Genomic DNA, 133,798 nt, shown 5'->3' with positions numbered 1-133,798 from the left:
CTAAAAATTTTGAAGTTTTTGACTTCAAATCATGTTAAATAGCATCAATCTAGGTTATACATGCATAAAATACTAACAATTTAACACTAATTACACTAGAAATTAACAAAATTGCATTAGGTAAAAAATTGGTAATTATCACAAAAACTAGGAATTTATAGAGTTTAGGAGTGTAATTTTTACCAATTTGCTGAAGAATGAGAATCTAGGCATGATTAGAGCAAGAAAAATGACGAATTACGGTGGAAAAATGGCGAAAATTGGTGAATTTTTGGGTGAGTTTCGGGTGTATGTGTGTGTGTTGTGGTGAAGAACAGACTCCCTGAGAGTTTTTGATCTGGCCAGTTTTCCAGCCTCATGCGATCGCATGAGGTTGGTGTGTAAACCCCATGCGATCGCATGGGGTGCCGGCTACAGTGTTTTCAGCTTTTTTTTTTTTTATATAAAACCTTATGCTTTATAAAACTTATAATTAATTAAATTTTTAAAAATTTTGTTTTCCTTTAGGAGCGAGGGCGTTTCGGATCGTTGTCCTAGTCTGTCCCTCGACAAAATTTTAAAATTTGTCAAATCAAAGCGCGGTTTTTAAAAGTAAAGATTTTTGGGTTTTTTTTAATGTTTTTGGCATACTTTAATTTAATAAGATTAAAAATAATGATAATAAAAGTTCTCGTCCCTCCCTCGGGTAAAGCAATTTCGGTTCAAAGACCTAGTCTTCAACTTACGACGAATTTTAAAAATCATATTTTTAACTTAATGAGACAAAGTAAATTTTTGTTTTTAAATTCACACAACTTAAATATAAAATTAAAAATTCACACCAAACTTAAAATTTGAAATGCATAAAATTAAAAATTCATATTTTAAAAATTAAAAATTCACACCAAACTTAATTTTAAAAATTCACATTATAAATTCACACCAAACTTATATTAATTTTTCAAATATTTACATTTTTTTTAAAAATATTGTTTTTACAAAGTTTACAATATTAATTTAAGATTTAAATATTAATTTTAAAAACATGGTAAAAATAAAATTAAAAATCTTTTTGGCTTTTTATCCCACTTTAATCAATCGAATATTATCAAAAATATGCGCCCCTCTTTTCGGTAAAGTAATTTCGGTTCCAAGACCTAATTTAACTCATGACGAATTTTTGAAATATTTTGGGTTGATTGATTAAAGATATTTATACCTTAAGAATAAACGTTAAATTTCGCAGTGATGTAATAAATTTTTTAATGATATCAATAATTTCGGTCACCAAACCTAATTTTATTCAATACCAATTTAATACTTTTTAGCGAACAAATTAGCGTTTATTATCAAAAGGTTAAAAATAAAAATAAAAATAAAAACTGTACAGACATACCTGTGAAATAGATTTCTTAGTTATATGATCTATCCCATTCATAAGATAGTCGGTTTAATTGGTTTTCCATGGCTACATAGGCATAACCTCGAGCATTCAGTGTCTTTTCTTCTAAACATATGAACGGGCCGTCTCTGCATAAAGTAACAAATTCGGTATTTGAATAGGTTTGATTATTTGAACATTTACCTCCATGTGACCATTTTCCGCATTTGTGACATCTTTCTAGGTGTCGTGCTCTTCTTTTCGCTGCGGATTTTGATTTTCCTTTACCAAATTGTAATTTATTATCTTCGCATCTGGATTCTTCTCTAACTCCGTCCATTCTTTCTCTGATTACTGATACTAATTCACTCGGTAGTATGTCATTATTACGTTTAGTGATCAAAGCGTGTAGCATTAGACCATGGTTTAGTTCACAGGCAGTCTTCATTTTGTAAAAACCTAAAAAAAATAAAAATTCAGAATGGGGGGAGAAGACTAGTTCTTTAGGGTCTGCTAGGGAAAGACCATTCGGGTTCCATTTTCGAGATTTACACGAAAACAGACAATCTAACTCTAACAGAAATACATATTATCCTTTAAAGACTTGATTCTCCCCACACTTAGTTAGCTGTGGTGTCGAAATTATGATTAACTTCGTTGTCGACTTCCATCGGACCATGTATGTAATGTTTAACTCTGTGACCATTAACTTTAAATTCCATCCCATTTGAATTTATTAATTCTATCATTCCGTATGGGAAAACTCTTTTGACTATGAATGGTCCAGACCATCTTGATTTCAATTTTCCAGGAAATAGCTTGAATCGTGAATTGAAAAGAAGAACTCTGTCTCCTTCTTTAATTTCTTTTGAACTTCTGATTCTTTTATCATGCCATTTCTTCGTTCTTTCTTTATAGATTAACGAATTTTCGTATGCTTCATGTCTTAATTCTTCTAATTCGTTTAGTTGACTTAATCGTAGACGTACAGCTTCATGTAAATCAAGATTACATGTTTTCAAAGCCCAAAATGCTTTGTGTTCAATTTCTACTGGAAGATGACATGCTTTTCCATAAACAAGTCTAAAAGGTGTGGTTCCAATTGGAGTTTTGTAGGCTGTTCTAAAAGCCCAGAGTGCATCCTCCAATTTAATGGACCATTCCTTCGGATTTGATCCTACGGTTTTCTCTAGAATACGTTTTAAAGCTCGGTTGGTATTTTCAACTTGTCCACTTGTTTGTGGATGATATGCGGTGGAGATTTTATGAGTTACTCCATATCTTTTAAGAACTTTCTCAAGTTGATTATTACAGAAATGAGTACCCCGATCACTTATTAAAGCTTTCGGTGTTCCAAACCTTGCAAAAAGACGTTTTAAAAAATTGACTACAACTCGTGCATCGTTAGTTGGGAGAGCTTGTGCTTCCGCCCATTTAGAAACATAATCAATGGCTACGAGTATATATAGATTATTATGAGATTTTGGAAATGGACCCATAAAGTCAATACCCCAAATGTCAAATACTTCACATACTTGGATGACATTTTGTGGCATTTCATCACGTTGACTTATTTTTCCGGCCCTTTGACATGCATCACAGGATTTGCAAAGAAGGTGTGCGTCTTTGTAAATTGTAGGCCAATAGAATCCAGCATCATAAACTTTTCTTGCTGTTAGTTGAGGCCCATAATGCCCTCCAGTTGGTCCTGTGTGACAATGGTTTAATATTTTACTAGCTTCATCTCCAAATACACATCGGCGTATTATTCCATCGGGACAACTTTTAAACAGATGTGGATCTTCCCAAAAATAGTGTTTTATATCACTGAAGAATTTCTTTCGTCTTTGGTACGATAATCCTTTTTCAAGGAATCCACAAACTAAGTAGTTTGCATAGTCTGCAAACCATGGGATTTCTTTATAATCTATCTTCAATAGATATTCATCAGGAAAGTTGTCTTGTATGGTCGATTCATTTAAAACTTCTAATTCGGGATTTTCAAGACAAGAAAGATGATCAGCGGCGAGATTTTCTGCTCCTCTTTTATCTCGGATTTCAATATCAAACTCTTGTAAGAGTAAGATCCAACGGATTAATCTTGGTTTAGCATCTTGTTTTGAAAATAGGTATCTAAGAGCAGAATGGTCGGTATAGACCACTGTTTTTGCTAGAACGAGATATGATCGAAATTTGTCAAAAGCAAAGACAATAGCAAGGAGTTCTTTTTCAGTAGTTGTATAGTTCGTTTGTGCTCCTTGTAACGTCTTACTAGCATAATATATAGGTTGAAATCGTTTTTCAATCCTTTGTCCTAAAACGGCTCCCATTACAAAATCACTTGCATCGCACATTAGTTCAAATGGTAGATTCCAATTCGGTGTTATCATGATCGGCGCATTAGTAAGTTTCTCTTTAAGAATATTAAAAGATTTGATACACTCACCTGAAAAGATGAATGGAGCATCCTTTTCTAGGAGTTTATTCATAGGAGTGGCAATTTTAGAAAAATCTTTTATGAAACGTCGGTAAAAACCGGCATGCCCTAGAAAACTCCTAACTCCTCTAACATTGGTGGGATGTGGAAGTTTAGCAATTACATCTACTTTAGCTCTATCCACTTCAATTCCTTCTTTTGAAATTTTATGTCCAAGAACGATGCCTTCTTTAACCATGAAATGGCATTTCTCCCAATTAAGTACTAGATTTGATTGTTCGCATCTAAGAAGCATTCGTTCCAGATTAACTAGACATGATTCAAATGTATCACCGAAGACTGAAAAGTCATCCATGAAAACTTCCATGCATTCTTCTATCATGTCGTGAAAAATCGCCATCATACACCTTTGAAAGGTTGCAGGGGCGTTACAAAGTCCAAATGGCATGCGTTTGTAAGCAAAAGTACCATAAGGGCACGTGAATGTGGTTTTCTCTTGGTCCTCGGGTGCTATTGGAATTTGAAAATATCCGGAAAATCCATCTAGAAAACAATAGTAACTATTTCCGGCTAATCTTTCCAACATTTGATCTATGAAAGGTAAGGGAAAGTGATCTTTTCTGGTGGCGTCATTTAATTTTCTATAATCAATACATACACGCCATCCTGTTACAGTCCTAGTAGGAATAAGCTCATTTTTCTCATTTGTAATGACAGTCATGCCACCCTTCTTAGGCACGCATTGAACTGGGCTTACCCATGGACTATCAGAGATTGGATAAATTAGACCTGCATCTAGCAGTTTAATAATCTCTTTCTTAACTACATCTTGCATATTAGGATTTAGTCTTCGTTGACGTTGCACATACGTTTTATGACCTTCTTCCATAAGGATTTTATGTGTGCAATACGAAGGACTTATTCCTTTAATATCATGAATCTTCCATGCAATGGCTGGTTTATGAGCTTTCAACACAGAAATGAGTTGTGATTTCTCATTTTCAGTAAGAGAAGACGATATTATTACAGGTAATTCAGATTCACCATGTAAATAAGCGTATTCCAAATGGTTTGGAAGTGGCTTTAATTCTAATTTCGGTGGTTCTTCTGTCGATGATTTATATCGATATCTGTCTTCTTCTTTTAGCATTTGAATTTCTTCTGTTGTTGGTTCATATCCATTAGCTATAAGTGTAGCTAACATTTCAGCTTCATCAATTGGTTCATTACCTTCTCCTAAAGAACATTCTCCTGTTCCTTGTAATTCTGGAAATTCTTCTAATAAGTCTGCATGTGCATCTATAGTTTGAATATAATAACATGTATCATCTGCAGATTGTGGTTATTGCATTGCTCTATCAACTGAAAAGGTAACACTCTCATCCTCTATACTTAGGGTCAATTTCTTACCGAACACGTCTATCATTGCTTTAGCCGTGTTTAAGAATGGTCTTCCTAATATGAGAGGAACTTGAGAATCTTCTTCCATGTCCAGAACAACAAAATCTACTGGAAATACTAAAGTACCAACTTTAACTAGCATGTTCTCCATTATCCCTCTAGGATATTTTATTAATCTATCGGCTAATTGTATGCTTATTCTGGTTGGTTTCAGTTCTCCAAGGTCTAGTTTAGCGTATAGTGAATACGGCATTAAATTTATACTAGCACCTAAGTCTGCCAATGCTTCTATTGAACTAAGACTACCCAGAAAACATGGAATTGTGAAACTTCCTGGATCAGATAATTTTTCTGGTATCTTATTCAACAGCACTGCTGAACAATTAGCATTCATAGTAACAGCCGAGAGTTCTTCCATTTTCTTTCTATTTGAGATTAGATCTTTCAAGAATTTAGCATATCTAGGCATTCCTGAAATCACATCAATGAAAGGAAGATTTACATTTATCTGTTTAAACATATCCAAAAATTTGGATTGCTCGGCTTCAAGTTTCTCTTTCTTCATTTTACTCGGGTAAGGAAGTGGTGGTTGGTATGGTTTAACATAAGGTTTATCCTTAACTGTGTTATCTTCGTTAACCTTTTCAACTACCGGTTCTTTTTCCTTATCTTGATCAGGTTGTGGTTCTTGTGGAGTAGGAATGGCTTCATCAGAAGTTACAGGTATTTCAGGTGGTTTAAGTGTTGTACCACTTCTTGTGGTAATGGCTTTAGCTGTTTCATTCCGGGGGTTAGCATTTGTATCACTAGGTAGACTTCCCGGTTTTCTTTCACCTATTAACCTTGCTAGGTTACTTACTTCTTGTTCCAGATTTTGAATAGAAGCTTGTTGATTTCTAAATGCTTGAGCATTTTGTTCATTGGTTTGTTTTTGAGATGTGAAAAACTGCGTTTGAGTTTCAACTAGCTTCGTCATCATATCTTCTAAATTCGGCTTTTTATCATCGGTTTGTTGTGGTGGTTTGTTTTGAAAATTTGGTCTTTGCTGATTGTAAGTATTATTGGATACTTGTTGATTGCTAGGACCTTGTTGGTTGTTGTATGGAATATTTCTGTTATAATTCTGGTTTTGATTGTAAATCGGTCTTGGCGGTTGATAATTATTCTGATAATTATTTCCAGGCCTTTGGTTTATGTATGAAATATTCTCTCTTTGTTCCATTGTTAATTCAATACTGAGACAATCTTTTGTCAAATGTGGTCCTCCACACTGCTCACAACTAATTCGTATTGAGTGAATATCCTTAGTCATCTTTTCCATTCGTCTCTCCACAGCATCTATCTTTGCGGAAATGGAATCTAAGTCATGGCTAGAATCGGCTCTAGCTGCTTTAGATGATCTAATGATATCTTTTTCTTGGTGCCACTCATGTGAGTGGGAAGCAGTGTTATCAATAATTTTGTAAGCATCAGTTTCAGTTTTCTTCATAATAGAACCACCAGCTGCTATATCTATGTCTTTCCTTGTAGTGATGTCGCATCCTTGGTAGAATATTTGTACTATTTGACAGGTGTCTAAACCATGTTGCGGACATCCTCTTAACAACTTTCCATATCTTGTCCATGCCTCATATAGAGTTTCATTTGGCTTCTGTGTAAACGTAACAATTTCTGCTTGAAGTCTTACGGCTTTAGATGCCGGAAAGAATTGTTTAAGAAATTTGTCAACTAAAACATCCCATGTATCAATCGCCCCTTCAGGTAACGATTCCAACCAATCTTTGGCTTCTCCCTTTAAAGTCCAGGGAAATAACATGAGATATATCTGTTCATCCTCCACTTCTCGGATTTTAAATAGTGTGCAGATCCTATTAAAGGTACGTAGATGTTCATTTGGATCTTCCTTCGGCGCACCACTAAATTGGCATTGATTAGTCACCATGTGTAGAATTTGTCCTTTGATTTCATAATCTGGCGCATTAATGTCTGGATGAGTAATTGCGTGACCTTGGCCAGTGCGTTTAGCTCTCATTCGGTCTTCCATACTTAAAGGTTCCAGATTCTCCATAATTGAATTTGTTGAATCGGAATCACTAGAGGATTCTGATTTAATGGTTCGTTCCTCAACAATCTCTGTTTGAATGATTGGTGGTTCCGGAGGAAAATTTAGTGGTTCAGGATCTACGAACCGTTCCTGAATATTCTCCGGATTCTCAATTGTGAGGGCGGGTTCAAAAAATGGATTATCGGAAATTTGAACTGAAGTACTTGGTTGACTGGATGACGATTCTAAAGAAAAATCAACGGCGGTTATATTTGCTAAATGTCTTGATCTAGTTACAGGTGGTGAACGTACAAAAGGTGGTGAACGTCTTGCTCGGTGCATTCACTGAATATCCTATTAGTTTTAAAAAGGAAAGAAAAATTATAATAAGTTATCCAATCAATAGACTTTTCTGATTTTGCCCACGTTTCGAATAGCCAAAAGATGCAGCAGAGGGGCAGGATTCGTTTGGTCTCAATATAATTGAGGACTGTTTGGCTCCAATAACCCGGTCCACGTACAAATCCAACTATTACTACGAACCAGAAAAATTTGATGTCTATCAATTTAACCACTCAAAATAAATTTTCGTAATTTTAAGAAATTTAGATAAGTAGTAGAATAAAAATCTATGTCCTAAAACTAGAATAGCGAGAAATAAGAAAGAAAACGAGTTCGTCGAAAAAGGTAGAAAAAGAAAAATGGTTGAAAAAATAAAAGGTGACGGAAAAATAAAAAAAAACTTATAAAACTTAAAAATACTTGACTAACCTAACCTTATTACTACAACTAACTTAAAATTAAAATCGCAAATTGCAATTACTAATTGGAATGATAATTGATACATAGGTAAAAGTCGTCTAAAAATATTAAAGCTTACAAGAAAAACTAAATCCCAAATGGAATTAACTTAAAAAGAAACTAAAACTTAAAAAGGCGTCGCAAAATTCTAAAGTACCTAAATCTTAGTCTAAAGAAAAAGCACTTAAGGAATTCTACGGCAAAGCCTAAAAATTTAGAAGTAAAAATAACTATGGCAAAGACTATGAATTAAAACTAAATAGGAGCGAAAAATACAAAAGTTACGCTAAAACGATTAAAAGGGGACAAAATATAAAAATATACAAAAAGTTGTAAAAAGTACAATTTTTATAAAAATATTATTTTTATATTATTTATTTTTATAAATGTATTAATTTTATAATTTATAAAACTAATTAAACTTAAAAATACAAATTAAATAAATAAAACTAAACTAATTAATATTAATTAACTAATAAACCCTAATTAGGGTTTTAATAATAATAATTAAAATATACTCCGTAATTAATGCAGTTGCAGAGTCAAACCTGGCGTGTCAGATGGGCTCATGCGATCGCATGAGTCCTCAGTTGCCCAGCCATGCGATCGCATGGGCTAGGGTTTCGGGCTATAGAGTGGGCTGCTACAGTACAGGCCGAATTAATTATTTTTTTTTTTTCTGTTTTTGCTGTATAAAATATATTTATTAATTAAATAAAACTTATATTTTTACAAACTAAAAAAATAGAAATAAAGAAACTTTATAAAACTTAAATATTTATCAAACTCCTAAAAAATATTTATATTTTTGTTTTTTCTTTTTTTTTATTTTTGAATATTTAAAACGTATTTTTACAAAAACGAATTTTAATAAAAGTAAACTAAATTTTTTTTTTATTTTTATATATTAGCGTTGCGCTTCCGGCTTTTAAGACCTCCCCGGCAGCGGTGCCAAAAATACTTGATGTCTGCAGCGTGGTATACGAAATAGCTTATATTTTAGCAGAAAATACTATTAAATACGATACAATTTTACACAAGATATTTATTTATTTATAGAATGGATATACTTAAACCTTGCTACAACACTTATAGGCAGTGTACCTAATCGTACAGTAGTGTAGTTTTTAGTAAGTCCTGTTCGTTCCACAGGGAATCTTTTTAAACAAAGCTTAACGCTATATTAGTTTACTTTTATAAAAATACAAATATATATATAAGTAATATTATTATTATAAAGGGGAGTTTTTACCGTTTAATGACCGGTTTGTCGATTTTAAAACTTTAGTCGCAGTTAAAACCAAATGTAAAATATTAAAAATGAATACAAGACTTAAATTAAAGCATAAAGTAAATAACGATAATGAAATTGCGAATAATAAAAGTGCGATAAAATAAACTTGCGATAATTAAAAAGTACGATAATTAAAAGTGCAATTAAATACAATAATAATAAAAATGCGATAATTAGAAGTGCAATTAAATATAAAATAAAGGAAATTAAATATGAAATAAAAGAATTATGCTTATTTAAACTTCCGTAATCATGATGTTTGACGTGTTGATTTTAGTTTTATGCCCATGGGTTAATTGTCCTTTGTCCTGGATTATTTAATATGTCCGTCTGGTTTTTGTCCATAACAGTCCATCAGTCATAAATATAAAGTGCGAGTGTCCTCGTCAAATTATCCTTATACCCGAAGTTAAATATTCCAACTAATTGGGGACTTAAACTGTAACAAGATTTTAATACTTTGTTTAATAATTACACCAGGATGTCGACTGAGTGTAACCCAAGGTTTTAATATTTTGTTATCAATTATACCAAGTGTCCTTGTACATAATTTCACCCCTGTTTTAATTATTCTAGTGGCTTATTAATCCATTCCCGTGTCCGGTTAAATGAACGATTATTCGTACATATAAATACCCCGCCCATCGTGTCCGATTGAGTGTATATGGTAATTTATAGGGACGCCCAATTGTAAATCTTTATATTAACATTAACAAACTATCATTTAGTTAAACAAATATAAAGCCCATTAATAGCCCATAGTCTAATTTCCACAAGTGTCGTTCTTTTGTCCACACCCCAATTATGGTACAAAGCCCAATTACCCAATTTTAGTAATTAGCCCAACATCATGATTACTTTAGATTAAATAAGCATAATAATAACTTAGCTACGAGGCATTAATGTAAAAAGGTTGAACATAACTTACAATGATTAAAAATAGCGTAGCGTTACACGGACAGAATTTCGACTTACACCCTTACAACATTCGCTAACATACCCTTATTATTAGAATTATAATTAAAATTAAAATATAAATTATAAATATATATATATATGTTTTACGTATGAGAAAAGAGAAAGATGGATATGTTTTTGGTGCACCAAAGCTCGATTTTTATAGGCATGTAGGCTGGAACTGGGGCTCATGCGATCACATGGATTTTTGCCTTCCAGACCATGCGATCGCATGACCAGCTGGGGAGGCTCATTTTTGGTTGTTTTCTTCTGCCGACGGTTTTATAAATAATATAATATATTAAATAATTATAAGAATTATTTAAATATTATATTATATTTATGTGCATAGTTGACTTGTAATTTTTAGTCCGTTGCGTCGAGCGTTGAGAGTTGACTCCGGTCCCGGTTCCGGATTTTCGAACGTCATTGCGTACAATTTAATATCTTGTACTTTGCGTTTTGAATCTTGTACTCTTGTAATTTCGAGACGTTTCTTATCAATAATTGGAACCTCTTTGATTGTATTTTGTACTTTTGAGCTTTTTGGTCATTTGCGTCTTCAATTCGTCGAATCTGTCTTTTGTCTTCACCTTTTATTATTTAAACGAATATCACTTGTAAATAGAACAATTGAAACTAAAAGCTTGTCTTTCTTGAGGAATAATGCTATGAAATATATGTTCGTTTTTAGCATTATCAGAAACATTCTATAAATTGGCCAGTTTGCTCGACGTACACACACACACATATTCTATATCTTACTCCCTCTGTTATATTTATTATTTATATTATTATTATTATTATTATTATTATTATTATTATTATTATTATTATTATTATTATTATTAAGATTAATATTATTATTAATCTTAATATTATTAGTAGTATTATTATTAATTAGTATTATACATAAAATACTACGACGAGGTCATGAGCGTGTCACTTTCAAAACGAGTTCTTAAATTGGTTATAGCCATGGAGGTTATGGGTAATGTTCGTGGGTATAGTTCGCAAGTCAAACCTAGTGTTTATCATCTCTGTTGCATCTACGTACTTTCCTGTAATATTGAATCACAATATTGATACGTGAGCATTCATATCTTATCTTTTATATATTAATATTGTATCCATGTCTAGTGCTCGAGTATATATGTTTATGCATGCTTGTATGCTTTAATTTTTTCATTTGATAGTTTATGATGAAACACGAATTTGATACATATGCTACTGATAAAAAGTATATGATATGCATGTTTTTGGAAAGCTGGCGAAAAATCAATAACTTTTCATTTAGAAATCGTGTAATTTCGATGAACGAATTTAAAGATATGGTCAACTGAATTATGATTGACGTTAATTGAAATTGCTTTTGAATCTGCAATTGATATTTAAACAACTTGTTTATGTGATTGATAAATTGGATTTTAAATATTACCAGCCGAGTAAATGAATTATTATATAAGGCACGTCTTGTTTTGCTGAACAATTGTCAAAACTGATTGTTTTATCATATTTTAAAGCCTTATAAAAACTATATTTTAATTTTACAAGAATTGGAAAACTATGTGAAATGTTAAAATGTTTCGATTGCCATGATCATTCAACTATTGTATTGAGTCAGATTGACTTTTTGAAATGACTTTTGATAACTTTTGTATGTCGATCTCGAGCATTAGGATTGTGATACACTATGACCTAACCTAGCTTGATAGACATTTATTGACCAACATATGTTCTCTAGGTTGAGATCTACGGTTATTTGGTATTCCGAGTTTCGGTCACATTTCGGTGAACGACTTTATGTGATGCTAAGGTGAGTTTCATTTGCTCCCTTTTTAATTGCTTTTGCAATCTATATTTTTGGGCTGAGAATACATGCACTTTATTTTAAACGCAATGGATACAAGTACATACTAAATTCTACACCGAGTTTGAATCAAAAATCCCTTAGCTTTGGTAACTAGTAACTGCCGGTTATAAGAACTGGTGGGCGCGAGTAGTTATATATGGATCCATAGGGCTTGACATCCCCGTCTGTTCCAGGTATAGAAACCCTAGCCTGAACTATAAAACAGACGTATGCTATTTGAGTTTAGTACACGTTGGTTTGCGTGTATTGTACATGTAGGTTGCATGTATGTTAAAACATGGGTACTTATAATAACGTTAAAGTTTAGTTACTAGGTTGCTCAATCTTGTAGAATATTTTGATAAACGTTTCTGGATGAAACAACTGAAATCTTGTGATCCACCTTTATGTATAGATTATGCGCAACATTAAAACTATGAACTCACCAACCTCTGTGTTGACACTTGTGAGCATGTTTATTCTCAGGTTCCCTAGAAGTCTTCCGCTGTTTGCTTATATCTTATACAAGGTATGTGCATGGAGTCATACATGCTTTATTCGAGAAAACGTTGCATTCACAAATCATCACCATCTATCTTATTTTGACTACATTATCAACGGAAGTATTACTGTAAACTATTATATTACGGTGATTGTCTATATGTACAAATCATCAGATGTCAAAAACCTTTGATTTAAATATTCATTTATGGTGTCCCTTTTCAAAAGAATGCAATGTTTACAAAACGTATCATATAGAGGTCAAATACCTCGCAATGAAAGCGATGAATGACGTGTTCGTCCATTTGGATTTAGAGCGATTGTCACAGTTGGTATCAGAGCGTTGGTCCTAGCGAATCATGTCTTGCATGAGTGTGTCTAACTGATAGTTGTTAGGATGCATTAGTAAGTCTGGACTTCGACTATGTCTGCATGTCAAAAGTTTTGCTTATCATTTCTTGTCAAAAATTACATGTTTATCATTCTTAAGTCTAGACACGTTTTCCTGCATTTATTGCATAAATAGTGTATAGACAAAAATTCATATCTTAGCGTATCTGTTACTGTAAACTTTTCCTGACATCTTCCGAAAATTTCTCCGTGATTTATGGAATTTGGTATTATATATACATATGTAAATTATGTATTGAAGAATACCAAACTAAATTCTATAATCTAATTCATATCAAAAACCATCTCCCTAATTATACAAGATGGATCCCGTATCTAGTTCAAATTCCTTAAACTCCGGCAGATATTCCGATATGGATATTCACCTGAACTCGGAAGACAGTGTAACTGGAATGGATTAATCAATCAGCCATCACCTATTCTGTATGAATTAGGGATAGATTCGTAGCTTACTTAATCATTGGAGATAAGAAGAAGGTGATCCCTTCCATCCACCACATTGCCCTCTTGGCGAAGAACCTGAAGCACTTACCGGCGAACCTGTTCGAGACACCATTTTCTCTCTCATCTCCAGAGTATCTCGTCATGAATATATACTCTCTCAAATTCTGGATCTTATTCATCCGCTCGTCCGAACCGCCAATCATCCCGGTGTAGTAGAAGAAGTCAACGATCTTCACACTCGGGTAGTGGCTTTGGAGAATATGGTGCAAAGGTTACAAGCACCAGCAGCATCACCGGCATCAACAGTACCACCGACAACAACACCAACAGTACCATTACCACCACCAACAACATCCGCACTGCAAGCCTCAACATCACAATATGTACGTCGAATATCAATGTCATACGCACCATAGATACCAAGGAGTACCAACAACAATAACCGATGACGTATTGATTCATAACTTCATTGGAGAAATATTCTGCGGTGATTATGTAATCTCTAAAGTCTTAGAGATAATCTATTCCAGCCGTAACTGTAAATCAGATGAGTGAACCGAAATGATAGAAGGAAGAGTAGAAACCCTGACCGGAATGGTGCACGATTTACAAGCTAGATTTGTTTTACCATCAGCATCAACAGTATCATCAGTATCACCAACACCGGCAAAACCTGTAGCACTACAAGTTCCGCCAATTTCATAATCACCAACATCATCACAAATCAACAACGCGTATATTGTATCAACGAGTTATGAAGTATTAACTCATTTTCCCTGAAGAAATTATATGTATATTTTATATATATATATATATATATATATATATATATATATATATATATATATATATATGTGTGTGTGTGTGTGTGTGTGTGTGTGAAATTTGAAATCAAAATAAATCTTTTCGTACTAAGCTATTACATGTGAATCATAATTGATAGGTACTACTCGGTTAGTTCATGAAACTTTCCAGAAAACATCATTCGTACCTTGCGAAGTTAGCAAGAGTTCCATAAGCACCAACATGATTCACTGAGAAAATATCAATAAAACTGAATAACGAAGTATTGATTACATTAGTGAAATACTCCGCGAAGATTATGAAATCTTTAATGTTTTAGAGATTATTCATTTCTAATCCAGCCGAAAATTAAATGAGCTTAATATGATATTAACTCATTAAATCTGTATTACATCTGAAGAAAATATTCATACATATATTTTTATAAAGACTGTAGTAAAATTCTTCTGTACAAAATATTATTATGAAATTTTTAACGGGTAGGTAATACCCGGGAAATATATGAATTCACAATTAATATGTTTCACTGTACATTCTTCAATTTTGATTCAAAAATTATTGACTATACCCACTACTTTCACAACGCTATACATTCGTTCATAGAAATCTGAACAACCATTCTTATTCAAATTCAATTACATATTCTAACAGAACAGAATCCAAGTCAAGATTTAACATGTGACATCATTCTTTGATCTCTACATCTTTCAAAGCTATACTTTGACTTCAAAACTGTGAAAGATCCTTTAGCATTTTTATTACCAAAAATAATCTTGCAATCCTTTTTCAAAGTATCCAGTTTTATCACACTTCCAACCAGTCAACTTCGACTTTTCAGATTAACCTTATTGTAACTTTGACATATACGTTCTTGTTACCGGGGAACCTTTCATGTTCCACCACATTAGCAGTAAACTTACCAGCAACTTCATTACTCATTGGTTTAAGTCTCTCCGAAAAACCATTATAATTGTTCATTAAAACCCTCTCATGTACTCATCCACATCTTGTAACAATAATTGCCATACCAACTACCGGGAATTAGCAATCAGTATTTCGAATTTCACAGCAATTCTACGACAACAGTTATATATATACATATAATGTCTATCTTCTAGACTTTCTTACTTCGAATGTGAAGTTTCTGAAAAACACCCCAAACTGCGAAACTAGTTCTCCGAAATTGGAAAAATGTTGATGAAGCAGCAAAAACTGTAAACGACCTTAACAGTCAAAAGTTTGATGATAAAGAATAGTATGGTGGTAAAGCTGAGAAAAAGAGAAGGTTTGGAACTGGAAAACGGATTGAGTAGACCATGAAGGAGGCTGTGGACAAATCACAAAGACTAAACCTGCCTTCAAAGAATACAAATGATTCAGTATCTGCTGAAGTCATTAACGAATACCTTGCTCCTGACTCTAAACCTTTATGAACAGATCTTCTTTATCATCCTTCGATATTAGAAATTCTAAGATATTATCATATCTTTCATTATAAATATCTTCGATATTTCTAAAGATATCTTCATAACTATTATTATTCGAAATTATTTATCTCTTCGCGCTATCTGTGTTACATCATAAAAGAAACTATTTTAGTTTCTAAAATCTAAAAAATTCGAAAAATGGATGTTTTGAAGTAGTGTTGGGAACTGAAGCATGAGTTAGTATAATATAATGACACTTGATCAACGTAATTATATTACAGTAAGTCATGCTGAGTTTCTAATGGAACGTGATAAAGGTTCACAGATCATACCCTCATCATGAACCATGTTACATAACTCTTTCATTCTATTTAACCTCTAAACATATCAAGAAAATATTTTTCTAGATGATTCGGTCTTTTCCGGATATTCTGGTAATTTGACAAATCAAGATCGTGCCATTATAATTTCTTTCTTAGAACATTAACTATGTTTATTCCGAAATGTATAGCTACGAATTCTGGACCATTATTCGCTTGACTTAAGGTCGGGAAGAGAAAATGAAAGCATGAAGCTCCGAAATATAATGGAAAATATAAAGCCCGATAACAACCCCGAAATTTACAAACCGTGTATATCGATGCGTATAGCAATGTAAAGACACGGGAGAATGAAAAACACTATAACCCCAAGGTAATAGTAGAAGAAAATAACTTCCTCTGGTGGTAGATGAAAAAGAAGAATGAAGGATACGATAGCCAAGAAAATATCAAGAATCAGAACTGGATTAAGCATTTTCACAATCTTTTAAAAGTATGAAATAAGGAAGAAGATTATAGGAGTGGTGAAAATAAATGAAACGAAAGAAGTCAATTTATAGCGAAATATCAGACATAGCAATCGAGGCAGATTACGCATTCAATCAAAGGAAATCTTAATTTCCTTAAATTTCGAAGAATCAAATGTTATTTAGATTATGAAGATTTTCTATTCCTTAAATTTCGAAAATCATTCGTTACTACGTCAAAAGTTAAAACGAAGCTCTATTCTTCATTTCACTCTATTACGATAACTTCTATCATACGCTTCGAGTAATCGGATTGTTTTATCCATATTATTCAATGGTGATAAAATTCTATTTATCAACTCATATTCGTCATGAAAACATTTTTATTGTTAGCCATGACGACCTCACTCAAATTTCGGGACGAAATTTCTTTAACGGGTAGGTACTCTGATGACCCGGAAATTTCTGACCAAATTTAAACTTAATCTTTGTATGATTAACGTTTTCGACACGATAAGCAAAGTCTGTAAAACTGAATCTCAATAATTTTGAACTACTTTCATATGTTCAATTACCCATCAACTTTTCTCGACGATTCGCGAACAATTATATGTAAATAGATACATTTATATACTATAACTTGATAACGTAACAATGTATTAAGTATATGATACTGTGCATTAACCTTATTAGTTTAAATATCTATTTGAAAATTTATGATAAGTTGGAATATTAATTGTTAAGAATTAATATGAATAACTTGCGACGTGTATTTAAAATGTGGTTATGAATATTGAAAATATATATTAACTTGGTTACAAAACGTTTTGATTTAATACAATATTATTAGATATACTTTATTAGATAACGAGCCATTGATTTATAGAAGTAAATGACCTAAATACTCAAATGTATAAGTTATATCTCGAGTGGTATAGTTTATGAATAATTTAAGACTATATTTTGACAAAGGTACGATTCGCGAAACGAAAAGTATTAGTTTTCTAAGCGTACGAAAATGTGTTCGAGAAACCGAAAATGGGACATAAGTCGAACGTAAACGTACAAGACATCGGAACAAAAATTACAAGTCAACTAGACAAGAGAATATAATATATTATATAATTAATTAATTTATATTATATATATTATATATATATTATATTTAATTATGTCGACAAGCAAAACAACAAAAGTTTGTGAGCTGTCAGGGCATCCCATGCGATCGCATGGGAATTGCACTGAGAAGCCATGCGATCGCATGGCAGTCAGTTTTCAGAAACATTCTATAAATTGGCTAGTTTGCTCGACGTACACACACACACATATTCTATATCTTACTCCCCCTGTTATATTTATTATTTATATTATTATTATTATTATTATTAATATTATTATTATTATTATTAAGATTAATATTATTATTAATCTTAATATTATTAGTAGTATTATATTATTATTAATTAGTATTATACATAAAATACTACGACGAGGTCATGAGCGTGTCACTTTCAAAACGAGTTCTAAAATTGGTTATAGCCATGGAGGTTATGGGTAATGTTCGTGGGTATTGTTCGCAAGTCAAACCTAGTGTTTATCATCTCTGTTGCGTCTACGTACTTTCCTGCAATATTGAATCACAATATTGATACGTGAGCATTCATATCTTATCTTTTATATATTAATATTGTATCCATGTCTAGTGCTCGAGTATATATGTTTATGCATGCTTGTATGCTTTAATATTTTCATTTGATAGTTTATGATGAAACACGAATTTGATACATATGCTACTGATAAAAAGTATATGATATGCATGTTTTTGGAAAGCTAGCGAAAAATCAATAACTTTTCATTTAGAAATCGCGTAATTTCGATGAACGAATTTAAAGATATGGTCAACTGAATTATGATTGACGTTAATTGAAATTGCTTTTGAATCTGCAATTGATATTTAAACAACTTGTTTATGTGATTGATAAATTGGATTTTAAATATTACCAGCCTAGTAAATGAATTCTTATATAAGGCACGTCTTGTTTTGTTGAACAATTGTCAAAACTGATTGTTTTATCATATTTTAAAGCCTTATAAAAACTATTGTTTAATTTTACAAGAATTGGGAAACTATGTGAAATGTTAAAATGTTTCGATTGCCATGATCATTCAACTATTGTATTGAGTCAGATTGACTTTTTGAAATGACTTTTGATAACTTTTGTATGTCGATCTCGAGCATTAGGATTGTGATACACTATGACCTGACCTAGCTTGATAGACATTTATTGACCAACATATGTTCTATAGGTTGAGATATACGGTTATTTGGTATTACGAGTTTCGGTCACATTTCGGTGAACGACTTTATGTGCTGCTAAGGTGAGTTTCATTTGCTCCCTTTTTAATTGCTTTTGCAATCTATATTTTTGGGATGAGAATACATGCACTTTATTTTAAACGCAATGGATACAAGTACATACTAAATTCTACACCGAGTTTGAACCGAAAATTCTTTAGCTTTGGTAACTAGTAACTGCCGGTTATAAGAACTGGTGGGCGCGAGTAGTTATATATGGATCCATAGGGCTTGACATCCCCGTCTGTTCCAGGTATAGAAACCCTAGCCTGAACTATAAAACAGACGTATGCTATTTGAGTTTAGTACACATTGGTTTGCGTGTATTATACATGTTGGTTGCATGTATGTTAAAACAGGGGTACTTATAATAACGTTAAAGTTTAGTTACTAGGGTGCTCAATCTTGTAGAATATTTTGATAAACGTTTCTGGATGAAACAACTGAAATCTTGTGATCCAACTTTATATACAGATTATGCGCAACATTAAAACTATGAACTCACCAACCTTTGTGTTGACACTTATGAGCATGTTTATTCTCAGGTTCCCTAGAAGTCTTCCACTGTTTACTTATATGTTATACAAGATATGTGCATGGATTCATACATGCTTTATTCGAGAAAACGTTGCATTCACAAATCATCACCATCTATCTTATTTTGACTACATTGTCAACGGAAGTATTACTGTAAATTATTATATTACGGTGATTGTCTATATGTACAAATCATCATATGTCGAAAACCTTTGATTTAAATATTCATTTATGGTGTGCCTTTTCAAAAGAATGCAATGTTTACAAAACGTATCATATAGAGGTCAAATATCTCCCAATGAAATCGATGAATGACGTGTTCGTCCATATGGATTTGGAGCGATCATCACAGTTGGTATCAGAGCGTTGGTCCTAGCGAACCAGGTCTTGCATGAGTGTGTCTAACTGATAGTTGTTAGGATGCATTAGTAAGTCTGGACTTCGACTATGTCTGCATGTCAAAAGCTTTGCTTATCATTTCTTGTAAGAAATTACATGTTTATCATTCTTAAGTCTAGACACGTTTTCCTGCATTTATTGCATAAATAGTGTATAGACAAAAATTCATATCTTAGCGTATCTGTTACTGTAAACTTTTCCTGATATCTTTCGAAAATTTTTCCGTGTTTTATGGAATTTGGTATTATATATACATATGTAAATTATGTATTGAAGAATACCAAACTAAATTCTATAATCTAATTCATATCAAAAATCATCTCCCTAATTATACAAGATGGATCCCGTATCTAGTTCAAATTCCTTAAACTTCGGCAGCTATTCCGATACGGATATTCACCTGAACTCTGAAGACAGTGTAACCGGAATGGATCAGTCAATCAGCCATCACCTATTCTGTATGAATTGGGGATGGATTCATAGCTTACTTAATCATTGGAGACAAGAAGAAGGCGATCCCTTCCATCAACCACATTGCCCTCTTGGCGAAGAACCTGAAGCACTTACCAGCGAACCTGTTCGAGACACCATTTTCTCTCTCATCTCCAGAATATCTCGTCATGATTATATACTCTCTCAAATTCTGGATCTTATTCATCCGCTCGTCCGAATCGCCAATCATCCCGGTGTAGTAAAAGAAGTCACAAACCGACGGACAAAGCGAACGCACAATTCAAACCTTGGAAGACATGTTACGAGCTTGCGTTGTCGATTTTGGAAAAGCTTGGGATAAGCACATGCCTCTCGCCCAATTCTCTTACAACAATAGTTACCACGCGAGTATTAACGCCTCACCATTCGAAGCGTTATATGGTCACAAATGCCGTTCACCTCTTTGTTGGGCTGAAGTAGGTGACACACAAATCACCGGACCCGAACTCATTCATGAAACCACCGAGAAGATTGTTTAAATCCGAGATAGGCTTAGGACGGCCCGAAGTCGTCAAAAGAGCTATACCGACAAAAGACGTAACGACCTCGAATTTTAAGTCGGTGACCGCGTAATGTTAAAAGTCGCACCTTGGAAAGGTGTAATCCGTTTCGGGAAACGCGGGAATCTAAATCCGTGGCATATTGGTCCTTTCGAAATCTTGGAGTGTGTTGGAACCGTTGCTTATGGTTTAGACCTTCCGCCTCAATTGAGCTCCGTTCATCCTACTTTCCATGTATCGAACTTGAAGAAGTGTTTTGCCAAACCCGAACTCGTCATCCCTCTTGAGGAACTTACTATTGATGACAAACTTCATTTTGTGGAGGAACCAGTTGAAATTGTGGACACCTCCGTCAAGACGCTAAAACAAAGTAGAATTCCGATCGTTAAGGTCCGTTGGAATGCCAAAAGGGGACCCGAGTTTACTTGGGAAAGGCAAGATGAAATGCAAAAGAAATACCCTCATTTATTCGTGGATTCAAAAACGCAAGATCCCGAGGAAAAAACAACGACTACTACGCCTACTTAAATTTCGAGACGAAATTTCTTTAAAGTAGTAGGTAATGTAATATCCCGCCTTTTTCCATTTACTTTCCGTTTAATTATTTAGAGTCCGTTATATGATTATAACATCTTCCGTTAAAACGCGTTTTAAATTATCTCGTTTAGGTAATTCACGCACCCGCTTTAAAACTTGAGAGACTAAACTTGCCAAAGGACAAAAGGTTTGACTAGGTCAACTAGTCAAACCCTTCTCCTCCACTCATCCATTCACCTCCTTTTTCTAATTTTTGATACTTCTGATGTGTTAAGACGTAACCTTTAAAATGTAGATAATATGCTTAATAATTAACACATAATACAGGCAACTAAAACCCGATCATGTAGTAACTAGCAAGTAAATTGACCAGTTCGATCCACAGGGAGAAGTTTGTTTTAAGGACTTTAAACGATTAATTATTCTAAAGAGGGAGTTTTTGTTTGAAGTTGTATTTTCGTTTAACTAAACAATAAATAAATATAATGAATAACAAGAATGAGAATGCGGTGTTTACTTCTATGCTTGATAAATGACAGGGATTGTTCTTTTGTAATTAAAACGGTTATTTCATAGTTACAAGTAATTAGTTTATATCAATTTCACAATATCTATAAACTTAAAAGCTATGTTTAATCAACAAGATTCTTTCGTGGTTGAATTCACATAAAACCTAGTTTACTAAGATCACTCTAAGTAAACTACATGATTGTATATCCTAAATATCATTCAATTAACATCCTATACTCACATATAGGTGGCTAGATCACTAGGCATTGAAGTATAAGCTATGGTCTTTGATAAACTCACATAAACCAAGTCATAACTTACATAATTGAACTAGGATACAAGGATGATTACAACAATGGATCTTTTAAAAGAACGTGGTGATTTAGATTGATTAACTAACTAGATCCAACCCGGTTAAACTCACGTGAAACCTAAATTACAACAATCACTTGAGGCAATTTCATAACTATGTTTCTTTGGAACTTATTCAATTACCGAATTAAACACATAACAAAATCACTTAAGTTTATGAATCTAATCATCTAGATTACTAGGTGTATTGAAGTATAGATTGTTTTCCTAGTTAACTCACATTAATACATTTGCAATCTATATAATTGAAGTAATGAACTAAGCAAGCATAACAATGGTTCTTACGGTTGAACTAGATAATTTAGTCAATCAAACATATATATAACTAGCATAACATCAAAGTATAGAACAATCCCAAGCCATAAATCTTACATTGAAGCAAACACACAAGGCTTTTAGCCAAACATAATCATAGTAGAACTAATGAAACAGTTAATACAAGTTGAATTCATGTTTAAAAGATATAGAACAATAATACCAATTGCGATAAATGATCCTAGCTTAATCTTGAGCCTTGAAAATTGTACTAGAACTGAGGGAGAACGTAATAGTGAAGGTGTATGAAGTATGTAACCAAAGGCTCCATTAAATAGGCTTAAAAGTTAGGTATTTTGGCCAGAAAGTGACCAGATGCGCCGCATCTCTTTACGTTCAGTAGATTCCAGCTCGATTCTGCACTCAGAACTGTTGGCAAGGGACCAGATGCGCCGTATCTAGCGTGGATGCACCGCATCCCTATCAGATGCGCCCCATCTGATGCTGTTTTGGTCCAGAAATCCTAATGGCCCGCATCTGAAACTGTCAGGAGTTATTTGGTGCAGAGATGCACTGCATCTGAGGTAGATGCGCCGCATTTGGACCTGTATCAGCATTTTCAGGCTGTTTTGCGCGATCAATCTTCGTTTTAACTTTGTTTTCACTGTTGGTCTTCACTTATTCATTCACAATGGACTTTTACAAATATTCATGAATTACAATACATAAATACAATAATTACATACAAATGGAACAACTTTGGATCGAAATAACGGCAATAAACATGTATGATTTTGGCGTTATCAACTTCCATTTTCTTAAACCTTGCTTGTCCTCAAGCAAGACTTACAAGAAATCGAAAATTACTACAAGTAAACACACTTATTTATCTGAGAACACAAAAATGGGAATCACACTCACTCGATATTGTACACAAGACACACAAGTTATTTTGGAACACAATAACTCACGCTATATGGAACACACACTCGGGTCACAATATATACATACTCACACTTTTTATTTCACACACGAATCAAACTCACGCGTTTTGAGTATACACACACTTTAAGCACATACACGAAATGAAATCACACCAAAGTCGAAAGGTGGGTTTTAAAGTCCACATTTCTTAAAAATTTGGATCCTTAGAGAAATTAGGACCTTTGCGAAAAACCTTTTATATTTTGAAAATTAGGCATGTTAGTTTTTACACTAACAAGTTTTCCGATTTTAACCTCAAAGTCCGGTTGAGGGTAACTGAAAACCGAAGCCTCAGTCGGCACTTAGCAAGCTACTCGCCCCCATGATTGAAGTATCATGGAACTTGAAACCGGATGTCCTAAAAAAATGGTTTTACACAATATAGTTCATAAAATAGCATAAGTTTTTAGAAGAAACTATATCATGTCCAAATATCATCGGTGAACCATGAGTTTGCACACCTCAATTTGTTATGGCATATGTATGTTGACCGCGGTCAACATAGATGCGTTTGATCTTTACGGAGATCATCCATCTGGAGATTAGATTCATTAGTCTTAAAAGCTAATTTGCAATGTGCCCCCCCATTGTACGAGACAGATCCATCTCATGGTTAGGATAAGTCTGACCACCAAAAACCCTGTTTGATGCTGAGGTGAGGTGGATTTCTAGCCGATGATAGGGATGACTTTTCAAGATTTTTCGTCAACCTACAGTTGTTCTGGTCTACATTTTCTAACATAAGTTAGCAAGTGTGTCATATTGGAAGACTTGACTTCCTTCACAATCATTACATAGATGAGCATTGGATTAGATTGTTAGAACAATAAATTACTTGATGATTCTTTTCATTCAGAATGTGGTATAGCATGATGATTATATCTTTTATATGACTACTAGTTTTATGACTTTTAACAAAATAAACTCAATCATTTGGTTGTTTCTTAATTTGTTTTGTGATAATAATTTCGGTGTATACACCTAGTTTTAAAATCTACAAATTTTAAACAAAATTTGAATTTATGAAGATAAAAGTTAAAAAAATTTCACCATTTTAAGCCTTTTTAACCAGAATCAAAAACCCGAAAGAATTTATAACTTCCTCCCCGCACTTGAGTTCATGTATCGCCCTCGTTACATGAAATCAGAAAAATGAAATTCAAGAGGGTTAAATAGTGTATAAGAGAGTTATTACTTTCAAGGTTTAAAACCGAAGCTTACGGGATGATGGCGCTGAACTGAATGCCAGCATAAGAACATCATCCTCTTCTTGCTACCACAATTCATTCATTAATCAAGTATGTGCTGAACTTACTGCCAGTCTTTGAAAATCGCAGCAATTAGCACGATGCTCACCTGTTCAAACCAAACATACGATTCACACAAATAAATGGGGGTGTACTCCATGTACTAAAAACCCCACTTTTAATTATCTAAATTATTCAAATTACAATCATCCAAAATACTATCAAGTTATTACACACCAAACATAAAAATAAATTGTTTTTGAAACAAACCAACATCAATCAAACCTTTCACAAACTTCTAGAATTATCACGTCAACTTCAGAAGAATCCCCAAAAAGAGTTACTTGGTCCAACTCCACCTTCGTTTTGGTTTCCCGCGTCGTCATCCTGAAATATTGAAGGGTTGTACCCCTGATAAGTTGCTTGAGCAGGGACGACAGCAGTGTCTTCATTAGGCGGGTTAGTGGGAATGCAGGAGGAGGATAAGGCGCAGGATATGGATCACCCATTCGAACCCATGGTTCGTATGCAGGCCAAGGAGAGGGGGTATAGTTAGCGGGATCTGCAGCGTATGACACAGTCTGTTCATGTATCCAGTTAAGTTGATTTTGCTGCCCCGCTTGAGTGTACCATGTTCGATCATTCCCTACATCAATGTAATGTTGCATCTCCCCGTTACCTGTATCGTAGTGATCAATTACCTTTTGAGTGTTTCGATCATTATGGAGTCGCAAATCTGAAAATTGTCGCGCCATGTAAGCCTCCCAATCATTTCCCGGACCCGAACTACTTCCAACATTCGGCTGTGGATCTGGCTGCGGTTGTGGTTGTGGTTGTTGCGGTTGCCTGTTCTCGGGATCCACATACCTAGTTAGAAGGCCGTTCGACCCCCTCATCAAAATGTTGCCCTTGTATAACTTACTCTATCAAAGGCAATCATATGTTTCTCCTCTAAACCACTTGTATTGATACGAAAATGTTGGGCAATCCTGGTTACAAAATGGCCGCCCATAATTGGTGTAATCTTTTTCCTTTCTTCGAGAAGGAAAGTGAGAATCATTCGTGGAATATGAACATGGGTGTGATCCATTATTGCACGAATGTACCAGATATCCAAGTTGGTAACTTTTTTGCTACTGTCTTTTCGACAGTTTATGGTACTTGAAATGAATCTTTGGACGCATCGATGCTGGTAAGTACGTAGCTTGCTACAAGTCTGCTTGCTTGCACTATATGCGCTATTGCTCATGTCCACCCATGCTTCTGAATGATTAAAAGAAGAAACATAGTATATACATTGATTAAAGTAATTTTGCATCAATTGGTGTGGCATCCCTTCATAGATATCCAACGCCTTTACAAATTGCAGCAGTGTTAATGTCCGGTCTTGTCCTCCAAGACGAAATCTCATAAAGGTACCTGATGTTAGTGACGTGTAATCAACTCTAAGTGAACCAACGAATTATTTGACTAAAAGTGGGTACACTCTTTCTTGCATTCTGAACAGGTTTTCCCATGCATGTATTCGATCGCCTTGATACGTTACTCGGAAAAGGTTGCGAAAATTTTGATATTCACCGGCTTCTTCTAATGGCGTCCAATTGATATATTTCCCCGGATATACGTCTTTGTGTGGAAGTGCCTTCATCCGTTCATGATATTCCGGATGCCTCAAAACTGCATTGATCCGTGGATCCGGAGTGGTTAATCCACGGACATTTAATTGCCGGTTGTCAATATCCATTTCTTCTTCTTCAACAGCATTTTCTTCCTCACTTGTTTCCGGATCTATAATTGCTGGGCCTTTTTGCTTCTTTGATTTTGGGCTTGATGATGATGCTCTATTCTACAAAAACACAACAAAACCAAACAAACAAAACAACAAACCAAGTTGATTAGCGTTAAAGAAATTCAAAACATCTTTCATATTGCACAAGCCAAAACCATGTAGAACATGTTATATCGTACGCATTACACAAACTCTCATGTCAAACATGTCAAACATGTCAAACATCCCAAAATTAGTATATGAAACCATTAGCATTCATCAATAAGCAGGTCAAACAATATGCAATCAATGGTTATCATACATTTAGACACTAAAGTTGACTCAAGTATATAATTTCATCAAAAAGCCTAAGCATACAATCCTTAACTTCCGTAAATAAAACTTTTCAATTCAAACAAACACTAAGTTAAGGCATGTATGAGTTTAGCATAATCAATGAATTGCTTTAATTCCACTTAGAACACTCACTAGTCAACAAAAGTCAAAATCCCCAATTTAAGAACCCTAAAATTCAATAATTTGTGTAATCGTGTAATTCAACTAAGGTGCATGCGGATTTGCTAATGTATACTAGTAATTGAACTCTAAAACATCCCAATTTAAACAAGTAATGGTCATTCTTTCGAAATCCCCAAACTCATGAAGAACCTTAATTTCTAAAGTAAATTTTTGAGCAATTAATCATGAAATTCGAGCATGAATAAGGATTAGTAACAACAATACAAGCATATAATGACCAAACCATGAAGATTTAAATATCCCCACACTTAGAAAAAGCTAAATCCGAATTTGAGAATGAAGAACACAAGAACCATGAAGAAATGAAGATTAATCTTACCTTTCTCATGTTGATAGACGGATTAGATGCTCAAAGATGGGTTTTTATCGGTTGATTTAGTGTTTAGAGATGGAATCCTTGAGAGAAAATGAGATTAAGTTCGGAGTTGTAGGTGAAAAAATGAGTAAAATTGATAAACTCCCGTATTTGTGCAAAAAAAAATAGGCAGACTCCCATATTCAGACACAGATGCGGCGCATCTGGCTCATATGCGGCGCATCTGAAGCAGATGCGGCGCATCTGAAGCAGATGCGGCGCATCTAGTGGCCCAAATGCGGCGCATGACCAATTCTCGGCGCATTTAAAACTGTCGGGAATTTTCTTGTCTTCAGATGCGTCGCATCCCTTACAGATGCTGCGCATCTGGCCCTGTTGCACCAGTTTTTGATGTTTTTTTGCGTATTAAACATTGCGGAAGGTCCCTAAACAACTTGGTTCGTACTAAAACTCAAAAAATCACTCAAAACAATCATTCCTAAGGAATGAGACACACGAATTAAACTATTTACAATTTTTGAAGTTTATTAGCGAGTCGTTCACGCGACTCCTTCCAAGCTAATTAGCGTTGGGGGAGAAAGCGATGTTATCTTGAACCGTGGTATTAACTCCATCAAAATAGAGTTTTAATCGATGACCATTCACTTTAAAAGTGTTTCCATTTCCAAACAACTCAACATATCCCGATGGAAATGCTTGTTTCACCAAATAAGGTCCAGTCCATCGGTACTTCAACTTTCCGGGAGAAAATTTAAACCGTGACTTAAAAACCAAAACCTTATCACCGGTTTTAAACTCTTTCACTTCTTTCAATCGGGCATCATGCCACCTTTTCGTTTTCTCCTTATACGAGATCGAATTCTCGTACGCTTCTAACCTCAACTCTTCCAATTCATGCATTTGCATGAATCAGTTTTCACCAGCCTTTTCCATGTCTAAATTACAAAGCTTCAATGCCCAGTATGCTCTATGTTCCACTTCAACCGGAAGATGGCACGCTTTACCATATACCAGTCTAAATGGTGTGGTACCGATTGGTGTTTTAAAAGCAGTCCTAAAGGCCCACAACGCATCATCTAACTTGCGTTGCCAAATCTTAGGGTTGTTATCAACCGTCTTCTCAAGTATGCGTTTTAAGGCACGATTCGTGTTCTCCACTTGACCACTCGTTTGCGGGTGGTACGGAGTAGAGAAACGATAAGTTACGCCATACTTCTTCAACACCTTTTCAAGAAGGTTGTTGGAAAAATGTGTTCCTCGATTGGATATGAGCGCCTTTGGGATTCCAAAGCATGAGAAGAGATTTTTCAATAAGTTCACCACCACCCTAGCATCATTCGTAGGTAAAGCTTTCGCTTCAGCCCACTTAGATACATAGTCAACGGCTACTAGGATGTACTTGCACCTATGGGAACTTGGAAATGGTCCCAGGAAATCGATTCCCCAAATATCAAAGATTTCACAAACTTGGATGCCGGTTTGAGGCATCTCATCCTTTTTCGTGATGTTACCCGTTCGTTGGCATACATTACAAGTCTGAACGAAATTATGGGCATCTTTAAAGATCGTGGGCCAATAAAATCCCGAGTCAAGGATTTTTCTTGCGGTGTGGTTTGGTCCGAAATGACTGTCGGTGGGCCCTTGATGGCAATGCTCAAGAATTTATTGAGCCTCTTTTCCGTACACACAACGGCGAATCACTTGATCCACACCAACACGAAATAGGTCGAGGTTTTCCCAGAAATAGGACTTCAAATCCGTAAAGAATTTCTTCTTTTGTTGATAAGAAGGTCCTTTTTGAAGAATGCCTGAAGCAAGATAGTTTGCAAAATGGGTAAACCATGGGATTTCAGATTCCTTGTCAACCCACATTAGAGTTTCATCAGGAAATGTGTCCTTGATGATTGTATCATCGAGTTTATCTAATTAGGGGTTTTCAAGTCGGGATAAATGGTCGGCGGCTAGATTATCAGCTCCTTTCTTGTCACGTATCTCAATGTCAAACTCTTAAAGTAAAAGAACCCAACCTACGAGACGATGCTTTGCATCTAGTTTCGAGAATAAGTACCTAAGGGCTGAATGGTCTGTGTAAACAATGGTTTTGGACAACACCAAATATGATCGAAATTTATCAAACGCATAAACAACCACCAGGAGCTCCTTTTCCTTGGTGGTATAATTAATTTGAGCTCCCGTTAGAGTTTTGCTTGCATAATAAATTGGATGAAAATGATTATCGGGTTGTTGTCCTAAGACAGCACCTAAGGCATAGTCGCTCGCGTCACACATTAACTCAAAAGGCATACTCCAATCCGGAGATACGATAATGGGAGCTTGTGTGAGTTTTGACTTTAGAATGGAGAATGCATTCTCGCAATTAGAATCAAAGTCAAATGGAGCATCCTTTTCAAGAAGTTTGGTCATTGGGCGGGTGATTTTAGAGAAATCTTTGATAAATCGCCTATAGAATCCCGCGTGACCAAGAAAGCTTCTAATGGCCTTGACATTCATCGGTATAGGTAGCTTAGAGATAACTTCAATTTTAGCTTTATCTACCTCTATTCCCGCTCGAGATATCTTGTGACCAAGTACAATGCCCTCCTTCACCATGAAGTGGCATTTTTCCCAATTCATGACCAAATTTGCTTTCTCACATCGGATAAGCATACGTTCAAGGTTAAAAAGACACGATTCAAAGGAGTCTCCAAATACGGAAAAGTCATCCATGAAGACTTCCATACAATCCTCTACCATATCATCAAAAATTGCCATCATGCACCTTTGAAAGGTTTCGGGTGCATTGCATAAACCAAATGGCATGCGGCGATAGGCAAAGGTCCCGAAAGGACAAGTGAATGTGGTATTTTCTTAGTCGTTGGGATCAATTGGAATTTGGAAGTAACCAGAGAAACCATCTAGAAAGCAATAGTATTCTTTTCCCGCTAATCGTTCAATCATTTGATCAATAAAAGGCAACGGGAAATGATCCTTTCTAGTGGCATCATTGAGACGTCTGTAATCAATACAGACTCTCCAGCTGGTAACCGTTCTAGTTGGAACGAGTTCGTCCTTTTTATTTACAATAACGGTTGTACCCCCCTTTCTGGGTACTACTTGTACTGGACTAACCCAAGGACTATCGGAGATGGGGTAGATTAACCCGGCGTCAAGAAGCTTGACTACCTCTTTTTAACAACCTCTTTCATGTTGGGATTTAGCCTTCATTGTCTTTGTACTACTGGTTTGAAATCATTCTCAACGAGAATTTTATGTGTACAATAAGACGGGTTTATCCCTGGAATGTCGGTCGTTTTTCAGGCTATAGCCTTTTTATGGGTTTTCAAAACAGAGATTAACCAATCCTTCTCGTTACCAGAAAGATGTGAAGCAATAATTACCGGTAATTGAGATGTACCTTCGAGATAAGCATACTCCAAGTGTTTGGGTAGCTCCTTAAGCTCTAGTACGGGTGGTTCTTCCAAGGAATTCTTTATTCGGAATCTATCTTTATTTCCGATATCTTCAAATGATTCCTCTTCCTTGGGAATTTCTTCTTCTATGGTCTCATCGTCTATGACCACCTTCATCAACTCATCAAAATCTTCATCAATATTGAAATATTCACTTTCACTTACTGGGGTTAACCCCGAGGTATCAATTTCAAGTAGCTCCTGCAATTCATTCTCAACACAAAGGTCTATAACATCAATTTGAAAACAAGAGTCATCGGTGGAAGTGGGTCGTTTCATGGCTTTGTCAATGTGAGAAATTATTCTCTCGTTTCCCACACCTAGACTTAATTGCTCTTTTTGGACATTAATGATAGCATCTGCGGTGTTAAGGAAAGGGCGTCCTAAAATGATAGGAACTTTTGTGTCCTCTTGCATTTCTAGAATAACAAAGTCGACGGGAAAGATAAGTGAGCCAACTTTTACAAGAATATCCTTGGTTATACCTATGGGAGTATCAGATGATTGATTTGCTAATCGAATACCCATCTGGGTTGGTTTTAAGTCTCCCATGTCAAGTTTCAAATATAACGAGTAAGGAATTAGGTTAACACTTGCACCTAGGTCGGCTAGTGCATCGTACACTACCGAATCACCCATCATACATGGTATGATAAAACTACCCGGATCTCCTAATTTTGGAGGTACATTTTGCTTTTTCAAGATGGCCGAACACTCCTCATGGAGGAATGTGGCAGAAACTTCGTGGTATTTACCTTTCGAGGATATGAGATCTTTCAAAAACTTCCCGTAATGGGGCATACCTTTAAGAACCTCCGCGAGTGGCATGTTAATGCTGATTTGCTTGATCATATCCGCAAATTTCTGATATTTTTTGGGTATGGAATAGGTGCCTTGTACACCTTCACTGGTAGTTCTTCACTTTTCTTCGATATGACCTCCGGTGGATCATCTTTCTCTTGTTCTTTTTCAACATGCTCATCTACATCAACAGGCACCTGCAAAACAGAAGGAGATAAAGGAACTTTCGGGGACTTAAGGGTCTCCGAGTTAGTGGTTAAACCACTTCTAGTAGTTATAGCATTTACATGCTCATTCCTTGTTTGATTGTTACTGGGATTCACTTGAGTATTTGAGGGGAGAGCACCAGGTGGTCTCTATGCTAGTAACTGTGAGATCCTTCCAATATCCCTTTCTAAGTTCTAAATCGTAGCTTGTTGATTTCAAATTTGCTAAGTTTGAAGATCCGCATTTTGCTCGTGCTTAACCATAAAATCTCTCAAAAGATCTTCTAAACCGGATTTCTTCTCGGGTTGTGGTTGTATAAGTGCTTGTGGTTGTGGTTGTGGTTGATTGTGTTGGAAATTATTTAGGTAATTTCGTGGACGTTGATTACGATTGTTTATGTGATTGTAACCCGGTGGTGCATTTCTTTGATTTTGATTTGGGAAATTCCGGTTATTTTGGTAACCTGAATTTCCTCCGTGGTAATTGTTGTTTGAACTTGAAGGTCCTCCTATTTGATAACTGTTGACAGGAGGATATTTTCGGTTTATTGCTTCAACCGCCGAAAAGTCGTCAAAATTCATTTCACCTTTTCGCAAGTAACCTAAAAAATTTACTTGCCTTTCATCGTTGTTTGATCACAATCTCTAGTGAGATGCGGACCTTGACACAATTCACACCCTACCCTGATAGCGTGCATTTCTTTGGTTACCTTCTCAATTTGCCTTGCTTGATTTGCCAATTGAACTTTTAATGCAGCGATTTCATCGTTGCTTTCGACATTAGCAACCGTTGATGATCTAGAGAACTCCATCTCTTGATGCCAATTATGAGAATGGGCTGCTATATCGGTAATTATTGTGTGAGCTTCTTCGGGCATTTTTTTCATGATTGATCCTCCTGCTGCAACATCTATATCCTTTTGGGTAGCCACATTGACTCCTTTATAGAATATTTGGACCTTTTGGAATGTATTCAACCCGTGTTGAGGACATACCCTATGCATTTTATTGAATCGGGTCCAAGCTTCATAAAGAGTCTCGTTAGACTTTTGCTTGAAGTGATTTATATCACTTTGCAACTTTGTTGCTTTTGAAGCAGAGAAGAATTCTGACAAAAACTTGTCCATCATATCATTCCAATCTTCAATATAACCTTCCGGTAATGAGTCTAGCCAATCTCTTGCATCATCCTTTAGGGACCATGGAAAGATTTTTAAACATACAACTTCATCGGTGACATCTTTGATTTTGAAAAGCTTGCAAATGCTTACAAACTTACGAAGATGCTCGTTAGCATCCTCATTTGGGGCTCCACCGAATTGGCATGTATTAGTCACTTTGTGGAGAAATTGACCCTTTATTTGAAAACCATCAGTCATCGTGGGTTGAATAATTGCGTGGCCTTGACCTGTCCTTGTTGCCTTCATTAATGCATCCATCGTTTGATTTATAGCAGTCATCTCTTCCTCTTCTTTAATAACTGGTTCTATGATTGGTTGAACAATTGGTTCAGACTTATAATCTAATGAAAGTGATTCTAAACCCTGAGCAAGAGATTCTACTTCTTGAGCTCTTAAGCGTTCGTGAAGCTCTCTTTCAGGTTCAGGATATGAAGGAATTAAATTAGAGTTGGAAGAACGTAGATTCATGCATCAATACCTATCCTGCAATCACAACACCACAAACAAACCAATTGCAAAAACACAAGCTTACAATAAAAAGTAACTTTTCTAGGAATTGAATTCCTACAAAAGGATCGAATAATTCAAAGTTTATTAAAATCTTTTAACAAAACCGCTCCCCGGCAGCGGCGCCAAAAGGTTGATGTGTTAAGACTTAACTTTTAAAATGTAGACAATATGCTTAATAATTAACACATAATACAGGCAACTAAAAGGTTTTCGCTGTTGGTCTTCACTTATTCATTCACAATGGACTTTTACAAATATTCATGAATTACAATACATAAATACAATAATTACATACAAATGGAACAACTTTGGATCGAAATAATGGCAATAAACATGTATGATTTTGGCGTTATCAACTTCCATTTTCTCTCAATTCACTCAACAAGATTGATCATCTATTCAAGATCTAGCAACCATCAATTCAAACAAATTATATATTTGAAATCCTTCCATCTTACTCTTCAAATCCATACCAACTTTATTGCATTTGGGTAATTTTCTAAAAATACTAGATTTTGTGTTCTTGATGTTTTTAACTTATAAAAGTGTTAATTAGTGCCTATGGCTCAAGTCTAACATGAATATATGATTTATATGCTTGTTCTTGTCATTTTGATGTAACTAGCTCAAACCTGAAATGGGTGTGTTTGATTGTGAGATTTGGTTGCTTAAATGTTGTTAGATGTTAAAAGTGCATGTATTAAATGTGTTACTAGCATCATTAGCTTCAATTTGGTATGTAGGTTGACATGGAATAGCTTCATAAACATAATTGTTAAATTTGTGAGTTTGAGTTAGGGTTTGATAGAAGTAAAATGAACTTTCGATGCTTTGAATGCTTTGCAATGTTGTTTGTAAGTGTTTAGTTGTATTGTATGCGTAATTACCTACGAAATGGCGTATCATATGTGTGCATTTAATTCTCGAATCATCATTATGCATTTATGAACTTGAAGCATTTATGATGAGCATTAATTGATCATTCAATTTGGAAATTGATTATTGTAAATGATGATTTTGGTTGATGAAATGTGTTTAGTTACACTCCTCGTCAAATTACCTTTCCAACGATGTATGGTATACGTTTTAAGTGTTTACGGTTTGCGGGTTGTGCTTAATTGAAGTTTGGTTGAGACTTGAACAATTGAAACTGGCCAGGTACCAGTTCACGTTGATTGCCGCGGCGCGGCACTCCTTGGTCGCGGCGCGACATTAGGCGTGGCCAGAGACTGACCTACCTTGTTAAATTACAAAAAATGTTTGCTATGCTACGAACCTCCGATTCACATGTAACTTGTTCTAACATGCTTTTATATGATTAAAAACCTCAGAAAAATAGTTCGGGACCCGACCCGAACGTGTTAACTTTTTTGTTGACTTTGACTTGACCAAAGTTGACTTTTGTTTAAACTTAACCAAATACTTATGCAATCATCCTAACATGCTTTTATATTTGTATCATGCATGAAACTTGGCAACGTGATTCACATGCTATATGTAATCGAGTCGTAACGAGCCATAGGACTAATTGAACAACTTTGACCCAACGTGTTTACCGTTATTGATACGAACCTATTGTTTAGGTCAAGACTAGCATTCGTTCTTACACACACTGTGACGACCTGGGAATTTTTGACCAAATTTAAACTTAATCTTTAAATGTTTCCAAGACGATAAGCAAGGTCTGTAATGTTGAAATCTCAAAAACATTGAATTGTGTTCATGTATACGTTTGACCTTCGACTATCCCCAACGATTTACGAACAATTAATTGTAAATAAGTATGTACATATATATATATATATATATATATATATATATATATATATATATATATATATATATATGATTTTATACATAATTATTATATTATGAATATGTAGAAATTTATAATATTTCTATGATGAAATAATGTATTATTCTAAATAAATATATGTAATACTTACATATATAAAACATTTATATTTTTCATAATTACATATATAATTATAATATAATTAGTATGCAAACATATATTATAATATATTTGTATTAAAATGTATAAATATATAATATTCAGTGTATGTTATAATACATATTATATAATCATTAAGCATTACATAATAATACGTGATATTAATAAATTAAATTTAAATATAAATATAGTTGTTATAATAATATTGTTATTACTGTCAAATATCAACATTTGTATTAATAATATCATTATATAACCTATAAAGATAAAATTTGATATATGTATTATATTATTATTATTATCATTTATACAATTATTATTATCATTAATATTTATATTTATCATTATTATTATTTTTATTGACAATGTTAAATATTAATAGTATTATGAGTATATATTATTAATTATGAATTATTAATATTAAAAAAAATACAATACAGATCAATTATATCAGCACGAGTAATACCTATCTCTATCATTTCTATTAATATTTTTTTTCTTCTTCCTACTTTTCTTCCTCTGCTCGTGAGTTAATGTCTTCCACGATCACCACAAAACAAAAACCCAATCAATAATTGTTGATGCATAAAATTGATCACTTGCAAGAGGTTAAACCACGACTGCTTATCACAGAATCAAAAAAAAAAAAAAAAGAAATTCACATAAACAAAACCAATTTTTTTTCTTCTTTTTCGTGACTTGTTTTAATCCATAATCCAATTTCGAATCAATCACAAAATCTATTAATGTAGAGTTATCAGGAATCACCTAGTGAAGCTTTCTGTAAAGTTTCTAGTCTTAATTTGATGAATTGAAGTCGAATTTTCGAGTCAAAGCTCGAAATCAAAAAGTCAAACGATTTTAAATCATTCAAATTCGTGAACGGTATTTTGATTCAGGTCAAAAGAATGATTGTCGAGTGTTTCCATGTTGATGAGAAAGATATTTCATGAAGGTACTGAAGTCTCAAAACAGCTCTATCTCAAAAATCAATTTTTTTTTTGTTTTTGTTCTTCGTTTTTTTTCTTGAACTCAGCTACTGCTGTCGAGTTTTTTTTTTCTGTTTTGATCGACTTAGTTCACCAACTTCGGTCGTTTCTGTTTTGTTTAATCCTAAAACCGATTTAATGTTTTAATGTTATGATTAATTGTACCACTAGTTGATTTGATTAAGATGATGAAGAAGAAGAAAGTAGAACAGAAATAAAGACGGGTTAAATAGATTAAAGGGAGGATTAAAACAGAAAAACATCCGATGGTTTGATGGTTAGGAGTGTTAGCAGTGAGCGAGAGGTCTCGGGTTCAAGCCCGAGCAACGACATTCTTTTTGGAGATTATTACTTTAAAGGTAGTATTATTACTATAATTATTATTATTATTATTATTATTATTAATTATTATTATTATTATGATTAAATATGATTATGATTAATATGCTTACTAATACAATAACATGATAAGTATAATACAAAATGGATTAAGGATATAAATTTAGAACAATATAATATGGCTATAGCTATTATAATAAAAATGACGATATAATAAAATTTGATAAGATACTAGGATAATTATGATTATGGTCATGATAATTAAAAATATTAATTATAAATATATGAAACTCTTTATTGTTATTATTATTATTATTATTTTTAGAATTATCGTTATTTTTATTATTATTTTATTATCATTATAGTTATTAATATAAATATTAGTATCATTATTATTATTAGTTCAATTATTATTATTATCATCACAACTATAAGAATTATAACCAGTAGTAGTATTATTATTGATATTGTGATCATTATTAATTATTGTTATTGTTATAACATGATTTTTATTATTATCATTTTAGTTATTATTAAGTAATATCGTTATGAACTAAAAGTATTACTATCATTAATATAAAGTATGATTATTATTATTATTACGAATATGATTAGTATTATTATTGTTCCTACGAAAATAACACAAACTATTATTATTATTATCATTAATATTAGTATTTAGTATCATTGTAGACTTATTATTATTATTATTAACAAAAGTATTATTATAAAGATTATCATTAGTAATAAGATCGTATAATAATAATTATTATTATTAAGTATTATGTATTATTATCAAAATTATTATTTTCATTATCATTATTATTATTAAACTTATCATTTTATATAAAATTTGCATTAATATTATTATTATTAAATCTAATAGTATTATCATCCATATCTTAATATTTTCATTAATTTAACTAGCAAATGATATTCATATAACGATATATTTAATAACACAAAAGTAAACTATATTAATATCTTATTTATTAAAATAATTAAAATGAATATAATGAAACATATAAGTTATTAATATTAAAACTTATATTACTAATAATATACATATTTGTCCGATTACAAGTATATGTATTAATATATATACGAATGATATAGGTTCGTGAATCCGAGGCCAACCCTGCATTGTTCAGTTGTTCAATGCCGTCATATGTATTTTTACTACAAAATACAGTATTGTGAGTTTCATTTGCTCCCTTTTTAAATGCTTTTGCAATATATATTTTTGGGACTGAGAATACATGTGTTGCTTTTATAAATGTTTGACGAAATAGACACAAGTACGCAAAACTACATTCTATGGTTGGATTATTAAACCGAATATCGCCCCTTCAAGTCTGGTAACCTAAGAATTAGGGAAATGGCCCCTAATTGACGCGAATCTTAAAGGTAGATCTATCGGGCCCAATGAGCCCCATCCAGGGTATGGATGCTTTAGTACTTCGAGGTATTATTTAGTATATTAGCTGCGCGCTGTATACTGGGGGATATTCTATATGCATCTTGTTAAGGTCGTTTACCAGGTGTTCAATCCATATGAATGATTTTTATCTCTATGCAGTTTGCGAAATGCCTGATATGAGATGTATGTTTATGAAAATGAAAATGAAATCTTGTGGTCTATTAAAAATATGGAAATGATTATTACAATAAACTAATGAACTCACCAACCTTTTGGTTGACACTTTAAAGCATGTTTATTCTCAGGTATGAAAGAAATCTTCCGCTGTACATTTCCTCATTTTAAAGATATTACTTGGAGTCGTTCATGGTATATTTAGATCAGTACCTCGCAATAGGACCAGATGTTGATGACTTCGTCCAGATGGATTGGGATGGGTCCTGACATGTGGTATCAGAGCGGTGGTCATAGCAAACCAGGTCTTGCATTAGTGTGTCTAACTGATAGTTGTTTAGATGCATTAGTGGGTCTGGACTTCGACCGTGTCTGCATGTCAAAAGTTTTGCTTATCATTTAGTGTCGAAAATTACATGCTTAGCATTCTTAGGGAATCACTTTCTTATCATCTTAAGTCTAGACACGTCTTACTGCATTTAGTGCATCGATAGTGTATAGACAAAATTCATATCTTAGCGCATCTGTTACTGTAGACTTTCCTGACTTATGCCGTAAATTCCTCCGTAGTCTACGAAATCTTTAGTACTATATATATATATATATATATATATATATATATATATATATATATATATATATATATATATATATATGATATTCTATGTAGTTAGAATATCATCCAATATTCAAAAATCATTTCATATCGAAAAAATCCTTTATTCAATCGTACGAAATGGAATTCGCCACTAGTTCAAGTTCCTCTGATTCCGATATAGAATTCCATTAGAGCTCCGAAAACAGTGTGACCAGAATGAACCAGCCGATTAACCATCATCTATTCTCGATGAATTGGAGATGGGTTCGTAGCCTACTTAATCATTGGAGACAAGAAGAAGGTGATCCTTTCCACCCACCAACCTGCACTCTTGGCGAAAAACCTAAAACACTTACCGGCGAACCAGTCCGAAAACCATTTTCACACTCATTTCCAGAGTATCTCGCCACGATTATATTCTATCTAAAATTCTAAACCTTATTCATTCACTCGTTCCGACCGTCAATCATCCCGGAATAATAGAAGAAGTCAATAAACTTCACGCTCGAGTAATCAATTTGGAGAATATGGTGCAAAATTTACCAGCTCCAACAACATCACCGGCACCAACAGTACCATCAATAACAGCATCAGTACCATCAACAATCCACGCCTCAACATCACACTCTATACCTCGAGTATAATCTTCGTTCTACGTATCGTTCTACATCAATATCTTTGTTCTTCATGGCGATTATGTAATCTCTAATGTTTGAGAGATTATGTATTCTAAGTTCTAATGATGAATCAAATGAGATTAATATCATATTAACTCATTAAATCCATGATTACATCTGAAGAAAATATTTATGTAAGTATATTTTCATAAAGATTGTAATTAAAAATTCTTTCGTACAAACTGTTAATGGTGAAAATATTTTAACGGGTAGGTAATACCCGAGGAATATTTAGATTTCACATTAATAAGTTACATTGTACATTCTTCGAATCTGATTCAACAGTCATTTACTATTCTACTTACAACCACCGATATACGTATTCGTTCACCGCAGAATAACCATTTTCATTCAATTTCATATTTGAATTTTGACCTATCATAATCCAACAAGTGGCATAATGAAGAAAATATTGGACAAAATAAAATTTGTTAGAAACAAACAAATTAATTATGAGAAATTTTGTTAAGAATTCACGCTAACTATTCCTAGCTAACTGTTCCTAGCTAACTGTTAATTCCTTATTACATTTATTTATCGCAATTTAATTATCGCAATTTAAATTCTCGCAATTTTATTTATTGTCATTTAATTTCTGTTATTTATTTTACGCACTTTAAATATCGGGACACGTATACAGGGTTTTGACATATCATATCGACGCATCTATATATATTATTTGGAATAACCATAGACACTCTATATGCAGTAATGACCGAGTTAGCTATACAGGGTTGAGGTTGATTCTAAATAATATATATACTTTGAGTTGTGATCGAGTCTGAGACATGTACACGGGTCACGATACGTATTAATTAATTCAAATATTATATATTAAACTATATATGAATTATTTGACTGTTAACTGTGGACTATCGACTGTGGACTGTCAACATTGGACAATTAAAATGAATTAAAATATTGATTATAACATATGAAACTAAACAATTCTTCAAGTTTGCCACTTGATTTCATCTTAAACCTCGTTTGTATCTTGACGATTACAATATGCGTTCAAACCTTTCATGATTCTTGAAAACATCTCAACCGAGAGGATGAACCAACCGTACTTCATCTACGGAAGAAAAGATTGATGCTTATAATTATGCACCTGAAAACACTCGGAACCTGAGTAAACGTTTAACACGTATATGTACTAGATCCTTTAGTATTGTTATTACCAAAAATAACATTGCAATTCTTTTTTAAATTAGCCAATTTAGTCACAGCTCCAACAAATCACAATGACTAAACCTACTTTCAAATAATCCAAAAGATTCAGTATCTGCTGAAGTCATTAACGAATACCTTGCTCCTGACTCTACACTTCTACGAACAAATCTTCATCATCATCCATCGATATTAGAAATTCTAAGATATCATCGTATCCTTCATTATAAATATCCTCCATATTTCTGAAGATATTTTCGTAATTATTCTTATCTAAAATCATTTACCTCTTCGCGCTATCTGTATTACATCATAAAAGAAACTATTTTAGTTTCTAAATTCTGAAACCTTCGAGTTTAAAATAAGAATGTTTTTGAAGTAGTGTTGGGAATTGAAGCATGAGTTAGTATAATATAATGACACTTGATCAACGTGATTATATTACAGTAAGTCATGCTGAGTTTCTAATGGAACGTGATGATTCACAGAACATACCGTCATCATGTGTCATGTTACACGACTCTTATATTCTATCTAACCTCTAAACATATCAAGAACATATTTTCTTGATAGTTCTATTCTCAGTGATTCAGGAAATTTGACAAATCAAATCGTGCTACTACCTTTCCTTTCTACCTTGTATATTATGATAATTCGAAACTCCATACCTATGAATTCTGGACCATTACTCGCGGAAAGAAGACAAAAGCATGAAGCTCCAAAATAGAAAGGGGGTATAAATCGCAGCAAATAAGAGAGAGCATTAAATGTGAATGACAATGATTATAGAAGACGGAAGCAGGGACTCCGAAATATAAGAGAAAATATAAATCCCAACAACAACACATAAATTACAAACCATGGATATTAATACGAATAGCAACATAAAGACACGGGAGAATTAAAAATACTATAACCCCAAGGGCGAAGTAGAAGTAAACAGATTCCTCCGGTTGAAGTTGGAAAAGGAGAATGATTGTTGCGATAGTCAGGATAAGGACAAGGATTAGAACTGGATTAAGCATTTTCACAATCTCTTGGATGTATGAACTAAGAAAGAAAGTATAGGAATGGTGAGAATAATGTAACGGAAGAGTTTAATTTATAATGGAAATATCAGACAGAGTAATCAAGACAGATCACAGTATTTAATTATAGAGATCTTAATTTCCTTAGTCGCCGAAGAACCAAATCTTATTACAAAGATTTCCTCTAAATTCCTTGAATTCCGGAAAAATCCACCATGACTACGTCAAAAGTTAAATCTCTATCTCAATCTTTTGTGAAAACTTCACTCGTACACTTCACACAAACAAATTGTTTTATCTATATTACTAAATGATGATAAAACTCTATTTATCAACTCATATTCGTCATGAAAACATTTTTATTGTTAGCCATGACCACCTCACTCAAATTTCGGGACGAACTTTCTTTAGCGGGTAGGTACTGTGACGACTAGGGAATTTCCGACCAAATTTAAACTTAATCTTTATATGTTTCCAAGACGATAAGCAAGGTCTGTAATGTTGAAATCTCAAAAACTTTGAATTGTGTTCATGTATACGTTTGACCTTCGACTATCCCCGACGATTCACGAACAATTAATTGTAAATAAGCATGTACATATATATATATATATATATATATATATATATATATATATATATATATATATATATATATATATATGATTTTATACATAATTATTATATTATGAATATGTAGAAATTTATAATATTTCTATGATGAAATAATGTATTATTCTAAATAAATATATGTAATACTTACATATATAAAACATTTATATTTTTCATAATTACATATATAATTATAATATAATTAGTATGCAAACATATATTATAATATATTTATATTAAAATGTATAAATATATAATATTCAGTATATGTTATAATACATATTATATAATCATTAAGCATTACATAATAATACGTGATATTAATAAATTAAATTTAAATACAAATATAGTTGTTATAGTAATATTGTTATTACTGTCAAATATCAACATTTGTATTAATAATATCATTATATAACCTATAAAGATAAAAGTTGATATATGTATTATATTATTATTATCAATATTATTATTATCATTTATACAATTATTATTATCATTAATATTTATATTTATCATTATTATTATTTTTATTGATAATGTTAAATATTAATAGTATTGTGAGTATATATTATTAATTATGAATTATTAATATTAAAAAAAATACAATACAATACAATACAGATCAATTATATAAGCACGAGTAATACCTATCTCTATCATTTCTATTATTATTTTTTTTCTTCTTCCTACTTTTCTTCCTCTGCTCGTGAGTTAATGTCTTCCACGATCACCACAAAACAAAAACCCAATCAATAATTGTTGATGCATAAAATTGATCACTTGCAAGAGGTTAAACCACGACTGCTTATCACAGAATCAAAAAAAAAAAAAAAAGAGAAATTCACATAAACAAAACCAATTTTTTTCTTCTTTTTCGTGACTTGTTTTAATCCATAATCCAATTTTGAATCAATCACAAAATATATTAATGTAGAGTTATCAGGAATCACCTAGTGAAGCTTTCTGTAAAGTTTCTAGTCTTAATTCGATGAATTAAAGTCGAATTTTCGAGTCAAAGCTCGAAATCAAAAAGTCAAACGATTTTAAATCATTCAAATTCGTGAACGGTATTTTGATTCAGGTCAAAAGAATGATTGTTGAGTGTTTCCATGTTGATGAGAAAGATATTTTATGAAGGTACTGAAGTCTCAAAAACGCTCTATCTCAAAAATCAATTTTTTTTTTTTTTTGTTCTTCGTTTTTTCCTTGAACTCAGCTACTACTGTCGAGTTTTTTTTCTATTTTGATCGACTCAGTTCACTAACTTCGGTCGTTCTGTTTTGTTTAATCCTAAAACCGATTTAATGTTTTGATGTTATGATTAATTGTACCACTAGTTGATTTGATTAAGATGATGAAGAAGAAGAAAGTAGAACAGAAATAAAGACGGGTTAAATAGATTAAAGGGAGGATTAAAACAGAAAAATAGCCGATGGTTTGATGGTTAGGAGTGTTAGCGGTGAGCGAGAGGTCTCGGGTTCAAGCCCGAGCAACGACATTCTTTTTGGAGATTATTACTTTAAAGGTAGTATTATTACTATAATTATTATTATTATTCTTATTATTAATTATTATTATTATTAGGATTAAATATGATTATGATTAATATGCTTACTAATACAATAACATGATAAGTATAATACAAAATGGATTAAGGATATAAATTTAGAACAATATAATATGGCTATAGCTATTATAATAAAAATGACGATATAATAAAATTTGATAAGATACTAGGATAATTATGATTATGGTCATGATAATTAAAAATATTAATTATAAATATATGAAACTCTTTATTGTTATTATTATTATTATTTTTTTTTTAGAATTATCGTTATTTTTATTATTATTTTATTATCATTATAGTTATTAATATAAATATTAGTATCATTATTATTATTAGTTCAATTATTATTATTATCATCACAACTATAAGTATTATAATCAGTAGTAGTATTATTATTATTGATATTGTGATCATTATTAATTATTGTTATTGTTATAACATGATTTTTATTATTATCATTTTAGTTATTATTAAGTAATATCATTATGAACTAAAAGTATTACTATTATTAATACAAAGTATGATTATTATTATTATTACGAATATGATTAGTATTATTATTGTTCCTACGAAAATAACACAAACTATTATTATTATTATCATTAATATTAGTATTTAGTATCATTGTAGACTTATTATTATTATTAACAAAAGTATTATTATAAAGATTATCATTAGTAATAAGATCGTATAATAATAATTATTATTATTAAGTATTATGTATTATTATCAAAATTATTATTTTCATTATCATTATTATTATTAAACTTATCATTTTATATAAAATTTGCATTAATATTATTATTATTAAATCTAATAGTATTATCATCCATATCTTAATATTTTCATTAATTTAACTAGCAAATGATATTCATATAACGATATATTTAATAACACAAAAGTAAACTATATTAATATCTGATTTATTAAAATAAATAAAATGAATATAATGAAACATATAAGTTATTAATATTAAAACTTATATTACTAATAATATACATATTTGTCCGATTACAAGTATATGTATTAATATATATACGAATGATATAGGTTCGTGAATCCGAGGCCAACCCTGCATTGTTCAGTTGTTCAATGCCGTCATATGTATTTTTACTACAAAATACAGTATTGTGAGTTTCATTTGATCCCTTTTTAAATGCTTTTGCAATATATATTTTTGGGACTGAGAATACATGCGTTGCTTTTATAAATGTTTGACGAAATAGACACAAGTACGCAAAAATACATTCTATAGTTGGATTATTAAACCGAATATCGCCCCTTCAAGTCTGGTAACCTAAGAATTAGGGAAATGGCCCCTAATTGACGCGAATCTTAAAGGTAGATCTATCGAGCCCAACGAGCCCCATCCAGGGTATGGATGCTTTAGTACTTCGAGGTATTATTTAGTATATTAGCTGCGCGCTGTATACTGGGGGATATTCTATATGCATCTTGTTAAGATCGGTTACCAGGTGTTCAATCCATATGAATGATTTTTATCTCTATGCAGTTTGCGAAATGCCTGATATGAGATGTATGTTTATGAAAATGAAAATGAAATCTTGTGGTCTATTAAAAATATGGAAATGATTATTACGATAAACTAATGAACTTACCAACCTTTTGGTTGACACTTTAAAGCATGTTTATTCTCAGGTATGAAAGAAATCTTCCGCTGTGCATTTGCTCATTTTAAAGATATTACTTGGAGTCGTTCATGACATATTTAGATCAGTACCTCGCAATGGGACCAGATGGATTAGGACGGGTCCTGACACACGTTACTTTATGAAGTACAATTTACTATTCATGCAACCAAGGTGAGATCATAGCCTCACCTTTTCAACAACTTTTACTTTTAAACTATGGGATGAGAAACATATACATATCATGCTTTTATGCTTTGAACACAAGTACGAAAACAAACATTCCACAGCGAGTTTGAACAAAAAGCCTCAATTCAATTATCATTAGTTACACTTGCAGGGTGTAAACGTGAACTTATGTTATGTGATTGATAATGCTAAAAACGAACATATATTTCATAGCATTATCCCTCAAGAAAGACAAACTTTTAGTTGTAATTGTTCTATTTACAAGTGATATTCCTTTAAATAATAAAAGGCAAAGACAAAAGACAGATTCGACGAATTGAAGATGCAAACGACCAAAAAGCTCAAAAGTACAAAATACAATCAAAGAGGTTCCAATTATTGATTAGAAGTGTCTCAAAATTACAAGAGTACAAGAAGCAAAACACAAAATACAAGATATTAAATTGTACGCAAGGACGTTCGAAAAACCGAAAACGAGACCAAAGTCAACTCTCAACGCTCGACGCAACGGACTAAAAATTACAAGTTAACTATGCACATAAATAAAATATAATATTTAAAGAATTCTTATAATTATTTATATATTATATTATTATTTATAAACGTCGGCAAGAAAGAAAACAAAGACATGTGACTTCTCCTAGCTGGCCATGCGATCGCATGGCCTGGAGGCACAAAAGCCATGCAATCGCATGGCACCCTTTTTCAGCTCTGGTCCTATAAATTTCGCAGTTTGGTGATCGAATTCAACATCTTTTTCTTTCTCTCTATCATACGATATATATATATATATATATATATATATATATATATATATATATATATATATATATATATATATATATATATATATATATATATATATATATATATATATATATATATATATATATATATATATATATATTATATTTTAATTTTAATTTTAATTTTAATTTCTAATAATAAGGGTATGTTAGCGAATGTTGTAAGGGTGTAAGTCGAAATTCTGTCCGTGTAACGCTACGCTATTTTTAATCACTGTAAGTTATGGTTAATGTTATTTTTTAAATTAATGTCTCGTAGCTAAGTTATTATAATGCTTATTTAATGCCGAAGTAATCATGCTGTTGGGCTAAATATTAAAATTGGGTAATTGGGCTTTGTACCATAATTGGGGTTTGGACAAAAGAATGACACTTGTGGAAATTAGACTATGGGCTATTAATGGGCTTTATATTAACTAAATGATACCTCGTTAATTTAATATATAGACTTATAATTTGATGTATTTATATATAACCACATACGCTTGACTGGGCACGGTGGGCGGGATATCTATAAATACCAATAATTGTTCATTTTACCGGACACGGAATTGGATTAATAGTTAATAGACTTGTTGAAACAGGAGCGGATTACATTCAAGGGTAATTGGTGTAATTGTTAACAAAGTAGTAAAACCTTGGTTTACACGCAGTCGATAACCTGGTGTATTCATTAAACAAAGTATTAAGACCTTGTTACAATTTGAATCCCCAATTAGTTGGAATATTTGACTTCGAGAATAAGAATAATTTGACGAAGGCTTTCGCACTTTATATTTATGACTGATGGACTATTATGGACAAATCCGTATGGACATATTAAATAATCCAGGACAAAAAACAATTAACCCATGGGAATAAACTAAAAATCAACACGTCAAACATCATGATTATGGAAGTTTAAATAAGCATAATTCTTTTATTTCATATTTAATTGCACTTTTAATTATCGCACTTTTATTTATTGTCATTATATTTAATTGCACTTTTAATTATCGTACTCTTTAATTATCGCAATTTTATTTTATCGCACTTTTATTTATCGCAATTTCATTATCGTTATTTACTTTACGCTTTAAATTAAGTTATATTTATTTTTAATATTTTACATTAGGTTTTAACTGCGACTAAAGTTTTAAAAATCGACAAACCGGTCATTAAACGGTAAAAACTCCCTTTTATAATAATAATATCACTTATATATATATTTGTATTTTTATATAACGTTAAGCTTGTTTAAGAGTTCCCTGTGGATGAACCAGACTTACTAAAAACTACACTACTGTATGATTAGGTACACTGCCTATAAGTGTTGTAGCAAGGTTTAGGTATATCCATTCTATAAATAAATAAATATCTTGTGTAAAATTGTATCGTATTTAATAGTATTTCGTTGTAAAAATAATACTATTTCCTAGTACACCTCGCACACATCAAGTATTCTTGGCGCCGTTGCCGGGGACAATTCTGCTTAAACGCCGGAAACGCAACGCTATATATATAAAAAAATATTTTTATTAATTTTTAGTTTACTTTTATAAAAATACGCTTTTGTAAAAATAAGTTTTAATACAAAAATATAAAAAGAAAAATAAAAAATATAAATATTTTTAAGAGTTTGTTAAATATAAAACTATAAAGTTTCTTTATTTTTATTTTGTAAAAATATATGTTTTATTTAATTTATATAAATATATTATATAAATATATAAATCAGAAAAAAAAAATATAAAAACACTCGGCCCGTACTGTAGCAGCCCAAAGTCTGGCCCGAATTTGCAGACCATGCGATCGCATGGTATTACAACATTCATCTCATGCGATCGCATGAGCTGATTTGACAGGACTGGTAACCTCAGCCGCCGAGTTTAGGGTTTAATTAATTAATAATTATTATTATATAAACCCTAATTAGGGTTTAGTTATTAATTATTTAGCTTAGTTTTTAGATTTAATTTGTTTTATTTAGTTTATTTAGTTTTAATAAATTATAAAATTAATTGTTTTATAAAATAAATAATATAAAAAAAATATTTTTATAAAAATTGTACTTTTTACAACTTTAAGATTATTTTTATATTTTGTAACTTTTTATTTGTTTTAGCATAATATTTGTATTTTTCGCTCGTATTTAATTCTAAGATATAGTTTTTGCCATAGTTATTTTTATTTCTAGATTTTTAGGCTTTGCCGTAAAATCCCTTAAGTGCTTTTTTTATAGACTAAGATTTAGGTGCTTTACAATTTTGCGACGCCGTTTTTAAGTTTTAGTACCTTTTTAAGTTATTTCCATTTGGGATATAATATTTCTTTTTAGCTTTAATATTTTTAGACGCAACTTTTAATTCTTAGTTTTTAGTGCCTTTTAAGTTACGACGCGCTACTTTCTTATTTTTATTTTTCGACGCTTATTATTTTTCGACCGTTTTCGATGCGCTCTTTTTCTTTCTTATTTCTCGACACTCTAGTTTTTAGGACTTAGATTTTTTCTATTTTTTCTTTAAATTTCAACGAAAAATTATTTTAAGTGGTTAAATTGATAGACATCAAAATTTTCTGGTTCGTAGTAATAGTTGGATTTGTACGTGGACCGAGTTATTGGAGCCAAACAATACTCAATTATATTGAGACCAAACGAATCCTGCCCCTCTGCTGCATCTTTTGGCTATTCGAAACGTGGGCAAAATCAGAAAAGTCTATTAATTTGATAACTTATATAATTTTTCTTATTTTTAAAACTAATAGGATATTCAGTGAATGCACCGAGCAAAACGTTCACCACCTTTTGTACGTTCACCACCTGTAACTCGATCAAGACATCTAGCAAATATTGTCGCCGTTGATTTTTCTTTAGAATCGTCATCCAGTCGACCAAGTACTCCAATTCAAATTTCCGATAATCCATTTTTTGAACCCGACCTCACAATTGAGAATCCGGAGAATATTCAGGGACAATTCATAGATCCTGAACCATTAATCTTTCCTCCGGAATCACCAATCATTCAAACAGAGATTGTTGAGGAACCTACCATTAAATCAGAATCCTATAGTGATTCAGATTCAATAAATTCAATCATGGAGAATCTGGAACCTCTAAGTATGGAAGACCGAATGAGAGCTAAACGCACTGGCCAAGGTCACGCAATTACTCAACCAGACATAAATGCGCCAGATTATGAAATCAATGGACAAATTCTACACATGGTAACAAATCAATGCCAATTTAGTGGTGCGCCGAAGGAAGATCCAAATGAACATCTTCGTACCTTTAATATGATCTGCACACTATTTAAAATAAGAGAAGTGGAGGATGAACAGATCTATCTCATGTTATTTCCCTGGACTTTAAAGGGAGAAGCCAAAGATTGGTTGGAATCGTTACCTGAAGGGGCGATTGATACATGAGACGTTTTATTTGAAAAATTTCTTAAACAATTCTTTCCGGCATCTAAAGCCGTGAGACTTCAAGGAGAAATTGTTATGTTTACACAAAAGCCAAATGAAACTCTATATGAGGCGTGGACCAGATTTGGAAAGTTATTGAGAGGATGTCCGCAACATGGTTTAGACACTTGTCAAATAGTACAAATATTCTACCAAGGATGCGACATCACAATAAGAAAAGACATCGATATAGCAGCTGGTGGTTCCATTATGAAGAAAACAGAAACTGATGCTTACAAAATTATTGATAACACTGCTTCCCACACAAATGAGTGGCACCAAGAAAAAGATATCGTTAGATCATCTAAAGCAGCTAGAGCCGATTCTAGCCATGACTTAGATTCCATTTCCGCAAAGATAGATGCTGTCGAGAGACGAATGGAAAAGATGACTAAAGATATCCACTCAATACGAATTAGTTGTGAGCAGTGTGGAGGACCACATTTGACAAAAGATTGTCTCAGTATTGAACTAACAATGGAACAAAGAGAGAATGTTTCATACATAAACCAAAGGCCTGGAAATAATTATCAGAATAATTATCAACCGCCAAGACCGATCTACAATCAAAATCAGAACTATAACTGAAATGTTCCATACAACAACCAACAAGGTCCAAGCAATCAAAAAGTATCCAATAATACTTACAACCAGCAAAGACCTATTTTTCAAAATAAACCACCACAAACCGATGATAAAAAGCCAAATTTAAAAGATATGATGTCAAAGCTAGTTGATTCTCAAACACAATTTTTCACATCTCAGAAACAAACGAATGAACAAAATGCTCAAGCATTTAGAAATCAACAAGCTTCTATTCAAAATTTGGAACAAGAAGTAAGCAACCTAGCAAGGTTGATAGGTGAAAGAAAACCGGGAAGTCTACCTAGTGATACAAATGCTAACCCCCGGAATGAAACAGCTAAAGCCATTACCACAAGAAGTGGTATTACACTTAAACCACCTGAAATACCTGTAATTTCTGATGAAGCTATTCTTACTCCACAAGAACCACAGTCTGAACAAGATAAGGAAAAAGAACCGGTAGTTGAAAAGGTTAATGAAGATAACACAGTTAAAGCTAAACCTTATGTTAAACCATACCAACCACCACTTCCTTACCCAAGTAAAATGAGAAAAGAGAGACTTGAAGCCGAGCAATCCAAATTCTTGGATATGTTTAAATAGATAAATGTAAATCTTCCTTTCATTGATGTGATTTTAGGAATGCCTAGATATGCTAAATTTCTGAAAGATCTAATCACAAATAGAAAGAAAATGGAAGAACTCTCGGCTGTTACTATGAATGCTAATTGTTCTGCAGTGCTGTTGAATAAGATACCAGAAAAATTATCAGATCCAGGAAGTTTCACAATTCCATGTTTTCTGGGTAGTCTTAGTTCAATAGAAGCATTGGCAGACTTAGGTGCTAGTATAAATTTAATGTCGTATTCACTATACGCTAAACTAGACCTTGGAGAATTGAAACCAACACGAATAAGCATACAACTAGCCGATCGATCAGTAAAATATCCTAGAGGGATAATGGAGAACATGCTAGTTAAAGTTGGTACTTTAGTATTTCCAGTAGATTTTTTTATTCTGGACATGGAAGAAGATTCTCGAGTACCTCTCATATTAGAAAGACCATTCTTAAACACGGCTAAAACAATAATAGACGTGTTCGGTAAGAAACTGACCATAAGTATAGAGGACGAGAGTGTTACCTTTTCAGTTGATAGAGCAATGCAACAACCGCAATCTGCAGATGATACATGCTATTATATTCAAACTATAGAATCACATGCAGAATTGTTAGAAGAATTTCCAAAATTACAAGGAACAGGAGAATGTTCTTTAGGAGAAGGAACTGAACCAATTGATGAAACTGAAATGTTAGCTACACTTATGGCTAATGGATATGAACCAACAACAGAAGAAATTCAAATGCTAAAAGAGCAAGATAGATATCGATACAAATCATCGATAGAAGAACCACCGACATTAGAGTTAAAGCCACTTCTAAACCATTTGGAATATGCTTATTTACATGGTGAATCTGAATTACCTGTAATAATATCATCTTCTCTTACTAAAAATGAAAAATCTCAACTCATTTCTGTGTTAAAAGCTCATAAACCAGCCATTGCATGGAAGATTCATGATATTAAAGGAATAAGTCCTTCGTATTACACACATAAAATCCTTATGGAAGAAGGTCATAAAACGTACGTGCAACGCCAACGAAGACTAAATCCTAATATGCAAGATGTTGTTAAGAAAGAAATAATTAAACTGCTTGATGCAGGTTTAATTTATCCAATCTCTGATAGTCCATGGATAAGCCCAGTTCAATGCGTGCCTAAGAAGGGTGGCATGACTGTCATCACAAATGAAAAAAATGAGCTTATTCCTAGTAGGACTGTAACAGGATGGCGTGTTTGTATTGATTATAGAAAATTAAATGACGCCACCAGAAAAGATCACTTTCCCTTACCTTTCATTGATCAAATGTTGGAAAGATTAGCCGGAAATAGTTACTATTGTTTTCTTGATGGTTTTTTCGGATATTTTTAAATTCCAATAGCACCCGAGGATCAAGAGAAAACCACATTCACATGCCCTTATGGTACTTTTGCTTACAAACGCATGCCATTTGGACTTTGCAACGCCCCTGCAACCTTTCAAAGGTGCATGATGGCGATTTTTCATGACTTGATAGAAGAATGCATGGAAGTTTTCATGGATGACTTTTCAGTCTTCGGTGATACTTTTGAAACATGTCTAGTTAATCTTGAACGAATGCTTATTAGATGCGAACAATCAAATCTAGTACTTAATTGGGAGAAATGCCATTTCATGGTTAAAGAAGGCATCGTTCTTGGACATAAAATTTCAAAGGAAGGAATTGAAGTGGATAGAGCTAAAGTAGATGTAATTGCTAAACTTCCACATCCCACCAATATTAGAGGAGTTAGGAGTTTTCTAGGGCATGCCGGTTTTTACCGACATTTCATAAAAGATTTTTCTAAAATTGCCACTCCTATGAATAAACTCCTAGAAAAGGATGCTCCATTCATCTTTTCAGATGAATGCATCAAATCTTTGAATATTCTTAAAGAGAAACTCACTAATGCGCCGATCATGATAACTCCAAATTGGAATCTACCGTTTAAACTTATGTGTGATGCAAGTGATTTTGCAATGGGAACCGTTTTAGGACAAAGGATTGAAAAACGATTTCAACCTATATATTATGCTAGTAAGACGTTACACGGAGCACAAACGAATTATACAACTACTAAAAAAGAACTCCTTGCTATTGTCTTTGCTTTTGACAAATTTTGTTCATATCTCGTTCTAACAAAAACGGTGGTCTATACCGACCATTCTGCTCTTAGATACCTATTTTCGAAACAAGATGCTAAACTACGATTAATCCGTTGGATCTTACTCTTACAAGAGTTCGATATTGAAATCCGAGATAAAAAGGGAGCAGAAAATCTCGCCGCTGATCATCTTTCTCGTCTTGAAAATCCCGAATTAGAAGTTCTAAATGAATCGGCCATACAAGACAACTTTCCTGATGAATATCTATTGAAGATAGATTATAATGAAATTTCATGGTTTGCAGACTATGCAAACTACTTAGTATGTGGATTCCTTGAAAAAGGATTATCGTACCAAAAACGAAAGAAATTCTTTAGTGATATAAAACACTATTTCTGGGAAGATCCACATTTGTTTAAAAGTTGTCCCGATGGAATAATACGTTGATGTGTATTCGGAGACGAAGCTAGTCAAATCTTAAACCATTGTCACACAGGACCAACAGGAGGGCATTATGGGCCTCAACTTACAGCAAGAAAAGTCTACGATTATAGATTCTATTGGCCTACAATTTTCAAAGACGCACACCTTCTTTGCAAATCCTGTGATGCTTGTCAAAGGGCCGGAAAAATAAGTCAACGTGATGAAATGCCACAAAATGTCATTCAAGCATGTGAAGTATTTGACATTTGGGGTTTTGACTTTATGGGTCCATTTCCAAAATCTCATAATAATCTCTACATTCTCGTTGCCATTGATTATGTATCTAAATGGGTGGAAGCACAAGCTCTCCCAACTAACGATGCACGAGTTGTAGTCAACTTTTTAAAACGTCATTTTGCTAGGTTTGGAACACGAAAGCTTTAATAAGTGATCGGGGTACTCATTTCTGTAAGAATCAACTTGAGAAAGTTCTCAAAAGATATAGAGTAACTCATAAAATCTCCACCGCTTATCATCCACAAACAAGTGGACAAGTTGAAAATACCAACCGAGCTTTAAAACGTATTCTAGAGAAAACCGTAGGATCAAATCTGAAGGAATGGTCCATTAAATTGGAGGATGCACTCTGGGCTTTTAGAACAGCCTACAAAACTCCAATTGGAACCACACCTTTTAAACTCGTTTACGGAAAAGCATGTCATCTTCCAGTAGAAATTGAACACAAAGCATTTTGGGCTTTGAAGACATGTAATCTTGATTTACATGAAGTTGGACGTCTACGGTTAAGTCAATTAAACGAATTAGAAGAATTAAGACTTGAGGCATATGAATATTCGTTAATCTATAAAGAAAGAACGAAGAAATGGCATTATAAAAGAATCAGAAGTTCAAAAGAATTTAAAGAAGGAAACAGAGTTCTTCTTTTCAATTCACGATTCAAGCTATTTCCTGGAAAATTGAAATCAAGATGGTCTGGACCATTCATAATCAAAAGAGTTTTCCCATACGGAACAGTAGAGTTAATAAATTCAAATGGGATTGAATTTAAAGTTAATGGTCACAGAGTTAAACATTACGTACATGATACGATGGAAGTTGACAACGAAGTTAATCACAATTTCAACACCACAGCTAACTAAGTGTGGGGAGAATCAAGTCTTTAAAGGATAATATGTATTTCTGTTAGAGTTAGATGTTCTATTTTCGTGTAGTTCTCGAAAATGGAATCCGAATGGTCTTTCCCTAGCAGACCCTAAAGAACTAGTCTTCTCCCCCCATTCTGAATTTTTATTTTTTTTTTAGGTTTTACGAGATGAAAACTTCCTGTGAACTAAACCATGGTCTAATGCTACACGCTTTGATCACTAAACGTAATAATGACACCCTTCCAAATGAAATAGTATCATTAATCAGAGGTAAATTGGACGGAGTAAGAAAAGAATCCAGGAACGAAAATAATAAGTTACAGTTTGGTAAAGGAAAATCAAAATCCGCAGCGAAAAGAAAAGCACGACACCTTGAAAGATGTCACAAATGCGGAAAATGGTCACACGAAGGAAAACGCCCGACGAATCAGACATATTCCAATACCGAATTTGTTACTTTATGCAGAGACGGACCGTTCATATGTTTAGAAGAAAAAACATTAAATGCTCGAGGTTACGCCTATGTAGCTATGGAAAACCAATTAGTCCGACTATCTTATGAGTGGGCTAGAGCATATCACTAAGAAATCTATCTCACGTGTAAGTATGTACAGTTTTCATTTTTATTTTTATTTTTAACCTTTTGATAATAAACGCTAAATTGTTCGCTATAAAGTATTAAATTGGTATTCAATAAAATTAGGTCTTGCGACCGAAATTATTGATATCATACAAAAATTAATTACATCACTGCGAAATTTACCGTTTATTCTTAAGGTATAAATATCTTTAATCAATCAACCCAAAATATTTCAAAAATTCGTCATGAGTTAAACTAGGTTATGAAATCGAAATTACTTTACCGAAAAGAGGGGCGCATATTTTTGATAATATTTGATTGATTAAAGTGGGATAAAAGCCAAAAAGATTTTTAATTTTATTTTTTACTTTGTTTTTAAAATTAATATATAAATATTAAATTGATATTTTAAATTTTTTAAAATCAATATATTTAAGTTTGTAAATATTTGGAAAATTAATATTTTTAATATAAGTTTGTATGTATAAAAACAAAAATATAAATTTAAGTTTGGTGTGAATTTTTAATATGAATTTTTAATTTTATGCATCTTAAATTTAAGTTTGGTGTGAATTTAAAAACAAAAATTTACTTTATTTCGCTAAGTTAAAAATATGATTTTTAAAATTCGTCGTAAGTTGAAGACTAGGTCGTTGAACCGAAATTGCTTTATCCGAGGGAGGGACGAGAACTTTTATTATCATTATTTTTAATCTTATTAAATTAAAGTATGCCAAAAACATTTAAAAAACCCCAAAAAAAAATCTTTACTTTTAAAACCGCGTTTTAAAATTGACAAATTTTAAAATTTTGTCGAGGGACGGACTAGGACAACGATCCGAAACGCCCTCATCCTAAAAAGAAACAAATTTTTAAAATTTTATTAATTTTATGTTTTATTAAAGTATAAGGTTTTTATTAAAAAAAAAAAGAAAAAAAAAAGAAAAGCCAAAGTATTGTTCCCGGACCCCCATGCGATCACATGAGTTTTGAACTTCAACTCCATGCGATCGCATGGAGCTGAAAATCAGGCCAGGATCATATAGCAGTCGACCTGTTCTGTCTCACCACAAACACACACACATATACACGAAACTCTCTCAAATCTTCACCAAATTTCACCATTTTTTCACCATAATTCGTCAAATTTCTCTATCTAATCATGAAATTGTTCAGAAGTTTATCAAGAAAGGTAACAATTACACCCCTAAACCTCTTTAAATTTGATTTTTAGTGTTCTTGAGCTATATTTTTCCTAATTTGATTTTGTTAGTTTCTAGTGTAATTAGAGTTAAATTGTTAGTATTTTATGCATGTATAACCTAGATTGATGCTATTTAACATGATTTGAAGCCAAAAACTTCAAAAAATTTAGAAATCTAGGGTTTGTGTTCTTGAGCAATTTGGGGCTTTTTGATATAAACAGGTTATGGCCGATTTTTGTCATGAATTGTTGCTAAATTAAGTAGTATAACATGTTTAGGTAGTTAAATGATCCAAACTTTGATCCTAAACATGATTTTTGAAGATTAAAGTGGACTTTTTAGTTGCAAAATTCATGAACTTGATTAATTTGATATAATTGCCAATTGAGACTTGTTTAATTGTTAGTAATGACTATTTTGACATGTTATTTGAGTTAAATGCTTATGAACTTTGTCTACATTTTCATATGTACTTATTTGAAAAAGTGTAGAATTGTAAAAATTGTGAAAATGTGTATAAGTTTAATTTTGATTTAACATGTTATTGTGATTGTTTTAAGTTGTTATTTTGCTAACACTAATGTATATTTGGATGCACAAATTTTGTGTTTAATGTGTTTTGCAGAGAGCCGATACTGGAGGTTCATCATCATCATCATCTAGATGACCTGCTCCAGAACCTGAACCTGAACCTGAACAAGTACCACAACAGGAACAACAACATCAGCCTGATCAACACGTACCTTATTATGATCCGCTACAGTTTGTTAATGAATTCATAGTATTTTCGATGCATCCACCTGTAGAATACCCAACGATTCCTGAACACACGTTGCATCCTAATCTGAGATTCGATAGACGATGGAGAGATTACCCGGCATATCAAAGTAATAAATTCAAATTAGTAACAAAAGAGGTAGAGGTGCCTAGGGTAATTGATTGGGATCCTTTGGAAAGGGTCCAACTAGCTGACCGTGTTAGGGAGCATCTGATTCAATGGTATGGCAGTTCTTCTTTTACCGATTGGGAACGCTTATTCACCATTCGTAGACCTATATATAAGGAATGGTGTGTTGAGCTAATGAGTACTATAGCATTAAATGTAGATGTAGATAGATTAGATGATAAAAGTTTTCTTAGGTTTATACTTGGCGGTAGGATGTACAGGATGTCCATGCTGGACATGGCCAAGGCATTACAGATATATACGCCCGCTGAATTACTACTACCCGATTGTATGAATTTGATTTATCGTGGTGAAAGGGTAGATAGGAATTTTGACGCGAACGCCGTTTGGAGGCGTACGTCTGATTATAATGTTTTTGGGCGGGGAGGAACACATACCTACTTACATATTAACAGAGCCGAGCTTCGTATAATTCATAGATTTTTGGCTAACTCGATTACACAGAGAGGTCACAATAAGGAAAAATTGACCTTACATGATTTATTTTACCTAAAGTGTATTCGAGACCCAAGAGGCTTTGTTAATATCCCTTACTGTGTTGATTTTTATTTATCTAAGATGGTTGAAGGAATACAGGAAGGGGGGATTATAGGAGGAGGTATTTTTGTTACTCTCATTGGAGAGTATTTAGGTGTAGATAAGAACTAAGGGGGTCCACTTTTAGAATGTAGGGAACAGGTTGAGCTTTTAGGATTGAGGGTTTATGCAGGTGCTAAGGTATTGAAGAGTAGACGCAACCAGGCAATACCCTATGTAGGTAGTCATCCGCAGGTAGAAAGAGGATTAGACGAGGAGATGGAGGAAGCGGATGACATTAGGGATGTCATTCGGGAGGCTATGACTGATGTCAACCAGCGTGAAGATGAGGTAGATATGACAAACATGGAGAGACTTAGACGGATGGAGCAGTGGCAAGCCCGGAATGATTACGACAGCATGATAGATGGGACTATCATCAGCGTCAGATTATGAGCCGGCTGTCACCTCAGGAGCCCTACATCCCGACTAGACCAGCTTACTATCCTCCACACCAGCCCGAGATGAGACCGCCTTATACTCTCTACGACCCTAACCAGGCATACCAGTACACCTATCACCAACCATGGAACCCGGATGACGACATGAACTGGAACCCCTATCCAGATTGATTTAGTTCCGGTTGGTAATTTATATGATTTTTAATTTTTATTATTTCTGTTTATTTATGTTTAAACACATTATATTATGATACATTTATTGTAATGTTTAATATTTTTATTATGTTGTACTAATGTTTCATTTTTGATTTGAAAGTGGGATTTTAAGTCCCATTTCAAATTGTCATGCATGTTTATATTTGTATGTATGTATATTTTCAATTGTACAAAACAGGGTAAAACATCGTATTTTCAAAGACTGGCATTAAGTTCAGCAAAAGGTAGCACTTTTGACGACAAAACAAAAAACAAATGTGATGTAATAACAAGACGGAATGAACAAATGATATGAACCATTTATCATTCAGCAAACAAACGCCAATATGTTTGGAAACTTTGGTAAAATTTAATCATTTTTCTACACTAATCACCCTCAATAATTTAAATTGTTACTGATTTCTTGCAAATGAGGGCATTGCAAGATCTTAAGTGTGGGAAGGGGTTAAATTCTTTCGGATTTTAAAAATTTTTAATTTAAACACTTGGTTACCATTAAAAATACTAGTAAAGCAGTAGTTGTATTAGAATCTAGTGCTCTCTGATAATAAAGAACAGCCCTAGTCTTATATACTGACTACCCAATTCTAGTAAAAGTTTTCAAAATTTTCAATTAAATGAACTCAAAATCATGTTTATACATATTTATGAACGATAAAACTAGGTGTTAAACACCGAAATTATTGTTACCTCGGAAAGGACATAAATTGAAAAACAAACCAAAATGTTAGAATTCATTTAAAATGGAATAGAGGACAATAAAAAGGCAAATAAAAGGAAATAAAAGCCAAGTGTGGGAAAATTTACCAAGTTATTTAAAACATATATCACATATTTTTGTACAAATAACTGAAGATACTTTTGCTTTGGACTAATCTAAACAGTTTTACCCAATTTACTGTAATACATTTAAAAGAAAGATGGATCTACATGATGAATCAATTCCATCATTAATAAGAAGTAAAGTCTTCCGAAAAAGACACGCGCTTCTTGATTTAGGTCATGAAGTTGTCGTCCAGACCAGCTGTAGGTTGACGAAAAATCTAGAAAAGTCATCACTAAAATCAGCAGGAAATCCACGGACCTCAGCATCAAACAGGGTCGCCAAGTGGTCAGACTTATCCTAACCATGAGAGGATCTGTCTCGTAAAATGGGGAGGATGCCGTGCAAATTAGCTGGATAAGACTAATGAATCAGATCCCCAGAAAGGATAATCTCCTTAAAGATCAAAAATCAGCTTTTAAGCCTGATATTACTCAATCCTAGAGATTGACCTTAAAGATTGAGAATTACAAACTCATGGAATTCAATGATATCTAAACTCGAGCTTGAACGAGAAAATATTTTGATCAAAATTACAAACCGATTTGTTTTCTGAAAACCCATTTTCAATGCGTTCATTACTATTGAACGTAAAATCCTAGGAATTCACTTGGAATTCATTAGGTCACCTGAACCAAATCGGGTGTCAACCGTAAGAACGGTGGTTGCATAGCATGGTCAAAGACAGGACCTTGTGCCAGACCGGAAAATTATAAGGGTGAGCTTTACTATTGCTCCTACCAAGGATAGTAATTGCATCCGACACGTTATAGACCATAATTAAAAGCATGTCAGGGGACATTGCCTTAACAGTTACTTGTTCGACGCTTTTCTTTACAACCGGACGGTAGTTTACCGAAAGGTAATATACGGAGCAAGTATACTGGACGTGTTGCTTTTCTAATACAAGGTTAGCAAGTGGGTGACACAAAACCACAAGTTTTGAGCTAAAATTGTCAAATCTGAAACCCACCAAACCCACAAAAACAATTTGCAAACACCGGTGAAGGGTTATTCCGGAAAACTTATCTAGGGTAAAAGCTAGATTAAATTTTTAAAAGATCAAATGTTTTCATAAAGATCCAATTTCCTTAAAGGATCTAAATTTTTATAGTCATGTGGGACTGTAAACCACATCGTTACTACCATTGTTTATAACGCCGTATAGAAATCACTGATGTACAAAGTGTGAAGAATAAAGAAGTGATTCTAGTATTTTTATTTCAAGACTATATTGCTTGAGGACAAGCAACGTTCAAGTGTGGGAATATTTGATAATGCTAAAAACGAACATATATTTCATAGCATTATCCCTCAAGAAAGACAAGCTTTTAGTTGCAATTGTTCTATTTACAAGTGATATTCGTTTAAATAATAAAAGGTGAAGACAAAAGACAGATTCGACGAATTAAAGACGCAAACGACCAAAAAGCTCAAAAGTACAAAATACAATCAAAGAGGTTCCAATTATTGATTAGAAGCGTCTCAAAATTACAAGAGTACAAGAAGCAAAACACAAAATACAAGATATTAAATTGTACGCAAGGACGTTCGAAAAACCGGAACCGAGACCAAAGTCAACTCTCAACGTTCGATGCAACGGACTAAAAATTACAAGTTGACTATGCACATAAATAAAATATAATATTTAAATAATTCTTATAATTATTTATATATTATATTATTATTTATAAACGTCGGCAAGAAAGAAAACAAAGACATGTGACTTCTCCCAGCTGGCCATGCGATCGCATGGCCTGGAGGCACAAAAGCCATGCGATCGCATGGCACCCTTTTTCAGCTCTGGTCCTATAAATTTCGCAGTTTGGTGATCGAATTCAACATCTTTTTCTTTCTCTCTATCATACGATATATATATATATATATATATATATATATATATATATATATATATATATATATATATATATATATATATATATATATATATATATATATATATATATATATATATATATATATATATTATATTTTAATTTTAATTTTAATTTTAATTTCTAATAATAAGGGTATGTTAGCGAATGTTGTAAGGGTGTAAGTCAAAATTCTGTCTGTGTAACGCTACACTATTTTTAATCACTGTAAGTTATGGTTAATGTTATTTTTTAAATTAATGTCTCGTAGCTAAGTTATTATTATGCTTATTTAATGCCGAAGTAATCATGATGTTGGGCTAAATATTAAAATTGGGTAATTGGGCTTTGTACCATAATTGGGGTTTGGACAAAAGAATGACACTTTTGGAAATTAGACTATGGGCTATTAATGGGCTTTATATTAACTAAATGATACCTCATTAATTTAATATATAGACTTATAATTTGACGTATTTATATATAACCACATACGCTTGACTGGGCACGGTGGGCGGGATATCTATAAATACCAATAATTGTTCATTTTACCGGACACGGAATTGGATTAATAGTTAATAGACTTGTTGAAACAGGGGTGGATTACATTCAAGGGTAATTGGTGTAATTGTTAACAAAGTAGTAAAACCTTGGTTTACACGCAGTCGATAACCTGGTGTATTCATTAAACAAAGTATTAAGACCTTGTTACAATTCGAATCCCCAATTAGTTGGAATATTTGACTTCGGGAATAAGAATAATTTGACGAAGGCTTTCGCACTTTATATTTATGACTGATGGACTATTATGGACAAATCCGTATGGACATATTAAATAATCCAGGACAAAGAACAATTAACCCATGGGAATAAACTAAAAGTCAACACGTCAAATATCATGATTATGGAAGTTTAAATAAGCATAATTCTTTTATTTCATATTTAATTGCACTTTTAATTATCACACTTTTATTTATTTTCATTATATTTAATTGCACTTTTAATTATCGTACTCTTTACTTATCGCAATTTTATTTTATCGCACTTTTATTTATCGCAATTTCATTATCGTTATTTACTTTACGCTTTAAATTAAGTTATATTTATTTTTAATATTTTACATTAGGTTTTAACTGCGACTAAAGTTTTAAAAATCGACAAACCGGTCATTAAACGGTAAAAACCCCCTTTTATAATAATAATATCACTTATATATATATTTGTATTTTTATATAGTGTTAAGCTTGTTTAAGAGTTCCCGGTGGACGAACCGGACTTACTAAAAAGTACACCACTATACGATTAGGTGCACTGCCTATAAGTGTTGTAGTAAGGTTTAGGTATATCCATTCTATAAATAAATAAATATCTTGTGTAAAATTGTATCGTATTTAATAGTATTTCGTTGTAAAAATAATACTATTTCCTAGTACACCTCGCACACATCAGTGATCACATTGGGCTTGACGAGCCCTCATTCGGACGGTTCGCTACCGTTAGCGGATGAAATATATTTTCGAGTATAGTGTATGTTCTAACACTACGTAACAGGGTACAAAACAGTTAAGTCTTGATAATTGGGTGCTCGCGAACATACTTTTGGAATACAAACGATTTGGATAATCAACTATATTAAATCTTGTGGTTCAAAAACAACGTTACTAATACACCTATGATTTCACCAACATTTTTCGTTGACAGTTTTCTATTTGTTTTCTCAGGTCCTTGAAGGCTAGGTGATACATGCTTCCGTACATTATTTTTGATACTTCCTTGGATGTCGAGTATACATGCATATGTGGAGCGTCTTTTGACTTAACTTAATTTGTGTCGCATAGGTTTCAATTGTACTTAAAACGTTGTAACATGTTTGGTCGTCGAACTACTTTGTAAACTTTGAAACATCTTTATAATTGAAATGAATGCGATATATTTTTGGTCAAACGTTGTTTTAAAGACTTATGACCACGTAACAGGACCTAAGTAGACGGCGCCGTCAATGACGATTTTGTCGGGTCTCTACAGATGGTATCAGAGCATTGGTTGTAGGGATTTAGAGTTCATTGGTGTCAACCCCGAATCGTAGGGTACATTAGTGAGTCTAGACTACAACCGACATATAGACTTGAAGTAGGAATTACTTGACTACTTGTGCATTTATACTCGAACTCTTCTATTCATATCTAACTTTTATCCCATCTTAATCTCACGTTGTTTAATTTGATTGACACGCCACCTTGACTTAGTGAAATAATGTCGAATGCACATATGAATTAGGGTAATATAATTTCTGGGATTATATTACGGTGACTCATATGAACGTTCCGACATTATGACGTAAAGAATATAAGGCGAGTCAAGGAAAATTTTCTCTTTATCCTCATTCCATATCACAGTTAGTATTATTGAGAATACTAATCAACGATATTCTTGTGTTTTGAAGGAACAATGCCTCCTCGCCGTGTACCACTCCATGAAACACCTGAACAAGCTCTACAACGAATGATAGCTATCGCTGTGGATGCGGCCATGGCCGGTCACTCATCCAACAACAACAACAATAACAACAACCACAACAACAACAATAATGGAGCCGGTAACTCAAACGAGGGATGCTCCTATAAAGCTTTCATGGGGTGCAAACCTCCCACCTTCGATGGAACCGGGGGACCGGTTGTGCTCACCCGATGGTTTGAGCAAACGGAAGCCGTCTTTAGCATAAGCGGTTGTCGGGACCAAGATAAGGTCAAGTACTCCACTCACACTTTCGCCGGTGTCGCTCTCACTTGGTGGAACACTTATGTGCAATCGGTGGGTACCGATGAAGCCCACGCCCTCTCTTGGGCTGATTTAAGGGAAAAGATGATCATCGAATATTTCCCTCGTGAAGAAACCCGAAAGCTCGAACAAGAGCTAAGAACTCTAAAAGCGGTCAGAAACGATCTCAAGGCTTATAATCAACGATTTTCCGAATTAGCCTTGATGTGCCCAAACCTTGTGAGCCCCGAGTCCTCAAGGGTTGAACTTTACATGGATGGTCTTTCAAAGATAATCAAACATGGGGTAATGTCATCCAAACCCACTAATCATCAAGAAGCTTTAAATATGGCCCGCAAATTGATAGAAACGGTGGACGAAATCGTAGTACCGGCACCTAAAGCCGAGGATAAGTCGGATAGAAACAAAAGAAAATGGGAAGCCACTCCATCAAATAACTACAACAACAACTTCACCAAAAAGTCTTTCACCTCCGACGACAAGAAAGGTTATGTCGGGAATAAACCATTTTGCAACAAGTGCCACAAACATCATTATGGTGAATGTGGCAAGCGATTTTGCAACAAATGTCAAAGGAGTGGCCATGTGGCCAACGATTGTAGAAACGCCGCTCCCGTTGCTCAAAAGGGGCCAAATGCACCAAGACCGGGTGTTTGTTTTGAATGTGGCCAACCGGGTCATTTTAGGAATGCGTGCCCAAAGAAGAAAGCTAACCCCAATACACGAGGCCGAGCTTTCAACATCAACACCGAAAAAGCCCGGGATGACAATGAACTAGTCACAGGTACGTTTCTTCTCAACAATTCTTATGTCTCTTGTTTATTCGATTCGGGTGCCGATAAGAGTTTTGTAACCAAGACTTTGACTCATTCTTTTAGCACTCCACCACTCCCACTAGATACTACTTATACCATTGAAGTGGCCAACGGAAAACTATTAAGTGCCGGCAAATTTTACCGGGGGTGTACGTTAAACTTAATGGGTAAAGAGTTTGAAATTGACTTGATACCTATAGAACTAGGGAGCTTTGATGTAATCATTGGTATGGATTGGCTAGCTAAAACGAAATATCACATTCTTTGCGATCTTAAAGCGATTCAAATTCCTATCGAGAATGGTGAACCCTTGATTGTCTATGGCGATAAGAGTTGCACCGGACTCAACCTCGTCTCGTGCTTTAAAGTTGAAAAGTACCTTCGTAAAGGTTGTTTCGCAATTCTAGCCCACGTTAAGAAAGTTGAAACCGACGAGAAGCGTATCAATGATGTGCCAATTGTTAGTGACTTTTCCGATGTATTTCTCGATGAATTGCCGGGACTTCCACCTCATCGACCGGTTGAATTCCAAATTGATCTTATTCCAGGAGCCGCACCCGTAGCACGTGCACCGTGTAGACTTGCTCCATCTGAAATGCAAGAATTGCAAAGTCAAATTCAAGAATTACTTGACCGTGGTTTTATCCAACCTAGCCATTCACCATGGGGCGCTCCAATTTTATTCGTTAAGAAGAAATATGGATCCCTACGAATGTGTATCAACTATCGTTGTGACAACCCGGAAATTTTTGACCAAATTTAAACTTTATCTTTAAATGATTTAACTTTTCCGACATGATAAGCAAAGTCTATGAAGTTGAATCTCAAAATTTTTGAACTACTTTTATATATTTAAATACCCTTCGGTTGTTTTCGACGATTCGCGAACAATTATATGTAAATAGATACATATATACTATAACTTGAAAAGGTAACAATGTATTAATTGTTTGATACCGTACATTAAACTTATTGGTTTAAATATATATTTGAATATATATGATAAGTTGAAATATTTATCATTAAAATTTATTTATAAATAACTTCCAATGTGTATTTAAAAACTGATTTATGTATATTAAAAAGATATATACATATATATAATTTCAAGTTATTTAGTAAACGATAGTAACATTCCTTTATTGATTCGATTGATATTTAGATAAGTTAACTAAAGCGTTTAAGATGAACCAGTAAAACACTAATTTGCTACAGTATTTTCAAATTGCTACAGTACCCAAAATGCTACAGTGTTTTCGAAAATCACTATTTGCTACAGTGAATTGCTACAGTAAAACACTATTTCAAAATGAAAATGTAATATATATATATATATATATATATATATATATATATATATATATATATATATATATATATATATATATATTAACAAATAGCGAGACGATGATTTATATAAGTAAATGACCAAAACACTCAAATGTATAAGTTTTACCTCGAGTGGTATAGTTTATGGATGATTTAAGACTATATTTTGACAAAGGTACGATTCACGAAACGTAAAGTACAAGTTTTCTCAGTATACGATAGGACGTTCGAAAAACCGAAACCGGGACAAAATTCGAGTGACGACGTACGACTTATCGGAACGAAAATTACAAGTCAACTATGCATGTGAATTTAATATAATATATAATTAATTATATAAATTAAATATATTATATATATATATATATATATATATATATATATATATATATATATATATATATATATATATATATATATATATTAAATAAATATGTCGACAAGCTAGATTACAAAATGTTTTGATGGAGTCAAATTTCATGTTTGGCTAAATCAAACATTAATGCTAAATTAACTAAATCAAGCGTAATTCCCAGTAAGCTACAATTTGGTTACAATTTAGCATTAAATCAAGCTAAACTGTTTTGATTTAGTTGTACGTATTCATGGAGTAATTCCCATGACCCAGTAATGTTTTAATGTTTCTTTATAATAGGTGCTTCTGCAATTTAGTTAATTTATCATGAATTGCTTCAGATCACATGCCCACTTTGAACCTACTTACTTAAGAACAAGTCAAACATGTTACTTTTTAAAAGCAACTATAAGATCAAATGGAGATGCATCAAGTTTTTTAAAAATTGGCGGTGTAAGGTAAAATTAATTCAGTTTTAACTTATTTGAAGTCCATTTGTGGATTAGTTTGACTTCTACAAGTCAAACTGTATAGCATAAAATTTTGGTTATAAGTTGTGTAGTGGTTTGTATGTAAACTTTTACACTCTTATTTATAAATCCTTAACTAACTTACTGTGAATCTCGACAGGGGTTGATGCAAGTTTGAAGAGAAAATGAATGATTTAATCCATTTCAGGTTTCTTTTGAAAGTTCCATTTGAGTAATATATTTGGGTTTATTTCAAGTTAAGGTCTTAATGTAGCATTCTATAGATTTTAGATAAAGTCGTTTTTAGACCCCTTTTCTAATTTTGTTATCAATGACAATAGATTATTTCTATAACATTCATAGTCATTTTTATTAAGTCGGAGGCTAACAAAATCCATGCCATTGTGAAGAATGAATTAAACTCACTGTTTGAAAATTCACTAAGTTGTAATGTTGAGCAAATTGAGTGTAGTTGCAAAAGTTTGAATTAATTGCAAAAGTTGTAATGGTGAGCAACTTAATCAATTATGCTATGTTATCTACATTTTCATAATATAAGATCCAAGTTTATGTTAAATAACATTTGTATTTTATAAAATATCATTCAACAATTGTTCCTTTACAATCTCGTGAATCCACGGGTCCCTTCACTAGTGTTATATTATTTAACAATTTCAACACCTATTTGTAAAAGTAATACACACTACTTCTTAAAGGATAAAACTAGATGTATTTTTTTTTTATTTTAGTAAAGCTACATATATGTATATTAGTAATTTTATGACAACAATAAAATCAACATTTATTATTATTATTATTATTATTATTATTATTATTATTATTATTATTATTATTATTATTATTATTATTATTATTATTATTATTATTATTATTATTATTATTATTATTAATTATTATTTATTATTTATTATGAATTATGGTTATGTATCGTTGAGTTTATAAATAAATAAAAATTTAATTTTTAAATTTCAACAATATATTTTTAAAAGTTGTCAAGGAGTTTTTTAAGAGCATAAAATATATATTAAATAGTATATCTTATATTTGTTTTATCCAAAATTCAGTTGGCATAAACAAATTAAAAAGTTATCATGATAAGTCCTAATTCTCAGAAATAATGTATTACTTTTAGTTGAGTTTTACTTCAATCTTGGTATGGGCATCTTTCGAATGTTTTGCAACGGGCATCGAATATGTCAGGATCAGCCCTACGAGTGAGCAATCGGATTTTAATTTTTGCCTGAATATACACATGAATAATGATCATCTCATGTGACCGTGGTACAAGAACACAAGTATTATTGTCCATTAGGGCTTTATATTCATCAACCATGATGTTTCAATGAGGAGAACGAGCTTCTTTTGGTGTAGGAGGAATACGAGAAATATAAGAGAGAGGCTAGACAATGAATGATATTTTTGGTTTATGTATTCCGGACATGCTACGAGTGTGAATTGTTTGAGCAAGTGGAGGGGACTGTTTGGTACTAGATGGCGAATTAGAGGCTGAAGTAGCAGAGTATATATTAGTGTTGGAATGAGTTGGTGATTGTGGTGATGGATTGATAGAGCCCAAATTATATCTATTTTATAATGCTCTTAGGTAGTATCTTCTCCATTTTTCACACAAAAGAAGCATTTTACGTGTCTTTTATATATACACTATGTAAGGTTTTTTTTTTTTTTTTGAAAGGCAAGTAGGATACACTATGTAATGTAGTAAGGTCTACTAACTTTTATGGCTGATGAGAAAACTATCTAAAGATATTAACCACTCCACATAGTGTAATTTTTATCTATAGTTTTGGCAAATTCGATCACTTTAGGTGGGCCCAAAGGATGAGCAAGTTCAGTTGAAAGTCAAATATATATACTGTGTCACTTTCACTTTTGCTAAACAAACAAAAGACAAATAATAAATAAATAAATCAACTTCAGATAATAAACATCCTTATTCCTTATCCTTGTTAGAACAAAACACCAAAGAAAATCACATCAAAATAAAAAAGCAAGGGTAAAAGCGACTTTTTCAAAGTCACTCCGTGGGTCCTCAATACTTCAGCCCCGGTCGTGTACAGAACAACTATAGTTTATTAACTCTCGACTAAACTCACAGCCTGTCATATAACATAAATATCCACCACTTACATACATCCACGTGTCTATACCATTGGATACAATTCCATCACTTGATCATAAATCGCAGAAATTATAAAAGAGGAAAGGATTGTATTATTGATGAGAAAGTTGTGTGTGTTTTTGGTGTGTGTATTCGGAGGGAAAAGGACCGGCTTAGTTACTACAATTAACAGATTCGCAATCTGTAAACGAAGCGATTTCTTCTCGCTGTTATTGTGGATGATCAAATTGATGATAGAATCGATAAATTCAATAAATGAATCTGAAAGCGCGATCGATTTAAATTTATTTTCTTAATGGAATTAACTGAGGATTTTGAAATCTACAATCGTGAAGAAATGATAAATTGATCAACGATCGGATGATGATGTTCATTTGATTTTAGCTCGAATTTTTTGATTTATTGTTTAATATAATAATTTTACTAAAAAGGAGCAAAAGATATGAACGGCGGCGATGTTGGAGATGTGGCTACAGCTCCGGACGGTCCAACACCTCCGCTTGACTGGAAATTCTCTCAGGTGTTTGGTGAACGTACCGCCGGTGAAGAAGTTCAGGAAGGTAAACTAGCAGAACTTATTATTGTTATATATATTGTATATATTTTAAATTTAAATTTAAATAAATACAGATATTTATGCATATGTGTATATTTATATATATTTGTGGTTACGGTTTGGATTAAGTACGTACATGAAACAGGATTTGAATTGAATCGTTATATTGATCATTGGAGATTCAGGATATGTTTCTATACACAGTTGTACTTGATATTTTTATTAGACCAAAACAAATGGAAATGTAAACTTGCAATTGTATGGTTTGATTAAGTAATGCCAGTTAATATATTCGAAGGCTTTAATAAGGTTTGCACAATCAGAAACTATTTGAGGAGTCAGTGTATAGTTTCTTAGGTGTGGATATGCATAAGAATGATGAGTTTATAACGTTGCATCTAGTGAATGTCAGCTCAAGAGTTACCCCAAGTTTTAGTCATCTATATTCAGAGGAAAGGTGTGTGTGAAAAATGCTAGGGTTATTGGTTGTATGGATTTGATAGGTGGTGATGCTTATACTCCGCATTCACCTTTTATATACCGATTATGGTAATGTCAATTCGTGCAACGGCGTCCGTTTCTAACTCTATACCGTGTATCATAAGTTTATCTATAGGAGGAATTACGAACTAGAATCACGTACTATTGATACTTGTTCCAATTGGAAGTTTCGTATATGTAGCAATGTAGTAAAAAGCTTGAAACTTTTTGTGTAATTAGTCAATATACTTGGTGCATACTTCAACAATGAAATTTTGTAGGGCTCCACATCTGTATGGTGATATTTTGTTATCGTTACTTCCACTTGTTTAGCATTCCTAGAATTAGTGCTTGCTCTACGTTTGGTTTAAAGTTGTAAAAGGTACTCTTCACGTGGACTTATTTGGAATTATTTACAGCCTTTTATTACTCATTTTGGCACCACTAACAAGCAAGAAGTTGACTACTAGAAACATCATTTCACCTTATTTTCTTTTTCACTTGCCTTTCATTAATGAGGCAATGTCATTTGCTATACCTTCTTTAGGGGGCAGACTGAGAATAAAAATTAAATTCAATTTTGTTATCTACATCTACACGAGCCTTGGTCACCGGTGCTTATCTCATTCTGATGTTACTGAAATGTGATGCTAACTTTAGGAGCCTTGGTCAAAAAGTTTATTCAATTATACATGATGCTAAGTTTATTCTGGTTGCTAAAATGCTGAAAGAAGATCACCGTTACATGATGTTTCTGATGTGGACTTGGATTATTCTGAAAAAGCTATTAACATCACTTTAGAGATTACATGCATTCTTTCATTAATTTGCCTTACTGATGATTTTCTAAGGCATTCGTTTACAGTATTAATTACTACGTAAATGCACAGATTTGCAATTTTTGTAACTTCGATTTCATTTATATGTTTCTGTTGTATGAGTATCAGATATCAGATTTCTAGATGCATAAACTTTCTTTACCTGTTTTAATGTATACATTGAATGAAACATCCAAGACGTGGTTCCTTTCTTGTCTCCCCCTTTTACATCTAGCGTATATGCATTTGTGTTTGTCCACCTTATAATGGCAATGTAAGCTAACACTTGGATAAACTTCAATTTCTCTTATTGTTCCACTTGTTTTGCGTTATATTACTCGTACAATCAAGTGATGAATTGTTTGATGATTTGCAGTTGATATCATCTCGGCGATTGAGTTCGATAAAAGTGGTGACCATCTTGCTACTGGTGATCGTGGGGGCAGGGTAGTATTATTTGAGAGGACTGATAAAAAGGAGGTTGGTTATGCTAAGATTTGTTTGAGTGTTCTCAATGTCTGTTTTTTACTGTATTAAGTTTATCTGTGTCTCATAGTCTTTTGTGGTTGATTGTGTAGAATAGTGGAAATAGAAGGGATTTAGAGAAGACTGATTACTCTATTAGTAGGCATCCAGAATTCCGCTACAAAACTGAGTTCCAGAGTCATGAACCCGAGGTTTCTTCTCTTGCAATTTCTCTAAGTTGTTTATTTCTTTATTATTCTCTATTCGTAGCTACCACTCCAGCTGTCACTATGTTTATATTCATTCGTTCCCATCTTATGCTTCCAGTTCGATTATTTAAAGAGTTTGGAGATTGAGGAGAAAATTAACAAAATCAGATGGTGCCAAACAGCCAATGGGGCCCTCTTTCTTCTGTCTACTAATGATAAAACCATAAAATACTGGAAGGTAGCTACTGTTACTCTCAATTTACTTGCATTCTTTATGCTGATAGGTGATGGAAAGAGCATGGTGCAACATCACATTACCATGGCTTTGCAGTTGTAAATCCCAATAATTATGTAAAAAAATAAATATAATAACAGTGTATGTAGGATAAAAGACGGCAGAAGAGTCTCTTGCAGTATCATCTATTTTTTTCTACTTATCATGTCTCTGTCTTGGAAATATCATACTCATTGAGGGGTAGTTTTCGTTGTGACAGGTTTTACTGAGACCTAATTGTATTTTATGGTCACTTGCTGAAGATTTTGAGATAGTTTTTTAGTACTGACATGTGTTGTTGACCATTAGTTATCTGTTTTTGTAAGGTGTGTAGATGATATTTATTAATACATTGTAAAATCAGATATAATAAGGCTAGCATATAGTTGTGGCTGACACAGGTCTAGTTTTGCCTTCTTTATTCTTGTTTAGTTTAGCATTATTTTTCCATGAAAGTCATGTTTTTTGTGGACCTGGCTTTTATATTTTGTTGAAGTTGTAAAACCTATATCAACTCACACAGGTCCAAGAGAAGAAGATTAAGAAAATTGCTGAGATGAGCATGGAGCCTTCTAAAGCAGCTGGAAATGGCAACGTGACAAGTTGTAGTGTTACTTCCACTCATAAGCCGGATCTTGCAAATGGCGGATACACTAGTTTAAACAATGGCTTATTATTTCCATCTGGGGGCATCCCATCACTCCGTTTGCCTGTGGTAGTTGTACCTTTACCCTATATGTTTATCCATCTTCCCTTCAATCCCAACACCTTTCGTCTTTCATCTACTCTTATTTATATATCAATTATTGTGGTGGACTAGGTTATGTACTATGCATAGATCCTACTTGTAAAAGGGTGTATGTCTGCTACAGGTGGCAATTTAACCCATTTATAGACAAATAAGGATTTCGGTTAGCTTTTATCTGTAGTGGGTCACATGGATTTAACGGGTCATCTAGATCAACAGGTTGAAAGTCATCATCTAAAATGTAATCAATGCATTAAACTTTCTAAGCCACCTCATAAAGCCGGGAGTTTTATTATCGTGACAACTAGATCTGTTTTAATCCATACTAAAAAGATAATCGTTATTGATCCCCCCCCCCCCCCCCCCCCTCCCCCCCCCCCCCCTCTTCTGTCAACTCTTGGTCAAACGAGGATGGATTGTGATGATTATGCATTTGTGCAGTTGAGATATATTTGTCAAAAAAAAAAAAAAAAAAAAAAAAAAAAAGTGCATGTCAGGTCAACCAAATTTTTTTTAAAATTTCATTATATCGTTGTTGATTACATTGTAACGTGATTTCCCTTGCTAGTACAAGTTGGAAATAATATCTTCAGAGAAGCCACAATGGTTTCTTTATGTCATCATGACATTGTATCTTTTCATCATATGTTCTGCTTTGTTCTTTACAATACTACAACACCCAAATGTAAATTTGTAGGTTACTAGCAGTGAGACCAACCTTGTTGCCGGATGTAGAAGAGTGTATGCTCATGCACATGACTATCATATCAATTCTATCTCGAATAACAGGTTTGGGTCATCATTTCTTGCAAGTTTCTATCATTTAATCTTATTTTTATAAACATGTTTACTCTAGTGAATTTGCCTCTTGACTGTCATGTACCATAAAATTATATTAGTCTACATAGTTTTGATTTATGAACCCTCTTGTATATATTGGTCAAAAATCAATTTTATACGGGCATGTGATATCGATAGATTAGATATATTATAGCTACCTTCTAACCTAGTGCTGAAGAACAAGTTCTTCAGTTATACTTGGCAAAATATGGATTATGTATTATTACTACTGTAACTTACCCATTCGTATGCCCACTGCAAATATATGGTTCGGTACACGCTGAGGTGGGATATGATTTCTGCTTTCAGTGGCTAGAGCTTCATTGGCTCAAGCTTGAGCCAGTAAATTCTTTGTCGATAACTAAGAATTTCCAGGCTCTATTTGTTGCTAATATTTATGATGCATCATGTTGTGTTCATGCAATGGTTCATCTAGCTATTATATTTGGTATAGTTTGCTATCTTAATTGTCTTCTGACACCCTCTCCTTTGTTTGCAATCAGTGATGGCGAAACATTCATCTCTGCTGATGATCTTAGGATAAACCTTTGGAATTTGGAAATAAGCAACCAGAGTTTCAACATTGTGGATGTCAAGCCTACAAACATGGAAGACCTCACTGGTACAATAATTTAGTAGCTATTGAGTTTACAATAACTTCGGATTTAGCTCTGCAATCTATATTTTATCGGCATCATACACATTCTAATTTTTTTCTTGCTTATCAATGTAACTAAACTTAGTGGGCTAGTTTATATTGTGATAATCTGAAACTGAATATTGTTCCTGCAACTATGCGAAGTTTGATGAACTGGAAAATCTTCTTGTCTGGTGATTGTTTTCATTTTACAAACTTGAAATCAGGTAATATCACATAAATACAATCCCTGACACCCTCTTAGTAATGTTGGTTGTGTGCCTTTTTTGGTGGTTAATTGCTTCACAACAGAATCCCCTTGCTGTGATGATTCTCCTTTAATGATTTGATGTGCTAGTTTCTTTATGATTTTCTTCTTTGAATTACTTCCTTTTTCACAACCAATTACAGTTATTAATTATGTGTGTGTGTGAGACACTATTTTGTATTTCTTTGCATCCTTTTATTTTACATAAGTTTGTGAGTCTTGACTATGACTCTGCTTTTCCGCAGAGGTGATAACATCAGCTGAGTTTCATCCCAACCATTGTCATACACTTGCATATAGTAGTTCGAAAGGATCAATTCGCCTTATTGATTTGCGTCAGTCTGCTCTTTGTGATAAGCATTCTAAAATGTAAGTCTTTTGGAGGAATTTCTTTCTTTGATTCTAGTTTGTTCTTTCTGCTTTGTGAAATTATGCATCATCCCTAACTAAAGGTGGCATGTTCGATCCATTTGTCTTAAAATGTGTCAATTTGGGTTGTATTTATCTCATACTGTCAAACAGGTCAAATGGGCCGACTTTGTCCGACTTTTCAAAAATTCGAAATCCACACAAATCGTTCTTGAATCTTGCCTCCTCAAATCATTTAATTAAAAAAACTAGATTATTATCTCAACAACTTTGTTTATATATTATTATTTAATACATTTAGTGTTGATTACATTAAATAACTATAGGTTTGGTGAACTAATTAATGATTTTATATAGGTTTGTGGAACATGAAGCACCTGGTTCCAGATCGTTTTTCACTGAGATAATAGCATCAATTTCAGATATAAAGTTTGGAAGAAATGGAAGATATCTCTTAAGTCGTGACTATATGACCCTTAAGGTTTGTGATTTCTTTCTGTTCTCTATCAGCTACTTTTTAAATGTTTTTACATGAAAGACATTCGAGTCCTCAGGGTTTATGTTTCCTTCGCGTGTGATACTTAAATTCGGTTATGGTCAGCAACAATATGTCGTGATTTTTTTTACCTACATATATACGTTGTACACAACAAGTGTATTCATTTTTTTATGCGTTTAACTTCCATGGCTGAATGTGTCCCATTGTTCAGGTAGTACAGTTCAATAGCACCAAGGTTTTATGTTGTTTGATACTACAAATATTAGGTGACTATGAATAGATAATCCCCAAACCCCATTTTTCCCACCTATAAGTAATGACAGACTTTTTTTTTTTTTGGGAAATGCCAAGTGATTGAAAGAGCAATCTTACATGGGTTGTTTATTTCTATATTACTTTTTTTATAATCATATATATTTTTAATTTTTAATCTGTGACATTTTAGTAAGATTTGTTCTTTATTTAAACCCTTGTGCAGCTGTGGGACATCAACATGGACTCTGGTCCAGTCTCGACATTCCAGGTGCATGAACATCTAAGGCCTAAGGTATACTTCGTTTTGCTTATGGTCATAGTTTTTACTCTGCTAATTAGTTACCTTTAGCTGATGATGTACAATTGATTATTTCCAGCTGTGTGATTTGTACGAGAACGATTCTATTTTTGATAAATTTGAGTGCTGTCTGAGTGGTGATGATCAGCGTGTAGCAACTGGTTCTTACAGGTAATTATATACATGTCAAGTTTATCTCAAAAAGTGTTCCATGTGTGTTTTTTTTTGGCTTTCTACTTACTTGTAAAGACAATGTGCTTTCAGCAATTTATTCCGTGTGTTTGGCGGCCACCCGGGAAGTACTGAAGCAACTACCTTGGAAGCTAGCAAGAACCCAATGAGGTACATAATAATGGCTGAGATATATTTTGAAGAATAGGGAAGCTGGAAAAGGAAGAATTTTTCAAACCGTAAATATAATATATTATATAATATATTTCTAAAACAAGTATTTTTTTTTTTTTTTACCCGAGGTTAATATTTAGTAATATTATTATCAATTAATTAATCTATATATTATAATGGATAACACATATGCATGTCTCAAAAATAACTTCAACACCTTGTAGGAGGCAAGTGCAGACCCCTTCAAGGCCTTCCAGATCCTTAAGCAGTATAACCCGTGCAGTTAGAAGAGGTTAGTCGCCTTCTTTCTTTTCACCATGTACAGTCACAAACACTAGCATGTGTCTCAAAATCGATACAAGGTGTTAGTGCATTGGTGGTGACCTGACCCGAGGTCAGGGGTTCGACTCCCATGTGTTGTAAAAAAATATTTTCCCTTGTGGTTACCCGCCCATTTCCTGGCCTCGGAGGTTTCGAACGTCTATGCATTTGAGCCTCACCCAAGGGGGTTTTACCACACGCGGTGCTCGTATGGATTCGTCGTGGAGGTTTCCTGTTGAGGGGCGGTAAGACTGTAAATGGTTCGTTCAAGGAAATGATCGGGTGGGTGGGTGGGTTCCGACATCGCGTTCGGACCCATTAGTAACTTCTAACCGCCGTTAAAAGTTGTACTAACCAGATAATTAATTAGTTGTTCACTTACTCATTTTTCTAAAAGTTTTTGAAAATCTATTATATGATCAGAAACTAAATGTGATAAACTGACTGAAACAGACACTTTATGTGATTGAAGAGATAGAATACAAAAAGTGCACCAAATTTTTTTACAATGTTCATACTTATTGTAGCCGAATGTCTTTTGCTATCTAGAGGGAATAAAATATGGTGGAAAAGAATGTTTCATAATCATTTTACATTTTGTCTGTGCAGCCTACAGTAGGTATGAAACTAATTATCAAGCTTAAAATCAGTTTACCCAAACACAACTTAAAGTCGCAATAAACATCTAATAGTTATATAACACAAATCCAAGAATCCCCTTCAACAATGAAACAAGAAATTGTGTATATGTTTTATGTGAAGACCCGTCCTAATCCATCCGGACGAAGTCCATATCGATTATAAACGATTCACAACAGTTGATTACATCGCGAGGTACTTGACCTCTATATGATACATTTTACAAACATTGCATTCGTTTTTGAAAAGACAATCTTTCATTACATCGAAGGTTGACAGCATGCATACCATTTTATAATATATCTAACTATAATTGACTTAATAATAATCTTGATGAACTCAACGACTCGAATGCAACGTCTTTTGAAATATGTCATGAATGACTCCAAGTAATATCTTTTTTTTTTTTTTTTTTTGAAAAGCAAGATAATTTTATTGATAAGGAAATGATACAACGAGGATTACAACATGAATAACACTAATTTGAGCGAAACTCGAGGACCTATACTAGATATATCGGAGCAGTATTATCAAACTTAACATCAATCACCATTACCCTCATCATCTACTAATACATAAAAAGGATTGTTTGTTTCAATTCTATCTTTGGAATATGTCTTATTATTACCTTCACCATCAATGCCCTTCCCTTTATCTGTTTTCCTTGAAACATTCTGATTTCGATTTTTCTGGGACTCCACATTCCAATTTGTTTCCTCCACAGCAATATTGTCTTTAATACCATGATTATTCTTAACTGCATTTTGCTTGATACCTTTTGCTTCTGTGGACTGCCATTGACTTTTATTATTATCAAAATTCAACTTATGAGATACCCTTCCTTTCTGACTAACAACTTTAGAGCCGTCCTCAACAAACTGGTTATTTAAATCAACTGTTTCACCATCATTGTTGTTTTTCAAAGCGTCTTTTAACACTTGTGCTGAAACTTCATCTTCTGTTTTAGGCCTAATTTTACAAGTATTAAAAGAGTGCCCAAACACTTTGCAATGAGTGCATAAAGGCGGTTTCCATTGATAAGTCACCTCAAGTTTACCCACTTTGGCTGGAAAAGAACCAATCACAGGATAGGAAAATTCGACAAAGCTAGGAAGGTCATCAGCTGCATTGACTTCAGTCAAAACTCTAGCAAAACCTAGTCTTCCACTTTTACTTAAACATCTCTCTGAAGTAACTTTGTCCATCAACATAGGCCTACCAATACCACTAACAAGTTTACCTATACTTCTGCCACTCCATAGTTCAATGGGTATATTGTGAATGCAAATCCAAATTGGAACTTTTTCGGGTTCAATTTTTTCAAGCCAAACTCCAGGTTCCCACTGATTCACGAAAAAAGGAACATTATTAACTAACCATGGACCACTCTCAAGAACCTCCTTCATACCCTTTTCGTTATTAAATTTGCATAAATAAAATCCTGCAGCTGTTTTGACGATTTCTTTAAGATCATACCTTCGCCACATTCTCCTTAGATGGGCATTAACAACCCTATATTCCATAGAAGTTCCAATAAAATACCCATATAATTGAAGAGAAAAAGCACTACCGCCCTTCTTAACCTCCTCGGCGGAGAAAACTACTCTCTTTTGACCATTAGACATTAAAACTGGAGGAATGAACTCCATTTTTAATTCTTCTTCATCTTTGGTTTGTTTTAAGAAGTCAGCAAAAGTGATGTTTGGATTTACCCATGCTCTTGGGGATTTAGTATTTGTATTGTCTTGCCCATCACTAGTCTCAACCCCTTCCATTGTTGTAGATTTAATCCCAGAAACAACATTATCTTTATCACCGCTATTATTATCCTGCGTATTCATTAAATTTACATTGTCACCCAATGTAAATTGGGAGAAATCATCAGGAACAACAATTGACTCTCTAATACCATCATTCTTAAATAACTTAACAGCATTCTCAACAGCAGCCACTAGGTTTACATCCAAGTAATATCTTTAAAATGAGCAATTGCACAGCGGAAGACTTCTTTCATACCTGAGAATAAACATGCTTTCAAGTGTCCCAAAAGGTTGGTGAGTTCATTAGTTTAACATAAATAACCATTTCATAATTTTAATAGACCACAAGATTTCATATTTCCATTTCTCGTAAACATACGTCCCATGCATAGAGACAAAAATATCATTCATATGGATTGAACACCTGGTAACCGACATTCACAATATGCATATAAGAATATCCCCATCATTCCGGGATCCTCCTTCGGACATGATATAAATTTCGAAGTACTAAAGCATCCGGTACTTTGGATGGGGCTTGTTGGGCCCGATAGATCTATCTTTAGAGTTCGCGTCAATTAGGGTGTCTGTTCCCTAATTCTTAGAATACCAGACTATATAAAAAGGGGCATATTCGATTTCGATCATTCAACCATATAATGTAATTTCAATTACTTGTGTCTATTTCGTAAAACAGTTATAAAAACAGCGCATGTATTCTCAATCCCAAAAATATATATTGCAAAAGTATTTAAAAAGGGAGTAATGAAACTCACGCATATAAATATTGTAAAACAATTAATAAGGTATTTGCATGTATTCTCAGTCCCAAAAATGTAAAGAGTAAAAGGGAATCAAATGAAACTCACCTAATGTATTTTGTAGTAAAAATACATATGACTAAATTGAACAATTGAACAATGCAGGGTTGGCCTCGGATTCACGAACCTATATCATTTGTATAATTATTAAAATATATAATGGAATCACATAATTTCATTTATTAGTATTTGTTATTTATATATTTTAGTTATATAGAATTTATTCTAAAATCCATTAAAACATTAACTTATATTATATCTTACTTTATATGTTATATATATTTATTTTGTATATATATTTAAAATGATTAATATTTATATATTTGTTTGTATCAATATATCTATATATTTTGTATGATCAGTATTATGTTTAAAATCATTAGTTGGTTATATGTAAGTATTTATATAAATATTATTAATATGTTAGATATATTGTATATGAAATATTAATGTACTTTTAGTATATTTAAAATGTTTATTTTTATGTATAAGATATTTACCTTTTAAAAATAATAGTTTCGATATTAATGATTTACTAATAATAATAATAATAATATCTTTTTAAAATACCAATAATAATAACGATATTGTTAAAAATGATACTTTTGCTTAATAATAATAATAATAATAGCAGCAGCAGCAGCAGTAGTTACTAAAGTGATACTAATACTAATATTAATGAGAATAATGGTAACTTGTATTATTTTCGTAATAAATGAGAATTTTTATCATAATACTTATTTTAGTAACAATAATATTAATAGCTAATATTCGTAATACTTAATAATAATAATAGTTCTAATTCTTAATGATAATAATAACATTAATAATTTAATAATAAGTATAATAATAACAATAATAATCATAATAACAATAATAATAATAATAATAATAATAATAATAATAATAATAATAATAATAATAATAATAATAATAAAGAATTAGATTAGAAAGTATACCCCTTTTTATAGCTTTTATAAAAAGAATAGTCCAAACGAGACTCGAACCCGCGACCTCTCACTACCCCAACATCCACCCAAACCACTGAAGCACTCGTGTATTCTTGCTTTACTCCACGTTTTTAACTATTTAATATATATACGACAGTTATCATCTCCTTCATCATACACCCATGGACTCATCATCATCTTCATCCTAATAATATCCATCATCATAATCTTAATTTCTAACACATAGTCCGCTACACAATATCATCGTTGTGAACCATCATCTCATTCATTTCCTCATCATCATCTTTATCATCATCACCTCACTACATCCTCATCATCTTTCTCATCGTATCATTATCATCACCTACTGCCATAATCACGAACATTTTCATGATCTTGCTACTATGTTCATCATCAATATCTAACCTAAATAATGTGGGTTTGTATTGTTGAGCAGGAACCCGTAAAAAAAAATATTTACGGCCCAACAATTAAAAGGATCACGGTCTAAATAATGAAAAGGATCACGGCCCGAATAGTGTTTAGAGTAATAATATTCCTCGTGGATTTTTTTAAAATATAGATGAGATAAAAGTTGTTTTGTGTGGGGTTCGGTTATGGGGGTTTACAAGAGTCTCACTCTGCCGCCCTTTTTTTCTAATGTGATTAAACCCCAATTTCAATTCATGTCCCTACAAACAACTAAAGAAAAGTATTCCACGTCCAAGTGGGTGATTAAGTTATTTGTTGTTGGCCACAAGCATCGGTTATCTTTTCTTTAGCATTTGATTCCTTCACCAAAAAAAAAAAAAAAATTAAAGGTGATGGTTTACGGCTGAACTAGCAACAGAAAAACGAACAGCAATTTATGCTCTTGGTTCGAAATAGACAAGAAACAGAAATATGGTTGTTCGGTTTTTAAGTGGGTTTGAGGTGTAGGTGGTGAAAGGTGGTGGCTCAACTAATAGAACACGGAAGAGATGTTGGGTTTGTGATGGTGTTAATGTGGGGGTTTGATTGAGCAAAATCGAAGTGAAAAGAGGTGGTGGTGATGTGAGTGTTTGAAGATGACAACGATGGTGGTCGAGTGATGGTTTGAAAGGTGGTTGTGAGGTGGCGGTTCTTGATAACGGTGGAGATGGTTGGTGGTTGAGGATGGCCAAGATATTAGTGTATATGTCTAATATGTGTATGCATATGAGTAAGTATATAAAAGAGATATTGGATTTAAAGAAAGAAAAACAGTAAATATATATCAATCACATTAAAATATACTAACTCGCCAGTTGGTGTTGTGCTGTATCTGTCTATATCTATATGATACATATATGGATAGATTAGATTATAAATTAGATATTATAGATTAGATATTGTGGAGATAAAAGACAACAACAGTAACCTTTCAATAAATCATATGAATTATAAGATAAACAGTTAGCAGCCGGCCCCTATTAAGCTTTTAAATTATGGAGTATTATATCGTGCTCCTTTGCTAAACAGTTTCGGATAAATTTAATTCAGAAAAATCTCATATTTTAAAATTAACTATATTTATTTATTTTGATCATTATGATATAAAATTCGATCATTAACTGTTAAATAAAAATTACATTAATTATTCACTCCCAACCACAAGTAAAATATAAAAAGTTTTAAAATTCAACAAATAGTTCCTAAATACATTTTTAATAAACCTAAAATTTATATTACTCATTTTCGAATCACCGTTTATTTTAAAATCACATAAGTTCAATTTTTAACTTGCCTAATAACAATCGAGTGACATTTGAGTGTTACTATCGTTTACTAAATAGATTCGAAATCATAAAATATATATTTAATATACTTTAATTATATGGATGTGTTTTAAATAATAATTATCATAATTATTAACTATAAGAGAGAAAGAGAGAAAGAAAGAACTGTGTAAAGAAAGAACTGTGTTCTTGTATTTGTGTGTTATACCAGTACATGAGACCTTCTATTTATAGAAGGTATACTTACATTAACAATCCCTAAACTATGATTACAATGCTATATTACAATATAAGTAGTTGTCTAATATTCCCCCGCAAGCTAAGGTCGGGTAACAACCTGTAGCTTGGATCGTAACTGGAGAAATCTTGGTGAGGACAATGGCTTGGTGAAGATATCAGCAATCTGATCATCAGTAGTTATAAACTGAACTGAAAGTTTTTGTTGAGCAACTCTTTCTCGAACAAAGTGAAAATCAACTTCTACATGTTTTGTACGTGCATGAAAGACTGGGTTAGCTGAGAGATACGTAGCGCCAATGTTATCACACCATAAGGTAGGAACCGATTTAACAGGAACACGAAGTTCACGTAATAGATCTTGAAGCCATGTTAGTTCTGCAACCGTGTCAGCTAGGGCCTTGTATTCAGATTCTGTTGAGGATCGAGAGACAGTCTTTTGTTTTCGGGCTGACCATGATACTAGGTTTGAACCAAGATATATAGCATATCCTCCCGTGGATCGATGGTCATCTGGACAACCTGCCCAGTCAGCATCAGAGAAGCTAGTCAGCGAGTTGTATGCTGAATCAGTATAGGCATGAAGCACTGTTCCGGAGTCGTGCATAAATCGTAAACCATAATTGGCAGTGCCTTGTAAGTAACGGAGAATTCGTTTAACTGCTGACCAATGATTTATCGTGGGACAATGCATGTACTGACAGACTTTGTTGACTGCGAAAGTGATGTCCGGTCGAGACAATGTAACGTATTGAAGGGCACCTACAATTTGACGGTATTGAACAGGATTGTCAAATGTTGCACTATCACCAAGAGCAAGTTTGGCGTTGGTTGTCATCGGAGATGAAACTGCTTTAGCATTAGATAAGTCGGCGCGTTCCAAAAGTTCACGGATGTATTTGCGTTGTGATAGAATCATGTCATTACCATTCCTTGTGACTTCAATCCCTAGAAAATAAGATAAGTTACCCATGTCTTTAACAGCAAATGAGCGGCTTAAACTTTGTACCACCCTATCTATTTCTTTTGTATCGTTCCCTGTTAAAATAATGTCATCAACATACACAAGCATATATAGAAGAGTGTTCCCACTAAAGTAGATGAATAAGGAAGTATCCGTTTTCGACCCATGAAATCCAAGAGAATGAAGTGCCGTAGAGAGTCGATGAAACCATGCTCTAGGTGCTTGCTTTAATCCATATAAGGCTTTGTGAAGGAGGTATACATGATTTGGTGTAGTTGAATTGACGAATCCCGGTGGTTGTAAACTTATTTTGTAAAGGCAAATGATATTTAGATAACATGGACTTCAACAGTTGTGGATGTGGATGTCCGAGTCTTTGATGCCATGTAATTGAAGATGCACGGGTAGTGGAGAATGCTATTTTGTGAACTGGTGAAGACTGAGGAAGATGGAATGAGTAAAGACCACCATTACTTGGACCCGTGAGGAGGGTAGTGTGTGTAATCTTGTCCTTCACAGCAAAGAAAGTTGAGTGAAATTCAAAATACACATTGTTATCAAGACAAAACTTTTGTACAGAAAGTAATTTATGTTTTATTTCAGGAACATGAAGTATGTCTTTGAGGGAAAAAGTTTTGTTTGGAGACGAAAATTGTGAGGAACCAACGTGTAGAATGGGTAAACCCTTACCATTGCCAACATGAAGATTGTCCTCACCGTAGTAGACCTCGGAGTTGCCAAAGTTGGATAGGTCTGGAGCAACATGGTGACTAGAGCCTGTGTCTGGGATCCAAGAGGTTGACGCTTGGGAGCGATAGTCTGTAAAGTTGGCTGAAGGTGACTGTCGCCTCATTGTAGCAGGGTTACGATTAGGGCATTGAGATGGGATGTGCCCAATCCCACACCTGTTGCATGTGCCAAAAACTGTGTTTTGATTAGAAGCCCAGTTAAATGAATTTCGATTACCTGCTTGATTTCTGTTGTTATAGTTGCCTCGTCCACGTCTGTAATCACGTCCACGACCACGGTTATTGCCAGATCGGTTAGTGTACATGGCTTGTGAAGCCGGTGTATGGGCAAGTTGAGCTTGGAGTCCAAGTTGAGATAAAAGCAATTGTACGGCTTGAAGCTGATCTGTTTGTGAAGCGGGCAAGACATTATTAGGAGCTGTTGAATTGCGACTTTGTGTGCTAGTCGTGAATGCTTGAGCTGAAGGAATGTCGGGTACAGATTTCTTGATCATATAGTCGTGGTCTGATAGCAGACCATGAAGGTCTACAAAGGTAGGAGGCTTTTCGCGGCCCAGAAGGCTTGATTTTAAACCGTTGTATTCCTCTCGTAGTCCTGATATAACTAGCATCACCAAATCTTTTTCTTTCATCTTTTCGCCTATGTTAGCGAGCGCAACATCGTATTCTTGAGTCCTAGTTAAGTAGTCTGCGGTTGTTTCATATGGCTTCATCTGTAGTCTGAGGAGCTGGGTTTTCAAAGAGTGTTCTCGAGAGGAAGTGTGAGGAGCGTAGGCACGCTCAAGGGACAACCAGAGATCACGAGACGTTAGTCCTTGAACATGTTGGAATGATGCTTCGGATATGGTAGAAATGAGGAGCATTCTTATATGAGCATCATTAGAGACCCAATTAATGTAATTGGGGTTTGGTGTTTGAGACTGTGTTTCTTCATCTTTTTCTGATGATGGGATCGTTGATGGGACATTTTTAGGTGGACAAGGGATTGTGCCATCAATATAGTTGAATAATTTGTTGGTGACGAAGAATGGTTGAACCATTGTCTTCCAGTAACCATAGTTCGTGGGAGATAAGGCGAAACCAAATTTGTGGGAGTTGCGGCTTTCTCTGTTGGAGTAAAGGTAGCTAGCATTGCCATTTTCAGAAATAGATAAAAGATTTTTTTTATTTTTTTTTTTATATATTTTTTTTATTTTTTTTTAATATATAAAAGGAGGGGGAGAGAGTTTTAACTAGGAGTTTTTTTTTTTTTTTACTCTTTCCAAATTCCTTTCCAAAACAGAACCAAAAAGAAAGAAACCGGTGATGAACAGTGGCTGACGGCGGCGGTGAACAGTGGTGCCGGAGATGAACAGTGACCGAAAAAAAAATTCTAAAAAATTCAGGGGTAGGTCGGAATTTGATTCCGAAGCTAATGGTGTTGGCCGTTTTCCCTGATTTAAGCTGGATCGGGCTAGATCTAAAAAAGATCGGAAAATATCCGGCTATTTTTGGTGTTCTTTGAGGCTGAAAATTATGGTTTTGATTCGGATTATAGTTCCGAACTTAGTGAAGTTTGTAATTTTCGCTGATTTGAGGTAGTTGATCTTCAGTTACATTTTCTTCACTGAAGATCATGGCGGTGGGTTTGTGTGATGACAGGTTTGGGTGTTATGACCCGAAAGCCTCGTTTCTGATGTGAAGGTTCAGGCAAGGCTGCAACCACAGAGCATACTACGAGTTTTTAAGGTCAATTTTTTTTTTTTTTTGCCGGAATTGTTGCCGGAAAATAGCTTGGCTGCCGGAATTGTTGCCGGACTTAGGCCTTTACAGCTCTTGATACCATATTAACTATAAGAGAGAAAGAGAGAAAGAAAGAACTGTGTTCTTGTATTTGTGTGTTATACCAGTACATGAGACCTTCTATTTATAGAAGGTATACTTACATTAACAATCCCTAAACTATGATTACAATGCTATATTACAATATAAGTAGTTGTCTAATAATAATATCATATTTTTATTTTATTTTACATAATTAATTTTTAATAACAACAACATATAATGTTTCAAATTATATTTTCAATTATTTATATATATATATATATATGCATATATACACACATATCTATTTACAATTAATTATTCGTGAATCGTCGGAAATAGTCGAAGTCAAATGAATCTACAAAAATAGTTCAAAAAGTTTTGAGACTCAACATTACAGACTTTGCTTATCGTATTGAAATCATATAAAGATTAAGTTTAAATTTGGTCAAAAATTTCCGGGTCGTCACATTTTATGCGTTAATATAGATTAAAATTCAATCTGTGTACAGGTGGAGACACACCTGGGGTTGATGCAAATGGGAACTCATTTGATTTCACGACAAAGTTGCTACATCTAGCTTGGCATCCGAAGGAAAACTCAATTGCTTGTGCTGCTGCAAACAGCTTGTACATGTATTACGCATGAAAACACTTTACTCCCATTAACAAATTTTTGGCTGCCAAACATCAGTTGGTTCGCTTTTTTTTCTCTTTAGAAGCCTTCACTTGGAAGATCCCACCTAAAATGTCCTAGAGAAGCCTTAAAAAGGTCACTATGCCCAAAACCAAAAGAAAACTAGTTTTTTTCTGCCAATTTTTTACTCTACCCTCGATTCGTTTTATTTTATTCTTTTGACGTATTAAGGACTTTTTTGTTATTATATTTAGTGTTGGGTTGAGGTGAGGTGAACCAAAGTTTAATGGGATCGACATAAACTATTAAGGGAATGGATTGATGAAAGTCAGATTTATAGGTGTAGTTTTAGTTTTTTGGGGAGCTTTGCTGCTAACGTTGCAGGCTTAAATTTATACAGTATCACATGTCTAATACATTTGTTTTTATATTTAAAAATTCTTTAGACCTTTTACCTTTTTAGCTAATGTAATCTTTTATTGTTGAAAGATATTTATTATGTATAAGAAAGCTCTAGTTTTGTTAGTTCATCATTACTCATAACATTGTTTACGCGACCAACTGCCGGTAAAGTTTATTGTGTGTTCTATTAGAGCATTCCCAACATACTCGTCTTCTAGCCGCAAATAGCATCGCTTCATGCCACCATTGGCACCAAGTCACCAATCATCTTCACTTGTCTCCCATTTCGTGAAAGTTTGGCATTTTTCTTCCTGAGTGTAAACGGCTATATTGCTGTTGAAAAGGTATTAAATAAATAAAAAAACCTATATAATGTTTACCAACAAAAAGCAACGGCTAGTATCACCATTTCCTTCATTTTACGTCTACATACATGTCTTAATTAACCAAGTCAGAGTCCAGGAAAACAAAAAATAAGTTTATGGGTTTGAACAGAGTCAAACCTCGTTCAAATTCTAATGTCTTAGGAAAGCAACATTACAGTCTTGGCTCTTTACTTTCTTGAAACTACTTGGCTCTTTCAAGCGCTAATTCTGCTCCGAATCTTTCTACGCCAAAAATCTATCAACTAACACATCAAATCCATTAACTCAGTTATCATTATGATATATTACAATAGAGCAACTAAAACTGTTCAAGGGAGTTCACAGACCAATCATATTTCGCTTCTCGAGTTAAATTGAATATACATTACATGAAAAATAAACATTTAGCAGCATATATTGTATCCATTAGGGGTTGTCGAGTTGGGGAGATGCACATTCGCACAAGACCATTTCTAACCGTGATTGTGACGTCACAGACAGTTAGTGCACTTTTTAGCCAAAAAGTGCAATCTGACCGTGACATGGCAATGTCAGTTTCTGACATTTTTTTAACCGTTGTGTCAGTTTTTTGTGTCAAATATTGGGTAGGGTGATGTGGTAAAATCTGATTGGAAATTGGGTGAAAAAAAATTAATTAATAATAAAAATATATATTAATTAAATCTGGAAATTTTGTGATTGGTTGGTGCATAAACTCACGGACAGAAACAAACCCGTCAGATACATGACGGACGGATACTAACTGACGCTGCATTATGTTTCGTCAGATTTCGCCACATGGACTGACGGATGGGATCTGACGCCGGGTTAGAATAGGTCTAATAAAGATTATAAGTACCTATTTTAAAAATCAGCAAACCTAGAACCCATCATACATATATATATATATATATATTTTTTTTTTGAACAAACACAAACACTTTTATCCACAATGTGACTCGAGCACATAATTTCAAGGTTGATGCGTTCTTTAATACCGCTAGACCAGAAGTTCTTTGTCCATCATACATATTATGTATCTGATATGTACACTTTCTCAAGTGAATGAAGTAACAACCATTATTGATGCTTGTAGTTTTTTGATCTCATTTTTTTCATGTCTTTTCCGTAGATAGCGGTTTAATTTAGTTGGTTGTTTTAGTGTTGCATCGTTTTGTCTCTTGTTAGTGCCGATTTGTTTCTTAGGGTTGGTTTGTTTGTACAGCCCCGCATGGTATTTGCTAAAAAACAAGGTTTGGTTTGATAATCATGGATTGATTCTTGAATCGTGCAATTACTATTTCAATTAATTATTTCGACCCCACAAGCCTCGGGTATCATGAAATTCTAATTGGGATAAGACGAGAATGAGATTTGATTTCAGGCAAGGAAATTCAAATCCAAAGTGTATCAACGAATATGTGATTTTCTGTTAGTCCGTAATGAAAGCAAAGTCCGTATTAAGAGGTGAAATGATACAATGGAAGGACGCAATCTTTCACTGAAACAAAATAACATTTCGACGAAAAAAGTGAAATATTTCAACAAAAAGTGCAACTCTTCGTTCACACACTTTGAAAAATGAGTGTTATTTTAACCATACATTATCAAATTAATCCGAATGAGCGTGCATGCCGCACTCTTCAAGCTAATTCAGTAACCCTCTACTTTTTAGTAAATCCCAATTAATTAAAATAACTGTTGAAAACACAAAAATCACAAACATTGTCAATTTTGATTTCTTTTATCATATAATTGGTTTTACTTGTGACACCTCAGGTAAACTAACTCCTTTCTAAATGAGGTTTAACGAATCGTAAGTAATGAATACTAGTACTCCCTCCGTCCCATATTAATAGTCTACTGACAAAAAACACACAGTTTAAGTAAATGTCATAAAAGTACTGTATTTTTTGTTTACTTTCCACATTTACCCTTACTTTTTCTTTATCTTTTAATCCTATTCACGTACATTAAGGGCATAATAGAACTTTACCTTATTGTTTTTATTTATATATGAAAGTGGACTATTAATTTGAGACATCCCAAAATGAAATACAGAATATTAATATGAGATAGAGGGAGTATCATTTTGTAGGATGGTGATATATCCATTAATAGAAACTAGTAAAAGTAGCCCGCGCGATGCGGCGGGTCTTTCGGGTTTCATATTCATATTTAATGTAGCGTTTTGGATACACGTGAACGTAGTTAGTACTTAGTATATCTAATGACCTGCGTGTTATTAATGCCAGAAAATTGCGTTAAAAAGGGGGACGGAACCGCATATATGATATCGTTATGTTGTGTTGTTTATTATATGTGTACGTATATGTATGAAAGATAGCCCGAAATATTTAGCATTTTTTAAAAAGCGTCCGTTTATAATTAGTTGTATTATGTTCGTAAAATTATTACGAGTTGAATGGTGGTGTCGGAAAAATTTAACTCCCGGCGATCGAGAAGATATGCTCCGTTACGGTGGAGTTGTTCAAATTTTTTTATTTAAATAATGATTTTACATTTGACCCCCAAAAATGGGGGTTGAATTGTATTTTGAGTAGAAGTTAACGGATTGTAGAGTATAAGTATTTAACTGAGATTTATCAATTTCAAAAGTGCAAATATCAATGACCCATTCTATAACATTTCAACTGTTATAAATCATAGACTTTTGATAAAGTAAAATGTGGTGGCCGACACTTTTTGGTGGATCAACAAATTAAGTGGATCAAATTCACGGATATTTGTAAGACCCGAATATTTTATTGTACATATGTGTGTATAAGTTATTCAAGTTGTGGGGTTTAGGTTGTATTTAATTAAAAGGCAAAAGAAGCTGAACTGGGCATTTGGCGCGCCACGCGGCCTTATGGCGCGCCGCGCCATTACGGGCTGACAGCTCACTTTGTTTTTAATCAAGATATTTTGGGGGCATTTTGGTAAAACCACTTAAGGTCCAACTTTAAGGCTTGGATCAGTTGTTTGGAGTGCCATTTACTCCATATTCACCCACCTTATCATCTTCCAATCAATTCTAGAGAGAGAGAGTTAGATTCTAGAGTGAGAGAGCTCAAATTAAGGAAGAAGAAGCTCGAATCGGGTCAAAGTGCAAGCACTAAAGTTGTTCATCTCCTCATTTGCTACGTTTTGATAGTTGTGGTAAGCCCTAAACCTAACTTTCTTGTTTTAATTGTTAAAGAGTTAGGGTTTGTGTGAGTGATGAACAATAAGACCCATTTGTTAGTGAATTGGGGGTTTTTGGGTGAATTTGGGTCTTGTAGACTCAAAGTTGACTAACTAGGGTTTTCTAAGTACTAATCTATGTTATGAGCTTAAATAAGTTAGTTAAATCACTAGCACACTTAAATATATGTAAAGGGGTGTTAAGTGGGTTAGTGGATGACCCGAAATGGGAGTATTGACTTTAAATGGTCAAATGGGTCAAAATGGTCCTAAGTGGGTTAATGTATGTGTTTGATGTGTGATGACCCGGAAATTTCCGATCAAATTTAAACTTTAATCTTTATATGTTCCCGACACGATAAGCAAAATCTGTATTGTTGAGTCTCGAAAGTTTTGAATTCCATATTCATGTAATCAATTACCCTTTGACTATGCCCGATGATTCACGAACAATTGTGTGTAAATAAATATGTAAATATATATATATATATATATATATATATATATATATATATATATATATATATATATATATATATATATATATATATATATATATATATATATATATATATATATATATATATATATATATATATATATATATATATATATAAGTATAATTATAAATATAAGTGCATATTTAATAATTTAAATTAATAAAGTACACTTTAATCAAATGAGTTAATTATGTAAAACAATATACGAGATAAAAAGTTGTTATTACAAATGAAATATATAAATATATATAATTTATATTATATTATATTATATTATATTATATAATGTATGAATAATAAATATACAATAAAAATTATTATATAACATATTATATGATTATTAAATATTACGAAAGTATAATACATATATATGATACAGGTATAAATATAATTGTTAATATTATTATAAATTTTGATATTAATACCAATACTGGTATTATTAATATAATCTATTGATGTGAATTTGATATATATAAATTGTAATAGTATTTTTATTAATAATATTATTATTATCATTAATAAAATAGCCTTATTATAATTAGTATTATTATTAATAATATTATTTTTATAAATTTTATAGATATTATTATCATTATAATTAATAGTAATATTATTATAATTATGTCATTATAAACTTTTATTATTAGTATTTACAACATCAAGTGTATTATTAATAGTATTAATAATTATATACTAATTAATTAAAATTTAAGAACTAGAAATATATATATACAGATTAAGACTTATAAAAGAAACAAATTGTTGCAGTACATATATAAAAGAACAGATAGATAATTACGCAGTAGGATCCAAAACCTCATTTGATATCTCTATCGATTCTGTCTCTAATTTGTTATCTGTCCCAATCCAATCCAGTACAATATGATTCTAGTTAAACAGACGCAAACAAAATTTGTTTTGGACACTTTCTAATTGTATTTGAATTTTCTTCTGTTTGATATCTTCGTACAGAATTTGTTACACATCTTAATCAAGTTACAACGCAAGTATCATAAAACTATCACCAAACTTACTCATCTTTTTACTCTTGTTTTCGGTTTCTACCTCTCTCATCATCTTTATCGATCAAACAAACACCCAACTCAAACCGCCATCACCTCATATCTTTTCTTCTCACTTTTGGCCGATGACACCCAACACCCATATAATCGAAATCACCACCATGATTAACTCAGTTGCAGCACTTGTTTCTGATGTTGCACGTACCACAAATCATCACAAAAATATTGTTGCTATGTTGCTGCTCTTGTAGCCTTCGTTATTCCTGTTTCTAATTCCTTCTTTGACGAACCAAGAGTGAACCCAACAACCAACTTCCTCCACAATCATTAACACGCTTTTATGTTTCTTACTTGAACCCGACACCTTATTATACCACCATCTTTGAACACAATACCTTCGGCTTAACAAAAGAACAACTCTCACCACCTTCGAGCTGCTACACGTACATTCTCTATATTTCTGTTTTTAATTCAAGTAACCATCGTTGCCACCATAAACAATCACCACCTTCTTCATCACCTTCCTAACCATAACCGAACCATGATGAACCACCATCGCTACCCTCAACCTTTTCTTTTCTCTCCTTCTCTCTATACTCTCTCTCCTATATATTTTTTTCTCTCTTCTGTTTCAAACGACTCATAACAAAAGCCATATAATAGCGGTGAGTTGCCTTGTTTATCTGTTTCATAACCACTACCGAAAACCCACTATCCAATTATATGAATTATAATTATTATTACACATTCCTTTGATAAAGTTGTGGATTAATTAAATTAGGAGCTCATTATGGATTATGGATACACTTTACAGCAAAGATAGAATAATGATACTGATGCATTAAATTATTGATATTAAGGTAATGCTTTAACAATTATCCAACGAGTATACATGTGGGGCAGTTTTGGCCGAAAATTAGGAAACACGATTGAATTCATTTACTTGATGATGGGCTTATCGAAGTGGGCTGTTGCACACAAGTAATCGATCCATATATTTTCTATTTGGGCCATGTATCTTTTGAGTCGACTGTTCCATCTGCTGCTGTGCCCGGTTTATTTTTTTTTCTGTCACGACATAGATGATTAGGTGATGATGATAGTAATCATACGATATAGGTGATGATGATAAGATGATGAATGATGGTGATTGTGCGATGATGATAGATGATATACATGATGATCCACAATTAAGTTGATGGTGATAAGATTATGAAACAGAAACATTATATAAGTAGAAATAACATCCTAATAATTTCAGAAAAAGAAATAGCAGAACAATGGTTCAGTGTGTTTATGACATACAAGAGGTCCTGGGTTCGAACCTGGGTTTTGACGTTTTATTTTTAAAAAGAAGAAGACGTAGAAGCAGAAAGAACAAGGGATATATATATATATATATATATATATATATATATATATATATATATATATATATATATATATATATATATATATATATATATATATATATATATATATATATATATATATATATATATATATATATATTTAAGTGATATTATTTCAGAGATACTGAAATGGATGAGTGGATAATTGTGTTGTGGGTTTAGTAAGAGGTTGAGGGTTCGAGTCCAAGGAAGGGCATTTTTTTTAAAAGCCATTTTAAACACCTTAAGGTTCGTGAATCCGAGGCCAACCCTGCATTGTTCAGTTGTTCAATATAGTCATATGTATTTTTACTACAAAATACATTAGGTGAGTTTCATTTGCCCTTTTTACTCTTTACGTTTTGGGCTGATAATACATGCAAATGCTTTATTAACTGTTTTACAATATTTATATGCGTGAGTTTCATTTGCCTTTTTACCCTTTATATTTTTGGGCTGAGAATACATGCAAATGTTTTATTAACTGTTTTACAATAATTATATGCGTGAGTTTCATTTACCTTTTTACCCTTTATATTTTTGGGCTGAGAATATATGCGCAATTTTTATAAATATTTTTACGAAATAGACACAAGTAATCAAAACTACATTATATGGTTGAATGATCGAAATCGAATATGCCCCTTTTTATTAAGTCTGGTAATCTAAGAATTAGGGAACAGACACCCTAATTGACGCGAACTCTAAAGATAGATGTATCGGGCCCAACAAGCCCCATCCAAAGTACCGGATGCTTTAGTACTTCAAAATTTATATCATGTCCGAAGGAGGATCCCGGAATGATGGGGATATTCTTATATGCATATTGTGAATGTCGGTTACCAGGTGTTCACCATATGAATGATATTTTTGTCTCTATGCATGGGACGTTTATTTATGAGAAATGAAAATCTTGTGGTCTATTAAAATGATGGAAACGATTATTTATGTTAAACTAATGAACTCACCAACCTTTTGGTTGACACTTTAAAGCATGTTTATTCTCAGGTGTTAAAGAAATCTTCCGCTGTGTATTTGCTCATTTTAAAGATATTACTTGGAGTCTTTCATAGCATATTTCGAAGAACGTTGCATTCGAGTCATTGAGTTCATCAAAGATTATTATTAAATCAATTTATAGTTGGATAGTGGATATTATGAAATGGTATGCATGCCTGTCAATTTTCGATGTAAAGAAAGATTGTCTTTTAAAAACGAATGCAATGTTTGTAAAATGTATCATATAGAGGTCAGATACCTCGCAATGTAATCAACTATTGTGAATCGTTTATAATGTATATGAACGGGTCCTTTCATGATGCATAAACCTTGTATTGGAAAGCGTCTTAGGACTTAACTTGGCTAATGATTAGGGTTTTGGGAAGGTTAACCCAAATATTAGGGTTAGGGTTGCAAATGGGTCAAAATTGCACCATGGGTCAAGATAACCCTAGAACGGAGTTTAGTGGGTTAACCAACTTGAGTTTGAGATTGATATTATGTATTATGTAATAGGTGCGTTACATTGAAGTTGAAAGCTCGGTTATCTCTCACCAAGGCATTGAGGTGAGTGGAATAATTATATGCGTAGGTATATAATGTATCTATTTGTTGTAGCGTGAAATGTGAAGTGTCGAGGTGCTAAGACACCACGTTTCACGTGATGAGTGAAGCATCGAGGTGTTAAGATACCACTCGGGGTGAAGCATCGAGGTGTTAAGATGCCACCTAGGAGTGTAGTGTCGAGGTGTTAAGACACCACTCCGTAAAATAATGAGTGAAGCATCGAGGTGTTAAGATGCCACTCGGGGTGAAGTGCCGAGGTGTTAAGGTGCCACCCTAGGGGTTAGTGGTACGAGGTGTTAAGTACCCTAACGGATGTTGTGAACACCGATGGCGTTTTCGCGAACGCCGTTCCCTTGTACGATTGGTTAACCATGATCGTTTGTGTTGTAAGCATTTTATATTATTCGAGTTATATTTATATGCGATTGCTATGCTAGCTCGTGGTATGGGAAGTTACTAGCTTGGTATTTGAGACGTTAAGCTAATTGTGTTTCCGAGCATGATTGCGGTATATGTGTAAGTGTATGCAAGTAGGTATAATTATATATGTATTCGTATAATTATTGCATTCACTAAGCTTTGCTTACCCTCTCGTTGTTTACCTTTTTATAGGTTCGGTTGTGGACAAGGGTAAGGGCATCATCTTGGATTAGAGATCCCGTCGTTGCTAGAGAATACTTTTGGGCTATTTAGCTTTTGGAGTATTGACCGAGACTTGGGTAGTTTAATCCCAAACACCATGCTCGTAGTGTAGTTTGGTACTTAAACTTTTTGGTGGTCGAAACAAAGGATTTGTATTAAACGCGTAACTCGGGTCGATGTGGGCCCCGCTTTGTAAAACTCATTTTTATGTTTGAATTGTGTTAGTTTTACATATTTGAATATGTTGTTAAAAGCGTTTTGTCTAATTATGTCGGGAAGTAGCCAATCTTTTTAGCATTTCAAGATTTTTTGGACAGACCAGAATGGCGCGCCGCGCCATATGCTGTTCCAGCAAAAAAAAAAAATATTTGCTATTTTCACGCGGGTTGTTCGTGGTTTGGTTTGGGTTGTTACAATATTACTATTCCACCTAACTACACAATGAATTATTGTTGTATAAATATGTAATCGAATGTAATCACTGATTGTACCATTCTTATATATATATGAAATATATATTCCTCTCTCCATTACTACTCTTCAATATTTAAGTATTGTATAAACTTAGACAAAAGGTAGTAATAAACTACTAAATTACAACATGTTATCAGCACGAAGAGCTCCGTATAATTAAGATGATTCTTCCAGTTGCCCAACCACCATTTCCACCTCTCAAGATTCCCGCCGGCCACCATCCTCCACCGCTGAAATTGCCGGACGATCTTCAGAAGATCTTGAAACCTCTGATGTGTCTTCTGATCAAGAATTTATCAGCTTGGGTTCTTCCACCACTGAGTTATACTCATCAAGGTATTCCAAAATGTTGTTGATGTTATTTAATTTACATTACTTTCACTTAATTAATTAACAAGAAAACCAAGACATTTTACGAACCAAAGAATCAAATATCATAAGAATTATTTCATGGTAGACAAAAAATATTTTCATTAAGGTGTTACGAAGTATATATCAATATCAATACTATAATGAACATGAAGAAAAATAATTTTTGTAAAATAAAAGGGAAATCCGTACAAAAATAATAAATAGTTTTAGTAAACAAAAATTGAATACATATTAATATCATGTGAATTAACAAGGAATCCGTACATCAAAACTATCCTCTTGTTTTCTTTATGAATATTAATTGATATCTATCTGCTTGCTTAAAACGGAGAAAAACTTTGAATGTGAGTTATAAGTGGTGTTTGAATGAGTATGTCCTGGTGTTGTTTTCTACAGACAATTTTCTTATGCTTTGTAGACTTGTACTCCATGCTCTGTTGCTTGTACCTCTCGCTAGGTCTTCTTTGTAGCTTTAAAAGTCTTATACTTTTTACTTCTTCACTTGTATATCTTCACACGGTCCAAACTTGAATTAAAAATACCCGTACAATATTATAGTAGTAGAACGAACTTACTTAGAACTTAAAACTTAGAAATTAAATTACAAGAGAATATTTGAATATGATACGGAGTAAAATATGTGTGTGTGTGTGTGTGTGTGTGTGTGTGTATCGAACTAGCTCTCCTCTACTGTGTATTTAAACAGCCTACTGACTTTCTGTACACTTTCTTAATCAACTTGCTTTTTCTTTTCCCCACTTAATTTACTCCGTAATTGCTTGATCAACTAGACCCACAACTCCATGATTTTTTTTTCCATTTACCTTCCTTTACCATTTCTTTTGATTACTTTTTTATATTATATATATATATATATATATATATATATATATATATATATATATATATATATATATATATATATATATAAATTGAAACGTAGCAGCTACAATAATAATAATAATAATAATAATAATAATTATTATTATTATTATTATTATTATTATTATTATTATTATTGAAAATCAGAAATTGCATGCTTTGGCTTCTTGTACTTCATGATGTGTTGGCTTGTACCTTTTTTTTTTTTTTTTTTTTGAGTAGTCTTTTAAATTGTGAAATGTTTATCATGATTCAGAGTGCTCAATAAATATGAAATTAAGAAATCGTATAGTTGTGGTGGTTCGTATCGTTTGTGAACAAAATAATGAAATTTGTTTATGAAAACGAGTTTGGTTAATGAATAATATGAAATATAATGGAGAGGCATCAAAAATTATGTAACCAGTATTATATAATAGTGAAGGAAAAGAAACTGATAAAAATCATATGGGAGAGAAAGAGAAGTCAGTAGTATACAATTTAAACTCATTATAGTTAAATCAAAAAATTAATAGGCGTGAAAAACGATTTTCTAAAAGCTATTTTAACTTTTACTCTTCCACTATGCATGATTTGAAATAATGAGTATGTTGTAAGTCTTTCCAACAATTAAACAAATAAAGGATATTCAACATAGCTTCTGCATTATTCTTCTACATTATTTTTTTTGGTAATACAATATTATTTTCTATTATATCACTCTAGTATTTATCGAATATCTCAACATCTTATTTAGTCATACAAAGAATTCACAAAATAAAACGAAACGAGAGTGACTTTTTTAAAAAACCTTGATTAAGTAAACCCTGAGCTACCTTCAGACTTGAATAACCTGAATTTTCTAAGACGCCTAGTTTGTTATGCGTCACCCCTAAATAAATAATTTAGACCATAACACATATATAATTATTAGGTGTTATCTTTTATGTATTGCGAATTGTAACTTATTTCCAGGTAATATAATTTGATTATATCTTGTTGAAATATTTACTCATTATTTGGTTATCTTATTTGAAGTTTTAGTATGAATCTTGCTTATATACAATTAAATGGTAAAGACATGTGTATTGAAGATAGTGGTACCACACACACTATACTCAAATCTAAGAAATATTTCATTAATTTGAAATCAGCTGAAAGAATTATAAATACTATATCAGGTCCTGCAAACTTGATAAAAGGAATGAGAAAGACAAAATTCATGTTACCAAATGGTAAGAATTTTCTAATAAATAATGCCTTGTTTTCTTTCAAAATCAAAGAGAAATTGATTAAGTTTCTCTGATATATATCATAATGGATATGATTATCAGTCAGTGATAACAGAAAATGAGAAATATCTAAGTATCACCGACAAGAATCATGGAAAAGCGCATATAATGAAAAGCGCAGCGCATATGATGAAAAACGCAGCGCATATGATTAAAAGCGCATATGATTAAAAACGCGTATGATGAAAAGCGCAACGCATATGATTAAAAGCGCGTATGATTAAAAGCGCGTATGATGAAAAGCTCATATGATGAAAAGTGCAGCGCATATGATGAAAAGCGCAACGCATATGATTAAAAGCGCGTATGATGAAAAGCTCATATGATGAAAAGTACAGCGCTTATGATTAAAAGCGCATATGATGAAAAGGATATATAATGAAAAGCACATATGGTGATTAATGAAAGGCACATATGATGATTAATTAAAAGCACATATGATGATTAACGAAAAGTATATTGTGAAAAGGAATCACGAATGTTTCTTGAAAGAATTCAAGGTGAGATATGTGAATAAATTCATCCACCATGTGGACCATTTAGACACTTCATGTTCTGATAGACGCATTTGGTAGATGGTCTCATGTTTGTCTATTATCAAGCCGTAAAATGGCATTTGCATAGTTTCTTGCACAAATTATTAAATCAAGAGCACATTTTTCTGATTACACCATTAAAAGAGTGCAAATTGATAATGCTGACGAGTTAACATCTCAAGCATTTAATGATTATTATATTTCTATAGGGATTGTTGTTGAACATCCTATTGCTCATGTACATACAAAATTGGGTTAGCTGAATCAATAATTAAATGCTTGTAGCTAATAACTAGACCATTGAAAATGAATACCGAACTCTCAATATTTATATGGGGACATGCAAATTTACATGTTGCGACATTAATTCATATTAGACGAAGTGCAAGTCATACATATTGTGACGATCGCTCCAAATCCATATGGACGAACACGTCATTCATCGATTTCATTGCGAGGTATTTGACCTCTATATGATACCTTTTGTAAACATTGCATTCTTTTGAAAAGGCACGCCATAAATGAATATTTAAATAAAAGGTTTTCGACATCTGATGATTTCTACATATAGACAATCACTGTAAATAATAGTTTACAATAATACTTCCGTTGACAATGCAGTCAAAATAAGATACATGGTGATGATTTGGTGAATGCAACGTTTCCTTGAAAAATATGTCATGTAAGACTCCATGCGCATAGCTTGTCTAACACATAAGCAAACAGCGGAAGACTTCTAGGAAACCTGAGAATAAACATGCTAACAAGTGTCAACACAAAGGTTGGTGAGTTCATAGTTTTATAGTTTCATATAATCTGTATATAAAGGTGGATCACAAGATTTCAGTTGTTTCATCCAGAAACGTTTATCAAAATATTCTACGAAATTGAGCACCCTGGTAACTAAACTTAACGTATATATAATTAGTACCCTTTGTATAATCATCTTAATAATACACGCAAACTAACGTGTACGCTTCTCAAATAGCATACGTCCTTTAAAAGGCTAGTGCTCTAGCTCGGACGGGGATATCAAGCCCTATGGATCCATATACCTCTATTCGCGCCCATCGGTTCTTATAACCGACAGTTACTAGTTACCAAAGCTAAGGGATTTTCGGTTCAAACTCGGTGTAGAATTTAGTATGTACTTGTATTCATTGCGTTTAAAATAAAGTCCATGTATTCTCAGCCCAAAAATATAGATTGCAAAAGCAATTAAAAAGGGAGCATATGAAACTCACTTTAGCAGATTACCAAATAACCGTAGATCTCAACCTAGAGAACATATGTTGGTCAATAAATGTCTATCAAGCTAAGTCAGGTCATAGTGTATCACAATCCTAATGCTCGAGATTGACATACAAAAGTTATCCAGTGTTGTTTCAAAAAGTCAATTTTGACAATAGTTCAACAAACGAGACGTACCTTATATAAGGATTCATTTACTCGGCTGGTAATATTTAAAAATCCATTTTATCAATCTTGTAAACAAGTTGTTTAAATCTTAATTGCAGATTCAAAAGCAATTTCAATTATCGTCAATCATAATTCAGTTGATCATATCTTTTAATCCGTTCATCGAAACTATTCGATATCTAAATGAAAAGTCATTGATTTTTCGCCAGCTTTTCAAAAATATGCATATCATATACTTTTTACCAGTAATATATGTATTTAATCGTGATTCATTATAAACTGTTTAGCGATGAAATTTAGCATACAAGCATGTATAAATATATATACTCGATAATATATAAAAGATAAAATATGAGTGCTTACGTATCAATATTGAGATTCAATATTGTAGGAAAGTACGTAGACGCAACAGAGATGATAAACACTAGTTTGACTCACGAGCAAAACCCTCGAACAATACCCATAACCTCCTTAGTAATAACCCATATTTTCCTTAGCTCTATCCCGCTTGAAAACCCATTTTGAAAGTGACACGCTCATGACCTCGTCGTAGTATTTCATGTATAATACTAATTAATAATAATACTACTAATAATATTAAGATTAATAATAATATTAATCTTAATAATAATAATAATAATAATAATAATAATAATAATAATAATAATAATAATAATAATAATAATAATAATAATAATAAATATATATATACGGAGGAATATAGATAGAAGAAGAAAGTGTGCACAAACTGAAAGAATTCGATCAAATTTATAGATGTGGCCTGCAATCTCAGCTCATGCGATCGCATGAGAAGTGTATGGGGAACTCATGCGATCGCATGAGGTCCCTGTCCAGCTCAAAAGTTGTTTGTCACATTGTTTGTCGACATAATTATTAATAATATATATAATATATATAATTTAAATAATTAATTATATATTATATTAAATTCACGTGCATAGTTGACTTGTAATTTTTGTTCCGATAAGTCGTACGTCATCACTTGACTTATGTCCCGGTTCCGGTTTCTCGAACGCATTTTCGTACGCTTAGAAAACTAATACTCTTCGTTTCGCGAATCGTACCTTTGTCAAAATATAGTCTTAAATTATCCATAAACTATACCACTCAAAATGTATCTTAAACTTTCGAGTGTTTTGGTCATTTACTTCTATAAATCATCATCTCGTAGTATATACATATACATATATACATTTTTCATTTTGAAATAGTGTTTTACTGTAGCAAAGAGTGATTTTCGAAAACACTGTAGCTTTTCGGGTACTGTAGTAATTCGAAAATACTGTAGCAAATTAGTGTTTTACTGGTTCATTTTAAACGTTTTAGTTAACTTATCTAAATATCAATCGAATCAAAAATCGAATGTTACTATCGTTTACTAAATAACTTGAAATCATATATATTCAAATAGATATATAAACCAATAAGTTTAATGTACGGTATCATGCAATTAAAACTTTGTTACGTTTTCAAGTTATAGTATATATATGTATCTATTTACATATAATGGTTCGCGAATCGTTGAGAACAACCGAAGGGTACTTGAATAGTTCAAAAATTTTGAGATTCAGTTTTACAGACTTTGCTTATCGTGTCGGAAACGTTAAATCATTTAAAGATAAAGTTAAAATTTGGTCAAAAATTTCCGGGTTGTCACACATATTCTCCCCGACAACTTGATTTTGGCCGAGAGCCAAAATTATTCCACCATTAGAACTTTTGGTTGTGGAGTGTATGCTCTGGTTGCACCACCACAACGCACTAAATGAGCCCTCAAAGGAGGATGGGGATATATATATATTGTATATGAAACATCTTCAGTTTAGTTATAAGATATATTGAACCCATGACGAGTGATGTTTTTACAGCACGTTTTGCTGATTGTCTTTTTAATGAAAAATTTGTCCCTAGATTAGGGGAAGAAATGAAAAATAAATAAAATGATGTTTCATGGTATGAACATCAATTAAGGTATCTTGATCCTCGCACAAAAGAATGCGAAACAAAAGTTCAAAAAATAATGCGTATGCAAGAACTCGCAAATCAATTACTTGATTCATTTAAAGATACAAAAAGAGTGACTAAATCATATATAATAGCAGAAAATGCTCCAGCTCGAATTGAAATTCCAAATGCTGGCAGTAATGTCACTCATGAGTCTTTGCCACGTCTGAAACGTGGAAGACCAATTGGTTCTAAAGATGAAAATCCTCGAAAAGAAAAATCAGCTGATAATGAGGTAACAGAAAATGTTCAAGAAGAACCACAAATCAATATTCCTTCTGCAGAGGATATTGATAAATGTAAATACATAAATTGCGATAAATTATGCAATATTATGGAACCGAAATGAAATGAAAAATCTTGATGAGATATTTTCATATAATGTTACAATGTCATCATGAATAAAGATGATGATCTGAGATCAAAATCTGTCATTGAATATCAAAATAGACATGATTGAGCTCAATGGAAAGGAGCAATACGAGCTGAATTAGAATCGCTCAATAAAAGAAAAGTTTTTGAATCAATCGTTATCACTTTTAAAGATATGAAACGTATGGGATACAAATGAATTTTTATCCGAAAAATAAATGTGCAAATGAAGTTACAAGGCAAAACTAGACTTGTAACTCCAGATTTTCCACAAAGACCATAAATGAATTATGAGGAAAACTTATCCTCCTGTAATGGATACAATTACTTATTAGATACCTAATCAACCTGGTAGTTACTTAAATGCATCTCATGGATGTTACTACTTATCTGTATGGATCACTTGATAGTGATATACATGAATATACCTGAAGGGTTTAAGGTATCATAAGCATCTAATGCAAAACCCAAGGGAATGTATTCCATTAAATCACACTGATTTTTATATGAGTTTATACAATCGGGACGTATGTTGTATAACCAATTAAATGACTACTTGATAAGAAAATGGTATATATATAAACTTATTTGCACGTGTGTTTTATAAAAACAATGTTCAGATATGTGATCGTAGTTGTTTATATCATTTATCTTAAATAAATAAATCTATGAAGCCATTCAACTTCTAAAGAAAGATTTTGAAATGAAAAAAATCAAGTATTACGTTGATTTACATATTGAGCATATGAATAATGACTTACTTATACATCAAACAACTTATACCGAAAAGATTTTTAAAACATTTTAATATGGACAAGACAAAAACCATTAAGTACTCCTATGGTTGTTAGATCTCAATATTGATACTGATCCATTTCATCTTCTAGAAGATCATGAAGATCTTCTTGGTTCAGAAGTTCCATATTTTAGTGCAATTGGGGCTCTTATGTATCTTACAAATTATACAAGACCTGACATTTCTTTTGCATTTAATTTGTTGACAAAGTTCAGTTCAGCCCCTACCAAAAGGCATTAGAATGAGATCAAACACATATTTTGATACCTTCGGAGAACTACTGATTTATAATTATTTTATTCTAACAACTCGAAACAAGATTTGTTTGGTTATACAGATGCAGATTATTTATCTGATCCACATAAAGCTAAATCTCAAACTGGATATGTATTCCTAAATGGAGGCACCTCAATATCATGACGTTCTCAAAAACAAACACTTGTTGCAACATCATCAAATCATGCCGAAGTGATTGCATTACATGAAGCCACTCGAGAATATTTTTGGTTAAGATCAATGACACAACTCATTACTGATTCTTGTGGACTAGAACGCGATAAAAGTCCAACAACTATCTATGAAGATAATGCAGCTTGCATAACACAGATGAAAGAAGGGTATATCAAAAGTGACCGAACAAAACACATACCTCCTAGATTCTTCTCATACACTCAAAATCTCATCAAGGACAACCAGATTGAAATGAGATATGTTTAATCTAGCAAAAACTCTGCCGATCTTTTAACCAAAGCACTTCCAACTGCTGTTTTCAGAACACACGTTCATAATATTGGCATGAGGCAAGTTCAAAAGATGTGACGAGTCAGCGATGTCTACTTGAGGGGGGAGTCAACTCTATGCTGCACTCTTTTTCCCTTGGCTAAAGTTTTTATCCCACTGGGTTTTTCTTTAGCAAGGTTTTTAACGAGGCAGTAACATATAGTTGATTTTTTTTAATGAAACAAAAATGTCGTCCAAGAGGGAGTGTTATAAATCATAGACTTTTGATAAAGTAAACTGTGGTGGCCGACACTTTTTGGTGGATCAACAAATTAAGTGGATCAAATTCACGAATATTACTATTTCACATAACTGCACAGTGAATTATTATTGTATAAATATATAATCGAATGTAATTACTGATTGTACAATTCTTCCATTACTACACTTTAATATTTAAGTATTGTATAAACTTAGACAAAAGGTAGTTAACTACTAAGTTACAACATCAACCTAAATTTTGGGAAGAAAATATTTTGACTTTAAATTAGAGTCCAAAAAACATCGACACAAACTACGTACATACAATCAAGTACGAAGTATACGAATGAATTAAATATACTGCCGTTTTCCTTCTTCAATTATCCCTTTGTTTCACACACACACACACACACACACACACTTTTTACCTATATTCCGATCCTCTCAAAACTCATTTTGTGATTAGTTTAATACTGTAATTACTACCCAAACCACAAAAAAAGATGAAACTTTCCAAATGGGTATCAAAAATTCTGATCATTTCACTGTTAAAACCTCATATTTCAACTGGGGTTTCTGTTTCTGAGTATCCAAAGCAATTTCTTGATTTTGCCAAAAATAATGAAACTTCTAATTGGATGGTGGGGATTAGAAGAAAGATACATGAGCACCCTGAATTGGCTTTTCAAGAGTTTGAAACAAGTAAACTTATTAAACAAGAATTAGATAAATTAGGGATTTCTTATGAATACCCAATTGCAGTTACAGGTGTTGTTGGATTCATTGGATCTGGTGAACCTCCTTTTGTTGCTCTAAGGGCTGATATGGATGCCCTTTCTTTGCAGGTTTTTAATATTTTTTCAGATATTTATATTTATATTTATATTATATTATTCAGTGTTGAATGAATTTGAAAGATAGTTTAAAGGTGATGAGCTATTGAGGGATTTATTTCACTTTTTGTTGTTTTAGTATTGATCGTTGACCTTTTCAGTTAGATTTTTGACCACTGACTTATCAAAAATTGGAAAATTACTTATTTAATCTAGGGATTAAAATAAGCCTGAACTCGATTTGTAGCTCGAAATGATTTTTTTAATGATTGCAGACCTTGATTCGCTTCATTATATCTGTCAGTTCTGTTTTTTTGACACATCATATGGGACTATGTAACAACAAAGGCTGGAAATTTTGAAAAGATTTACAAGAATTTGAGCCTTCAAATCATTGTTTTTTGAGCTTGTATTAGTACTTGAATTCGATAAAGTCTGTCTAAGTCAACTCTAACAGAGTTCGAGTGAATTTGAAATAGCATACAAATTGTATTAAAATGGTTTGTGATTAGGAAATGGTGGAATGGGAGCATAAGAGTAAAGTTTCTGGAAAGATGCATGCATGTGGTCATGATGGTCATGTCACCATGCTTCTTGGAGCAGCCAAGATTCTAAAGACCCACAGCCATCTTTTGAAGGTACATTTGTTTCTTTTTTAGTGCCTACTTGTAAGAATATTGGCTCTTTATATAGGTTTAATTTAGTAAGAATCTAGGTTATACTTGAATCGTCTGCTTGAACGAGCCTAACCCACAAAGTTGTGTTTGGTTGTGAACTTGTGTGTTAAAAGTTGAAATGAATTTATTAGAGTTTGAAGTCGCTATGATCACTCTTGAGTGTTAAGTATTATATTTGGATCTTATGATTATTTCGTTATATACAAGTTTAGAGAAGCGGGTTAAGAGTTGTTCTATGATACTCCCTTCGTCCCAGATTAATCTTTCAGTATTCCTTTTTGGGTTGTCCAAAATTAATTGTCCACTTCCATAAATATATAAGAATAATGAGGTTACGTCTTATGCCCTTACTTTATGCCATATAAGACAATATATGTAGATGAAAAGTAAGGGGTAAAATTGTAAAGGTGACAAAAAGTACATTGTGATAATCACATTTCTTCAACTACATGTTTTTTCTCCGAGGAGAATTAATCTGGAACGGATGGACTACTAGGTTTAAGATCTTACTTATCGGAAAATCTCAAATTTGGTTATGACTTATCTAGTTATGATAATTACTTTCGTAATGCACATCTAAACATCCCTTACATTTGAAGTTTAATTTTTGTTTAGGAAAATGGCACAAAAAAGGTATCTAACTTGATAAAATATCTAATTTCGGGTACTCAGTTTTCTTTTCCATTAATTTTACTTTTTAAGTCTTTTTATGACCTAAAAGGGGAAGTTTTTATATATATATTTTTTAATCTATTCTAGGCATTTAAGTTTTCTTTTCCCGAATGTTAAAAAAAACGATATTTTCTTGTGCCATGATACCTTAAATGTACAAAAAACTCCCTTTTTTGGTGGTAAAAGACATAAAATAACAGTCCTGCACTTGTTCAATATGCATTTTTTTTTATTTGGTGTTGTGATGCTTAAAAAAAATTGGTGGCAAGAGAAACCTTAGATTCCTTAATTAGGAAATAGTTGTGTACCCGAATGAGAAACTTGGTATATTTAGGTACCTTTTTGCACGATTTACCCTGCTGTATTTGACCATTTAGACACATTTGAGATACAACAAAACACCCTATATAGGGTTGAAATTGCCATCCTAATAATAGTGAGCTTAGTAATAACACTGCAGACAGTTTTCATAATCCCATAGCGCCGTTGACTTGTAAAGTCAAAGAAAGGCCCTTTATGGCACAAATAGCTACTTAACACTCGAGTACTATTAAATTTTCACAAACAATGCTCACTTCTTGGGTTTATTGTGCCTAAATTGATACAAGTCACTTAGGAATTGTGTTTGTTCTAATTCTTGCATATTAAGGCGTATCCATTTATTGTTGTTATTAGGGAACGGTAGTTTTAGTTTTTCAACCTGCAGAGGAAGGAGGTGGTGGAGGGAAGCTGGTTGTAGATAGCGGATATCTCAAAAACGTGAAAGCTATTTTCGGTTTACATGTTTCTCCTGAGGGTACTCTTGGTCAAGTATTCTCTCGATCTGGTAATATTTTAGCCGGAAGTGGTCGTTTTCAAGCGGTTATAACCGGAAAAGGAGGTCATGCCGCCATTCCTCAGCATTCAGTAGATCCGATATTAGCCGCCTCAAATGTTGTTGTCAGTTTACAACATCTTGTATCAAGAGAAGCCGATCCTCTTGATTCTCAGGTAACTTCTTTTATGGATGAAAATTCTTAGTTAAATCATATATTACAGATTGATTATTTAAAATTTTTAATATGACCAAAAGGTGTTTGTTGTTCAACTCAAGTAGATGTGTTTTTTGTTTTGACCCGTCACTATAACTACGCATTTTGCAACCTCTACGTATGAGAATTTGTATAATGTACTGAAATAATTTATTTTTTTTTATTATTTTTTTTTTTTCAGGTTGTTACAGTTTCCATGTTCCACGGAGGTGGTGCATTTAATGTCATACCTGATTCAGTCACGATTGGTGGAACTTTTCGTGCTTTTTCTAAAGATACTTTCATGCAACTCAAGCAACGAATAGAGGAGGTACGTTGCATACAGATAACACACATAACCAAAATATTCTTTTTTACGATTTGATCTGTGTTTCATTACATCAGCGACCACGTCATCAAAGGTGGTTCAACATGATTTGCAATAATTAGATGTTTAATACATACAATAAGCTTTTGGATTACGCCAACGACAACCCTTAGGGCTGTCGTTAAGACGCATAAAATGCTTTGTACAACTAGGTAACCGCCGCCATAAAGTTAATAATCACCTGTCATGTACAAGTGTTTTAAGCGTGTTAACGACAGCCCTTAGGGTTGTCGTTAGCAAAATCCTAAACTTCTTTTAATGTTGGAAACATAAAATAGGATTTCTGGCACAGTTCGATACATTTTAATTTCTTAAATAATCAGAATTTTCCAAACAGTAAACTGTATACAGTTTATGATTATATCTGTTTTTTTTTTTATGTTCACAAAAACAGGTGATTGTTGGTCAAGCAACTGTGCATAGGTGTAATGCAACCGTGGAGTTTGGTGAAAAGAACAGACCGTTTTATCCTGCCACCATAAATCACGAGAGCTTGCACATGTTCTTCCAAAACGTTGCAGGAGACGTTGTTGGTGTTGATAACGTCAAAGAAATGCCGCCGTTAATGGCAGCGGAAGATTTTTCCTTCTACCAAGAGGTTATACCTGGTTATTTCTATTTTATTGGAATGAACAATGGAATAAATGAAAAAATCGATTCACTGCATTCCCCGTTTTTCCAACTTAATGAAGATGTTCTTCCGTATGGTGCTGCATTGCAAGCATCTTTGGCTGCTACGTACCTTAGTCAAAGTCAACATCCAGCGCACCGTGATGAATTGTGAAGCGTTTATATTAGGAAGTGTCATGGTTATTTCATATGGTCTGATTCGCAGACAAGTTATATTGTTCCTGCTAACATGAGAGACTATATTTCACCCTTATAAACAATTGATGCAATAATTGACCACGTGTCCATCTAGTTGATGTAATTAACAATACTTTTCGTTCATATTTAGACAGATTAAAAAAGAAATTTAACATATTTGTCCTAATAGAACATTAGAATTTAGAATATTATTTCTAATCGAAAAAATTACGTCGTTGGTACCTGTGGTTTATTTACATTTTCATCATAACACCTAAACTATATTTTTTGCGTAGTTGGTACCTCAGCTTTGCTTAACTATCGTAGTTGGCACCCCAACCTAACTGCCGTCAAAGTTTAATGGTTAACCCCTCACATTATACAATCATAAAATCACAAGGACTATTGTTGTAATGCAACAAAATTTTAGGGACTATCATTTACGGTACACATATATGTTTCTTGATAATATTGCTTGATGACAGATGCTCCTCCAGACTCCAGTTCCAGAAAATAGAAGCGTCCAACAGGGAGACGCAGGGGCATGTGCAGGTGCGACTTTCGTGCTTGAATCAAAAGCTGAGACCTTTTTCTAATTTTAAATTTCAGTTTACTGTGAAATTGTCATAATTACTCATGGCACGATTCTTTTTATATATATTGCAACGATCAAGGTCCGTATAAGTTGATTTTAGTTCATTTTATGTGTAGGGCCATCGGAAAATGCTCCCTCAAGAGATTATTCGTTAGAAACATCGAAGTTTTCAATGGTTATGAGTGCCTTCACTTCAATACAGTATTATTTAATTGCTGCCATATTTGAAAATGGAATTGTCCCTTTGATACAAGTCCATTTATTTAACTCACTATATGTGTCTTAATTTAAAAATTCACGATTTAATTCCCTATAGGTAGTTACAGAATGTTGTAACAGAAAGAATTATACTACTCTGTTTACGTATTATGTCTTCATATTTTTACACGTTGGTCCTGTTTTTAGTTCCGCCGATATAAACGAAAAATAATTATAGTTATATTTCCTTAGTCTTCTGCCATTATAATTTATAGATGTCAAATTATGCCTTCGTAGCGTGATAATTCGTATGTTTGGGTCCCATTAAATAAATAGTAATCTGTTAATGAATTCTCATTCAAATATTGTGAGGATAGCCCCTAAACTTATACGTAGTATTGTATTACACTAGTAGTCCTTGTGCTTTTATGATGGGATTAACCATTAAACTTTGACGACAGTTATGTTGGGGTGCCAACCACGATAGTTAAACAAAATTGAGGTACCAACTACGCAAAAAAAATAGTTTAGGTGTTATGATGTAAATGTGAATAAACCACAAGTACCAACGGCGTAATTTTTTTTTTCTAATCCTTCTACTATAAACACCGTTATTATTTATTGTACGCAGTATAAAATAACGAAGTATCAACCAATCTTATTTTCTACTTATTCGGTCATTAGATATCTGTTTTTCACACATATAAAGATCATCTGATCAACGAATTTAGATTAGAATTAAATAATATCACATCTAAAGGAAATTAGTGCTTATTTTGATTTGTTTTTTTCTTTTTACTTTTCTTTCAACTTTGAACTAGTGGAAGACCTGCGAATTCGCGGGGCTATGTGAGTGTTTATAAAGAAATAATGTTTATGATTATTGTATTTAATGTAAGTAGTTATGTTAGTTGCTCCGTATCCAATGTATGTACCTAAAATTTAAAAATCAACCATATATGTCTGTAAAAAACTTTAAAAGTTGAACATAATATAAAATACTTAAACAGTTATAATGTGTGGTTGCACAATCAGACCACGTTTATTGAGTATTGTAGTATGAGTATTGCGTGTAAGTAGTGATAATGTGTGGTTGCACAATCAGACCACGTTTATTGAGTATTGTAGCATGAGTATTGTTCCAATAGTGATAATTTCCTTTGACATGTTAGTTAAATACCCGCGAATTCGCCGGATTTTTTGAGGGATTAATCTGTGTTGACTTGTCAGAATCATTATATGTTGAATAGTAGAGCATTTCAGCATTTACAGTTGGACTTGTCCAAATTTAACACTTGAACACATGAAACACCGGATGACGATGCAATAAATACAGGATCACTAGAGCATCCAACGCCTACATTGTTAGTTGATAAAGATAAATATTAAAATGTGTAGCTGAGATATGAACAATACATATCAGTGATTGCTTTTAACATAGTGTTTTTTTTATTAAATTGTCTATAATACTTGCACTAACGATACTCCTATATCCTGGCATGTGGCGTTAGAAACAATGAGTTATGACAGAGAGATATCAACATAAAATTCAATAACAATACTCAATTTAGGGAGTAATGATTATGTTTTTTATTTGTTCAAGTACCATGTCATTGCTGAATTGCAAGCTTGTTGAGAACTTTACCCATTACACTGACTCATTAATTCTGACCCATTACCAATGCCTTTTAAAAAAAAATTAAAACTTTATAACACACTGACCCATTAAATCTGACCCATTACCAATGCCTTTAAAAAAACAAAAAAAAAAAAAAAAAAAAAAAAACTTTATAACAACTTTACCCATTACACTGACCCGTTTATTCTGACCCATTACCAATGCCTTAAAAAGAAACTTTATAACAACTTTACCAATTACACTGACCCATTAATTCTACTCATTACCAATGCCTTTAAAAAAAAGAAACAAAAAATAATAATAATTAATAACAACTTTACCCATTACATAAGAGTTCACATTATGAGCATATAGGATTTAGTCATCCCATAAGCTTGCCACATCTTCTTCTGCCCTTTCAATTTGATAGAAATGTGTTAGTTGACTGCAGCATCTTGAGCGCGACTTAAAGACCATTTGGATGCGAGTTATTAAAAACTCACTCTTACTCTTTACGGAACAATAAAATGCTACTTGACTTGTGTGGTTTTTCCCGTTTAATACTTTGACCTATTAACCAACTCGTAGTTTGGGGATGTCACCATGCATCTCTTGATAAGAATCAAGGAACAGTAAACGTAAACTCTTGAAATGAAACTATGAACAACTAAAACTTGAAGCTTGCAAACTCCAAACACTAATTAGTGAAGTTAGCCTTTCATTTGATAAGCAACTCTTGTTTAATTTTAACCTCAGAAGTCCAAAGCACTCATTCCTTTTCAATCCTTATGCTTCTCAAGAGAATTATGTATACATAGACCGTAGCTGATCAAATGACATCCGCCACTATATATCCTACAATACAAATAACCTAGGATTATAAAATATGATCTTCACACTATCCAAATCAACGTATCATTAAAGATACAGTAACAATGCATTCAATATCAAGTAAAAGAAAAAATTATAGCCTTAACACATCCATCCAATCCATTCAATACAATAATAATAATAACGATTTAATTAAAAAGGTTTTTAAAATTACCTAAAAGTATATCTATTCCATTATAATCTCAATACTTCAATAAGAGGATACTGAATTAATAAATTTGCATATATTATACATAAATGATATCAATAAAGGGATTGTAACTACCTCACAATCCACAAACAGTAGTGGTAAATTGAAGTCATCAATTATAACCTGAATCATAACCGTAACGAATTATTTGTCGAAATTTCTAACCGTTGATTGTCGGGGAGAAGTATACTGTTAGGGCATATTAGAGCTCAAATGTAGCGTTCATCAAAGAATTGAGAGATGATGATGATTAACCACTGTCTATTAACAAATTTTTAAAGAAGGTGACCAAGACTAAAAAAGAATGAGGCAGTTGGAGAAAGAATACAGAGGAATAAACTTTTGAGTTATCATGTCATCCTTCCCCATTTTTCTTATGCAATCATTTTTCTTTTGAAACCATTTACTGTGCCCTGCATGACTGAAACCCATCGGTTTGTCAAGCATAATTTCAAGAAGAATCGAATTGCACCAGGCACATGTATCAAGTAAAACTGAAAGGGAAATAATATAGCATATAGATAGATGAATTAAAGACGACGTTAGTACGTTACCTGAAGGGGCTGGTAATTACACCAACTCGACTAATCAAATATGATCTAACACATGGCGTGTTAGCTCCTCTAAACTATAAAAACATTCTACTTGTTACAATAATAAGGTTGTTTTCCAAATGTTGAATAATCAATAATGTCTTAAAAAGAACAAAAAAATATTCAGTAAAGGCTCCATAACACAGCAACACACCATAATTAATAATTAATAATCAATACTATAGTGGTATTTATCGCCCAATATAACACCAGTAACAGTATAATTAATGAATCTAACCCAAAAACAGTTTCTGCACCTCTGATAAGAATATCTTATGAACATGAAAGGCTCCATAACACAGCAACACCCAACATAAACATTTCAATCAAGTAGAACCAATAGAATAGTAACCAATAACCATGGACTGACTCAGACACATAAGCACAAGAGTACAAAGATTGGAGTAGCCTCTGATATGGGTAGAAGCTCAAATTGAAAATATGGCAGTCTAGGTTATGAAAATGGATCATCAACTGTACTTTAAATATGAAGGGCCCTCTTCTATGATAAAACCAAAGAACAATTTTACCGTAAACATACCTATCATACCTTAAAAAAAGGACCAAAATCTTCAAAAGGAACAAAAGTGAACATTTATCCAACCTTATCACTCATTTGAATAAGAGAGTAGTACCACCATTACCATGCACTCTCACCAAAATCTCCAAACCTATGTGACTGTTATCATAAAATTGACACATTTGACTCAAGTTTAACCTGTGAAGACTAACAGCGTTGACTTTTAAAAAGACCAAATTGTCTAGACAATTAAATTATGATAAAACAATTAAAAAACCTACTCAATCTCCCCTTATAACTCCAAAACCCAAATAATGTCCCAATATGTACATCCGTCAATTCCAGGTTTCATAACTGCATACCACCAAGCAAGTTTGACCATAAAAAGTCTAAATTATAAAACACCCAAACCACCCACCCAACCCAAGTGAATTTTCATTTGCAAAGTACAAAAATTATCTTTTTCTTCTCTCTAACCTTTTCAATCTTCATTCTCTGATTCCAGCCACAAAATACCCTCATTCTCTGATTCGCGGGGCTTTCTGAGGGAATAATCACAATTGTATTTGAAGATCTTCATCAGACAGCTAGCTTTTTTAGATGGCACCAAACACATCATTCTACCTGCTAAGTCAGACCCTCTTTTCTTACGTTCATCCCCTCCTTCAATTTCATTATTCTTTTATATGTATGTTCATCCCCACCTAGAGCTTAAATACAACTACACAAGAAGGGGATACAATGAGCCAAACATACAAATAAGTATATACACATACAGATACATACATATACATGAATACATCCCATCAAGGGCTAAAATAATTAAAAACTTCATACAAAGACATGGAGTTTACTTCGAGAGTCTAACGATCCAAGGGCAATCAGTATTGTGTTCAGAAGTAAAATGATTGTAACACCCCGTTTTTCTAAACATGACGCTCGGGGCGTCATTTGAAGTCCAAGAATGATTATTTAATAGTTTGGATGTAATGCATTGACCACGATTGACTTTGGGATGTTTTAAAAGTGAAATTGGAGTACATCAGGTAAACTGTCGAGTTTGAGTGCAGTTTGTCGCGTTCTGGTGCGTCGCGTTCCGTGACAAACATGCTTGAAACGAGACAACTTCTGATGGTGATTTATGTCCACTTTGTCGCGTTTGAGTGTTGTGTGTCGCGTATTGGTGTCGCGAAACGCGACAAGGTGTCGCGAAACGCGACAAATGTCGCTGTAATGACATTATTAACCCATTTTAATGGAATCTTTTGAGGGTGTTTTGGTAAATTCACTTATGGCCGGTTCTAGAGCCATAAGACTGATTCAAGGCTCATATTATCCCCATTTTCACTCACCAACACTCTCATCTTCAAACCCTAGAGAGAGAGGAGAGATTTAGAGAGAGAGAGCTCCATTTGGAGAAGAAGAAGTGTGTTTCGGGTCAAACCTCAAGTATTAAAGTTGTTCTACTCGTCAACGGCATCATTTTGGCGGTTTTGGTAAGTTCTAACTCCAAGTTTCATTGTTTGATTTGAGATTCAATGTTAGAGTTTCGAGCTTGTTAGTTGTAAAACCCGTTTAGATGATTAAGTGGGTTTATGGAAACGTGTTATTGTTGATACTTGGCGGGTTTTGGGTTGGTTGATGATTTAGCCATGATTAGGGCTTTAAATTGAGTATGATCACTATGATTAGTGATTTTATTGTTGAAAGAACCCAAATCGGTGTTGTTGGAAACTTGACTTTTGTTTTGGGTCAAAATTAGGGTTAAGGTGTCATATTGGGCAAGATTGGTATTTAACACCTATGCTTTGGTTTAGTTGGTGTATTAGGACCATTCTCACTTGTGTTAGTGATTATTGGTTAGTTTGGGCGCAGTTTGAGCTTGGAAGTGCAATTGGGTCAAAATTGCACTAGTTGTCAATTTGGGTTGATTTGTAAATCCACCCTAATTGTGTTGTTTGTTATGTGATTAATGGAATAGGTACTTTCCATTGGCGTGTTGCAGATTATTCGGTTGCATTCATCAAGGCAACAAGGTGAGTGTTAATATCCTATGTGCATATGTATGTGTAGGATGGGTGCGGGTCGGGTGAAGTGGTTCTCGGTTATAGAGCTCACTTCACATATAGGTGGATTGATGGACTTGTGTATAGGTCCAATTGGCACGGTTGTGCATTTTGGTTGACCACCTTTGGCGAGGTGCACACTTTGTGTGTACATTATCACATGGGCTTGCGAGTGGAATAATTATATACGTATGTATATGAGTTATTTATTTGTGGGGTATGGGTTAAAGTTCGATGTTGATGATACCATACCCTAAGGTATATTGTGGCGTTGATGAGGGCTTAAAGTTCGATGTTGACGATACCTCATGTATGGAATTTAAGTTCGATGTTGACGATGCCATACGACTATTGTAGAGACGTTGATGAGGGTTTAAAGTTCGTTGTTGACGATACCTCATATGTGGGTTTTAAGTTCGATGTTGACGATACCACATTAATTCATTCGATGAGGGTTTTAAGTTCGATGTTGACGATACCTCATACATGGGTTTTAAGTTCGATGTTGATGATACCACGTTAATTGGGACGAATGGGATTTAAGTTCGATGTTGACGATACCATTCGTAGAGCTAGCCTTGAGATCTTGAATACATTTGGATGTTGTGAACATCGACGTTTGTAGTATTATTGTGATATATATATATATATATATATATATATATATATATATATATATATATATATATATATATATATATATATATATATATATATATATATATATTGTCGTATTGTTGTGATGTAGCTAACCCTCTGGGTGTAGCTTATTGGCATTGTTCACATCGTTGTTGGTGAACTTATATTTTGTTGATGTATCTTTAGCTCGTTGCTTAGTGATCTTACGGTATGCTTAGACTAGCTTACCTTTATGCTTGGATGCTCCGGTATGCGGTATTTGGTTTTGTGTGGCGTGTCCATTTTATGCATATATATGTATGTAGTATATTCTCACTTACTAAGCGTTAGCTTACCCTCTCGTTGTTGATATTTTTATAGGTTCGCATGATGGTGGCTCGGGTAAGCATGGGGATTAGAGATCTTGGCTAGTTTGCTTTAGAAGATCTTGCTTTTGTACTTGATTAGGATTTGGGTAGCGTAGTCCCAAATCACCATGCTCGGTTTATGTTTTAAATAACATATTATTGTATTAAGGAGTTTAAACTATTAATGTATGTTTTAAGTTCGTTGAACTTACTTCGGTAACAAATATGTTTTGGAAATTGTGTATTGGGACCTAAAGTATTATTTAACGCGTATTAAAAGGAAAAAAATTTATGGGCCGGTTTTAATACGGGTTGGGTTGTTTCATTGATCCTCTAACTTTGTTATATATATACGAAATACGGTGACATAACTTTATAAGTATTAGTATTTAGTATATATAATAATAAGAATAAGAATGGGATTTAAGACATGGTAAACATTGAAATCACTCACAGACGACTATTGACCCGTTTTACCAACTGACCTGTTTGCAAACTTTATGTATACCTATGAATTTGATAGGTTATCGGATAAATTAAAACCTATAAAAAGGAAGAGATACTTATTTCGTAAGGAAAAGGTTAAAGCGAATAGAGACCCAAAAATATACAGACAAATAGAACAGAGAAGCATAGGAAGAAGGTTACTTATCCTCTATGTAGACCGATATTTGTTAAACTGAATTAGATTTGTGCTGAAAAAAGACTTTTGTTGTTTCAAAATAAAATCAACGATATAAGGTTATTTTATCTCACAAGGGATAATACAATGAGACACGAGGAATATTTCAAAAGTCTTACTTAGGCTCCTTCAATGACTTATGATTTGACGGGAATTTAATCTACCATGATCAGAAGCTTCCGTTTTGCCCCGTTTATATTTAAGTGGAAAAAACTGTGTGATATTTCAAACTCTCATGGATTAAAAAGGTTAAGCTAAGGTTATAACTGGACATGAAGCAACTCAAACATGCTGACCCATTACCCAACCTGTTTAGCCCTTTATATTATAATACCTTTAATATGATAAGTTGCTATTATACACACACTAATAAATAATTATATACATGTGATCAATCAGCAGTTTATAATAGTTATGTAGTTTTGGACCCGTAGTTACTACATATTACTTTTATTAACAGTCAATTTGCATATAGTTATGTAGTTTTCAAATTACCTTAACATTTTTGCGTAAAACTGTAAACATATGTAGTGGTACTACCTCTTTAGCACATATATGGCTTCACTTTTCGCAAATACACCGATTACACCATATTATTTTCCATAGTATGAAATAGCATCAATATCAATGTGAGAGCATGCTAATACCCGTATTCACCTATATATTCATCACCGAAAAAAACCCATTTATATTTTTGAAAGAGCATGTGCTTTATAGTGTAATGTATTGTAGCAGTAGCAGTAACAATTGATCTACCAATTGTTTGACACTTTTTTAAGAGCATGTGCTATAGTGTAAATGTATAGTGCAATGTTTGACACACATCAAAAGTTTAATATTATAAATTTTTTTACCCTGTTTGACTTGTAATATAGTTTGAGCCAAAATGAGTTGGTTTGATTTCAAGTTTAATTTGGATTGACCCAATTTGACTTGTAAGACCTATAATGACTTTTTTTGACATAGTTTGACTTGTAAACTGCTCAAAAGTTGAAGCTACAAACATCTACAATTTAATAGTCAACAAATGTCAAATGATAGTCAACCTATGTGAAATTAGTGGATTTTAGGTTAAAATGTGTTAATAGTGAACAAATGTCATTAATGAAATATATGTTATTCAGAAACTTGCTCATATTTGTGTTTGTCTGTAAGTCAGCTGCGCCATTGGAAGTCGGTGTAGTGACCCGAACTTTTCCATGTTTATATATATTAATTGAGATTGATATTTACATGATTAAATGTTTCCAACATGTTAAGCAATCAAACTTGTTAAGACTTGATTAATTGAAATATGTTTCATATAGACAATTGACCACCCAAGTTGACCGGTGATTCACGAACGTTAAAACTTGTAAAAACTATATGATGACATATATATGGATATATATATAGTTAACATGATACTATGATAAGTAAACATATCATTAAGTATATTAACAATGAACTACATATGTAAAAACAAGACTACTAACTTAATGATTTTTAAAGGAGACATATATGTAACGATTATCGTTGTAAAGAGATTTAATGTATATATATCATATTAAGAGATATTCATACATGATAATATCATGATAATATAATAATTTAAAATCTCATTTGATATTATAAACATTGGGTTAACAACATTTAACAAGATCGTTAACCTAAAGGTTTCAAAACAACACTTACATGTAACGACTAACGATGACTTAACGACTCAGTTAAAATGTATATACATGTAGTGTTTTAATATGTATTTATACACTTTTGAAAGACTTCAATACAATTATCAAAATACTTCTACTTAACAAAAATGCTTACAATTACATCCTCGTTCAGTTTCATCAACAATTCTACTCGTATGCACCCGTATTCGTACTCGTACAATACACAGCTTTTAGATGTATGTACTATTGGTATATACACTCCGATGATCAGCTCTTAGTAGCCCATGTGAGTCACCTAACACATGTGGGAACCATCATTTGGCAACTAGCATGAAATATCTCATAAAATTACAAAAATATGAGTAATCATTCATGACTTATTTACATGAAAACAAAATTACATATCCTTTATATCTAATCCATACACCAACGACCAAAAACACCTACAAACACTTTCATTCTTCAATTTTCTTCATCTAATTGATCTCTCTCAAGTTCTATCTTCAAGTTCTAAGTGTTCTTCATATATTTTACAAGTTCTAGTTACATAAAATCAAGAATACTTTCAAGTTTGCTAGCTCACTTCCAATCTTGTAAGGTGATCATCCAACCTCAAGAAATCTTTGTTTCTTACAGTAGGTTATCATTCTTATACAAGGTAATAATCATATTCAAACTTTGGTTCAATTTCTATAACTATAACAATCTTATTTCAAGTGATGATCTTACTTGAACTTGTTTCCGTGTCATGATTCTGCTTCAAAAACTTCGAGCCATCCAAGGATCCGTTGAAGCTAGATCTATTTTTCTCTTTTCCAGTAGGTTTATCCAAGGAACTTAAGGTAGTAATGATTTTCATAACATCATTCGATTCATACATATAAAGCTATCTTATTCGAAGGTTTAAACTTGTAATCACTAGAACATAGTTTAGTTAATTCTAAACTTGTTCGCAAACAAAAGTTAATCCTTCTAACTTGACTTTTAAAATCAACTAAACACATGTTCTATATCTATATGATATGCTAACTTAATGATTTAAAACCTGGAAACACGAAAAACACCGTAAAACCGGATTTACGCCGTCGTAGTAACACCGCGGGCTGTTTTGGGTTAGTTAATTAAAAACTATGATAAACTTTGATTTAAAAGTTGTTATTCTGAGAAAATGATTTTTATTATGAACATGAAACTATATCCAAAAATTATGGTTAAAATCAAAGTGGAAGTATGTTTTCTAAAATGGTCATCTAGACGTCGTTCTTTCGACTGAAATGACTACCTTTACAAAAACGACTTGTAACTTATTTTTCCGACTATAAACCTATACTTTTTCTGTTTAGATTCATAAAATAGAGTTTAATATGAAACCATAGCAATTTGATTCACTCAAAACGGATTTAAAATGAAGAAGTTGTGGGTAAAACAAGATTGGATAATTTTTCTCATTTTAGCTACGTGAAAATTGGTAACAAATCTATTCCAACCATAACTTAATCAACTTGTATTGTATATTATGTAATCTTGAGATACCATAGACACGTATACAATGTTTTGACCTATCATGTCGACACATCTATATATTTCGGAACAACCATAGACACTCTATATGTGAATGTTGGAGTTAGCTATACAGGGTTGAGGTTGATTCCAAAATATATATAGTTTGAGTTGTGATCAATACTGAGATACGTATACACTGGGTCGTGGATTGATTCAAGATAATATTTATCGATTTATTTCTGTACATCTAACTGTGGACAACTAGTTGTAGGTTACTAACGAGGACAGCTGACTTAATAAACTTAAAACATCAAAATATATTAAAAGTATTGTAAATATATTTTGAACATACTTTGATATATATGTATATATTGTTATAGGTTTGCTACAGTGATTTGCTACAGTAAAACACTATTTGCTACAGTAAAACACTATTTGCTACAGTAAACACTATTTGTACAGTAAACACTATTTGCTACAGTAAACACAACGAGTTTGTTACAGTGATTTGCTACAGTAAAACACTATTTGCTACAGTAAACACTATTTGTACAGTAACACTATTTGCTACAGTAAACACTATTTAATGTCGACGAACTAGCAAACAAAAACAGAAAAGGCGGCCATGCGATCGCATGGCAAAAACACTGAAAACTCATGCGATCGCATGAGCTACAGTAAATGGAAAAGTATTATAAATACACCAGTTTGCTCGACGATTTTTTTTCAACTCTTTCTTATTCTTCTTCAATTTAAATTTAAATTTATAATTATAATTATAATTTTAATTTTAAGTTTAATAATAATAAAGTATATTCGAGTGTGTTTTAATTCGGGTTTCAAACCGCTTTAAGCTAAGGAAATATTGGGTATTGTCCGGGGTATTGTTCTTGAATCCAAGGCCAACCATACAGTCATCTACCATCATTACGTCTACGCAATTTGCCTACAATATTGAGTCTCAATATTGAACTGTGAGTTTATAGTCTCCCTTTTTAAATACTTTAAATATTTTTGGGCTGAGAATACATGCAATTTATTTTAAACGCAATAAGACACAAGTACATACTAAATTCTACACTGAGTTAAACCGAAAATCCCTTAGCTTTGGTAACTAGTAGCTGCCAGTACATAGGATATGGACTGGTGGGCGCGAATAATTGTATATGGATCCATAGGGCTTGACATCCCCGTCCGAGCTAGAGCGCTAGCCTTTTAACGGACGTATGTTATTTGAGTTTAAGACACGTTGGTTTGCGTGTATTAAAACGAATGGGGTAATTATCACTATAGCGTTAAGTTTAGTTACCAGGGTGCTCTGTTACGTAGAATCTATTGATAAACTTTTGATGAAATCTTGTGGTCTATCTTTATATATGTTTATGACTCGAGCAATTAAACCTATAACTCACCAACATTCGTGTTGACTTTTTTAGCATGTTTTATTCTCAGGTCCTTAGAATGCTTCCGCTGTGATGTGCTTGTTGCCTGCATGGAGTCTCTCATGCTTTGTACAAAGTTTATTGCATTCAAAATAAAACTGCGTTGTGTAATAAATAACTGGACTGTGATGTCAACCTGTAAATTAAAGACTTATGTATTTCGGGGTTTTGCTTATACCTAAGCACTCGCCCACATGTTTATAACTTTCTATGTTTAGAAAGTCACTTATTTTAATGAATGCAATATTTTATCAAAACGTATCATATAGAGGTCAAAACCTCACTGTGGAATCAATGATTAACGTGCCGCGTCAATAGCGATTTTGACGGGTCGTTACATTATGCTTACGGATTAGTAATGTTCGCTTCTCACCAAAGTGAGAACAAGAACATCGGGCTACAACTATTAAACAAAACGTTTCCACAAGTGACGGAGTCGGTAATTGGGGTAAGAAATGAGGTTTTTAGATTGTTACGGGACTGTTGGACATTACGTAACCCTCGTCCCTTTGACGATGTTACAACACGCTGTCTTATCAACGGCCATAACGGTTATGTTCCACAAGACCAAGGATGGGAAGTAATCCTAGTAAAACCAGAATGCATGACTTGTTTCTGGACGTATGAATTACGTGTCTTTATTGCCTTTGCTGAACGACTTGTGTACTAGCTAGAATTATCTTCACAACTATCTTGTATCAAAGTTATTGTGTGCTATATTTCATGCTTTATGTAAAATAAGCGGTATTGTAAGTTTGTAAAATATTGTATAAAAGTTTGAACGCGAAATATTATTATAATCAGTTTTTCATATAGAATTGTAGTAGTTGAATTGTATATTAGCTACTAAGTATGAACTTAACGGGTAGGTACTACCCGAATTTAAACTTATAAAATGCTAATATGAAGAAAAAGCTTTTATAAATGAGTTCATATTATGCTACGAAATACTATTAACTACTCTTAATATTCTGTATGATTAACTTGTTCCATTTGACTATTTTGAAGGAAATGGCACCGACTACTCGACACACCGTGAATATGAATGAAGAGGAATTCCGTACTTTTATAGCTTCAAACATAGCCGCAGTACAGGCTGCACTACATACCAACAATAACCTTGGATCTAGCAGTACAGGAAATCGTGTAGGATGCACCTACAAAGAATTCACTGCCTGTAAACCTTTGGAATTTGATGGAACCGAAGGACCGATCGGATTGAAACGGTGGACCGAGAAGGTCGAATCGGTGTTTGCCATAAGTAAGTGTACTGAAGAGGACAAAGTGAAGTACGCTATGCATACCTTCACAGGTTCTGCGTTAACATGGTGGAATACCTATCTAGAGCAAGTGGGACAAGATGATGCGTACGCACTACCGTGGTCAGCATTCAAGCACTTGATGAACGAGAAGTACCGTCCCAGAACCGAGGTCAATAAGCTCAAGACAGAACTTAGAGGGTTACGAACCCAAGGATTTGATATTACCACGTACGAAAGACGATTCACAGAATTGTGCCTATTGTGTCCGGGAGCATTCGAAGATGAGGAAGAGAAGATCGACGCGTTTGTGAAAGGATTACCGGAAAGAATCCAAGAAGATATAAGTTCACATGAGCCTGCCTCCATACAACAGGCATGTAGAATGGCTCACAAACTAGTGAACCAGATTGAAGAAAGAATTAAAGAACAGACTGCTGAAGAGGCCAATGTGAAGCAAGTCAAAAGAAAGTGGGAGGAAAACGGTGATAAGAATCGCCAATACAGCAACAACAGCAATTACAACAATAATCGCAACAATTATCCCAACAATCGCAACATCAATCGCAACTACAACAAACGGCCCAACAACAACAACAACAACAACAACAACAGCAACTACAACAATCATCCCAACAACAATAATAACCGCAACAACAACAACAATCAGAAGCAGCTATGCCAAAGGTGTGAAAAGTATCACTCGGGGTTCTGCACCAAATTTTGCAACAAGTGTAAAAGAAATGGTCATAGCGTGACAAAGTGTGAGGTCTACGGACCAGGGGTTAATAGAACGAAAGGAACAAATGGTGTCGGAACGAGTAATGGCGGAGCAAGTAGTGTCGGAGCAAGTTATGCCAATGTAGTTTGTTATAAATGTGGAAAACCGGGCCACATTATTAGAAATTGCCCGAACCAGGAGAACACGAATGGACAAGGCCGCGGAAGGGTTTTCAATATTAATGCGGAAGAGGCACAGGAAGACCCGGAGCTTGTTACGGGTACGTTTCTTATTGACAATAAATCTGCTTACGTTTTATTTGATTCGGGTGCGGATAGAAGCTATATGAGTAGAGATTTTTGTGCTAAATTAAGTTGTCCATTGACGCCTTTGGATAGTAAATTTTTACTCGAATTAGCAAATGGTAAATTAATTTCAGCAGATAATATATGTCGGAATCGAGAAATTAAACTGGTTAGCGAAACATTTAAGATTGATTTGATACCAGTAGAGTTAGGGAGTTTTGATGTGATAATCGGTATGGACTGGTTGAAAGAAGTGAAAGCAGAGATCGTTTGTTACAAAAATGCAATTCGCATTATACGAGAAAAAGGAAAACCCTTAATGGTGTACGGAGAAAAGGGCAACACGAAGCTACATCTTATTAGTAATTTGAAGGCACAAAAACTAATAAGAAAAGGTTGCTATGCTGTTCTAGCACACGTCGAGAAAGTACAAACTGAAGAAAAGAGCATCAATGATGTTCCCATTGCAAAAGAATTTCCCGATGTATTTCCGAAAGAATTACCGGGATTACCCCCACATCGATCCGTTGAATTTCAAATAGATCTTGTACCAGGAGCTGCACCAATAGCTCGTGCTCCTTACAGACTCGCACCCAGCGAGATGAAAGAACTGCAAAGCCAATTATAAGAACTTTTAGAGCGTGGTTTCATTCGACCAAGCACATCACCGTGGGGAGCTCCTGTTTTGTTTGTCAAGAAGAAAGATGGTACATTCAGGTTGTGTATCGACTACCGAGAGTTGAACAAACTTACCATCAAGAACCGCTACCCACTACCGAGAATCGACGACTTATTTGATCAACTACAAGGCTCGTGTGTTTATTCAAAGATTGACTTAAGTTCCGGGTATCATCAAATGCGGGTGAAGGAAGATGATATTCCAAAGACTGCTTTCAGAACACGTTAAGGTCATTACGAGTTTATGGTCATGCCGTTTGGTTTAACTAATGCACCAGCTGTGTTCATGGACCTTATGAACCGAGTGTGTGGACCATACCTTGACAAGTTTGTCATTGTTTTCATTGATGACATACTTATTTACTCAAAGAATGACCAAGAACACGGTGAACATTTGAGAAAGGTGTTAGAAGTATTGAGGAAGGAAGAATTGTACGCTAAGTTTTCAAAGTGTGCATTTTGGTTGGAAGAAGTTCAATTCCTCGGTCACATAGTGAACAAAGAAGGTATTAAGGTGGATCCGGCAAAGATAGAAACTGTTGAAAAGTGGGAAACCCCGAAAACTCCGAAACACATACGCCAGTTTTTAGGACTAGCTGGTTACTACAGAAGGTTCATCCAAGACTTTTCCAGAATAGCAAAACCCTTGACTGCATTAACGCATAAAGGGAAGAAATTTGAATGGAAGGATGAACAAGAGAAAGCGTTTTAGTTATTGAAGAAAAAGCTAACTACGGCACCTATATTGTCATTGCCTGAAGGGAATGATGATTTTGTGATTTATTGTGACGCATCAAAGCAAGGTCTCGGTTGTGTATTAATGCAATGAACGAAGGTGATTGCTTATGCGTCTAGACAATTGAAGATTCACGAGCAAAATTATACGACGCATGATTTGAAATTAGGCGCGGTTGTTTTTGCATTAAAGACTTGGAGGCACTACTTATATGGGGTCAAAAGTATTATATATACCGACCACAAAAGTCTTCAACACATATTTAATCAGAAACAACTGAATATGAGGCAGCGTAGGTGGATTGAATTGTTGAATGATTACGACTTTGAGATTCGTTACCCCCCGGGGAAGGCAAATGTGGTAGCCGATGCCTTGAGCAGGAAGGACAGAGAACCCATTCGAGTAAAATCTATGAATATAATGATTCATAATAATCTTACTACTCAAATAAAGGAGGCGCAACAAGGAGTTTTAAAAGAGGGAAATTTAAAGGATGAAATACCCAAAGGATCGGAGAAGCATCTTAATATTCGGGAAGACGGAACCCGGTATAGGGCTGAAAGGATTTGGGTACCAAAATTTGGAGATATGAGAGAAATGGTACTTAGAGAAGCTCATAAAACCAGATACTCAATACATCCTGGAACGGGGAAGATGTACAAGGATCTCAAGAAACATTTTTGGTGGCCGGGTATGAAAGCCGATGTTGCTAAATACGTAGGAGAATGTTTGACGTGTTCTAAGGTCAAAGCTGAGCATCAGAAACCATCAGGTCTACTTCAACAACCCGAAATCCCGGAATGGAAATGGGAAAACATTACCATGGATTTCATCACTAAATTGCCAAGGACTGCAAGTGGTTTTGATACTATTTGGGTAATAGTTGATCGTCTCACCAAATCAGCACACTTCCTACTAATAAGAGAAGATGACAAGATGGAGAAGTTAGCACGACTGTATTTGAAGGAAGTCGTCTCCAGACATGGAATACCAATCTCTATTATCTCTGATAGGGATGGTAGATTTATTTCAAGATTCTGGCAGACATTACAGCAAGCATTAGGAACTCGTCTAGACATGAGTACTGCCTATCATCCATAAACTGATGGGCAGAGCGAAAGGACGATACAAACGCTTGAAGACATGCTACGAGCATGTGTTATTGATTTCGGAAACAGTTGGGATCGACATCTACCGTTAGCAGAATTTTCCTACAACAACAGCTACCATTCAAGCATTGAGATGGCGCCGTTTGAAGCACTTTATGGTAGAAAGTGCAGGTCTCCGATTTGTTGGAGTGAAGTGGGGGATAGACAGATTACGGGTCCGGAGATTATACAAGAAACTACCGAGAAGATCATCCAAATTCAACAACGTTTGAAAACCGCCCGAAGTCGACAAAAGAGCTACGCTGACATTAAAAGAAAAGATATAGAATTTGAAATTGGAGAGATGGTCATGCTTAAAGTTGCACCTTGGAAAGGCGTTGTTCGATTTGGTAAACGAGGGAAATTAAATCCATGGTATATTGGACCATTCAAGATTATTGATCGTGTCGGACCAGTAGCTTACCGACTTGAGTTACCTCAACAACTCGCGGCTGTACATAACACTTTCCACGTCTCGAATTTGAAGAAATGTTTTGCTAAAGAAGATCTCACTATTCCGTTAGATGAAATCCAAATCGACGAAAAACTTCAATTCATCGAAGAACCCGTCGAAATAATGGATCGTGAGGTTAAGAGACTTAAGCAAAACAAGATACCAATTGTTAAGGTTCGATGGAATGCTTGTAGAGGACCCGAGTTCACCTGGGAGCGTGAAGATCAGATGAAGAAGAAATACCCACATCTATTTCCAGAAGATTCGTCAACACCTTCAACAGCTTAAAATTTCGGGACGAAATTTATTTAACGGGTAGGTACTGTAGTGACCCGAACTTTTCCATGTTTATATATATTAATTGAGATTGATATTTACATGATTAAATGTTTCCAACATGTTAAGCAATCAAACTTGTTAAGACTTGATTAATTGAAATATGTTTCATATAGACAATTGACCACCCAAGTTGACCGGTGATTCACGAACGTTAAAACTTGTAAAAACTATATGATGACATATATATGGATATATATATAGTTAACATGATACTATGATAAGTAAACATATCATTAAGTATATTAACAATGAACTACATATGTAAAAACAAGACTACTAACTTAATGATTTTTAAAGGAGACATATATGTAACGATTATCGTTGTAAAGAGATTTAATGTATATATATCATATTAAGAGATATTCATACATGATAATATCATGATAATATAATAATTTAAAATCTCATTTGATATTATAAACATTGGGTTAACAACATTTAACAAGATCGTTAACCTAAAGGTTTCAAAACAACACTTACATGTAACGACTAACGATGACTTAACGACTCAGTTAAAATGTATATACATGTAGTGTTTTAATATGTATTTATACACTTTTGAAAGACTTCAATACACTTATCAAAATACTTCTACTTAACAAAAATGCTTACAATTACATCCTCGTTCAGTTTCATCAACAATTCTACTCGTATGCACCCGTATTCGTACTCGTACAATACACAGCTTTTAGATGTATGTACTATTGGTATATACACTCCAATGATCAGCTCTTAGCAGCCCATGTGAGTCACCTAACACATGTGGGAACCATCATTTGGCAACTAGCATGAAATATCTCATAAAATTACAAAAATATGAGTAATCATTCATGACTTATTTACATGAAAACAAAATTACATATCCTTTATATCTAATCCATACACCAACGACCAAAAACACCTACAAACACTTTCATTCTTTAATTTTCTTCATCTAATTGATCTCTCTCAAGTTCTATCTTCAAGTTCTAAGTGTTCTTCATATATTTTACAAGTTCTAGTTACATAAAATCAAGAATACTTTCAAGTTTGCTAGCTCACTTCCAATATTGTAAGGTGATCATCCAACCTCAAGAAATCTTTGTTTCTTACAGTAGGTTATCATTCTTATACAAGGTAATAATCATATTCAAACTTTGGTTCAATTTCTATAACTATAACAATCTTATTTCAAGTGATGATCTTACTTGAACTTGTTTTCGTGTCATGATTCTGCTTCAAGAACTTCGAGCCATCCAAGGATCCGTTGAAGCTAGATCTATTTTTCTCTTTTCCAGTAGGTTTATCCAATGAACTTAAGGTAGTAATGATGTTCATAACATCATTCGATTCATACATATAAAGCTATCTTATTCGAAGGTTTAAACTTGTAATCACTAGAACATAGTTTAGTTAATTCTAAACTTGTTCGCAAACAAAAGTTAATCCTTCTAACTTGACTTTTAAAATCAACTAAACACATGTTCTATATCTATATGATATGCTAACTTAATGATTTAAAACCTGGAAACACGAAAAACACCGTAAAACCGGATTTACGCCGTCGTAGTAACACCGCGGGCTGTTTTGGGTTAGTTAATTAAAAACTATGATAAACTTTGATTTAAAAGTTGTTATTCTGAGAAAATGATTTTTATTATGAACATGAAACTATATCCAAAAATTATGGTTAAAATCAAAGTGGAAGTATGTTTTCTAAAATGGTCATCTAGACGTCGTTCTTTCGACTGAAATGACTACCTTTACAAAAACGACTTGTAACTTATTTTTCCGACTATAAACCTATACTTTTTCTGTTTAGATTCATAAAATAGAGTTCAATATGAAACCATAGCAATTTGATTCACTCAAAACGGATTTAAAATGAAGAAGTTATGGGTAAAACAAGATTGGATAATTTTTCTCATTTTAGCTACGTGAAAATTGGTAACAAATCTATTCCAACCATAACTTAATCAACTTGTATTGTATATTATGTAATCTTGAGATACCATAGACACGTATACAATGTTTTGACCTATCATGTCGACACATCTATATATTTCGGAACAACCATAGACACTCTATATGTGAATGTTGGAGTTAGCTATACAGGGTTGAGGTTGATTCCAAAATATATATAGTTTGAGTTGTGATCAATACTGAGATACGTATACACTGGGTCGTGGATTGATTCAAGATAATATTTATCGATTTATTTCTGTACATCTAACTGTGGACAACTAGCTGTAGGTTACTAACGAGGACAGCTGACTTAATAAACTTAAAACATCAAAATATATTAAAAGTGTTGTAAATATATTTTGAACATACTTTGATATATATGTATATATTGTTATAGGTTCGTGAATCAACCAGTGGCCAAGTCTTACTTCCCGACGAAGTAAAAATCTGTGAAAGTGAGTTATAGTCCCACTTTTAAAATCTAATATTTTTGGGATGAGAATACATGCAGGTTTTATAAATGATTTACAAAATAGACACAAGTACGTGAAACTACATTCTATGGTTGAATTATCGAAATCGAATATGCCCCTTTTTATTAAGTCTGGTAATCTAAGAATTAGGGAACAGACACCCTAATTGACGCGAATCCTAAAGATAGATCTATTGGGGCTAACAAACCCCATCCAAAGTACCGGATGCTTTAGTACTTCGAAATTTATATCATATCCGAAGGGTGTCCAGGAATGATGGGGATATTCTTATATATGCATCTTGTTAATGTCGGTTACCAGGTGTTCACCATATGAATGATTTTTATCTCTATGTATGGGATGTGTATTGAAATATGAAATCTTGTGGTCTATTATTATGATTTGATATATATAGGTTAAACCTATAACTCACCAACATTTTTGTTGACGTTTTAAGCATGTTTATTCTCAGGTGATTATTAAGAGCTTCCGCTGTCGCATACTTAAATAAGGACGAGATTTGGAGTCCATGCTTGTATGATATTGTGTAAAAACTGCATTCAAGAAACTTATTTTGTTGTAACATATTTGTATTGTAAACCATTATGTAATGGTCGCGTGTAAACAGGATATTTTAGATTATCATTATTTGATAATCTACGTAAATCTTTTTAAAACCTTTATCTATGAAATAAAGGTTATGGTTTGTTTCAAAAATGAATGCAGTCTTTGAAAAATGTCTCATATAGAGGTCAAAACCTCGCAACGAAATCAATTAATATGGAACGTTTTTAATCAATAAGAACGGGACATTTCAGTCGGTACCATCCTAAATTCGGCATTGCCCTTCATAAGACAAAAACAAAGCCAAAACTAATACAACTTATTAGATACCGCTTCATGACATACGGTGTAGAACTTAATAATCGAATTTGTTATTCAATAAAAACCAATGAAGCAAAGGATTCATGTACAATTTAAACACAAAGGAAAAGTCGTCCTCATCTTCTTAGCATCACATGCTACAAATAACTGTTTTTACTGAATGGGTCAATTGAGGTACCCTTAAAAAAACAGCAACAATGACAATAATGCTCCTTAGAACAGGATTTCAGCTACCCTGAATATCAGCACGCTTCCTGCATAACAACCGCTGCAAACACATTTTTATATCAAATTCCAACATTCAGTAAGGCTACAATAGTGAAAACTCATGATCCTTATGTCAAGTCTCCTGTTATTCGAACATATGATTAGAAAAGAACATACAACAACACCATATTCTGATTGATAAAAATACACTACCTGCAATTTTCATTGACATTCACCTGGTGTGTATTCAAAACGCCTCAAATTGTGATTGATAAAAATATACTGATATATAATTCCATAACAATAAATCAGAACATGTGAAACCTGAACGTGACGCATCTTTTTGTATAATTATACTTGATTAAATTCATGGTTTCTTGTATACGGCTGAATCTCTACAACTAAAAAACATTACTTTATATGATTAACATTATACATCAACAAAACAAAGTAAACACATAAGCAACAAATCTATAAATTTGATCAACAAAATGAAGATTACATTAGTAACAAACCCTAATAATATTTAATATTGAAGAATTAAAACATGTCAAAAAACACTTAACAATAAATCTAACAATTTGAACATATGAAACAACAAATGCAAAAAATCAGAAACAATTATATCGACATGTTTATGTAACTTTACCTGATTGAATAAAAATTTCCAGTTTCCGGTAGAATCGATTATCGACATGTAATGTTAAAATGCAATGCAAATTTGGTATTATAAAATAATATGGAATTTGTAGATGTATAAATGTAAAATATCTAGATATTAATATGTATAAGAAAATATCTAGATATTAGAAAATAAAATAAAAATCTAGAAAAGAAAAATCTAGAAAAGAAAAATATAGATATTTGTATAGAAATATCTAGATATTATCCATGGAAATATCTAGTTTCTAGAATGTTCCATGGGGTAGTATAAATATGGGTGATGAGTAGTTCATTTGTGTAAGGTGTGAGAGTTGTGAGGAAGTAGAGAAGAAGTAAGGTGAAGAAGTAAAAGAAGAGTGTGAGTTAGTTCATAATATTGTAATTGTTTCTTTGTAATTATAAAAGTGTTCTTCGTTAAGTTTCCCATTTAAGCCTCAGTTTGTGTTTAAGTTCTTAGTGCACTTGTGTTGTATCTATTATATGGTCGGCTCTGCCGCCTAAGTGATATATGGTCGGTTATACCGCCTGAATGATATATGGTCGACACTGTCGCCTAAACATTATTGTGCACTAAGGATTCATAAAATTAAAGGCTAACCAACGTCAAGTGTTTGTGTAGTGAGTGTAGTATAATCTAGGTCCTCTGTAGTGGGTGTGTTGGGCTCGTCGAAGCTTCCAACAATTGGTATCAGAGCGGGTCGTTCGGGACCATTTCTAGTGGAGGAAATCGGTAAACGTTGGACGTTTACATCGACTTGTTTTCACCAAGGCTCTAAGGGAGATTCTGCCGGAGCACAGTTAGGAACTGTGAAAGCTCATCGGTCTGGGACCAAGCTTATTGGACGTTGGACGTCATGATGGCAGATCTTGCAAGTACGAGCAGTGGAATCAAGAGTCTCAATAACCACAACTATGGTTATTGGCGGACTTGTATAGAATCCTACCTACAAGGACAGGATTTATGGGAAATAGTTGCTGGCAGTGACACAACGCCTCCACCGAAAGAAAATGCCGAAGCCTTGAGAAAATGGAACATCAAGGCTGGGAAGGCTTTATTTATACTGAAGACTACAATCGAGGAGGATCTATTGGAGCACATCCGTGGCGAGAAAACACCAAAGGCAGCTTGGGAAACTTTTGAAAAATTATTTTCAAAGAAGAATGAAGCACGAC

General features: G+C 33.2%; 2 protein-coding genes across 2 annotated transcripts; both read left to right on the top strand.

The window, feature by feature from the left end:
* Nucleotides 1–69,695: 69,695 nt before the first annotated feature.
* LOC139894695 (serine/threonine protein phosphatase 2A 55 kDa regulatory subunit B beta isoform-like) lies at nucleotides 69,696–87,831 on the top strand. Its single transcript, XM_071878109.1, has 14 exons — nucleotides 69,696–70,149; nucleotides 71,820–71,923; nucleotides 72,022–72,120; nucleotides 72,236–72,355; nucleotides 72,915–73,112; nucleotides 73,837–73,928; nucleotides 74,483–74,601; nucleotides 75,130–75,253; nucleotides 75,611–75,734; nucleotides 76,231–76,299; nucleotides 76,385–76,476; nucleotides 76,570–76,647; nucleotides 76,875–76,942; nucleotides 87,164–87,831. The coding sequence occupies exons 1-14, from the start codon at nucleotides 70,032–70,034 to the stop codon at nucleotides 87,298–87,300; spliced, it is 1,542 nt and encodes a 513-aa protein (XP_071734210.1). The 5' UTR covers nucleotides 69,696–70,031; the 3' UTR covers nucleotides 87,301–87,831.
* Nucleotides 87,832–105,897: 18,066 nt separating this feature from the next.
* Nucleotides 105,898–110,024, top strand: LOC139894189 (IAA-amino acid hydrolase ILR1-like 4). The gene is made up of 5 exons (XM_071877396.1): nucleotides 105,898–106,335; nucleotides 106,836–106,961; nucleotides 108,348–108,662; nucleotides 108,885–109,013; nucleotides 109,465–110,024. The coding sequence occupies exons 1-5, from the start codon at nucleotides 105,994–105,996 to the stop codon at nucleotides 109,852–109,854; spliced, it is 1,302 nt and encodes a 433-aa protein (XP_071733497.1). The 5' UTR covers nucleotides 105,898–105,993; the 3' UTR covers nucleotides 109,855–110,024.
* Nucleotides 110,025–133,798: the final 23,774 nt, after the last annotated feature.

Source organism: Rutidosis leptorrhynchoides, chromosome 2 (assembly GCF_046630445.1).
Source record: "Rutidosis leptorrhynchoides isolate AG116_Rl617_1_P2 chromosome 2, CSIRO_AGI_Rlap_v1, whole genome shotgun sequence".
NCBI classification, from domain to species: domain Eukaryota; kingdom Viridiplantae; phylum Streptophyta; class Magnoliopsida; order Asterales; family Asteraceae; genus Rutidosis; species Rutidosis leptorrhynchoides.
This window is presented reverse-complemented; position numbering and strand designations above follow the sequence as displayed.

Coding starts and splice junctions, on each gene's coding strand:
- LOC139894695 (XM_071878109.1), top strand. CDS start 70,032: ATGAACGGCGGCGATGTTGGAGATGTGGCTACAGCTCCGGACGGTCCA. Junction 72,356..72,914: donor AAACCATAAAATACTGGAAG/GTAGCTACTGTT, acceptor CAACTCACACAG/GTCCAAGAGAAGAAGATTAA. Junction 76,943..87,163: donor AACCCGTGCAGTTAGAAGAG/GTTAGTCGCCTT, acceptor ATCTGTGTACAG/GTGGAGACACACCTGGGGTT.
- LOC139894189 (XM_071877396.1), top strand. CDS start 105,994: ATGAAACTTTCCAAATGGGTATCAAAAATTCTGATCATTTCACTGTTA. Junction 106,336..106,835: donor TGGATGCCCTTTCTTTGCAG/GTTTTTAATATT, acceptor GTTTGTGATTAG/GAAATGGTGGAATGGGAGCA. Junction 106,962..108,347: donor CCCACAGCCATCTTTTGAAG/GTACATTTGTTT, acceptor TGTTGTTATTAG/GGAACGGTAGTTTTAGTTTT.